A 144,179-nucleotide genomic window follows, 5' to 3' on the forward strand; every position below is an offset into this window, starting at 1 on the left:
TGCACGACAATGCAAAGGGGTGCGTGTTGCAACGCATGTAACACGTGCATAACAATGCAAATGTGTGGCGCATGATAGCGCGATGTAATGCACCGAAGTAGTGTGATGAACTCGTGCAACACACATGGGGCAACTTTTGAATTTAAAAGGATACAAAAAGGATACACCTTGCACGAATTCGAGTGCCACGCACTGAAGACACGGCCTGCGGTCAGAACGGAGGCCGGTTGAGGGTCGGAGATGCACTTTCTTGCACTTTCTTGAGCTATGAAGACCACAAACTTCTCATATGGCCTAAACAAGACTGTGGGAACCCCACCGGCCGAAAGGGGAGGCCACCGGCTGGCCACCGGCATCAAAATAAGTCCATCGGCACAAAAAAGTGCCGGCCGGCACAAAACATTGCCGACCGGCAAACAGTTGCTGATGCGGGGCAGTTTTGACTTTTCACCTTGGGTGTTATAAAATAGGGTTTCAAAACCCTATTCCTCACTTCCCTACCGCCGAAATCCCTTGCTCTCTCTCTCTAGAGTGTTTCTCTCTCATTTTTCGCCCGTTTTTTCGCGTTCTACGCTCGTTTCGTCGTCGGATTCGCGATTCTCTTCGCGTTTCGGACATTTTCCACCGATCACATTTTCGTTTCGGTGCCTCGTTTGGCGTTCTCGCCTTTTCAGGGTTTGTTTCCCTTGCTTTCCTCTTCATTTCCGTGTCTTTTCACATTCCGGCCTTTCCGGCCATTTCCGACCCTCTCGGGAGTTGACTTTTCGGTTGACTCTTCGTATTCCGGCTCGGTTTTCCTTTTCCCGGCCATTTTCACATCATTCTCTACATGGCGGACGACATTCAACGTGGCGGGACTCCCCCGGACCACGAGATGGATCCCGGGGTCGAGCTCCTACCGTTGGGTGAGCGCCCATTCGACCTAGCGACCTACCAGCCGGCGATCCATGTTCTGCCCCCGACGGCCTGCGTCAGTTCCGGAGCTTTGAGAGGCCCGTGGCGCCTGAGCTACTACTGCGTGAGCCTACCTCCCACCTTTCATTCGGCACCTCTGAGGTAACTCTCTTTCTTCTGCTTTAATTTCCGTAATGTAGGATACAAAACTGTCATAGTTAGTTGTACTCTTTAATTGCTGAAAACTGATATGCTGTAGACTGTAGTTGACTGTAAACATACATACAACTGATATCTGCTTGAGACTGACACATGCACACACACCGCACTAGCCCCGAATTACTCAAACATACTGCACTTACTGTATTCCACTGCATACACACTGGCACCCAGTATTTGTCTGAATCTGTCAAACTTGCACGCATGCTATATCTGTTCTGAAACACCCAAACACGCTGACACATCACACGTATTATTTCACTGTAAGCACACTAGCACCCGGTATTTGCCTGAATCCGACAAACTTGCATACATGCTATATCTGTTCTGAAACACCCAAACACGCTGACACATCACACGTATTATTTCACTATAAGCACACCGGCACCCGGTATTTGCCTGAATCCGACAAACTTGCATACATGCTATATCTGTTCTTTCAAAACTGCATCTTGAATGTTGTCTTGCCATTGTTATTTTGTGTTTGCAGGAGGGTTCCCATACCATTCGCGGGTATGGGAATACTGGTGCACGGGAGTGGTATGATGAGCTCCCCGACGCGGTCCGACGCATCGTGGATCGAGCGGGTTTCGGCTCCTTCTGCCGTGGACTCTCCAGGTTGTCCACATGCAGACCTCTCTTGGCCGCTCTGGCGGAGAGGTGGTGGGACACCACCGATTCTTTCCACTTCTCTGCTGCAGGGGATATGACGATGACCCCTTATGACTTCTCAATGCTCACAGGCATCGGGGTGGGGGGTGATCCGATCCCTTTCGACATCGCGATGGATGAGTGGACCGCCGCTCAGGTTTATTTGTTGGGGGAGGCACCACCACTAGCTCGTCCAGGTTTTGTGCGGTACTCCTGGTTCGAGGTACAGTTTCGGGTTCAGCCCGTATTGGAGGAGGAGGCGCAGATGACCCCGGAGGACGTGGAGAGGTATGCTTGCGGCTTCCTCATGTTCCTGTTCGGGACTACTATCTTCGCCGACCGGGCGAACACCGTGCCTCTCTGTCTTCTCAGCGCACTGGTGGACGTCCGGGACATTCTGCACTATGACTGGGGCGGCGCTGCTCTGGCCACTCTCTATGGGTACATGAGCTTGGCTTCGCGCGGCAGCGGCCAGCTACTCGGAGGCTATTGGCGGGCTTGGGAGGTACATCTCTTCTCCGTTTTTCATTTCTGTCTCGTACTTTCTGTACTCTGTACACTGCACATACTGTAGTCTGCTTTACACCTGCTGTATACTGTACACACGGCACACACATACATTCTGCTTTACACTGACTGTACACTGCTCACACTGTACACTGCACACACTGTACACTGCACACAATACACTGCACAACACACGGCTCTGCTATTTCTGCTTTATTCTGCATTCTGCTCTATCCGATAGTCATACTGACATCTGTTTTACAGTTGTGGGTTTACACCTATTTCCCTAGGCTCGCACCCGTACCAGTCGCAGAGACTCCTCCGGCCGTCCCATTTTCGAGTCGCTTCGACGGGAGATGCACTCGGCGACCACGGGAGACATTCGGCTTCTTCCGCCGATACTTTGACACCATCACCCCCGCGGAGGTATGCTTTACTTTCAGTTCGTTTAAGCTTCGCTTTCCAACTGTATATTTCAATAACAGTAGACAACAAACGGTCTGTCACTTTCAGATCACTTGGCGGCCGTGGGCTCCTATGCCGGCGGCGATGCGGGGTCGGTTTCCTGGTGCGGAGGAGACCTCGCGTTTCCGGATTTTGCTTGAGGGCCCGGTCTGTCGGGCTTGGTACCTGGGGGAGCGTTTTCTACGCCAGACCCTAGGGTTACCTGAGCAGATAGTCCCGGTTCCCCCTCCTGCAGATATGAGGGAGACCGAGGGGCTCACGACTGAGCAGCTGGATGATTACTCCATCGGCTGGGAGGAGGCTGGCTTCAGAGGTACCGGCGACTATCAGGAGTACGTGCGGGCGTACCTGATGCGACCTTTGAGCGGCCGTCGAGCAGAGGGGGCCAGGCCTGTGGTATCGGCGGCTGGGGCCGGAGCGGGAGCAGGAGCTGGATCTTCGAGGAGAGCCCGGGTCCGTGGCAGGGGCGGAGTGCAGGGAGGACGGGGAGTTGGCTGGCCTGCCCTGCCCGCTGTACTGACTTTCCAGGGGCAGGGTGGGGCGACCTATCAGATCCCCTTCGCCCCTCCACCGGCTGGTCACGAGTTCATTGATGTCCCCGACTTACCTCCGGTACGTATCACTGCACTTCGTACAGTCATTTCATTTCAGTTTACTTGATATTCCACAGAATATTGATACATCTGATACTTTTGCAGGCTTCTTCTGAGTACACCCGTCAGTCGTTGGCGATGAATGCCTCGATGATGGGGATGCTTCAGCGGACATTTGACCTCCTAGCCGTCTACAGTATACCGGTATGTTCTTCTGACACTGGCCTCAAACCATTCATACACTGCTTCATATAATCTGACGCACGACACAACACCTGATACACTGATCTCACAGCATCTGATACACTGCATACACTGCATTCTGCACTGTTAAACTGCTCACGGCATTCTCACACTGTATTCATACACTGCATTCTGCACTGACAAACTGCTCACGGCATTCTCTCACTGTACTCATACACTGCATTCTGCACCTTTAAACTGTTCACAGCATGCTGATGCGTTTCCCTTTTTATGTACTTTTTCAGCCTCCTTTCCAGATTCTCATGGCGGGAGGTGCTTCAGCCGGACCTTCCGTCCCTGCCCGGGGGAGAGATGAGGAGGGCCGGATATTTCCTCGTACCAGGGGAGGGCGTACTCATGTCGGGAGTAGCTCGCGAGCTCCAGTCCCGGATGATGATGACGACAAGGATTCAGAGGCGGAGGCAGAGGCGGAGTTCGAGTCATCGGAGGAGGAGACCGGAGACGGTTCTAGCTTGGGCTCTGATGACGACGCCGATGATGCTCCTGGACCCTCGTCCAGGAAGAGGACCAGGACGGACTGACAGCCCTTGGAGTGCTCGACACAGATGCAGATTTTTGCTATCTTTTCTTCTTTCTTGTACTTTTGTTTTTGTCGGTAGATAGATTACCTTGTACTGCTGTAGGCAGATTTTTGTTTCCAAAACTTGTACATTTGAAAAGATAATGAAATGAAATAGACTTTTTATCTGAAAAAGTGTTTGCATTTATACATCTCATGTATTGCATCGCATCTCATCATGTTACACCTCAATGTAAATGAAATTGATTGGTTGTCTGAAAATTGAACACTCGCACTGTAATAATCAGATAACTAAACAGCCAACAGCAAAATAACCCAAGCAACCCACTGCCTGATTCTTGGACACACAGCCCTTACTCTGTGGGGATTGATCTGCCTACAGCCCATAACACAGTATTCGGCTCATTCTGCACACAGCAAACTTTAAACAAAACAGCCCAATCTGACAAGACGGACCTCAAAGACGGAACCGGTTGGAGCCGAAACACGTTCAAACATAGAGAATGGCACAGCATTCCGAGCGTAAATGATTGAGGGTTTTTCAAACCGGGATATTGAGCCTACAACTGAACACAGCGAGGAAGACTCAAATACAAGTACACGACCTAAACACAACGAGACACACTCGAAGAAGACCTAAAGCAAAGGCTGGGGTAAACAAAACCGAAGACACGACACACAGACGCGTTGACGACGACGGGGGGACCTCGGACCGCGAGGAGCCAGTTCAATCTGGGTATTGTTTCCCACCCTTTCTGATTTGTGATTCTCACATCACTCGGCTCTCGAGCTCGGATTTTCTCTCAAAACCCTTTTCCTCACTTTTCTCTCAGCTTACACCTCTCTATTCTTCATTCTCTCATTTTTCATCCCTCCCCGGGGTGATTGATGAATGAACAGGAAGTTGCGGGTTCATGCCCAATGCCGTTAGCTCACGGCCATTTCTTCTGGCGGGCAGAGTGCTCTTCTGGCAAGTACGTTGATGACGGGGGAAAGAAAGAACGCCTGACTCAACTGTGCCCCTAGTTCATCATTTTAACCATTTTTTTCGTTTTGCTTTCTACTAAAACAGTTTGATCAAAATGAGAGTCGGATTAACGTACTTGTTCGATTTTTTATTTGAAAAGCATGCAAGTCAGGCTACAAGCACTGAAAATTTTCCTTTTTGGGTCCAAGACAATGGTCCGGTTTTGGAAAATGGAATAGTTTTCGAGAAAATAGTCAACCACAGTAAAAATTTTCAAAAACTATTTTGCAAACTGTCAATGCTCAACGAGCATGGAACTTACTCTTTAAGATGCGCAGCCTCGGATCGGAGGCAATGGAAAATTGCCCCTGGTTTGAAGGGGGGGAGAGGCAACGGAAAGTTGCCCCTAGTTTGAATGGCGTCTCACGCCGGCTCGTGGCAACGGAAAGTTGCCCCTTGTTTAGATGGTGCCGCAGCAATCCGCAGACAGTCTTCGTTGGCGGTGGTCGAGCTCTTGGACACAGAGATGACGACGACAGTCACAACAAATATATGGACACAGTCACCTTGGAAGCATTGGCGACTGGACCTCGAGATGAAATCGAAACCATTGCATGGACTAAGACGCTATGAAAGCGTTGGGGGCTGGACTTCATGATGAAGTTGCCTACGTATCCCAAACATGGGAATCAAGCCTCACGTAGTTCCGGTTAAGGTACATTCGGGTATTTTAACCTTCACTTTTTTTTTTAGGCTCTCACTTTTGCCAAGGCGCCCAATGCGGGTTTTCGACCTTGTGAGCTTCTTTTCATTTTCTATTTCTTTTTCAATTCTTTTTTGCATTTTTTTTTCTTTTCTTTTCTGTATTTCTTTTCTTCTCTTTCTTTTTTCTTCTTTTTTTTTTCTTTTCTTTTCTTTTTTTTGTGTTTTTCTCTTGCTCTAACTTTTGCCTGGGCCGCCCTTCCGGGTTTTCGGCCCAGCGAGCCTCTCAAAGGGTAAAAGTGTAGCAAGTCCATGCCAAATGGTTTTGAGATCCTGCAGTCATCTGAATCCAGGAGAATGGCTGTTGCAACGATTTGCGGAAGAATCCATCCCGGTTACTCCACGAGCTTCTTCCGGCGAGATCTACTCCTCTTGATTCAATTTCTGCGCCTCTTGGTCGAGGGCTGCTTCAAAACTGGCCACACGGGCCTCCTCTGACGGTTGACTGTTGAATGTTCCGGATGAGTTCGAGGTTCAAGACAACAGGTCGAATCTTGAGGCTGAGAGCGATCCTAGGCTGCGCAATCTCAAGAGCGATTCCACACAAGTCTTCACAGGACCGCGCAAAACATTTGCTTTTGAAAGTTTTTAAGAAAGCGACAAATCGCTCGCGCCAAAGATAGTGTGGAACCAATCTGGATCAAGCCAGGATCCTTCTCAGTACTCACGTCGACAAGCATGATTTCATTCATAAAAAGGCTTAGCACACCTCTCTTTCTCTCAAAATGATCAAAATTTTGCAAAACCCGAGGAATTCCTTCCTCTTCGTTTTCATCACCGCAGTGTTCAAAAAGTTTGTTTTTGGAAAACTTAGGTTAATGCAATGAGTTTGGCGCGCAGGAGAGCAGGCGAGATGTACTGTCAGCCCAATCAAATTCTCTGGCACTTATGCTGGAAGCAAGCATGAAGTTGAGATAGCAACAGCTGTTTCATTCGGCTTTGTTGGTGCAACTGGCCCCTCGGCAGAAACAGACTCAAAACAAAAACAGATAATTACAAAACGAGACGGTGTTCGGGACAGCAACCCCAGAATCACCTGGTATTATATATAACGGGGACTGACTCGATACAACCAGACAGACCCTTAAGCAAAAAAAGACTGACTCAAGACAAAGAGACAGACTCAAAACAAAAGACTGACTCGATATCCAAGCCAGGATTTACAAAACTCGGTTTCACCGATGCTCAAAAATGCGTGCCAGACGCTTCATCCAAAACAAACCAAATGTCGCCCGCAGGCGGTTCACTTCACATACTCGCAGTATCTGAGCCCTCGAAATCCAACAACTGAGTGGTGACGGGCTTGCCTGAGGTGGGTGGTAGGATAACCTTGTTATCAATCAAATCCTGCACTTCATGACGAAGGCGGGAACATCCATCGGTACTGTGACCGGACTGTTGGTGGTACGCGCAGTACAAGGTAGCATCATGAGTGGCGGGGAGATTCTTCGGGAGTGGCCGGGGCTCCAAGGGCTTAAGATGCCCATTCTTCGCCAATATTAGCAATGCCCTAGACAAAGGCATGTGGAGGTCGTGAAAGACCCTGCGCCCTCGGGGCAGGTACTTTGAAGCTTGGGGATTCTTGCCAGATGCGCTGGCGAAAGGGTCGGCTGGTACCGCCTTGGCTTTTTGAACCTTTCCCGGTGCAGGGTTGGGAACTACAGGAATTGTCTGGGCATGACAGGGCCCATCCCGGTTTTCTGTCTGGCTTGAACTGCCTTTGATTGGAGCGGGGAAAGCATCATCTACAGCTTTGGTCACTATTGCAGATGTTTGTTGCTTGTTCATCCCTCTGACTTTCAGAGCCTCGACTGCCCACAGCAGTTGTTCGATAGGATCGGTGTCTACCTTTGCCTTGTCTTTTCCTCTGGCCTCAGCCTGATCAAGGGTCTGGGTCGGTGCTGGCATGTCGCGACTGTAGCTGGAAGCCACCTCTGGCTGACTGAGCTCTATCACAATCCGCCCCAGCAGCGGGGGTTCCTGTGGTACGAAATTCCCGGCATGTGGCGCCGCTGGCGGTGGAGCCGACATTCCGTAGGCGAGGTCCGCCACAGACCTTTGGAGATCGCCTATCATTCCCATCAATTCGAAGGTGATGGGCTCACGAGCCTGATATAACTGGGGAGCCCAGACTGGGTGCACAACGGGCAATCTGGGTGGATGTGACATATTGACGCTGGCCTCACTCTGCGGAGCGGTTCCCTGCTCCAGTGCAGCCGTCATAACCACAATTTCTTCTGAACTTTGTGCCGCCATAAATTCTGCCTCAGCAAGGGGGAGACACTGGCTATTCTGCATCAACTCTGCAACTCTCTAAACCTTGAAAGGAAAAACAGACAGCATTTCAGCCCAAACTGATCAAACACGGGTGTAGCCACACAACTGTACCCTGCTACTGATCACTGTCCCCAGAAATTACTGTTCCCGAAAACTGAACCCGATACCCGCAGATAACTGATTCTCATAACTGATACTGATACTGGTATCCTCAGGTCTGATACTCAAACTTGCAAACTGGCATGTACTTTCCCTGTAGAAATACATTCTAGAAGCACATAGCAAGTAAAGAGAACAAAACACCCCTATGTTGGGGTAAGGTTTCCCTGTCCTATTTTGTCAGGAGCTAGGGTTTCACTACGCACACAGCGGTTCTCAAACAACCTAACATCGGGTAAGCAACCTGCCCTAACTTGGAATGGTCACTATGGATCCGAACATGCACTAGGTCGAATGGTCAAAAGGGTGCCTTGGTAAAACCAGGGTTTGTGTTCCCATGTTGTCAGAGCCCATAGCCGGTCAGCCTTATGGACATGCCTTGACAAGACAAGCCTCTGGCAAACCGTTCAGGAATGGCAGACGGCAAACACTGTGTTCCTAGGCGCACCAATGCACATGCAATGCAAAGAAACACATAAGTGAAATCAAAACAGGATATCACGAGTTTGAGTCAAGCTCTCTAAAATCCCCAGCAGAGTCGCCAGAAACTGTAACAACGCCCGCGGAGGGACCACAGTGCTACAGTTCGGACTCGCGATTTTTGTTGTCGCGGTTCTTAATCTGAACCAAAGAGTCTAAATCTGGCAAATCGTTTGAGAAAAAAGATTTTTTTGAAAAGTAGTGCCAAACATGGACTGCTTTGCCAGATACAGAGTCGCCACCTAAATATTTTTTTAAAATAGGGAAATTTAGGAAACCCTGACTCGGTGCCGAAGGCCACATGTCCGTCATCACCGGAGTTGTCTCGGCTCGGGAGCTTAGGTACGATGGGGGAAGGTCAGCTATGAGCACCCCCTTTCGCCCGGTCCGAAAACCGGCCTCTACTAACCATGATATCCGTTTTTGAAAACGTTTATGTGTTCTTATTCCATTTATTAGCCTAGAATTACTGTGTTATGCGCGCAGCAAACAAGTATAGACTAGATTTGCCCAATTTGGAAAGAAACATCGCATATCCGTTTGTTTTGAAAATGCTTTGAAATTTGCTACTCGCAAGTAGGCTAAAACACGGATTTCAATGAGTTTTTCCAACTCAAACAATCCAACCTTCACCCACAGGCATTCAAGCAATTTATCACATAAGCATTTAGCCGCATGGCAAGCATACTGTCATGGCAACACTCACACGCATGCGAGATGCTAAAGCATAAATACTTACATCGTACTCCGTGCCAAAACAAAGAACTTGTTAGCAAACATGCATGATGCAAGTCCATGTTGAGTGCCTAATGCATCGCATACAAAATGTTACTAGAATAGGCTCGGCTATCCTAAACATGGCATGTGAGAATGCGCAACTATCACATATTCAGTTTAGAATTGAAGTACAAATGCAGTTAGCGTGATGTACCGAGCCTAATGCATGTAATACAAATGCATGGATGCACGCATGCATAGCATAAGGTATGCTAAATTAAACGTGCCCTAATACTAACCATCAAAGCAGGTAAGTAAAAGGGAAGAAAGAAGTGGGGATCGGAAGACATACACACCACCCACGCACACTTATTACAGATCTGCCCTCACTCGGAGGGACCAAATAAATATTACAGATTAATTAACTACACAAGCTAATTAATATTACAAATTAATTTAATTAACGAATTAAATAAATTAATAAAAACAGGAAAACGCCTCGAGAAGCGCGCCACCATGCATGGGCTGCCTCTGTTTTCCTTCCTTCACTCCTCTGGAGGCTGTCAAAACCTCAGGACTGCTCCCTTGGACAGAGAGGATCACCACCGGCTGACTGAAATTGCCACCGGCAGTGTGGTATGGCCATCGGCACAAAATTGAATTTGTCGGCAGAGAACTGATTGCCGGTCGGCATCTTATACTGCCAGTCGGCAGAGTATTCCTGCAGAATCTGCAAATGACAGCAACAGAGGGCAAGGCAAAGCATGGCAGCACAATTCAAGGCATATATGCATCAGCCATGTCCCTTATCATGGCAATGACTCAAAGGGGCATGTGCCTCGATTCTCGGACCACCAATCACACATTTCCATGTATGATGGCCCAAAGAACCAAGTATGCAACTTTGATTTCAAATGCAATGCAAACCAATCAAACAAAACTCCCAATCCCTATCACCCAAATCAAGGGACAAGGAATGCATGCAAGATGCAATGCAACCTAGGCATACAAGCTAAGGATGCAACATGGCATGGCAATGAACTTATGCAATCATGCAAGCATACATATGGCAATGCAAATGGATGGTAAGATGGACTTATACATGAATTAGGCAACTCTAAAATAGGCCTAAAACAGTGGCCATAATGACTAAAACAAGGAGCCAAAACACATGCACACATACACATGATGGAAGGCCTACACTTAGGCACAAATTAAACAACCCTCAAGCACACTTAAAAGGGACAAACATGAGCAAGTAGCATGCAACATAAGCACTGAAATCATGCTAAAATAAACCTCAAGAATCACTTAAATGGCATTCAAATGACTCGAAACAAGAGCATGCATAAGCACCAAAACATGGAGCATTGCTACACAAGCTTACAAAGCATTAAAGAGACATGCAAGGCAATCAAACAAGCATGGAAATGGGACTAAAATGGCATGTGGGATGATCCCAAGTCACCAGAACAATGCAAAGATGTCATGCTACACATGCACACACTCAAGGCCAACAAGCCCAAATACAAAGGGGCTATGTCAAGCATGCCCAATTCGACCCAAGCAACCTAGGACAGACCTAGAACATGGCAAAATAAGCACATAATCTTCACAAGACTAAGCCTAAAACATGCTCCCACAAAGGCTAACAACCTAAGGTACATTGAGGCATAAACAAGGCATTACATGGCAACTATGCTAAGCATGCATGGAGTTCCAAAACCAACTTGAAATCATGTTATATCATGGATATATAAGCATGAAAAACATCCTAAACATGCTCAACACACACTCAAGCATAAGGCTCTCTCAAGAGGCCAAAATATGTCCTTTTCAAGGACAACAAGGAGAGGGGGTGGCCCTCTCCTTCTTGGGACTTCAAAGCATCATCTTCACCACTGAAATCCCTCAAGATTTCAGTGGTGAAGAGACCTCAACACCAAAATCCCGGAGCTAGCACAAAATGGCTCAAAATGAGGCCTTTCAAGGCCTAAGAGGGGTCAACAACCCTCAAACAACAAAACACTCTTAATAAACAATAAAGAGGGTCTAAAAACAGAACTTTTTTATGTTATACAATAAGCACAAAAACAGCTCAAAGATAGGTATAAAATCAATGCAAAAATGGGGGAAAATGGGACTAGATTCTCACCCTTGATGACCCCTTCGCAAATGGTGCTCCAATGGCCTCCTTTAGCTTGAATCCAACACCAAAACTTCAAAACAAACCCTTTAGAACCTCAGCTCCAAGGGGAAGGTGAAACACTAGGTGTTTGTGTGCAATAGTAAGACACAAAACACCTAGTGCACAAATGAGAGGGAAAGAGAGATAGAAAATGTATCTAACTCAAACCCTAGAACAAGAGCTCAACAATGGCTGTTTTTGCTCTCAAAATATCTCTCTCTCTAACCTAAGTCCTCTCCTCTTCTTCTTCTTTGTTGCAAAAGAGAGCCTCTCTCTATATGTCTTGTAAAGCTTACAAGACAAGCTTTACAAGAGGGAGATCCCTCCATACACGTGTATGGAGGGGAGGAAAAGCAAGACAGCTGTCTAAAAATATCTGCAAAAGCAGATGAACAGCAATCGGCCGGCCAAAAATGCCATCTTGGCCAAAAAGAGTGCCGGCCGGCACTAAAAAGTGCTGACCGGCAACAAACAGTGCCGGCCGGCAATATACATTGCCGGTGGCAGCAAACACCTGCCGGTGGCCTCTAGCCACTGCCGGTGGTGGGTAGGGATGGTCTACAAGCCCTACCCTGCCTCTCAAAGGCAAGATGCAAGTGTTTGGTGCAAAACCAGACACTAAACGATCGAGTTCGGGGATCCTGAGGCAAGGCGCGCGAGCCGAGACCTCCGGGAACTCCAAACGAACACAAACATGGATAATCACCGAGTGTTCAAACGGTGACGTCCAAGTCTTGAGGACGGTCAAAAATGGGGTGTCTACAGTATGCAGCAAACATCTCTATGTGTGTGAGCACAAAGGGCGGGAAGTTATTCGGTTTGAAAAGCCATGATTGCCATGTCCTTATACAACAACTTCTTCCTATTGGAATGCGTGGGTGTCTTAACAAGGACATTTCTATTGCATTGTTTGAGTTGGGAAATTACTTTCAACAGTTATGTTCAAAAACAGTGAGGGTGAATGATTTGAAAAAATTACAAGAGTGCATAGTACTCATACTTTGCAAGCTAGAAAAAAATTTTCCACCTGCATTCTTTGATGTGATGGTTCACTTAGCTATTCACTTGCCTCGCGAAGCCATTCTTGGAGGGCCAGTGCAATATCGATGGATGTACCCTATCGAAAGGTATTTTTATGCTCTTTGATGTGAAATTATATTTTTTTTTAATATTATAGTATACCCATATATATGGTTTATATAATAATTTCCTATTATTTGTTGAAGATTACTCGGGATTTTGAAAGGGTATGTAGCAAATCGAGCTCACCCAGAAGGTTCAATTGCAGAAGCGTACATTGTCAAAGAATGCCTAACTTTTTGCTCTATGTATCTTGGTGGGATTGAAACCGTATTTAACAGAGAGGAAAGAAATGAAGATGGTGGTGATGTTGGCTCAGGGCATTCAGTTTTTTCACAAAAAGTCCGTACTTTTGGGCTCACACAAAGGGCAGTTGACGTGTCTGAGAATGAAAGAAAAGTGGCTCATTGGTTTATCTTGTATAATAGTCCTGAAATTGATGAATATCTAGAGTATGTTCTCATTTAGTTAAGTCTATGCAAAATGCTTTTCATTATGATCACACTCAAGTACTAATTATTCACATTTGATTTTTCAAGTAGAGAACACAAGAATCAGTTACAAAATGCAAATGTACATGACATTACAAGACAACAACAAGAAGAATTTCCTAGGTGGTTCAAAGAGCGGGTAATATATAAGATACATAGATAATATGTAGCCTCTCATCATAAACATAATTCACTGTTCGTAGATTGATATTAACATCATGCATCCTCGTCACATGTTCATGTAGATAAATCAATTACGAGCTGAAGGATCATCGGAAGCAACTGATGAGTTGTGGTCATTAGCTAATGGTCCTAGTCCAATAGTGAATATTTATTCAGGTTGTATTTGTAATGGCATTCGATTCCACACGAAAGAGCGAGACAACCGTCGTAAAAGTCAAAATAGTGGGTTGGTTGTTCAAGGGGATCATCATGGTATGTCAATTGATTTCTATGGTCAGTTGACTAAAGTTTGGGAAATGACATACATGTTCGGGCATCGAGTTGTGTTGTTTCAATGCGAATGGTTTAACACTGGTAGCAACAGAACATTTCGCACTGAAACACATTTGACAACCATTGATGTAAGAAGCCGTTGGTATCAAAATGACCCATTTGTCTTGCCAAGCCAGGTGCAACAAGTTTTTTATGTCAATGATACCAAATTAGGTGAACATTGGAAAGTCGTAGAGCGATTTCAACGTCGAGGAATATGGAATGTGCCGGAGCTTGAGGATGTAGATCCCGATGATAATGAATTGCCTATTCCGAATGATGTGTTCCAGCAGGACGAGACCACTGAAATTGTCCAAATCAGCATTGCAGATTCCATTAGCAACACTTTACGTAGGACTGAAATTGCACCTGATATTATTCCAAGTCAAGTGGTTCTGCAATCTAGTACAAGTGTACATGTAGAGGGTCCAAACAGAGATGATTTTATCTGTGATGATAATGATCAACATTCAAATGATCCTAGTGATGATGAAGATGAATTTCATAGTCATAGTAACTCGGATACAGATGATGATATAGAGCCTTGATTGTAATATCCTTTATTTTTTGCATTATCAAGTCATTTTCATTGTAATGCTCTTGATTGTAATGGCATGCACTTGTTAATGAAGACATGTTTAGTTACAACAAGTCTGGAATGTTGTACCTATTGCTTCATTGTGGTCCATTTGGAAACATCGGAATCTGTCTGAATCTGTTTGAAGCTGTGTTTGTTCTACTGTCTCCTCTGTGTGCTGCTGCTGAAGTGCTCTATGTTTTTTTTTCTCTTCTGTTTGGTGATGCTGCTGAATCTGTCTGAATCTGTTTATTAATTTGAATCTGCTGAATCTGTTTTGAATCTAATGGTGTAATGCTGAAATGCGGCTGCTGCTTGAATCTATTTTTTATGCTTCCTGCTGGTTTCTCCTCTGTTTTCCTGTTGGTTTTCTTCTTGTTGGTTTCTCACCAACGGTTATATTACTAGCGGATGTTTGGGCTAGCTCATTGGCGCCAAGTTTGTTTGGTTTTAATAGCTATGCTCCTGATGTATTTGTGTTCATTATATATAATCTTATTTTGTTTGTTGATAAAAAAAATGAAGACATGTTTAGTGATGATTCAAATTGTAATGAATTTTTTTGTTGACAATTTCTTGACTTGTAATGTGGTTCTAATATTACACTATTAGGTTATCTTATAATTTCATAAATTGTCATGCATTTTAAATTTTTACTTTTGGTTGCTTACAATTCATTTGTTAGATACAAAGACTACACAGATGCCACCTGGGCAAGCCACTAAGAGGAGGTCGACGACCTCAATGTCAGAGGCAAACCTGGTTGAGCTCCCAGCTGCATCTCCTGTGGATGCATTTGCAAGTCTATCTCCTGTGGATGCATCTCCATTTTCGCAAACAGTTGATATTGGTAAGTGTTTCATCCTTTGTATAGAACAATTTGTTTTTTGCTCCTGAAACTGTAATCAATGTTGAGTAGTTACTACATGCTTACTCTTTTTTGAGTGATTATGATTAAAAATTTGTTAGTATTGAAGTATGACTCTGTGAGAGATAATCTGTGAGAGACAATGAAAAAAGAGATCTTTGAAGTCACAAACGGCACCTAAAAGATAAAGTGAGAGACAATTAGTCAATAAAGAGTGCAAGGCATTTATTGTTTAGTAATCCAGACAGTGTATCTTCAACTGCTTGTCAGCTGGTGCTGTCCTTTTTGTAAATTAACGAAACTCATTTCAAGGGGAAAGGCTACTAAGTCAAGATGAAACTAAGGACAGCCTTTTGAACACAACTGTGATGAAATATTTCAAATTATTGCATCAGAACTCATATAATTATTTTCCAATTGTGCATGATTCTGTTAGTTAGCATAGTTTACTTACCAACAAATATCACAGGGTTTTCATGTGTATTTTGATATTGACCAGTAGACTCATAGAAAAGAAGGGCAATGAACACAAACAGTAGTGTTCAGGAGACTGGCTTCATCCTCACATTTTAAATTTCAGCTACATACTATGAAAATACATTTGCCAACACAAGCGCTTGTATATTTGCAAAAATTATGAGGACTGGGCCAACTAGGCAGGAGGATATCTTATTGTACAAGTTGTTTGCTGATAATCTTCTTAAGACAATTCAGAGGAGACAAACACCAAGTCTTGAGAAATCATCAAAATATCTGAAGACACTCTGTTGAGAAAGAATAAGTAAAATATCTAGATGGGAATCCTCTAAATACCATATTCAATAATAAAATGGAATCCACCAGTAAACCCTCTGAAGTGAATCGCCTCTTTTTGTCCATTGCCAAAGGGATTAAATCACCCCTCCCCAAGTAAAAAAAAAAAATTAAAAAAAATGCTGGTCACATTCACAGGATGCAAGCCGAAAAGAACGCCAGCAAGAACCAAAACATAGTAAAGACAAGAAGAAAAACTAATTTTACTGCACCAACTCTCATTTGCAGCACATATTTCTCTTAGAATTTGATCTCTACTTCATCAAAATATCTGAAGACACAATTGGAAAACTCATGTCTTTTCTGGATTCACAGATCTTTGTATGATTCACATATCGCACATCAATTTGGAGTAAATTGTTTCTCTTGCATGTCATCATATAAATATGAGCTTGATCTAGCAATGTCAATTCATTAGGCCTTGTTGATTGTTGGCCCTGTTGGAACGTGAATAGAAAGTTTCAAAACTTCCACTTAGTTGTGTATTTTTAGTATATGTGCTTGTCCCGCATTGTACCGTGGCTACAATTTTTAAATTGTTTTTGTTTTTATTTTTTTATTTATTATTTGTTTTCTTAACCGTTATTGGGTATCAGTTCTTTGGCCAAGAGTTTTATCTAATGAGAAACATACCTTAACCAAGAGGTGTGTTTTTTCATGAATAGATATTTGATTGTCTATATAAGGCAATGAGATCTCTCTCACGTTTTCCACACCAGGAAACGCACAGATCTTTTCCTCTCTCGTCTTTAATTTTCCTACATAATTTCATGTATTGTTTTGGGTAACTTCTATCATAAAGGGTTTTACATACCTTCTATCTAGTGTGTGCGAATGTTACAAGGCCTGGCAATGATTTGAGTTGAATCTTGGAACTGTTGATTGACTGTCAATACCTTCACTTGGGGAGGCAATAACAACTTTAGGCCATCGAAATTGCGTTTCTCTAATCACATGCCAGTTTTCTTATTTTTCTATTCTATATGTGTATTTATATAAAGTAATTTATTATAATGTCTTTGTATGTCAAATTTTTTTGTAGGCCCAACACTCAGCTCAATTATGAATGACATGTTAACCCATGGTTTAAAACCAAAGAATAAAACCGAGCTTGATATTTCATACCATACATCTCCCTGCATGGATGCCTTGCTGCCCATACCATACTCTGTGGAAAAGAATCATAACAAATCATATTAATTTCCCAAAGATTTTAGGCTTCAAAAACTAGGAATGATCTTGATATTTCATCTCCAACATGAAAGATGAATTTATTAGCATCCCCAATAAATATATGGGCTGGAGAAAGATGCACTTAGTTACCTGGAGCAACATTGCCAACATTTCCTTTTATCCCAATTGAACTGATTTTATTTTGAGAACTAGTGGGTAGGCTATGATGGGTAGGCTATGATCAGATAATAGATGTGCTACTCCAAAATCACCCATGCGTGCAGTCATGTCATGATCCATCAGAATATTACTCGGCTTCAGATCACCATGAATAAGTGCTGCTTGGCAGTGATGGTGAAGATACTGTAGTGCAGATGCTACCTCCATCGTTGTTCTTAGTCTCTGAGTAAGACTTAAACTTCTTTGGTGGTCTTGCTCATCTTCACTTTGGTGTAGCCACTCCTCGAGGCTTCCATTGGGCATGAACTCGAAAACTATCGCCTTGAAATCATCGCCTTTGGAATCGATGCTCGAGCAAGTAGTGATTATCTTGATGAGGTTCCGATGTCGGATACCTCTCAAAGCATTGCATTCTTCCACAAAACTCTTGGCAGCTCCTTTCTCTGTAAGGTTGAGCACCTTCACAGCCACAGTCAATCCATCGCTGCCCAAAACCCCTTTATAGACAGAACCATAATGTTCCTCGCCAATCAATTAGGTGGACGAGAATTTATTAGTTGCTTGGAGAAGCTCTGCATAAGAGAACTTTCTGAACTTTTCATCCACAGGTATCGTGGTTGGAGAGCTTCTTCCAAGTCTTTAGTCGACAATTTCCCAAACTAGAAGGAATGTTGCCACTCAATTATTTGTGTGCAAATACAATTGACCCAACTGTGTTGTGTTTCCAAGATCGGCTGGAATTTCCCCTGAAATTCTATTATCAAACTGGCGAAGATCCTCCAATCTTTCGAGTTTGCCAATACCCACTGGAATTTCTCCTGTGATTGAGTTCATGGAGATTACCAACCATGTCAGGCCAATTAAATTCTTTATTCCTTCAGGGATGGTTCCTGATATCTGGTTTGCTCCTGCAATCAGCTGTTGAAGAGTAGTTGAAAAATTAGCAATCAAAGTTGGTAATTCACCTTTGAACCTGTTAAGGCCTATGTCCAGTTCCTGGAGGTTGCTGCAGTTAGTTAAAGAAGTTAAGAAGCTAAATCTTTCTGCTTCCTTGGGAGGGGAAAAAAATTCACATAGTGAACTACAATTTAGTCAAAGTAGGGTTTTAGCATGACAAAATTTATAAGAATATATTTTTACATGATTCGACAATAAGACTATTTCATTAGATAATTGTTAAAAGAAAATTTCTCTAATATATTTCATCTGATGTACAGCAACAGCAACCTATTTAGCAGCAGCCTATAATAGTGTTTCATTTTGTGTTTATAATATAGGTCCATTTGTAAAGCGAATACGAGGTCCAACTAGGGGTAAGAACAGTAGTAGACTCATCAGCCAACATGGTGGGAAGAAGCTTTTTGTTGGAGTTTCTATTGAGAGGAGGACATTTGTGGGGCTTAATGCCACCAAGGCCGCTAACGAATTGGGGGCACAAATTCGATTGCAAGCCCCATTGCAAGGAACAAAAAATTAGGAGGACGTTCCACCAGTCATTCGAGCAGCTATTGTACAATCCTTGCGGGTAATTTAATTTTTATAGTTGTTGAGATTGAAGTAATTAATATATAAGATGTTTAATTTTCATTTTATGTTTAATTGGGACAGGATAAGTTTGAGATTGAAGGATATGATGAGAGTCCACTTCCACAAGAAATCATTGACACAAAGGCCACACATTTGTTCAAAGGCTGGCGATATCATATGCATGAACATTACAAAGAGTTGGTGAAAGAAGGTACAGATCCTTATAGTAAACCATTTGTTGGGGTGAGCGAAGAAGATTGGAGATACATGATTGATGAAGTGTTTCTTGGTGACACACACAAGGTAATTAATTTAACAATCATGGATGTTTCTTTTAATTGCACTACAATGAATAACTCAAAGGTCCCAAGTTTCTTTGAAATTCAAATAATATACAATTATATATGAGACAGAGTAAGGAAATTGCAGAGATGGAGGGAAAGATATAGGAACCATGCTTGGATATTGATTTTTAAGTTAATATTTCTATTGCATTGTAGAAACGGTCAACAAGAAATATAGCCAACAGGAAAAAGTTACCCTATAATCACACCATGGGTTCAAGGTCATTTTCAGCAGCAATCTCAATTGAGGTAACCTATTTTTTGTTTTAAAACTTATAGTTAATGCTGAAATTTTTTTATTAACAATATTACTAAGCTTGCATTTTATATGTTTCATGTAGGGAATTGAAACTAGAAAGGAGCCTCACATTGTAGATTTTTTCAAGACCTCACATTGGAGTAAAAAAAAAAAGGTTGGATTGAACCAGTTTGTGCGGAGTTATATGTAAGTATACCTTCATTATATTTGTTATTCATAGTCCTATATAATGCTTAACTAGTTAGTGTACTTGTAAAATAGGATAACTGTTGATCTTTTTTTTTCTTTTCTTTTCTTTTTTTAACACAAACAAGAAAAGATGGACCAACTTCGTGAGGAATCTTCATAGCCTGGAGCAACCCCGCTAACACAGGAGGAAATTACTGTTCAAGTCCTTGGGAAGCGTTCAGGGTATTTGAGAGGTTTCGGGGTTGGTCCAAAGCCGTCTTCTGCATTCAATTCTACAACTAGGTCACAAGCACGTGATGAAGAGGTTAAGGGCCTTAAAGAAGAGGTAGCATCATTGAAAGGCATAATTCAATCATATGAAGGACGCTTTGAGCAGTTTGAACACTTTATGAGACAAATACAGGGCAATGGTAGTGGATAAGACTCTTTTGATGAGTAAGTACTATTGCTTTTGATGGTTTGTGAATACTTCTGGGATTTGCTTCAATTTATCAGCTCATAGATCTAATTTTGACAGTTGATCTATGACTGTCGTGTTGGCATCCATTCATATGATGGTCTAATATTGATTTGATTGGTTTCATAGGTTAATTTCATTCGGATTTAGGTACATAGTTGGACGGTTGGGGGATATAGGTTGAGGTGCCTTATTTTCAGTACATGACTTGGTATTAAATTATTGGATTTAGGTACATAGTTACATTTCTATGACTGTTTTGTTAGCTTGTTTGGTTCAAGAGGCTTTATCTTGTTAAAGGCTACTTTATGTAAAGGTAAAGTTAAGAGGTACTATGTGTATAAAGGAGTAGGTGGTGTTTGCAGATGATGGTGTGTTTTTCTAATATTAGTTAATTGGTTTGTGTTGCTTTGGATTGCTGGTTGTTTGTTTTTTTTTTTCTCTGTTGGTTTCTCGCCAACTATTGAAGCTTGTGTTGGGGAAAGACATGGCTAAGAATCCTGAATGTCCACACACAAATAAATAAATACATTGTATCTCTCCTAAAAATTTGAGAAATTATAATTTACTCTCAATGTTTGGCAAAATTACACTATGTTTTCATAATATTTTGATTCACATTACAGTTGTCCCTACAATGTTGACTTAACAGAATATTCTACTTACAATCTATACATGGATAATAATTCTATTTACATAGTTAGGGATTGAACTAGTGATGGAGGAGATAATACACGAACTGTAAGGATGGTAATAATGTGGTGGTGTTGTGGTTTTTTTTTTTTTTATTTAGAAATGTAAACAAATATATTATTATTAACAACACTTTCTTCAATTTTTTTTTTTTTTTTTTTTTTTTTTTTTGTAGGTAGCTAGCTAGCTAGAGGCGTAGTCATGCATGTTTATGGATCTGAGTTTGTCGATGCATTAATTCTAAGTTGTGCATATATATATGTGGAGTTTTTGAGATACTTCGCATCGGACAAATATGACATGCATTTGAAATCTTTGATGTTTTGTTAAATATTTTTTGATGTGGTGAATTTATTGTAAGGATGGATGGTTATTTTGGGCGTGTAATGTGTTGATATTGACAGGTGGTTGTAAATATATTAATTACTAAGGATGGATGGTTATTTTGGGCATGTAATGTGTTGATATTGACAGGTGGTTGTAAATATATTAATTATTATTTTGACTTTATAATTGATGTTTTTTTTTTTTTTTTAGATTGGATTGGTATATTAAAATTGATTGGATGGACATGAATTATGTATTAATTGCAAATGTATTATAGGTATTACAAAAAATTTAGCATTATATTTAAAAGAATCAATTTTGAAATTAAAAGTTTTTTTACGACCAATATGTTTTTAGTCGCAATAAGGTTCTAGGAATTGTCCTTTCTGTGACCAACAACATTCTGGTCGCCAAAACTTTTCGCGACTAACATCTTCGTCGCCAATATTCACTTTCTGCGACTAGAATAATTCTAGTCGCCAAAAATCAACTTTTCGCGACCAAAATCTTCGTCGCCAATGCTCAATTTTTTGCGACTAGAATTATTCTGGTCGCCAAAAGTCCACTTTTCGCGACCAAGAACTTCGTCGCAAATGCTCACTTTCTACGACTAGAATTATTCTGGTAGCCAAAAGTCCACTTTCGACGACCAATATTTTCGTTGCAAATGGTTATCTTTCAGCGACCAAATTCTTAGTCGCAATAGGATCAATTTTGACAAATTCAAGCCCTTCCGCGACCAAAGAATGTTGTCGCAAATGATGATTTTCCGCGACCAACTTCACTTTTGGTCTCCAAAAACCTTCTGTGACGGACTTTTGGCGACCAAATTGCGACCAACTTTTTTTGGTCGCTAAAAACTATTAGCGACCAGATTTGACCTTTCTGCGACCAGAAATGTTGGTCACGAAAAGTGTTTTTTCCTGTAGTGAAAGATAAAACTATAAAACATATTTTCAAAATACAAAATGTACATGTAAGTTTAATTTTTCCCAACATCATGTAGAATCAAAATAAAAATTCTAGATGATTGATCTTTTGCATCTACTAATGAAAACATTGAAGAAAACTTAACATAGCAAAAGATCAGCTGATCAAAGTCCATCATGTCACTTTATTCACCAAAAAAAAGAAAAAGGCCCGTCATGTCACCCATTCCAAGCCTGAAATAGAAATATTACTGGTTACTCTTCTCAATCAAATTGGGAAAATTTCTAAGCAGCATTCTACGTCAATGATCCAAAAGAGCAGTATCTTGCACCCAAAAAATAAGAAAAAGAAAAGAAAAAAAAAAAGGTAAATGAATTGCAAAAGTTTACTTAAATTGGGAACAACTTCATACAAACTATTATATCATTTCTAATACAAAGAATTGCATAGCCTTTTTTATTTATTTTATTTGACATACAAAATAACCCAAAGAAGTTTTCAAATATAGCTCAAGGATAGAATGCATTTAGATGTTGTCAATTCAAGTGAAAAATTATGTTGAATTATGTGGGTATTGAACTCTAGAAATGAAGACTTTATATTCCCATAAGTCCATGCCTCAATTGGTATAGTACTAATAGTTTCATAATGTTTTACATTCTTTTGACAAGGTTGAGCGAATTCATATACTAACTGATGGGTCGTTTCATACACCAAATATAAATACTAAACTACATCAAATTCCTTAGAATAGTGGAAAGTCCAGATATCGATCCCCAAGGACAAACGAGAAATTAAACTAATTTAATTGTTAAATTCCTAAATTGATTTTGATAAAAAGATTGACGGATGTTATGACTAAACAAGAATTAAATCAAATTGAGAAATTGAATTGACAATTAAAAGTAGGGTTTGAGATACTGATTTTTGGAAAAATCCTAAGGAAAAGAATTTACCACTAACCACATAAATAAGACTTAACATCGGTTGTCAATTGCAATCCGGTTTGAACTACCCAATATTTCACAACTACAAGTTTGAAACATTGATCAAGAGGATTGTTATATTCAACGCACAGGCACGAATTAATCCAAGTAGAACGAGTCATTTGCTCTAAATTATAGTAGCAATACGGCCCGTCTCTTATAGCATGACTCGTCTCATACTTTGAACACAAACACAAAGAAAACTAATGTATCGAAAGCATTAAACAATCACAGAGAATAAAACACTTCAAGAGATGAAAAAGAAAATTATTATAAACTTCTAAAACATCCATACATTAATTTATTCAAACCGTTTCACAATCAAAGCCTAAGAAAAATCTCTTTACATGGCTAGGGTTTCATCAAAACCCTAGAAATAGTGGCCTAGCCACTTATGGAGGAGTGAGAAGAGGTGGAGGAAGAAAAAGCCACCATGGGAGACATTCTTCAAACTTCAAGTTCTTGGTTCTCTCAAACCCTAGCCTCTCTCTCCCTTTTCTCTGAAATATCTTCGACCCCTTTTATAGCCTTTTTTTCTCCCTTTTATTCCCAGTAGAAGAGCCTTAAATTTTTATGCACGCAACCCTAGGTGGGCTGCTCGAGCAGTGGAGCTAAGCTGCACATGCGGTGAGGTGGCAGGCCAGGATTTTTTGCCCCTCGCATGAAGAATCTGCTTTTGCGCCCTTTTTACTTGAATTTGCGTGTTGCCTGCCAAATCTGTACAAGTGCACAAAACACATCATCTCTATCAAATAAACAACATTGAAAGACTAAAATTGTAACTTAAGTGGCCTCAATGTAGTACATTTCGGTCGACATCACATCCCCCAACTTACATTTTGCTAGTCCTCGAGCAAAACAAAAGAAATAAGAAAAGTAAAATAACTTTAAGCCACTTTCGTAGGAATCACGATTGCATTTTGCATATGCAACACGCCTTTCAACCACAAGGTTACCCCAAGCGGAGGAGTATAGTCTAGTAAGGGTTTCCAGAAATGATACCCACAAACATCAATATATTCACATCTTCCCAACAACAATAAGTAATCGCACTACTCTAACTATCAATTAACTTATGTGTCAACTACAATGTGATATTAAGACATGATGAGTCATTGAAGGCACAGTAGACAAGCATGAAGGAATCTATTGAGCAAGAATCACAATTCAGTTAATACAAAAGTTAAGTCCCCTGTACTTGTGAATGCTAGTAAACACATCATCGATGCCCTTGGTGTAAAGTGTATTTCCCATAATTAGTTAACTGTCCACTATAATAGCCCAATATAACTCATAATAACACCCAACATATACAGAAAAACTAAACTTTGGCAACTAGGATTCTCAATTTTTTTTTTCAACGACTGTGTAATGTCCTGATCCATTAAGCTTTCTAATCAACCCATAGAGCAAGCATTGGGCCAATGACTCCCAAACCATACGGTTTTAGGGTACTAGGTGTGAAGACACCCCTACAGGCTTGACAACTAGAGCTGAAAAGGCTACAGATCCGAACAAGTCATTATTTTTCCTTCACTGTGTAATGTCTAGGTCCCTTAAGCTTTCTAATTAACCCATGTAGCAAGTATTGGGCCAATGACTCCCAAACTAGACGGTTTTAGGGCACTAGGTGTATAAACACCTCTGCGACTTAATAACTCGACTTAAAAAGGCTACGAACCCAAACAAGTCAAGGTTTTTTTTTTTTTTGAGAGAGAATCAAGGCTACTCATTTATTTTTTTCTACAACACTAGCAATTGTCAATGCTGTACACTAGGGATTAGAATAGAGAGGTCACCGCTATGAAAGTGTGTTCATGTGAATCAAGGGATACTCATGACAAGTGTACTAATACCATAAATACAGACAACTCTCCTAGTGCAAACATCACATGCGAATATTTACCTAATAAACCCTTTTCATACAAGTCCACTATGCTCCCCAATTAACATATGCTTATATCACCACCATACTGGCACAAAGTGAACATCAAGTGAAGTGGTACAATCAAGTGTAGCAAGTACAAACATGAATTATTTTTATAAAAACCCTTACCCCCCAACTGGAATATAATGTTGTCCTCAAAGTAGATAGTAAAATGAGAGAGAGATGGGATATTACCATAAGGCGTAGGTGCATATCCAGCGAGGCAGGGACGAACCAAACACACACACACACACACATACACTATTTTTTTTTTTTTTTTACTGTACAGTATAAAAGGAAAAGAAAAGTAAAAGAAAATAAAAATAAATAAAGAAATAAAACAAAGAAAATAGAACAAATATCACTGATTTGGATCCAGCGGTGGTGGAAAATGCTGCTTAAATAAGGCATGCATCAGCGTCCAAGTCTCGAATGCCTTATCATGAACCCTAGCGGTAAGCTGATCAAATTGCTACTGGCTCGACTCCCGGTATGTGTAGAAGTCAGATTGTAGAGATACAACTAACTGCTAATACTCGAGCTGACAAGCATTAACTTGGTCAAATGCCGTCTTTGAGTAGTCCCAATATGCCTGATAGTTTTCCTGGAGATCAACCACTAATTGTTGAATGGCAGCTTGATTATCCAAGATAGCCTGATATTGCGCGCGTGTCATACAGAATGGCGGGGGCACTAGCACGGCGACGGGCTCTGCCGGAACATCATTGGGATTGGCCGGTGCATCTGGGATGTTTAGTGGAGGCGGTAGGCAAGTAGTGGTTTAGCCCCAGTGGGTTCGAGTGTAGAGTGGTACTGAAGTGGCACCTCATTCGGATCGAGTAGGAATGTCCCTTGGCCTTTTATGAGTACAGTGATGAGGTTGGCGAAAGAAAGGGCCCATGTAGAACTACCTCGGGTGTTGCACAACTTGACTTCATTAAGGATACGGGTTATCTGGTTGAAGATCAAAATAAGGATGTCGACCCAAAACCCGAAGTCAAATCGGTGCAAGGCACAGAGCAAGTCCCGTCACCGCTCTTCCTTGTGGCCTAGAGGGATGACATTCTTTTTTAGAACCACATCAAGGAAGAGGAGGCGGGCGGTAAGTTAACCCAATGTATGCTAGTGCGGTTGTCATCATCCGGCCACCCCTCATAGAATTCAGTCACCAGTGCTGGGACTGTGAGTTCCCGAGTGAACATCGGGAACTGCTCTACATTGGTAGTAGGAATGGCAACGGGCTGGGGTGGGGCTAAGGATTACATTCCCCGTCCCCGATCCCTGAATGTGAAAAACTCCCCATCCCCGCCCCCAATCCTTGACGAGGGGAACCCATCACCCCCCGCCCCCACCACCGCCCCCGCCCTCTAATGAGGATCAGGTTTCGCCGACCCCAAAAAAATCCCCAACTTTTTTTTTTCTTTTTTGAGGCAGAGGGAAGACAAAGAATATAGATTAACCAAACTGTTCTAAAACCTGATTTTTTTTCCCATTATAATAGTGTAAGTATATAGATTAACCAAACTAATAGCTAACATTCAACAAAATAGTTCTAAAATCAAATTTATTTCCTAAAAGCATTCAACAAAACAGTGAATCAGTAAAAGCATCCTAAAAGCATTATTTCCTAAAATCAAACATCTATGCACACACACACACACACATATATATATATGAACACATAGAATACATAGAGAAAGAGAGGCAGAGAGTGCTTACCAGGAAGAGAGAGAGAGAGAAGCACGGTGAATCGATGATGGAGACACCTTCCCAAGCCTCGATTGTTGTAGATCGTTGCACATTGTTGTAGATCGGAAACCCAACTCTCTCTCGCCGAACACAGTGGAGGATGAGGGATTATCGGTGGTGATGAGAGGAGAGATAAGCGGATAGCGGAGAAAAGGAGATCAACGATGATGGGAGGGTTTTAGAGATAAAGAGAGAAAGGCAGTACCTGTGTTGGTGTGAGTGTCAGGTGAGGTTGTCTAACTCAGTTTTAGGATTTGTTATATATATATATATATATAGGGGTGTAATAGTAATTTTAGTTCGGGAAGAAATAGGGACGGGAATGGGCTGGGGTTGGGGAACGTATCACCGTCCCTGGCCCAAAAATTGTCGGGGATGCATTTTTGAATGCCATCCCTGGCCCGTCAAGGATATTTTTCAAGGAAAAACCATTCTAATCAAGATCGGGGGTCGGGTCCCCGTTGGGCCGGGTTCAAATTGCCATCACTAATTGGTATTGTCCATGAAACAGTGGAGAACCTCAGCAATGGAAGCTAGTGTGATCACTAACTCCACTCGTCAACCACGGACAGAAGAGCTCCTGGGGCCACGTCACTGATATACATGTTTTGATAAAAGACTCGCACAATGCAAGGATACGCCGGTTCAGTGACAGTATAGATGCCCAGTGGGTCCCGGTCTTCATGTTGTCGAATACTTCATGCAATGGGTTGGTGGCGCCGGAAGAAGTCCACATCAAAAGGTGTGTCACAAGCGATTTGTTTGTCGGCCCAGAGGCGGTTGGTATATCCTTAAGTGCAATGTTGGCATTGCAAGGCCGTTTAGGTGCTTGGTGGGACGATGTAGCCATACCTGTACGAAATAATACAACCAACACAACCAAAAACATGGAACCATTATATTAGAACTCATCAAATTAGATGCACGAATCATTCAAATCCTTATTGCCATCACACCACCGGATTTCTTTTATTTCAATTATTTATTTATTTATTTAATACTCCCCTAAATTGGCTTAGACTAAGTTAGCATAAGACAAGTGAGTTACATTAAATGAAGTAAAGTAATGAATTAAAAGGAAATAAAAGAAAGAAAGAATGAAAATAAAATAAAAATAAAATAAAATAAAATAAATAACTAACTAACTTAAAGAAAAACAAGCAAACCAAAGCATAAAATAAAAGAAATAAATAAATAAGTTAGTAGAGGAAAAGAAATAAAATAAAAACAAAATATAAAAACAAAAATAACAACTAAACCACTAACCAACTAAACTAAACAATTAAATTAAAGTTAAAGGAAAAAGAAACCACTAAACAAAACAATTAAACTAAACAACTATATTAACAAAATAGGCAACCACAAGCTATATGATTATTATTAGTATTATTACTATTATTATTACAATTTTTTTTTTTTTTTTGGAATCGCCGCACGTGCGTCGACGGGGGCTGTACGTGCAATTGGTGGTTTGCCCATAATTGTTTCCCCTATGTTTTTTTGTTTTTTGTTTTTTTGTTTTGTTTTTAAACTCCGATACGCCGCAAGGGCATAGACGAGGGCCGCATGTGCGGCTGTTGCTCCCTAGATTCATTGTTTTCTTTTTATTTTTATTTTTTTTAAGATGAACAATGAACAAATAGGGACAACAAAAAGAAAAACTAAAATTTAAGATTGGAAGAAAAAAAACACAAATCTTAAGCAAAAAGAAGGATTTACCTTCAAAGAGTGAAGAAAGAGAGAATGAAGGGAGATCCGCAGGAAAAAAATGGCCGTCGAAAAGTCGTCGGTCGGAGAAGATGGTGATGCTCTGGTGGGAAGGTAGTGGTGAGGAAATGGGTGAGTGAAAGTTGAAGGAAGAAGGAAGAAGAAGTTGGTGATGGTGGGGTTTGATGAGTTTGTGGGTTTGTGGGGTTGAAAGAGAGAGAGAGAGAGAGAGAGAGAGAGAGAGAGAGAAGAAGAAGAAGAAGAAGAAGAAGAAGAAGAAGATGATGATGATGAGAGGTAGAGAGAGAGTGTAGTTGGGAAAGTGGTGGTCAAAAAGAGAGTTAGGGTTGGAAATATGAGAGTGGGTTTTTTTATTTTTTGAAGGAAAAGAAAAATAAATAAAATATAAATAAGTAAATAAATAAAAGAATAAAATCTGAATAAGAACTTTTTTTTTTTTTTCACCAAACTGCCCGTGCACCTAAGGGGGCCACTTATGCGGTGAATTTTAGGCCGCTCCAGGGGCGAAATTGGGCTGCTCCAGGAAGCGCTTGCGCATTGTGCTCTTGGGCTTGGGCCGCTCGTGTGCCCTAGCCCTCACTCGATAGCCCGTGCTAGTACTCTCCGTTCGTGCGCCCATTTCGGCCCCACGTGTGGTCTGCTGCTATTTTTTTTTTTTTACAAACCTAAGTACAACCCCCCCCCCCAAAAAAAAATTCAAACCATTTCCACTTTTATTGTATATGTGAAATAAAAATAGCACTTCGAAAACATCTAAATGCTTAACAAATGTATAATCTTCACGCGAAAACCATGGGTACTACTTTTCTCCCTAACATTGTTTGTAACTTTCCATATTCTACAACAGGGTGACAGACTAGGTTGATTTGATATCCAGAATCAAGGCGCATAAAGCTAACTCAACTTATGGGGCTGTTATATAGAGTTCAAGCCGGGGTGATTTTGAAGCAATCTCCACACCCCTGGATATTTAAACCAGACTTTAGTCTCGAAAATTTCAAACCTTTGCATTCTAGACTTTGCCATTCAAACTCTAGTTTCCACCATTTTAGTTGGTCTCTTAGAAACTCATTACAAACACCGTTAGGTGGCTATACCAAATCGTCAGATGCAGTTTGAGCACGGCTAACACCAAAGGAATTACACATTTAGAGGATTTAAAGTCTCCTAGACTCAAAATAATTACGATGGAAGATATATTGGGTCCGTTAAGTGGATAACCTCAATCATCTCCTTTCTCTCAATACCATCCACATAATGTTTCAATCTTTAGCCATTGACCCTGAAGGTTGTACCATCTTGTGGATGTTTAATCTCAACCGCCCCATGCGAAAAGACTTTAACAACCTCATATGGGCCATCCCATCGAGACTGGAGTTTACCCTGAGAACAACCGCAATTTAGCATTGAACAGCCACACTTTTTGGTGAGGCTCGAAAGACTTACGGAAAATGTGTTTATCATGAAATGCCTTAGTCCTAGACATGTAAATTTTGGAGCTCTCATAGGCATCATTGCGGAGCTCCTCTAACTCATTAATTTGGAGTTTTCGACGGTTACCGGCTTTGGCCATATCAAAATTGAACTTCTTAATAGCCCACAAAGCCCGGTGTTCTAACTCAATAGGGAGATGGCACGGTTTCCCGAACACAATCCTATATGGAGACATCCCGATGGGTGTCTTATATGCAGTGCGATAGGTCCAAAGTGCATCAACCAACCTAGTGGACTAATCTTTCCTATCGGGCCTCACAATTTTCTCGAGGATGTGTTTAACCTCCCTATTAGAAACCTGTACTTGACCACTAGTCTGAGGATGATAGGGAGTGCCAACTTTGTGAGTGATCATGTATTTGCACATCAATGCCTCAAAAAATCGGTTGCAAAAATGTTTGCCACCGTCACTAATTATGGCACATGGAAACCCAAAATAACAAAAATTGGTTTCACGGAGGAATTTAACCACAACTTTGTGGTCATTCGTTCTAGTGGCCACTACCTCAACCCACTTGGAGACATAGTCCATAGCTACCAAAATGTATTCAAATCGAAAAGATGGTGGAAAAGGACCCATGAAGTTGATGCCCCAAACATCAAAAATCTCAACAATCAAAATAGGGGTCATCAGCATCATATCTCGCGGTGACATAGAGCCCATGCGTTGACAATCCACACAAGCTCTACAGAAGTTATGGGCATCTTTGAAGATAGAAGATGAGTAGAACCCACATTATAAAACCTTGGCGGCCGTTTTTTGCCCACTGAAATGGCCGCCGCATGTGTAAGAGTGACAAAAGGTGAGAATGCTATGGGTTTCACTCTCAGGCATACAACGCCGAATCACTTGCTCCGGATAATACTTGAACAATTCTGGGTCTTCCTAGAAATAGTGCTTGACTTGTGAGAAAAATTGGTCTTTGTCTTGCTTAGACCAAGTTTTAGGAATTTGACCAACCACCAAGTAATTCACTATGTAAGCAAACCACGAAAGGGTCACTTGTGATACCGCAAAAAGTTGCTCATCTAGAAACGAGTCGTTCAAGGATAAAAGATCACTCGTGTGCTCAATAAAGATTCGGGATAGATTATCTGCAACTACATTCTCAGATCCTTTCATATCCCGAATTTCTAGGTCAAACTCTTGAAGGAGTAGAATCCACCTAATTAACCTAGGTTTGGTCTCTTATTTGGACAATAAGTACCGCAAAACAATGTGGTCAGTGAACACAATGACTTTAGACCCTAGGAGGTAGGACCGGAACTTTTTAAGTGCAAAGACAACAGCTAGTAACTCTTTCTCAGTGATAGTGTAGTTTAATTGAGCATCAGAAAGAGTGTGACTAGCATAGGATATAACATGGGGCACTTTATTCACCCTTTGGCCCAAGACGACGTCGAGGGCATAAATAGATGCATCACACATGATCTCGAAAGGAAGGCACCACTCAAGAGATTGCATGATAAGGGCAGTAGAAAGGGTTGCTCGAAGTGTTTCGAAAGCTTTCAAACATGCATCATCAAAGATAAAAGGTGCGTCCTTAGCAAGTAAACTACACAAATGACGGGATATTTTGCTAAAGTCTTTGATGAATCGATAGTAAAAACCTGCATGCCCTAGGAAAGGCCTAACTTGACGCACAAAAGTGGGTGAAGGAAGGCCTGCAATGAGGTCAACCTTAGCTTTATCTACCTCTATACCTCTAGGGAACACAATCCCTCGCGAACCATAAAATGGCTCTTCTCCCAACTCAAAATCAGGTTTGCCTCAATACATTGTTCCAGCACTCTAGTCAAATTTCCTAGGCATTCCTCAAAAGACGGTCTAAACACCGAAAAATCATCCATGAAAACTGCTAAAAATTTCTCCACCATATCGGAGAAAATGGCCATCATACACCGTTAAAAAGTCGTTGGTGCATTATATAGCCCAAAAGACATGTGCTTATAAGCAAAAGTGTCAAAAGAGCAAGTGAATGTAGTATTTTCTTGGTCAGTGGGATACACTGAGACTTGATTATACCCCAAGTAACCATCAAGAAAACAATAAAAATCCTGCCCCGCTAACCTTTCAAGAATTTGATCAATAAATGGCAATGGAAAATGGTCCTTTCTAGTCATGGAGTTTAGTCTTCTATAATCAATGTACAGTTACCACCCAGTAGTAGTTCATGTGGGGACCAACTCTCCTTGCTCATTCTCAACAATAATGTTGCTTGATTTCTTGGGCACCACTTGTGTGGGACTCACCCACTTACTATTTGACATGGGGTATATAATACCCGCATCTAACAATTTCAACACCTCATTTTTCACCACCTCTTTCATATTGGGATTAAGCCTCCATTGCATTTCATGAGAAGGTTTGGTATCCTCCTCTAGATGTATATAATGCACACACATGGAGGGATCTATCCCTCGTAAATCAGCCACCGACCACCCTATAGCATTTCGATGTGCCACAAGAACACTCATTAATTGACTCTCATGCTCTGCAGTCAAGTCAGATGCAATGATGATTGGTAAAATATCTTGAGGCCCTAAAAATGCATACTTGAGTGTCCCGAAGTGGCTTCAACTCAAGTGTAGGTGGTGTAACTAAGGATGGTATGACAAGCTCCCTAACCAAAAGAGGAAGGGGCTGAAATCGGGCTTTCCACGGAGGAAAATCCGATATAAGAGGAGAATCAAGTAAAGCATTTACTTCCTCAACTAATCTATCTATATTAAAATCCTCAAACCCAAAATAAGCTAAACAAACCTCTAAAGGGTCCTCTACAAGAATGGAGGGTAAAGCCTCCTCTATTATCTTCCCTACAACATCTACAAATAAACACTCCTCTTTATTATGGGGTTGTTGGGATGATTGTAAAACGTTGAGTTTCACTTGCATATTCCCAAATGAAACTTCCATAACCCCGGTATGACAATTAATACATGCATTAGCCGTAGCCAAGAAAGGTCTACCTAAGATCATCATAATTTGTTTCCTAGAGTTGGCTATTGGTTCTATATCTAAAACCAAAAAGTCCATAGAAAAATAAAACCTATCAACCTTTACTAGCACATCCTCAATCATGCCACGTGGCACTTTGCAGGACCAGTCAGCCAACTTGAGTGTGACAGTAGTGGGCTTCAACTCGCCAAGCTCGAATTCCTCGTACACAGAGTACGGCAACAAATTGACACTAGCCCCTAAATCCAACAAGGCCCTGTCAATGAAATGGTCCCCTATAATGCATGCAATGGTTGGGGCACCTGGGTCTTTAAGTTTAGGAGGTGTGTCACTCAATAAGATGGAGCTTACTTGCTCCATGAGTACAACCTTTTGGGACACATGTGTCCTAGATTTATGCTTTTGTGTATAAAGGTCCTTCAAAAATTTAGCATAGGAGGGTACTTGCTTAATCGCCTCCAATAGGGGAAGGTTGATTTTAACTTGTTTAAACACCTCCATCATTGTTTCCATGGATGCCACCTTCTTATTAAAAGGGACGGTGTATCAAGGAATTGGGGAAAGGGTGCCTTAGGCACATATGGTGCCTTAGACTCATATGAAGTACTAAGGACTAAGTCATCCCCTTTAGGTGTTTCTCCCTCACCCTTGCTCTCATTAGGTTTATCACCATGGTCACTCTTTTTAATCCTAGTTGCATCAGACGCAACTGGTCGAGGCTCTAACTCTCTCCTACTTATAGCGACCTCGGTCTTTTCCCATTTGATTATTGTATCCGGACTTAGGTTCCGTTTATTCTGTCATTGTGTAATTGTTGTTGTCGTCCTTTATTTTCTCATTTGGAGTTATAGGATGTGTTGGGTAGGTTTGTTTCAGGATGGTTGGGTTCGTAAACCAAGTGTTGCTGTCCAGTTTTTGGGTTGGTCGCTCGAGCCAGGGATTGGTTGCTCGAGCGAGGGTTGTTTCATGTGTCTTCTGGCTCGATCCAGCTTTTCTTCGCTCGAGCGAGAGATTGCATCTAGTATAGACCTGAGGGTTGTGCTTATTCGCTCGAGCGAGATTTCCTTCGCTCGAGCGAGCGAGGTGTATGTTTTCGAGTTCCTCGCTCGAGCGAGCATTCTGTCGCTCGAGCGTGCTCCTGGGTTGCAGACCTGAAGCATTGCATTCTTGGCTCGAGCGAGCCTTTCTTCGCTCGAGCTAGGGTTTCGTGTGTCTGGTCGCTCGAGCGACCAAGTCTTCGCTCGAGCGAGCCTGTCCAGTTTAAATAGGCAGCAGCGGGATTTTAATCAGTTTTTTATCCTCTTTTGATTCCAAAACCCTAAGGTCCGACTTTTCTCTCCCTCTACTCACCTTCTCTCTTAGGTTTGATCTACTTAGAGTGAGTTTCTACCTTAGATCCTTTATTAAAAAGATAGAGTGAGTCAAGGGCTTCCATTTAATCTGAACATTTGGTGATTTGGAGCACATTGGAATTTGGGTATTCATCTCTATCTTCTCCATTCGGGTTATTTTCTTCGAGGTAGGGATTTCCTACTCCATTTTATAAGTTTTGTTCTAAGTTTTGGTATATTGATATGTTGGGGTTACTTTGATAATTTTGGGAAAAACCCTAGTTGTATTAATTAATTAATTTGTATAATTAATTTAAGGGAATTGAGGAATTTGATTAAATTCATGAAATTGAGGAATTCATTGATTAAATGGTGTAGTTGGATAATTTAAATCACTCGCCTATTGAATTGTTGATATATTTATTTCCAAGTCTAGAAATAACTGTTTTGGGCTATCGGTGGAGGATAGTCATGATTGTTGTAGACATTGCATGTGGATTAGGGATAACTGAAACTAATCACATTGGTTGAGTCATTAATTTTGACTGTTGAATTAATACAGACATTATGTGTATTGATTGTGTGGTGTATATGTTATGTGTTTACATACTTTGTTTTGTGTGGGAGGAGATAGGGGATGTACTCCACGGTTTAGGGGAAGATAGGGGATGGACCTCTAAACCGGATTTTGTTTGGGAGGAGATAGGGGATGGACTCCATTAGCATCACTTTTATGTGTGCTTATTTATATTGAAGTGTTTTTATTGATACAGCACTAAAATGTGTATCAAACTGGAAGTAGGAAGTGTTTTGATTTGAGCCTGAGTCTCATTTGTTTGTTGACATTGGAAGAATGTGAATTTGATATATATAGTTCACTGTTGTAAGTTTGGCCAGGTTCTGAGCCATATTAATAATGTTGGAAAGTAAAACGTGTCTTAGACATTAATGTCATGAAACTGTATAATGATGTAATTGATTACCTTGGTTAACCATCTATTGAATGCTATTGCTTTATTCAATGCTTATATTTGGTTTAGTATATTTCTACTGGGCTGTGGCTCACCCTATATGGGAACATCATTTTCAGGTTCAGGTGATAAGCTACCTCCAAGGACTTAACTTGGAAGGACTTGGATTTTGAAGACCATTTTCAATTGTTTGCTTTTATTTGTTAGTACATGTAAACATTCAAGCCTAGGGCTTTATTTGTATTTGAGCTAGAACTCATATTTTTGTGTCCAAGTGTTGGCTTGGAAAGATGTAAGCCCATAGGGCATTTAATTTGATATTACATGTAATGTTTTCATTTAGTAATACTCTGATGAATGAGATAATGAATTGTTTTCTTTTAATATTGCATGCCAATGATATATATATAATGGGTTTATTTTGAGGGCGTTACAACTTGGTATCAGAGCGTACCGGGTTTGAATACTTTGGGTACGTGGGAAGTGATTAGTATCACAATGGGTTCGTCTCGTTTGATAGAGACTTAGTGTAATGTTATATGCTTATGTGATAACATGTTTATGTGATTATGTGGGTATGGAATGTAGTTTCTGGGATGTTGATTGGACCCTTGAGTTTCTAGTAGACTTGTTGGAAAGGCACTTGATCACTGCTGCTTCCAACCGGAACTATAGTAACGCATTGGGACTATCATTATTCGGGAATGAAATTCGTAGGTGCTTATGTGATTATGTGCTTACGTGGAATGAATCATTGTTGTCCAATGCATTAGGACGTGAGGGTTTAGCTTCAGCACATTATTTAATGTGCTAATGTCTTCATTTCCTTTATTAGGATGTCAGGACGAGGACGAGGACGCGGTAGGCGTGGTAGACCGGGTAGGCAGGAGGTGCCTGTGCCAGAGGAGATTCCGGCTGTTCAGGAGGGAATTGGCCAGGCCAATGTGGTCGAACCAGTAGGCCAGCAGGCTATGGGCGCTCTAGCCCGAGAGATAGCAGGGGCATTCAGGGAGTCAGTAGGCATTCTCAGAGCTAAGAATCAAGCTCGGGATGTTGCTGCAGATGCAGGACCTTCCTTTCTGAAGAGGGAGTTCTTCCGGTCTAATCCGAATGAATTTGTGGGTGATCCTAAAGAGCCGCTTAAGGCAGATGAATGGCTCGAACAGACAACGAAGACGTTTGAGATGCTTGGCATCGAAGACGAGGGGTTGAAAGTGACCTTGGCATCTTTCCAGCTGAAGAGGGATGCAGGTCAGTGGTGGAAGTTCACTAAGGGTCGTATAGGAGGTACGTGGGAGGCATTTGTGAATGCTTTCCAGGAGAAGTTCTTGTCTCTAGCAGTCAGGGAGAAGCTAAGAGACCAGTTTTGTCAGCTTAAGCAGTCGAGTTCTTCAGTGGCCGAGTTTGAGGCTGCATTTACTAGCTTGTCTAGGTTTGCACCTGAGTTGGTGGCGTTTGAGGAACGCCGCTGTATCGAGTTTGAGAAGAAGTTGAGGCGTGGCCTCAAGCTGAGAGTTGGGGGAACTATGATTCGGGATTATGGGCGTATGGTTGATGCTGCAGCCCACATGGAAATCATGATGCAGGAGGAGGAGGAAGGACAGAAGGGCTCCAAGAGGTGTCAGGATGGTCAGAGTGATGGTAGGAGACAGAAGGGTTTTAATCCTCAGCAGTCTCAGGGTAGCTTTTCTAGATCGACTTTTCCTGTGCCGAGTGCTAGTTCGGGGAAAGGCAGTCAGGGAGACATTACCTGTTTCAATTGTGGCCAGCTGGGTCACAAGTCTCTAGTTTGTCCTCAGAGGGGAGGAGTGCAGAGAGTAGCATCATCTTCGGCTCGATCTCAGAGCCAGAGTCAGGGTAGAGGCCAGCCACTCTCGTGTTATCAGTGTGGTCAGCCGGGGCATATGAAGAGGTATTGCCCGCAGTTGGGTGGCACACCTGGTGCATCTGGTTTGAGGCCGATTCAGGGTCAGCAGCCAGCTCAGTCGGGTCAGGCCTCGAGGGCCAATCAGGGGGCTTCATCATCCTTGTCAATGCAGCAATCTTATGCTCCTAGGGGTGAGCAGGTTGATCAGAGGTCGTCTGGGCGCGTGTATGCTGTTACCGCCCAGGATCTTGTGCCGACTCCATCGGTTGTGAGAGGTACCTTCTTGTTTTGCAACTCGGTTGCTAGTGTTTTGATTGATACGGGTGCATCTCATTCCTTTGTGTCTGCTGCATTTGCATCTGTTTTGGAGTTGGAGTTAGCACAGTTAGCATCTCCTATTTGTGTAGTGTCACCTCTTGGGGGTGAATTGATCTTGAAACAAGGTGTTAGGGGTTGTGATATAGAGGTCGACTATCATAGACTTCTGTTTCCTTTTGTAGTTATGCCCATGAAGGGCTTCGATGTTATTTTGGGTATGGACTGGTTATCGTCATACCGGGCAGTTATTGATTGCTACCGCCAGAGGGTCACTTGTTGTACCGTGAGTGGGGAGTGTTTTCATTTTCTGGGGGACCGGGTTGGTGATGTGTTGCCACCGGGGTATGTTCCGCGAGGACGGAGTGAGCTTAGTGGTCTACTTGCTAAACTTTCGATTAGTGAGGATGATGAGACTCAGATTGTGTTGCCAAGGGTAGTTTGTGAGTACTCGGACGTCTTTCCCGAGGATCTTGTTGGTTTGCCACCGCATCGAGAGATTGAATTCTCTATTGACCTAGTGCCCGGCACGGTGCCGATTTCTATGGCACCTTATCGTTTTGCCCCAGCCGAGTTAGTTGAGTTGAAGATTCAGCTCCAAGAGTTACTAGACAAGGGCTATATACGTCCTAGTGTTTCGCCGTGGGGAGCACCGGCCCTCTTTGTTAAAAAGAAAGGTGGTGCTTTGAGACTTTGTATAGATTACCGGAAATTGAATCGGGCTACAGTTAAGAATAAGTACCCTATGCCTCGTATAGATGATTTGTTTGATCAGTTGAAGGGTTCCTGTTGTTTCTCTAAGATAGACTTGAGATCGGGTTATCATCAGTTGAGAGTTAGGGAGGAGGATATTCCGAAGACGGCATTCCGTACGCGGTATGGCCACTATGAGTTTCTGGTGATGCCATTTGGGCTCGCCAATGCACCAGCAGTGTTTATAGATTTGATGAACCGAATTTTCCGTGAATTTTTAGATCGTTTTGTAGTCGTCTTCGTGGACGACATCCTTATCTATTCACCTTCTGAGGAGAAGCACAAGGACCAATTGAGAGTGGTGCTTGAGTTTCTTAGAGCCCATAAGCTTTATGCCAAGTTTGGGATGTGTGAGTTCTGGCTAGAAGAGGTCAAGTTCTTAGGCCATGTAGTTTCTAGAGAAGGGGTGGCTGTTGATACATCCAAGACTGAGGCAGTGCAAGATTGGGCACAGCCTAAGAGTGTGTTTGAGATCTGCAGTTTTCTGGGATTAGCTGGGTATTATCGCCGGTTTGTGAAAGATTTCTCCAAATTAGCTTCGCCTTTGACTAGATTGACTCGTAAGGGAGTCAAATTTGTATGGAGTGAGACTTGTGAAAAGTCGTTTCAGGAGTTGAAAGTTAGACTAACCACCGCTCCAGTATTGATTATTCCAGAGAGAGGGTTGGGTTATGCAGTCTATTGTGACGCCTCACGAGAGGGTCTGGGTTGTGTGTTGATGCAGGAGGGGAAAGTGATTGCCTATGACTCACGTCAGTTGAAAACTCACGAGCAGAATTACCCTACGCATGATCTAGAGTTAGCAGCTGTGATATTTGCCTTGAAGATTTGGAGGCATTATCTTTATGGTGAGAGATTTGAGGTATTCTCGGATCATAAGAGTCTGAAATATTTGTTTACACAGAAAGACTTGAACTTGAGGCAGAGGAGGTGGATGGAATTCATAGAGGATTATGACTTTGAGTTGCATTATCATCCGGGAAAGGCCAATGTGGTGGCCGATGCCCTTAGCAGGAAACCTGTTGGTGACATAGCTAGTATAGCCATCCGAGAATGGGAGATGTTGGGTGCACTTGGGGAGTTTGATTTACTTCTGGGCGAATCCGTTGAGGCTGCGGCCTTGTTTTCTGTTGTTGCACAGCCTACACTTGTGACTCGAGTGTTAGAGGCTCAGAGAGGTGACCTTGAGGTAGAATCTCTCCGTGAGAAGATTTCCAGTGGGAAGGTTGAGAAGGGTTTGACGGTGTATTCCGACCTGAGTGTGAGATACCGAGACCGTCTGTTTGTGCCGGAGTCTTGCCAAGAGGAGATACTCCGAGAGTTTCATCATTCACGCCTTGCGGTGCATCCGGGAGGCACTAAGATGTATCGGGATTTGGGTCGCCAGTTTTGGTGGCGGGGTATGAAGAGAGATGTGGCAGCTTTCGTATCTAAGGGCCTTACTTGTCAGCAAGTGAAGGCCGAACATCAACGGCCAGCGGGTTTGTTGCAACCCTTGCCTATTGCCGAGTGGAAGTGGGAACACGTCACTATGGACTTCGTTGTGGGTCTTCCGAAGACTCAGCGGGGTAGTGATGCTATTTGGATGGTTGTAGACCGGTTGACTAAGTCGGCGCACTTCATTCCTATGCGCGTGAGAGATTCGGTAGATCATGTTGTCGACTTGTACATTCGGGACATAGTGAGGTTGCACGGGGTCCCAGTGACGATCGTCTCAGATAGAGATCCTCGTTTTACTGCCAGGTTGTGGCAGAGTTTGCAGAGTGCCTTAGGTACTAAGTTGTCCTTTAGCACGGCTTATCATCCTCAGACTGACGGGCAGTCCGAGCGTACTATTCAGATCCTTGAGGATATGCTTCGAGGTTGTGTTCTAGACTTTAGTGGGTCGTGGGAGAGGCACTTGCCAATGGTAGAGTTTGCCTACAACAACAGTTTCTAGTCTAGTATCGGTATGGCACCATTTGAGGCATTGTATGGCCGACCGTGTAGATCTCCTGTTTGTTGGGCCGAGGTGGGTGATGCACCTCTGTTGGGTCCGGAGTTGGTGAGGGAAACGACGGAGAAAGTTGAGCTTATCCGTAAGAGGCTTGTTACAGCACAGAGTCGTCAGAAATCTTATGCCGACCGTAGGAGGAGACCTTTGGTGTTTGAGGTGGGTGATCATGTCTTTCTGAAGATATCACCTAGACGGGGATTGATGAGGTTTGGGAAGAGCGGGAAGTTGTCCCCTCGGTTCATTGGTCCTTTTGAGATCCTTGAGAGGATTGGCGAGGCTGCTTATCGTTTAGCTTTACCACCGCAGTTGTCCGGAGTACATGACGTGTTTCATGTGAGTATGCTTCGGAAGTATGAGCCGGATCCATCACATGTGTTGGATTGGACTGATTTAATGGTTGATGAGGATATCTCGTATGAGGAGAGACCAATTCGAGTCTTGGATAGGCGGGATCAAGTTTTGCGAGGCAAAACCATCCCTTTGGTCAAAGTTTTGTGGAAACATCACGGAGTGGAGGAAGCCACTTGGGAACGTGAGTTGGAAGTCCGCGAAAAATACCCGGACATGTTTATCGATTTGTAATCTTGTATTTAGATTTTGTAATATTGTTGAACTTAAGAGCTTTACATATGTCTTAAGTTATAAAACGTTGAGTATGTTTTGATAAATGGGTGTATCTTGAAACTTGCTTCATTATAGAAGTTTAGTGTAACATTGCATATGTTGATTACATTGTTGAATGTGTTGTATATATCATGCAATTGAATATGATATGGAAATTGCTATCATTGAAAGGAATAATGCATAATAGTGATGCACGTTGAAATATATGTTGTTTTATATATATATTGTAAGATGCTTCGTGATAAAGAGATGAAATGACCAGTTTTGGGTCAAGTTGTGTACTATTGAATTGTCATTTTAAAATCAAACTTATGCTTAATTTCGGGGACGAAATTCTTTTAAGGGGGGGAGGTTATAGCGACCTCGGTCTTTTCCCATTTGATTATTGTATCCGGACTTAGGTTCCGTTTATTCTGTCATTGTGTAATTGTTGTTGTCGTCCTTTATTTTCTCATTTGGAGTTATAGGATGTGTTGGGCAGGTTTGTTTCAGGATGGTTGGGTTCGTAAACCAAGTGTTGCTGTCCAGTTTTTGGGTTGGTCGCTCGAGCCAGGGATTGGTCGCTCGAGCGAGGGTTGTTTTATGTGTCTTCTGGCTCGATCCAGCTTTTCTTCGCTCGAGCGAGAGATTGCGTCTAGTATAGACCTGAGGGTTGTGCTTATTCGCTCGAGCGAGATTTCCTTCGCTCGAGTGAGCGAGGTGTATGTTTTCGAGTTCCTCGCTCGAGCGAGCATTCTGTCGCTCGAGCGTGCTCCTGGGTTGCAGACCTGAAGCATTGCATTCTTGGCTCGAGCGAGCCTTTCTTCGCTCGAGCTAGGGTTTCGTGTGTCTGGTCGCTCGAGCGACCAAGTCTTCGCTCGAGTGAGCCTGTCCAGTTTAAATAGGCAGCAGCGGGATTTTAATCAGTTTTTTATCCTCTTTTGATTCCAAAACCCTAAGGTCCGACTTTTCTCTCCCTCTACTCACGTTCTCTCTTAGGTTTGATCTACTTAGAGTGAGTTTCTACCTTAGATCCTTTATTAAAAAGATAGAGTGAGTCGAGGGCTTCCATTTAATCTGAACATTTGGTGATTTGGAGCACATTGGAATTTGGGTATTCATCTCTATCTTCTCCATTCGGGTTATTTTCTTCGAGGTAGGGATTTCCTACTCCATTTTATAAGTTTTGTTCTAAGTTTTGGTATATTGATATGTTGGGGTTACTTTGATAATTTTGGGAAAAACCCTAGTTGTATTAATTAATTAATTTGTATAATTAATTTAAGGGAATTGGGGAATTTGATTAAATTCATGAAATTGAGGAATTCATTGATTAAATGGTGTAGTTGGATAATTTAAATCACTCGCCTATTGAATTGTTGATATATTTATTTCCAAGTCTAGAAATAACTGTTTTGGGCTATCGGTGGAGGATAGTCATGATTGTTGTAGACATTGCATGTGGATTAGGGATAACTGAAACTAATCACATTGGTTGAGTCATTAATTTTGACTGTTGAATTAATACAGACATTATGTGTATTGATTGTGTGGTGTATATGTTATGTGTTTACATACTTTGTTTTGTGTGGGAGGAGATAGGGGATGTACTCCACGGTTTAGGGGAAGATAGGGGATGGACCTCTAAACCGGATTTTGTTTGGGAGGAGATAGGGGATGGACTCCATTAGCATCACTTTTATGTGTGCTTATTTATATTGAAGTGTTTTTATTGATACAGCACTAAAATGTGTATCAAACTGGAAGTATGAAGTGTTTTGATTTGAGCCTGAGTCTCATTTGTTTGTTAACATTGGAAGAATGTGAATTTGATATATATAGTTCACTGTTGTAAGTTTGGCCAGGTTCTGAGCCATATTAATAATGTTGGAAAGTAAAACGTGTCTTAGACATTAATGTCATGAAACTGTATAATGATGTAATTGATTACCTTGGTTAACCATCTATTGAATGCTATTGCTTTATTCAATGCTTATATTTGGTTTAGTATATTTCTACTGGGCTGTGGCTCACCCTATATGGGAACATCATTTTCAGGTTCAGGTGATAAGCTACCTCCAAGGACTTAACTTGGAAGGACTTGGATTTTGAAGACCATTTTCAGTTGTTTGCTTTTATTTGTTAGTACATGTAAACATTCAAGCCTAGGGCTTTATTTGTATTTGAGCTAGAACTCATATTTTTGTGTCCAAGTGTTGGCTTGGAAAGATGTAAGCCCATAGGGCATTTAATTTGATATTACATGTAATGTTTTCATTTAGTAATACTCTGATGAATGAGATAATGAATTGTTTTCTTTTAATATTGCATGCCAATGATATATATATATATATATATATAATGGGTTTATTTTGAGGGCGTTACATACTTCTCAAAGGGATCATTGCTTGCACCTGTTCATGGTGCTTTCCATTCCCACTCAACCCCTCTACCCCATATTGACCCTTAAGGTTAGCCACAGTCTGACTCAATAATTTTCCTTCTTCTCTTCTATCCATTTTATTAGCCATTTGACCTAATTGGGCCTCTAGCTTGGCAATTGAGTGAGTATGGGAGTGAACTACTTGTGCTAACCCCTTAAATTCGGAAAGCACTTCTAAAACTTGAGTCTCAAAGGCTGAGTTGCCTTGAGGAATAGCCGAGGGTTGTGGTTGCCGGTAAGGTTGTGGTGGTCAGTAAGAAGATCGATTTGTAAATTATTAAAATTATGCCTTGGTAGTAGAGGATTGTAAGAAGTTATTGTGAAGGAGGTCTCCATGAAAAATTAGGGTGATTTCTCCATCTCGGGTTGTATGTGTTGGAATATGGGTCATTACCCGGGTTGGAGAATCCTTGAGCCGCATTCACATGCTTTTGGACTAATTCCGAAAATTGTGATGCCGAAGGACACTCACTCAAGTCATGAGCAGGGCTCGCACAAATAGCACATGCCTCATGAAATTGAGGCTGATCTTACTCTGTAGGGGTATGTCCTGAAGCTAATAAGTGGTCCATTTTGTGGGACAATGCCTCTACTTGTTGATCTAACTCTAAGTTTTGCCCTAACACATAAATGCCCTTGGTTTTCAAGGCTCCAACTACCGGTTGCCAGACTTGCCGGGCTACGGAGGCAAGGTGAAGGGAATTATCACTTAGGTTCTCAAATAATTGCTATGCCTCGACATCATTTTTGGACATGAATGTCCCACCACAAGAAGAATCCACCATTTGGCGTTGAGGCTCAGTTAAGCCATAGTAAAAGGTTTGAACAAGTTGTTAATCAGGAACTTGATGGTGGGGACACTGTTGGAGAAGGTCACAAAGTCTTTCCCAGGTTTCATGAAATTGCTCGCCATCAATTTGAGCAAAATTGGTGATGGCTCACCTGGGTTGGTTGGTCTTACCAATGGGAAAGTACTTCTCCAAAAACTTCTGTTGTAATTGGTCCCATGTTATAACAAAATTAGCGGGTAAGGAGTTCAACCAATGTTTGGCTTTGTCCTTCAACGAAAATGGAAACAATTGCAACATTAGTGCCTCATTGGTGAAATTCTAGATCCTCACTGTAGAGCAAATTTCCAGAAATTCATTCAGATGTTTATAAGGGTCATCATGAGCTAGTCCATGGAATGACGGGAGCATTTGGATGGTGCTGGACTTAATCTCATAATGAGAAGCGGTGGTGTCGGGGTAACTGAATGCATGATGGTGATGTATATGCAGTGAGTGTGAAGTAATCCTTAAGGGTCCGGTTGTGCCCATTTAGGCCATTCGGGTTCGCCATCTCTAATGGTTCAAAGTATGGGTATGGATATTCAAGCCTAGCAACACGGGAAAAGGCTCTAAGTTTCCTAAGAGTCCTTTCTAGTTCAAGGTCCAAATTCCACAATTCAAGGTGACAAGAATAGCGCCCATGCATACACTACTCACACACACACACACACACACACACACACATATACACACTAAGTTCCGACTCTGGTGCACTGAGTTATGAAAGCAAAATACCAAAGGAGAAAATACTCACAGTGATATAACGAAAATGCTTTACTCGTCTTGTGGGTGCTTGACATGTAGACCGTTGTCTTCAACCTCCACTTGAGCTCTTTCTTTCTTTTTAGCACATTGGTGCTTTGCTTGCAAGTATTTGCTTTTTTTTTAGCACTTTAGTGCTGCGGTTTGTTTTTAAAGCTCGGTTACACTCCGCTTACACTTCGGTGATAGCTCCACTTGCAAAAACTCCTACTTTGCACACTTAGCAACACTAAAATATAAAATCCTAAACTAAAAAATGAAATAAGAATGTAATTTTAAATTAATTAGTTTCGCCAGAAGTCTCCAGCATTGGTGCCAAAATTTGATAGGTCATTTCACACACCAAATATAAACACTAAACTATATCAAATTCCTTAGAATAGTGGTAAGTCCAGGTATTGATCCACAGGGACAAACGGGAAATTAAACTAATTTAATTGTTGAGGGATATTATGACTAAACAAGAATTAAATGAAATTGAGAAATTGAATTGACAATTAAAAGTAGGGTTTGAGATACTAATATTTGGGAAAATCCCAGAGCAAAGAATTCACCACTAACCACGTAAATAAGACTTAACATCGGCCATCAATTGCAATCCAGTTTGAACTACCTAGTATTTTACAACTACATGTTTGAAACATTGATCAAGAGGATTGTTACATTCAACGTACACGCAGGAATCATCTCAAGTAGCATGAGTCGTTTGCTCTAAACTATAGTAGCAACACGACCCATCTCTTATAGCATGAATCGTCTTATACTTTGAACACAAAACACAATGCAAACTAATGTATGGAAAGCATTAAACAATCACAGAGAATAAAATACTTGAAGAGATGAAAAAGAAAATTATTGTAAACGTCTAAAACATCCATAGATTTATTCAAACCATTTCACAATCAAAGCCTAAGAAAAATCTCTTTATATGGCTAAGGTTTCATTAAAACCCTAGAAATAGTAGCCTAGCCGCCCATGGAGGAGTGGGAAGAGGTGGAGGAAGAAGAAGCCACCATTAAAGACATTCTTCAAACTTCAAGTTCTTGGTTCTCTCAAACCCTAGCCTCTCTCTCCCTTTTCTCTGAAATATTTTTGAACCATTTTACAGCCTCTTTTTCTCCTTTTTATTCCCAGCAGAAGAGCCTTAAATTTTCACGCATGCAACCCTAGGTGGGCCGCTCGAGCGCCCATGTGGGCCGCTCGAGCGGTGGTGGCCCACACATGTGGTGGAGCTTGGCCGCACATGGGGTGAGGTGGCAAGCCGGTATGGAGAATCTGCTTTCGCGCCCCTTTTGCTTGAATTTACGTGTTGCCTTCCAAATCTGTACAACTGCACAAAACACATCTTCTCCACCAAATAAACAACATTGAAGACTAAAAATGTAACTCAAGTGGCCTCAACGTGGTACCTTTCGGCCTACATCACTAACTTTGAACTTATGAACAAGTATACTGTGGTTGAGCAAAAGAGTTACCTGGCTGAACAATTGATAAGCTAGGATAATGTTGGAAACCTCCAAGTCCAGGTGTATACCATGTAACCCAAAGTGTCCACTGGGAAGAGAAGTCCAATTGTAATTGATCATCAGAACTACCCTTGCTAGCCTGCATGAACATTTTCAAGGCCAAAGAAATAGATGATTTAGGCATAAATGGAAAGCACCAAAGCAAAGCTAACGTCTGTAGTGAGTGTTGTTTTTCGCCTCTGTGGACCTTATGCACTGGGTTGCCCTTTTAATATGTATGACATGATAATCTTCATAAGCACAATAATTCATAGATAAATATTTTATTTTTTCTTTTCTTTTGTTTCAAATATTGTAAATCGTGTTCTACATGCAAATGCAAATCCAATTGAGAATTTCCAATCAACATAAGCAAAACTGAGGAAGAGGGTTTTTATCTGAGTATTTGGTATGCCATAAAATTCTTTTCTTTGGCATTGCCAAATCCATGAACAACAATCACTTTGTAGTTAGATCTGTGCTTGGAAACTCTAGAACAATTAAATTTTAAATCCATGATGTTCATTGATCATTGATAAGTAACAATGTGCTCTTGTTTTAGACCCATAATTTTTCAAACCATTGAAGCTACTTTTTCAACACACATGCTGTTACCATTAAAGCCAGTTTTTTAACTCACTGCAAAAATAAAAGCTTTCTAAAAAAATACACCTACAAAGAATAGGAAAAACCAAAAAAGTATATATTAAGTACCACAAGAATTGACTCCACACACTAAATGAAAAACAGATTTTGGACGACAACAACTAACAATAAACATAGACAGCTTAAAGAAGAAATACCCAACTAATGGTAGCTAGTAAAAAGGTAAAATCTAACAACATAACTAATTAGTACTGAAACTCATCAAGTGGAAAAAAAAAAAAAAAAAAAAACAAAACAGAGCACACATTCAAGCATATATATATAATTATGCATATACTCCATTATTTTAATACTATAATAATATTCATACAAGAGCTCCACCAGTCATCAATTCCAATGGCATATTTTATGTATAGAAAAATGTTATACAAATTACTCAGTAGAGAGAGAACTAAAGTATATACATGTATATTTTTTATATTTATATTTATGCAACTAGGATACACATATACAAATTATTGTATTATTGAGCGGAAACAAAGTCGAGAAGTTGGAAACCTTGCAAATCCAAATCCACAAAAACAATGGAAGGAAACGACATGAAATGAAAAATAATCATAAGCTCCGTTTTAATGATTCAAATAATTTATTTTATAAGATCTTCAATAGAAGCGATGCCACTACATGGATTATGAGGTTCCATCTACCTATCACTGTACCAAAAATCTTGATTTTTTTTTTCTTAGGGTAAACCTGTATTTTATAACTAATTGATCATATTAAAAAAATAAGAGACTCCATCATTAGAAATCAAAATCCATTAAAAACTTAGTCATTCTTTATTATGTTTCTCTTCTCAACACTCAAACCAAATGAAAGATAAATGGTTGAATATTTATTTGATCACGTATATAAAAAACGATGTGCTTGATACTATTGACAATGAGGTTATTATGTGATAATTCAAAAAATGACACGTTGTTGAATACGATTGTAATAGTTTATATATATATATATATATTTGTTAAAACAATAGTATTTTATTTGAAGGTGGAGAAGTTCAAATGTTAATAATAAAATTTGTGGAGCTAAAAATTCTTGAGTTACCCTATCTACAAAATTTTCTGGAGTCGCCATTGTCCCTCAATGTATATCATTCAAAAAAAAAATTATATGGATCCAATAATCATAATATTATTATTTAATTGTGTTTGACTTTAAAAAATAGGTGGTCTTTCAAAATTGTATGTAACTTTTATTTTATCGGAAACAAATGCAAAAAAATAAAAAATATTACGATTATCGGATCGAATGAATTTTTTAATGGGTGATGTGCATTGAAGGCTCTACAAAATGAGTTGTTGAGATTATTGAAACGAGACTCGTAGTAAGCTCATGAACCTTTCAAATTCTCTCATATTGAGATATGAATATGAAAGAAGTCAAACCTTTTAAATTTCTCATTTACAAATCCAACAAAAAAAAATAAAAAAAAACATTTTCATGTTTTTTTATTTATTAATTACACTTTTCCTCTCAATTATCATTAAATATTTTATTTTTTTAATTTCAAAATTGTACATTTAAATCTCTCAATAAATAAAAAATTATACAAATACCTTCTTCACAAGAAAATGAAAGTAAAATAAAGAACAGAGCGAGAACACACCCACCCTCCATCAAATACCTCCTTCAAAAGAAAATGAAAGTATAATAAAGAAGAGAGCGAGAACACACCCACCCTCCATTATTCAAATGTGATGATTCAATTTTATAGGACATATAATCAAAAAAAAAAAAAATATGAGTTATAACCAAATATCAATATAATTAAAGAATTTTTTTTTATCATAATCAAAATAGTATCCTAATCAATATTACAATTAATCATAATTAAAACTCCAATGATTTATAATCAAAATCACAAAAGTCGTAACTAAGTGGTTACCATAGAATTTTTCAAATGATAATTACTCACAATATATATGCATATATATATATATATATATATGTGGGGATATATTTTCTGAGTACCAACACGTGGCCAAGGTGACACTGACGTGTCAGCCGAGGTGCCACGTGTCCAGGATATGACGCTGAGGTAATCTCAGTTAGGCCGAGGTTATCTCCGAAGATATCAGAATCCGAGATAAGCGGATAAGGGACAAGAGTCCTAGAATGAGGAAGGACTTTAGTATGGATAAGGATAAAGCTCTTAGGGAGTTTATCTTTATCTATTGAAGAATCCAGGATAAGCACTTAGCTAAAGTCCATTATAGCTAGGCTTCAATTGGGACTAGGATTGAGTTTGCTATAAAAGAGAGGCACCTCCATGGGTCTAAGGTACGCAATATATATTCTGAACAGTGAGTTTAGCACTATTGATTATCTTTGAGAGATATACTGACTTGATCGTCGGAGTGCCCCCGGGTGGACGAACCATCGCCGGAATCTTCTCTTTCTATTGCAGGTCAAACAGGTGCCATCTATTCTGCTAGTACTCTCCAGCTAAATACTGAGTTGGCAGTGTGGTTGGAAAATCACTCACACAATTTGGCACCGTTTGTCGGAAAGAAAGAAGAATAGATGGCCAGTGACGGATAGAAGGAAAAGATTGGGGACAACACTCCTGTTGGGAGTGGCAGACCTATCGACCTTGACGTCGAAGGAGACAACCGCAACACAGAAACTCGTGACCTGAATCACAGCAAAAAAGACGTCGGCCAGGATGGCGACGTACCAAAGAAGCCAGATCGAAGTGGGTACTACAATGAGGATGACATCCAGGAATGGAAGGATAGATGCCTACGGAGGGACGAAGAGGTAAAAGAGATGGCAAACAAATTGGCGGACCTGCAATCGGTCGTCAATTTTATGATGCAAAATAATGTCATGCAGCCACCATTCCCGCTACAATGCACACTGATTCCAGCGGCCAATGCACAGAAAGGAGGACAAAAACCAATCCCAGAAATCCCCCAGCACACCAGGAATGAAAAACACTCTCACCGGCCTTCAAGTGAGGCCGGATGAGGAGAATTGAGGAGAGAAAAGTCACGGAGGACGCATCGCGCCAAGGAGGCAGACCCCAAAGAACATCAGCATGTTCAGGGGCAGGTGCTCTGCTTCGACACAACTCACGGAAAAAGATCGAAAAGGACCTACCATGAAGCTGAGAGTAGTATGCCGAAAAGACTGAAGTCAGGAGATAGCCGAGCTCCTAGGCGAAGCAAAGAAGACTTGAGAGATTGCCTCAAGAGGAAGTAGCAAAATGCCGATGCCGAGGTAACTTCCCCTGAAAAGCCGAGAACACCATTCTCAGTGGAGCTAGACAAATTTGAGGCTTCGAAGAGATTTAGTATGCCAAGGTTCCAAATATACGAAGGTAAGTCAGACCCCAACTTTCATGTTGGATTATACTTGAACTCAATGGTATTGTATAGTGGGAACGAGCCGTTGCTCTGCAAAGTGTTCCCTTCATCATTCGGGGAGATTGCATCAGACTGGTTTCACAAACTACCGAAGGGAAGTGTGAAGACCTGGGAAGGCCTGGCCGAGATGTTTGTGGCCAGGTTCGTGACAAACAAGCTGCAGCCATTGAGGGTGGATGCATTGATGGCTCTGAAGATCAGCAAGGATGAAGGCCTTCGGGCCTATGCAAAAAGATATTATGAGGTGTTCAACTGAATACCGAAGTGTAATCAAGAGGTGGCGGTCGTATCTTTCAATAACAGCCTAAAAGACGACTGTCCACTACGAAAATCCTTGGCAAAGACATTGCCAAAAAGTATGGAAGAGCTCATGGCGAGAATCGAAAAATATGCCAGAGCCGAGGAAGATACATTGGGGACTAAGGAGGCAAAGCAAGAAAAAGGGAACGACTCACCGAAGCGAGGCCGAGGTAACAATGGATCCAGCAAACAAGACATAGGACTGAGGGCTACATAGGTAGTTACAACTGTGTTCCGAATCCCGATTCACAAAGTCCTGGAAAAAATTCGAAGCCAACCCTATTTCAGAGCACCGGCGAGGACACCAGGAGAGTTTATGGGAAGAAACCTTGGCAGGCATTGTGCTTACCACAATGAAGATGGGCACATGACTCAGTGTTGTAGAGCCCTGAAAACACACTTAGAAGACCTGGTGAGGCAAGGCCATCTGAGAGACCTTGTTAATGAAGCCAGGACGAGGGAAGAATATGCAAGATTGCCTCAGGCACAACCAGTCCCGCCTTCCCAGCACAGCAACCTCAGGTAGGAGGGCCTCGGGTAATTAATGTGATCCACTCGAAGGCCAACGAAAATGAGATTCGGGGGGAGACCCAGAAGGTAAAACATCTACAGCATGTCTACCAAGTCGAGGAGAAGAGACATCGGGTAGAAGAGTGCCACGGACCAATAGTGTCCTTTACCGAAGCCGACCTTGAGATGGTGCAGCATCCACATAACGATGCCTTGGTAGTATCCCTCCAGGTTGGGGAATGCCAAGTAAAGCGCATCTTAATTGACCAAGGCAGCTCTCGTGACATCATGTACATCAAATGTTACAAGGAGCTCGGCCTTCACCCAGACGATATGAAACGATCCGATAGCCCAATGATTGGGTTCAATGGAACGCTGACATGGCCACTGGGAACGACGAGCTTAGAGGTGCAGGCTGGCACCAAGAAGATAAAGACAGAGTTCACCGTAACCGACACACCCTCCCCTTACAATATCATCTTGGGAAGGCCATGGTTGCATGCAATGAGGGCTGTTCCCTCAACACTGCATCAACTGTTGCGGTTCCCAACAGAGCATGGGATTGAGAAGGTCAGAGGTGATCAGCTGTAGGCAAAGAATTGCTCCGTGGAAGCAATGAAATCCACATGTAGCATTCGAGAACCATAGAAGGCAGAGATCGAAGATGAGGACGTGGAGGTCCTAGAGGATGTCGGCAAAGAGCCAGCCGCAAAAAGTAAAGAAGCACTGAAGAAAATCCTATTCCAGGAAGGAGATGAAGAACGCTTCTTTCTTCTCGGCTCGAGCTTAGCCGAAGAAGAGGAAAAAGAGCTGGAAGCTTTCCTAAGAGCAAATATTGAGGTATTTGCTTGGACGCCTTACGAGATGCCTGGCATTGACCCCGAGGTCACTTGTCATAGGCTGAACGTTGACAGGTTGGTAAAACCTATAATCCAACGAGCCAAGAGACCGACGTTAATGCATGTCGAAGCAGTGGAGGAAGAAATAAACAGACTTCTGGAGGCCAGGGCCATCTGAGAAATAAACTACCCGACGTGGCTATCGAACACAGTAGTGGCGAAGAAGAAGAATGGTAAATAGAGGGTCTGCGTGGACTTCACCAGCTTAAACAAAGCCTGTCCCAAAGACAGCTTCCCTCTACCCAAGATTGACCAGCTGGTAGAAGCCACTTCAGGGCATGGAAGGATGAGCTTCCTGGATGCCTACAGGGGGTATCACCAGATAGCCATGTACCCTCCAGACGAAGAGAAAACTGCGTTTATCACTCCAAAAGGACTGTATTGCTACAAGGTGATGCCTTTTGGGTTGAAAAACGTAGGAGCAACCTACCAAAGATTGGTAACCAAGATGTTCAGACACCTGATTGGCCAAATAGTGGAAGTTTACATCGACGACATGGTCGTGAAGACCAAGGACCCTGAAGGTCATCTGACCGATCTCAAAGCAATATTTGAAATCCTTAAAACATATCGACTCTGACTCAATGCATCGAAGTGTGCATTTGGAGTTGTATCTGGTAAGTTCTTGGGATACCTGGTGACTAGAAGGGGCATTGAGGCCAGCCCAGATCAGATTAAGGCCATCCTAGAGGTGAAGAGCCCGACATCGGCAAAATAGGTGCAAATGCTAACTGGAAGGGCCGCAGCCCTGAATAGGTTCATCAGTAGAAGCTCAGACAAGTGCAGACCTTTCCTCAATTTAGTGAAAAAAACCACAGATTTTTTATGGACAGAGGAGTGCGAAAAGGCATTGACCGACCTGAAGAAGTACTTAACCACGGCTCCAGTTCTTTCAAATCTAAAGCCTGGAGAAGATCTGTACCTGTACTTGGCTGTTTCAGAACATGCGGTAAGCGTAGTGGTAATCTGAGAAGAAAAAGGGGAGCAAAAGGCTGTTTACTATGTCAGCAAAACCTTGGCGATGCAGAAACAAGGTATCTCCCCTTAGAGAAATTGGCACTGGCTTTAGTAGTGGCTTCAAAGAAACTGAACCATTACTTCTAGGCCCACAAAATTGTGGTACTAACTGAACACCCCTTGAAGTCCCCGCTACAACAAGGAGACCTAACAGAAAGAATAGCCAGATGGACAGTAGCCTTGGGACAGTATGACTTGGAATACAGACCTAGAACAGCAATCAAAGGCCAAGTTTTGGCCGACTTCGTGGCCGAGTTCACACCAGAATCCATCGTACATCGGGCTCCGTTGAGCCGAGGTGAACGATGTCCAAACAAGCAAAAAGAAGCACAGCCGAATACAACAAAACAAAGGAAGAAGGAAAAACTTAGACCCTGCAGCATTTACATCGGTGACTCATTTCGACTGTTTGTTGATGGGAGCTCAAACCGACAAAGAGCGGGGGCAGGAGTAGTACTGGTATCTCCAGATGGAGAGATATTAGAACAATCCATTCGATTGGGGTTTAAGGCCTCAAACAATGAAGCAGAGTATGAAGCATTGATTGCAGGACTAAAGTTGGCGGTAGCAGCAGAAGCAGATGAAGTAATAGTCTTCTGTGACTCCCAGCTCATAGTCAACCAGACAACAGGCGAGTTTGCAGCCCGAGATGAAAGGATGTCAGCCTACGCAAAGGAAGTCAACAGGTTAGTGGCCTTGTTTCAGAATCGCCGACTACATCAGGTTAGCCGAGATGATAACAGTCACGCCGATACACTGGCCAATCTGGCTAGTGCAATACAACCTGAAAAAGCTAGGACGATAATGGTTGAATACATGTCGTGTCCGAGCATTGAACCACCGATCGCAGAACACGAAACAATGTGTGTAGATATGGGACCAAGCTGGATGGATGCAATTGTAGCATTCTTAAAAGAAGGGAAGCTGCCAGATGACCACAAAGAAGCACACAAGATCAGATTGAAGTCGGCAAGATTCAGTCTGACAGCGGAAAGACATCTCTACAGAAGATCCTTCACTGGACCCCTTTTGAGGTGTGTACATCCTTCACAAGTTGAAGATTTTATATGAAATTCATGAAGGAATTTGTGGAAGCCAAGTTAGGGGCAGATCACTTACCCATAGGGCCATTACCCAGGGGTATTGGTGGCCCTACATGCAGAAAGATGCAGAAGCCTATGTGGAGAAGTGTGAAAAATGCCAAAGGTTTGCACCACTGATACACCAGCCAGCAGTAGACCTGAACCCAGTATCTAGCCCTTGGCCGTTTGCCCAATGAGGCATGGATCTCGTTGGGCAATTACCCTAAGCAACTGGACAAAGGAAGTACCTGCTGGTAGTAACAGATTACTTCACCAAGTGGATAGAAGTTGAGCCCCTAGCAAAGATCCGAGATGTGGACGTAAAGAACTTCTTATGTAGGAACATCATCACCAGATTTGGGATTTTGAGAGCAATAGTTGCAGACAATGGAACACAGTTTGACAGTAAGCTAATCAAGAGCTTATGTGCAAAGTTCAAAATTAAGAACTACTTTTCTACCCTGAGTTTTCCTCGGAGCAATGGACAAGCAGAAGCATCCAATAAAGTCATCTTGGATGGGATTAAGAAGAAGTTGCAAGCAGCAAAGGGAAAATTGGTGGATGAACTACCAAGTGTACTCTGGACATATCGGACTACGCCGAGAAGATCAATAGGGGAATCCCCCTTTGCCATGACTTATGGCACAGAAGCTGTCATTCCACCGGAGGTCGGCATCCCAGGGATCAAAATCCAGGGAGTAGAGAATGGGACAAATGATGTACTCTTAGCCCAAGATCTGGATCTTTTAGAAGAAAGAATGGAAAAAGCTGCAATTCAGCTGGCGGCATACCAACAACAGCTTACCAGAGCTTATAATAAGAAGGTCAACCCAAGGGAGTTTCAAGTCGGCGACCTAGTCTTGAGAAAAGTCGTCGGCAAGAAGAAGGATCCCAGGGAGGGCAAGCTTGGCCCAAATTGGGAAGGACCCTACAAATTACTTTCGATATTGGGCAACGGGGCATATCGGCTTGAAGATAGTAAGGGCAAAGAGTTGCCAAGACCCTGGAATACTTGTAATCTGAAATTTTTCTATCATTAGATTTCCCTTGTTTTTTGCCAACGTAATGAATAAAATTTTAGCAGAATTCTTCTACATTTATGATTAGATACTCGCCGATGTTTTTGGAACACATGTATAATGAGAACCCAATTTGAACTTAGGTTCACATTAGGGGGCAGAAAGAAGAGAGTTGATATTTAACACTTGTTGAAACTTGAGAAAAATTTACAAGTTGAAGTTAAACCGAGATGATGTTTAACACTTGTTGAAACTTGAGAAAAGTTTACAAGTTGAAGTTAAACCGAAATGATGTTTAACACTTGTTAAAACTTGAGAAAAGTTTACAAGTTAAAGTTAAACCGAGATTATGTTTAACACTTGTTAAAAGTTTACAAGTCGAAGTTAAACTAAGGTTAAACACTTGTTGAAATTTTATGCAAAATTTACAAGTTGAAACCAAGGACGCGCTAGGAAAGGTACTTAGGTACTTGCCGAGGTAAATCATCAACCGAGATGCATCACCCCGAGAAGGTTGTACAAAGATGGAAGTGTATATAAAAGATATGCAAAATATTCTAAGTACAGAAGCATACAAGGCAAACATGCAAGCATTGAAAATAAAAGAGTTGAATTAAAAACACATCGGCGATGTGAAGAGCTTACATTATCTCGAAAACAAAGAAGTACAAAGTGTAAACAAAAGAAAAAGACATCAAAACTACGATTCCTCAGCATCATTAGCAGGCTGGGTCTGAATCTCGGAAGACTGTTAGGAGGACATCTCGGCCCCCTTCTCGGCTACAAGCTCAACATCAATCTCTTAAAGGGTCTGATCAAGGCTCTTGTCGGCGAGAGGCACGTCCAATGATGGCTACTCAGTGGTAACTTCCTTGGGGACCTCCTCAACCTCCTCATCTTGAGTCAAGTCTAGGACTTGCTTATTCAGAGGAAGAGACTTGGCCCCAGCAACGTCTTTTGACTTCCTCACCAAAACCTCCTCCTTAGACTCAGAGTCGTCGTCGGCAGAATGGCTCGGAGTTGGGGGAAATGGCAGAGGAAGAACATTGGCATTCCTGAGAGGGGAGTCCTCAGGGACATCGAGCCTTTTCAGCAAGGTCATCCAACCAAGGGTAAAGCCCCTATTGCATGCCTGCTTCACCTACTTTTCGTAGTCCACTGTGACGTCGGCCACCCCCTCGTTATAGCCCTTCTCATCGGCTGCCTTGACTTCGGCCTCTTTTGTGGCCAGAGCATCTTGCAGTTCTTTTTGGGCTTGGGCCATCTTCTCTTCAGCCTCTCTCTTCTCGGCCTCAAGAACCTTCTTGATGGCCTCAATAGATTCAGCCTTTTCTTCGGCATTGGTTTGAGCTTTGATGGCAGCCTCGGCCTGGTCTTCCTACTTTTTCATTTTTAATTGCAAACCTTTGTTGGCCTTTTGAAGACTGGAGACCTCCCTCTTCATTTCGGCCAGGCTCTCCTGGTTCTCGAAAGATTGTATTGAGAATGAATGGGCATGCTGGATGTCCTGAAAGTAAACAGAACAGAAGTTGTTAGAAAAAATTACAAGTATGGAAAAAACAGAAAGAAAGAAAAAGTTGCCAAATAAAGACACTTACTTGAACGGAGCGTTGAAACATCAGAGCGTAGTTTTCATACTCACTCAACTCAGCGTTTCGGTCGAGATCGCCGGGAAGAAGTAGAGCAGTACTGAGGGCTACGCCGACATTAATGTCATCAGCGCTATCGTTGGCCATAGCTGGCTTATTTTCCAGAGTAATTTTGGGGGCTCAGGGGGCATCATGTTTTCAAGACCCCGAGGTAGTTGCCGCGGATGACCTCAGCTTCTTTGATTTTGGGGATTCAGACGGTTGGGCCTCAGTACGCCTCTTCCCAGTAGCAAACTGAGACTTGTCGCTCTCAGCCAATTTAGAGATCGGCAAGGTGTCCTCAGTATCAACCTGAGTCATCTTTGCCTTTGGCTGAGCCTTTTTTATTCTTTTTTGCTTTGGTGGAGGCTGGGTTTGTGTTGGCTGAGCGTTAACATCAGAAGGGATGCTGGCTAAGAGGTCTTTTGCGACAGCTTTCTGGCGGCCCATCTCGGAAGAAAAAACAGTTCGTTGTTGACAATGTCGCTGAGATGGTGGGATCAAGTATGGAGCCAAGGTTGACGGCTGCTTAGCTGGATCAGAGGTTGATCCTTGGTCTGTCCGAGATGTGGACGCAACTTGCGGAGTTATGGCAGAAGATGGAGAAAGTCTTTTCTTCTTCTTTTTTGGGACGTCGGGAAGAGCCGACTTATAAGTGGGTATGAAATTGAGAAGCAGAGGGGCCTTCCCTTTGAGGATTGGCAAATCTAACAGTTTCCTCAAGCCTTTGCTGGGAAAGAAAGACTGACGGAAGCCTTTTGGTGGTTGAGGAAGGTCTGCAAGAAAAGCAGACATTAGAAACAGATAAAGTATTAAAGACTTTGAAAACAAGTAAATATGAACGCAGAGCTCTTACCATTGCCCTCTACAAAAACTGTTCGAGGAAGAGGATAATGATGGAGGTCCTCATCTGGAGCAAACTCCCAATTCCCCGAGGTAATGAAATAGTCATCCCTAGCTCCCTTGTTGGAGTCTAGGAGGTCGGCTACGATTTTGTACTCTGTAGATCTTGGATTAAGGTAGTAAATATAGCTTGTGTCTTTTTTTAGGCCACACATGGTGTAGCAAAACTTGATATTGGCTAAAGTAACCCTAACGTTTTCTTGTTTGGCTAAGGCTATGATGCCATTAATAACTCGGTAGGAGTTGATGGCAAGTTGCATAGGGTTCAACTTATAGTAATGAAGTATTTCGCGAAAAAGGGTGTTTAGTGGGAACCAAAGTCCGCAATCGATAAAGGCCACTACAAGAAAGGACATGGAATCAGTAGTGGGCATGATGGAGTCGTCATCCCTAGCCAACCTTAGATGGACGTCGGCCGGGATGTCAAACTCCTGCCTAAATTGCTCTAATTTGCTCGGGGTATCAACCCTATGTTTCCATATACCCATGATGTCGGATTAACTAGGAAAAGATGGATTTCAAAAGAAAGTGTTTTAAAGGGTTATTGGGACCTCGGCAAAAATTTAATGTGTGGGAATCATTTCAGTTTTTCCTAAAAATTCGTGAGTTCTACAAACAAATCCCAAACCTAGATCTATGGGAGCAAGGATTGAAGACGCGAAATCTGGAAAACAGAAACAGGAAATGCGATTCAGAATCAAGAATAGTGAAGGATCATCAAGAAGACACAAGACAGGTGTAACAGACCAAGAACAATGACAACAGTCAACAAATGTGTGAACCATGAATTCGAGAATGAGTGAGGCAAAAACAGAATCACATAACAAATTTGTGGAAGAAAACAAGGTACAAGATAAACCATCAAAGATATGAACAAAATTGCAGAACAGTAGAGTTCGACAAAGCAAAATAAAAAACTGAAAAATCAAGAAGGAACGGTGACTTACCAGAAAAAGGAAGCCGATGTTGAGTTCACCGAGTCAGACGAACGGCAGTAGCCGGGAAGAGTAACAAGAGTGTCGCTGGAGGAGGTGAACAATGGTGAGCTTGAAAGGTTGGAACAATGGAAGATTTGAAAAGGCTAGAGAGAGAGAGAGCTTCTGAAACGATGTAAAGTGGAAAGACGGGGGGAAGAAACAAGTCTTGTCAAAACTTGAAACGGCGGCAAAAAGGGCGATTAATGCGCCTGGGACAGCGAATGCGTTAGACGGCGCATGTAGGCGTGAGACGACTTGCAAGCGCGTACGGACTACGATCCAGTAAAGGAAGGCGCGTGGCTGAAACGGTTGAGTTATTTTGCATGACAGCTCATGCGCGTGAAGAAACTCTTGGAATTCTTGATCTTAAAGAAGACATGTCGGCCTATAATGATGATCTCGGCTTGAGCCGGTGTATTGGCAGGAAGTACCGATATAGGTTCCATCACCTCAGAATGCCGAGGTAATAGAACCTAGGGGCAGTTGTGGGGATATATTTTCTGAGTACCAACACGTGGCCAAGGTGACGCCGACGTGTCAGCCGAGGTGCCACGTATCCAAGATATGACGCCAAGGTAATCTCGGTTAGGCCGAGGTTATCTCCGAAGATATCGGAATCTGAGATAAGCGGATAAGGGACAAGAGTCCTAGAATGAGGAAGGACTTTGGTATGGATGAGGATAAAACTCTTAGGGAGTTTATCTTTATCTATTGAAGAATCCAGGATAAGCACTTAGCTAAAGTCCATTAGAGCTAGGCTTCTATTGGGACTAGGATTGAGTTTGCTATAAAAGAGAGGCATCCCCATGGGTCTAAGGTATGCAATATATATTCTGAACAGTGAGTTTAGCACTATTGATTATCTTTGAGAGATATACTGACTTGATCGTCCGAGTGCCCCTGGGTGGACGAACCACCGTCGGAATCTTCTCTTTCTGTTGCAGGTCAGACATGTGCCATCTATTCTGCCAGTGCTCTCTAGCTGAATACTGAGTTGGCAGTGTGATCGGAAAATCACTCACACAATATATATACATTATTAATTTGCTTGTATCAATACAAAGTATGCTTTACATATATAATTACTAAAAATTATTTACAAAGATAAAAAAATAAAGAAATCATTACAAAATTTTAAAAAGATAAAAATAAATAAAAATAAACTTATTTATTTTTTACCTTATAATTTATTAAAAATTAGTTTACAATGAGAAATAATAAATAAACAAATTATAATACCAAATAAAAATTAAATCAACTACCTAAACTATTACTTAAGCAATACTTCATCTATTATTTTTAGTTACAAAATTAAAATTAGATATGGGTCCTTTAATTTTGTTAATTCTCTCTCTCTCTCTCTCTCTCTCTCTCACATCCCTATAGTTGACAACCCATATCTCACTCCTGCACATTCACCTCTAAGCCTAATTTGGGAATTTGGCTTTTAACCTATTCTAAATCACATTGCCTCTGTATTTTTTTACACATTTTTTCAAAAAAATTAAAAAAAGTGAAAAAATCAGCTTTTAACTAACTTCCCAAAATAATCTTAAAAAAAAAGATGATAGAGATGGATAAAGGTAATTTTTTTTCCTTTATAGAATTTGTATAATTTAAAATTTTAATTGATCCTTGCCTTTCTTGGGCAGGTTGAATGTTTTCATTAGCATAGTAGATCATCAAGATATTTAAATAATAGAAAATAGATTTGTTTCAAGCAACCAACAATGCCAGGCTTCACATAAGAATTTCACGAAAAGCATCCTGAAGTCGTGTTGATGAACCTACTAGTTGATACCTTTCATTGAGGTAGTCCAAAATTTTCGTGATGCCACAACTTATTGTCAGCCAACATTGACAATAAAAAGAATCAAGAAAATAGGAGAAACAAATACTAAAGGGAAAGAAGTTAGAAATTTCTTTTGGGCATAGAGCTAACTAAAATGCAAGCGATAAATCCGCAAGATAGAAAAATGTAGAAAAGCAAAAACACCGCACTAGTATATATCTACAACATCAATTTTTAACCGTGCAAAAATTTTATCACCAAACCTCAAAATTTCGTTACTGGACCGAATACAGAACACGTGTTAGCCATTCATTGGTATTGATCTTCCGACTTGAGTGTGTTTTCCTTGAAACTCTTTGTCAACCAAATTGCAGTTTCTCTAGGAGAAACCTTCTCCGGTCCAAATGGCTTCAACAACACCCCCAGTTCCACCCACCCCAAAAAAAGCACCCCCAGTTCAAGCAAACCTTCCAATTCGAGCACCTACACCGTATTTCCTAAGCACAATTTTTGAGATATTTGAATAATCGAATCATATCTCTTCACATCACAAATGTTTTTATTTGCCTTAATTTGGCATCATCTAACATAATCTAACAATTCTACTTTGGAACATAATTTAAAATTGCTTTGGTTGTAATCGAAGGATAAATTAGACCATTAACCTCAGGATCTTAAGCAAAATATCACATTAATGTTCGTAGTTTTAATTTGAATAATTTAAACTTTATATTAGAAAATATTTGAGACATTCAAAAAGTATTAACGCAACTGTCGAATCCATGAGAAAAATATAACCTTGAATCTCACTACAAGAATTAACACTTTTGGCAACAAAAAAATTGGTTGCTAAAAGTCAATTTTTGGTCGGCAAAAGTTATTCGCGACCAATTTTTTTGGTCGCTACTTTGGTCGCCAATTGAGGGTCGGCAAAAGTAATTCGCGACCAAAATTTTGGTTGGTCGGCAAAAGTTGGATTTGCCGACTAAATTTTTGGTCGCTAAATATTTAATTACCGCGACTAATTCATTTTGTCGCTAAAACACTTTGGTCGCGAAAAGTCCCCTTTTGCCGACCAAATTTCTTAGTCGCCAATTGACACATTTCGCGACCAAAAAGTTTGGTCGCCAATTGTGACATTTCGCGACCAAATTTTTTGGTCGCCAATTGTGACATTCTGCGACCAAAATTAGTTTGGTCGCCAATTGTTACTTTTCGCGACCAAAACTGTTGGTCGGCAAAAGTGAGTTTCCACGACCAACAAAATTTTTGGTCGACAATAGATGTATTTTTTGCGACCAAAACTCTTGGTCGGCAATTGTCATTTTTTGCGAAAAAAAATAATTTATTTGTCGCAACTAATAAATTGGTCGCCAAAGCAGGAAAACAATACACCTGTAATTCCTAATAATTCATTCAATCCATAACAAACCTATAATTTTAAAGCATTATTCAAATTAACGGATGCTGTAGGGGCTCAATACTCCAGAACTATTTTATCTTAATATATTGTTATGCTTTGTTTACCAAAAAAGAAAACAAGGTGTGCAAAACCTCTCTAATAAATAATATCAAAATTTTCTTTTATTTCTTTCTCAAGCTATGTAAGGGCACAAGTTCATAGCATATTCATCGTCATGTGATGAATGTGTCAGGAAAGAAAAAATTATAGAAAAATAAAATATACTTTTACAAAATTTTCTCATAAACTAATGTAACATCAAATAATAAATTTTAAAATTTTAACATAAAGCCAAGCTCTTCATATCTCATGTCAATCCTCATAATCATAATCCACACCATAGGCTCCGAAGCTTTCAACACCTTCACCGTAATCAGTCTTGTAGTCAAATTCATTATCATACTTTCTTATTTCAGACTCAATCTGTCGGTGCTAAACTTCTTGTTAAACTTTGTATCGTATTTTGCAATTATGCCTTCCGTGTTGGCATTCTCGGTACCTTGGCTTTGTAAAGACATTGAAATGGATGTATAGAAATACATTAGCCAACTCTCAGTGTAGCTTTGTCTCATAGCAAGAAATAAATTTCAGATTAATGGAACAAAAATAACAGTAAAATAACATGGCATCATATTGTAACTTGATTTGTTAGATTTGAAATTGAGAATTCATGTAAATATGATGAATAATCCCTAGACCCACTTTGGGGCATCATTTTCCAAAACGCAAGAAATGCTTTCACAGATCAATCACACGAGAAAGCTTCTGAATTCAGTTTAGTAGGAAGTCTCCTTGCTTGATAGTTGCTTGATAAAGAGCATTCTTTGCATCTGGACGGTTAGTTTCCAAAACACCGGCAACTTTATCAATCTTGCAGTGAAGCTTCCCTGCTGCAATAAAACGTGACAGTTCCCTGGTGCAAACGAGGAACTCAATTAAACACCAATGGTTCACAATAAAAATCAATAACAATCTTACAGAAAAGATCAAAAGCATGAGTGAGTGTATCTAGGAAAATGAGATCACTTACAAATCAATGAACTCTACTGTTACTCCAAATGCTTTTGCCATTGCCTCAATTGTGACACTCTCATAGGATTCCAAGAATTGGGAATAAACCACGGTCCTAACCTCCCTCATGTATACCGGAAGTGGGGATGCAAATAACGGTCCAATTTTATTTGCTTCATCAGGCCAGCTGAAAATCAATTGGATAAAATTTCAGATTGTAATAAACTATAAGACAACATATTCAAATTGGAACAATAGTTTCAGTAATTGATCAGCTTCACAGTAGTGGGGCATTTATACATGCATTGTATGTACTTGTGTCAACATGAGAAAGGGCTTGTGATCCTCCTTTATATATAGATCCCACATACTCAAATCTATCATGATTAGATTACTTCAGCCATTCAATTTCCAGTTCATTCTATGGGTAGTGTAAACAGATTTGAAGCTCTATAATCAAAGGCAGAATATGAATACGTCCAACATTTTGTTTACCTATCTATGTAATATATAATACTGCAAGGGTAAAATATGAGATATACAAGATAAATACTTACCAAATGCTGAGAAAAATTACTTGTACTGACAATCAAATAAAGAGTTCAAAAACCCCAACAGATGCGGGATTTTCCTAATAACTGTGAAGATCTCAAGAGCATCAACTACCTGCAACATGTAGGAACACAAGCATAGTAACATAAATTGGTAATAACTAAGATGGGGGGGTGTGGATCCAGGAATTTCTCTCTGTTTTAGTTCCATATTGCTGTTAAGATGGAAATCTCTCCAATCCAACGGGTGTTCTTCAACTTCATCCAAAATCCATTAAGCAACTTAGCACCCAAAAGGATTGTAGGGCTTATCATGTTGAACAATACATATAGAAAAGTTAGTAGCAACAAGAACAACTTGAACAGTGAGACGCCATCATTGCAAATCAAAATATATATATATATATTTATTTATTCCTCCTAAATAATTTTTTTTATGAACTTCGCTTATGGAATAACACCATTTAACATGCATTATTGCATCATTTTAGATTTCAGCTGCTTTCTGTTAAGCCTCCCTATCCTAAGATATATCCTATGAAATTTTACACCAGCATATAAGCAAGCCCAGATTATTTGCGTTCTTATTCAAATTGGCATGCTGAAAATAAGTTTCCACAACTAATCTTCAGGCAGATGTCACAGATTTCCTCTTTGTGGGCTGCAACACTAATTTATTCGCACCCATACTAAAGCAGTAGATGTCTTTTTTTTAAAAAAAGATAAACAGGATCATAAACGTCCACAGCCTACACAACACTCCAAATCATATGAAGCATACTCTTATCATGTACAAACGAGATATTGACATATAAGCTTGTGCGTCTGTAAACAAAACTTATACAAAAAAAATGTGTGAATAAAGTACTTGAGTGGCAGAACAAGGGTATAACTGGGCATTATGGTTGTTCTTATCAGTTAAAATGGCTTCATTATGTACAGAACAGACCAATTAAATGGATAATGGTAATGTATATGTATGACACTTGATGTCATATAATTCCAAGAATTTACCCTGTCATGTTGATCCGTCCATATGTTGTTTTCAAGCCCACCACGCCACAAAGGGAAGAAGGAATACGAATGGAACCTGCAATTTTGCATTAATAAGTCACCAAATTACAATAATTATCTTGAAAAACAATGAGAATCATTTACAGCGGGGCATGTTAGATTTGTTCAACCTCCACCATCTGTTCCTAGTGCAGCTGAACAAAGTCCAGAAGCTATGATTTCTGCTGGGCCTGAGGAAGATCCACCTGTATATCTTTCTGGAGCATGCGGATTTCTTGCTGTTCTGTCATTGTGAAAAAATTTGTGAAAGTCATTTGTCTCTGATAGCTATCTATAAGCTGAAGGAATCAGTACTAGATATAGAAAGATATGTAGTTGCCATGTTAAAAAGGTGAATGGGTAAATCATATCCTAAAACAATAAAACAAAATAAAAATAAAACTTATTGAAAATAAACAAATTATATTAAACCATGCTAGATCTTTTAAGTTGATGCAAGAAGTAAACAAGAATCTAAAGCCAATGAACAAGCATCTTTATAAGTAAGAATATTTAACTGGGAAAAAAAAAAGAAAAGAAATTGAGGAACTAAGCCCGATTGGGTTCCGATAATATAATATAAGCATATACTTAACCATTTCTTTCTAAACAATATATTTATTCTGCTAAATTATTAATGAGTTAAGGCTTATGAGGTTACCATAATCCGCACAAGCAGATAAACATGTAAATAATAACTGGAAGCAAGACATTTGATAATTAAAGTTAACATAAGTAAGAATACAGTGCTAACATATGGTAAAAAGCCAAGATATGTCCCCAAAATAATAATTTACTATAATTAACCCTAAGAGCATTCCAAAGACTAAATAATCAGAGATAATAGAACTTTTAAGCAGATAAAGTAAATCAAATATTACAGAAGAAGAAAGATATGTAATAAATTAACTAGCCTTAATCTGACATGTTACCTGCAGGTAATAACACAAGATTCCAACAAATTTATAGATTCAATGAGCCAAGGGCCATCATTATCTAGCATCTACTTAATAATCTCTACTACATTGAAATAACCACATATTGGTGAACAAAAATAAACAAGTTTTATGGACTTTATGTCAAGGCAATATAACATTGAAGGTCCTATTTCAGGTCAGATGCACCAATACATGCACAATCAGGTGTTGATTCAGCCATAATCCACTGTTGGCACACTTGCGACTACCAGAATTATTTCTCAATTCATCAAGTTCTCTGGTCATTTACTCATGCATGTTGAACAATAATATCCTATTTATGTCTCTGTTTATGTAGCTGTAACATGAAAACTTACCCATAGTTTGGATTGTTTCCAGTTGTTCCCATGCCCAATTCATGCATATTTGCCTTTCCAACAAAAATCACGCCACATTTACGTAATCTTGATACACAAACTGCATCCTTTCTAACAGGGCGGACCTCATGAAACCATGTTGTTGCACCTGTTCATCATAGAATACTGAGATAACTTTCTAAGTAGAATAAGAAACTTAAGGAAATGAAAAGTCAAATCTATTTTACCTTTTGATGGATGGGGATAACAATCTATGTCATCCTTGATTGCCATGAAAATCCCATCCAAGATTGACAATGGATTTCCTGGGCAACCCACCACCATAGGGGATTAAGAGAGAACTGAATTTTAGCTCAGCAAAACTTAGACACTCATACACAAAGTGGCAAATCAGATATGAAATACCCATATTAATAGGTAACTGAATTGCTAGTACTGATAACATGAATAGGAATTCACATTTAAAATCACCGATACCTTCCTCAAACCTTTGTGTAGAAGCTGCAGCTTGCTTTCTTACTTCCTCAGCATCAAAAGATGATGTTTTCATTTAGATGATGTTTAAAAGATGATGTTTTCATTTAGAATCACCGATATCTTGTATATAGCATCAAAAGATGATGTTTTCATTTAAAAGATGATGCTTAAAATCACCGATATCTTGTATATCTCATCTTTTAGACTTTCATTTAGATGATGTTTTCATCAAAAGAACAACTTTATATTAAGTAGGGAATGAAAGTCTAAAAGATGATGTTTTCATTTAGAAACAGAGCATGTGAAAATGATATGTAATATGCATAGATTTTCCATAAAAAATGAAAAGCTGCTATGATTCAATCTATCTCTCAAATTTCAGCAAGCCCGGAAAATCTTATCCTTCCTAATTGCACGTGATAATGGTGGTTGAAGAAGAAACAAAAAGTTGATCATATTGAAAGTCTAAAAAAATAGACTTCAAAGAACAACATTCATATTTGCTACCTGGATTTCTCCACTTCCAGCAAGAAAATCATATTGAAACTACGCCCCAGGTTAATGTCCTAGTGTGGTGCTGGAAAGTCTTACCTTATCGGTTAGGTCAACTTTTACGGTCTCTCCGTATCTTTCTATAATACAGTTAGATGCTCATCATTACACAACTTAAACATAAAGAGCTGTATCCAGAAGAAAATACATACTGTTTGCTCATGATCAATAATATTAAGTCGTGGTTTATAGCTCAAATCAACAATTTGCTCCCAAAGGAGTGGAATTGAACCTTGAATCTGAAGCAAATTAAGAAGTAGCTGTTACTCATTGGTTCACTTGCCAGAAATTTACTTTGGGATATTGAGTTGGTCCACTTAAGATAGCCAGTGAAGAAATTTACTTTGGGATATTGAGTTGGTCCACTTAAGAAATTTACTTGCCAGAGAAGAAAAAAGCAAGTCAGCCAGTGAATTGGTCCACTTAAGATATTGAGTTGAAAAGATATTAACCGGAACAATCCGTATCTGAAGGCACATTTCCTGTGGAAATAATACCTGTAAAAATGAAGACATAGAACCTTCAAGGTTAGCCCCTCTTCTCCACATTCGGGTCCCTCCATTCAACATAACAACCACTTACTACAATGTTTTGCCATAGCCATATTAATAGGAACAAAAACCAGTGATGTCTATATTGCACTACCTAAGCGCCGTGTACACCTCCTTGAAATTAAAGTAATTATGGCTGGTGAATTTTTCAGCTTGAGTTGTCCAGTCTGATAGCTTATGCCTTGGTTAAGTGAAAACACCATAAATAAGAAACTACTCTTGCATCCATAGTTACCTTTAACACGCACGCATGTGCTCATGCATAAACACATGCGCGCACACACACACACAAAATAAGCATTGAAAAGCTTCAGGATATTCCCTTGTAACAGAGGGATGATAAACCCATCAAGCTGCATAGGAAAAATAAAACATATTAGACAAAGAATTTGTTTCAGTGATCATATTTCAGATGTCCAAATAGGCAACGTTGATTAATCACTTAGAAGTACTTGCTTTGTTTTTTATTGCAAACTTAATGCAATATTTGTTTCCTAAGGAAAGACAGGTGAGTACAAAGCAATGATAACATCTTTTGAACATAAGAAATGTTAACCTTATTCTCAATGAGCTCCTCCAAAAGACAGATTTAGCAGAGTTTATTTCCAGTTTGAAGCAGAAATTCAGAACTGCTGTCCTCCCGGTATCCTAGATGGTGTGAGTTTAACAACAAAAGATTAATATTGCATTAATTCTCTATATTGTTACAGCAGTTATGGCACCTAAATATATAAGAGAAAGAAAACCCTAAACCCATACACAATATATATAGCATATATCATACCTCTGTCATCAGATATGGTGGATATAATATGAGTTGGAGCTCGGACTTTTCCACTCTTAATAGCAGTATTAAGATCCTCAGGGATTTGTGGAGGCTTAAACTTCCTTTGTAGGAGTAACATTGCCCCCCTCAACCTAAGCAAAATGTAAGCAAATGATTTACTAAAACTGGTGGTAGTGAGGAATGCCTACATAATGGCAGTAATGGGTATGAGATGTGCAACAGCTTACCAGCTTCTCAAATGTTTCTTTAATCACAGTTTCAAATGCTTCAAATGAAGTTGGGACAACAGCTCCAGCATCGTGAAGTGCTTGATTCTTGGCTTGTGCAGACTCCATCTCACCACCACTTTTGGCTCCCTAATTTAAGCGACGTTGAGCAAAATTAGAAAATAACACCAAAAATAAAATAAAATAAATAAACAAAAATTATATCCAAGGAAATTTAGCAGTAGCTCACCGCATGACCAAATTGTACTTCTGACTTGAAGAGACGTGCACAAGTTCCACTGACCCAAGCAACCACAGGTTTACTGATTTTCCCCTGTTTCAGGACTTCCTTTGTACATATAAACATGTATGTACAACAAATAAAGAATGAGATCGAGACCTTGACTGTAAAAGAAAATTTGTCAATCTATTCATATATATGTATGTATGTATTTTGTGTTCAATTTTAACATCTACACTGCACATTATGATCTTCAATCGATCAATAGATCTTCAATCGAAACCTACCATACTTGAATCGAATCAATAGATCGAATCAAACATTTCATCATATACCCGGCTTGCAATTTCAATTCGACCCTCTTTTACAAGCGCATTAAGCAAAGAATTGCAAGCAAGAACACTTGGAACAGAATTAGAAGTACTAAGCACAGTAGTATAAATTTCAAGGGCTTTATCGACTAACCCAGAATCCGAATACGCTCGAATTACAGCATCCAAAGCTTCCCGAGTCGGTAACTTGTCTTCAACTTTCATACTCTCCAACACAGTCTCAATCTCTGAAAACACTCTAGAGCTGGCCAAGAGCTTAAGAAGAGAAGAATAAGCAAACCCATCAAGAGAACAACCGTATGGGCGTTGAGTGACCCAATCAAAGAACTTCAAACCCAATTCGGGGTCGCGAATACGGTCGAGCACCAAATGGGCAATGTCAGATGGGACGATTTCTTCTTCGGAGAGGCGGGTTTCGAGGGTGTCTTGCCATTGATTGTGGTGGTGGGTTTTGAGGATGTCACAGAGTTCGTTGACGAGTCGCTTGATCAAGGGTTTGAAGGAGAAGGAAGGGGAAGAACTGGGTTTGGGGTTGTGACGAGGTTTAATGCGGGAGAGAAGGGTTTTCGACATGAGAGAGAAAATGAGGTTTGGGGAGTCAACTGTTACTTCGAAAGTCTTGTTCCTTTCACTGTTCCACACTTGCAAGTTTCATTTCCCCCCCCCCCTCCATCTTTCAAATTTCCCCCCAAATTTTTGGCGACCAAAAGATCAAATTAGTCGCAAAAACAAGTTATTTCACCGACAAATTTTTTTAGTCGCCAAATCTCAATCAACAGCGACTAAAATATTAGTCGCTAAAAGTACTAATTTGGCGACTAATTTTTTTTGGTCGCTGAAAATAAGTTTTTCGCGACCAAATTTTTGGTCGCCAAAAAATATGTGACCTTCCGCAACCAAATTTGTAATTGGTCGGCAAAAGTATACCACTTTCTGCGACCAACATATTTTTTGGTTGCCAAAATATAACCTTCTGCGACCAATAATATTTGGTCGCCAAAGATAATGATCATTCGCGACTAATTAATATTTGGTCGCCAAATGTCATTTTTTTGCGACCAAAATTTTTTTTGTCGGCAAAAGTGGTCGCAAAATGTGTAAATTCTTGTAGTGTCTATAAAGAAGAAAAATTATCTTAATATTATTGATTGAATGCTTCCATTACATGAGTTCGGATCCTCTGTCGTGTTTGTTTGCAGTGGCTCCTGCGATGCCTTAAAACAACGTCGTTTTGGGAAAAATTTCTCCAAAAAAAAAAGAAAAAAAAATTGAAAAAGCAAAGCAGAGACAGCAGGAGCGTAATGACCCAAAAAAAGAAATTTTTTTTAGCAGGACTTCTCTGGAATGCTACGTGAGAATGATGAGTAGATATTTTTGCTTTCAAGACAATTGGAAAATTTTTAGAGGGAGGAATAAAATAGGACCCACCACTTACACTTTAGCTGATGCTTTAACAATTGCTTAACATCATGATGTTGAGTTTGTGGCACCGAAAAGCAGCATGTGGATGATACATTTTTTTTGGCCATTAAACATAACATAACTCAAGTGGCTGAACCTTATCTCTCTCTCTCTAGGTATATATATACACACATATATAGATAGGAGTATTAGATACACAAATGCAAATTCCAAGTGTGATACCTGAGTGACTGAGTTGGTTTAGTAAATAGATGGAGTTAGTTCAGCGACAGTGTGTTTTATGGTTTGTATACAGTTTTTGCAAGTTGTGTCCTCGTCTTCAGAAGACTCAATATGTAGAGGATTCAAAGAGAAGGGTTCGAAATCAAAGTCAGTGGAAGAGTAGGGTTTAATAAAAGAACCATTCAAAGAAATTTACACCGTTGATTATGAATGCTAGCGATGGAGGGGCGGAGGTAGAGGAGGTGGAGGTGGAGGTGGTGGTGGTGGAGAAGTCGCCGAAACTGCAGAGATTTCAAGTGTTTGATGGTTCTCCAATGCCTTTCGGAGCCACTGTCCGAGACGGCGGCAATGGAGAAGTCGTCGAAGAGTTATGTTCTGACGCCGGTGATGGTTTATGCTATGATATTTGAACCGTCGATTGTGGATAATCCTGATGTGCCGAGCTACCAGCCGTACGTTCACGGCGATGCGATCCGCCGGCGCTGATTCCGCTTCATATGCATAGGATTGAGATGGAGGTGTATTGTTATTTGGATACCACGTTCGTTACGGTTAGTGGAACTTGGTGTGTTCATTGTGTTATGTCGAGCAAAAGCTGCGATTGTCGAATCGTGATACCGATGAGCAGGGTCGGCCTGAGATTTAGGGGCCTAAGGCAACTTTTGGAAATGGGGCCTTTCTTACATTGAAAAAAAAAATTGATTGATAAAACGATAAGTTACAACAACTTTTTTATTTGTTTGTAGCCAAATCTTCATTTTCATTCTCATTCAAACATTCAATAGGCTCTTCAACACCCAAATTCTTCATTATCATTCTCATTACATTGATTAAGTTCTTTAATTACCAAATCTTCATCAACCAAACATGAACTTTCTATTTGTTTCTTGCTACCAAAAAATTTATCAAGCACTCCCAATTGAGATTGAATAAAATTTTCTAATTTTTGCTTCTTTTTCCTTTTTTCACATCTAGAAATATACTTCCTAGGAGGCATGATTACTCTATCACAAATCCACACAAATTTACAATTACTAATCTCTGCAAATAATATACTTTCAGAATTAGAGCATAACAAAAATTATAGACTTCCACTAAAGCACATAAATTAGGTAATTTTCTAATTTAAAGAACAAATTATATAGGGCAAGAAATTAGGGGGAAATTAGGGCAAGAAATTAGGAAAAAAATAATGGCGAAAACTTCCTCCATTTAAATGTGATATATATATATATAGAGAGAGAGAGACTCACGGTTTTGATGCCCAAAATTGTTAATGCTTAGCGTCCGCCAAATATGGAGGAGATGAGAGGACTGAAGGTTTCATCAGTCCAATGTGAGAGAGAGATCAGTCCAATACTAGAGAGAGAGAGATATGTTTTTCTTTCCATGTTTGTTTTCTTTCAGTGACCCACGTTCTTAGCCTCAGGGTGGATATTATAAATTATAATGTGTTTCTTGTTTTTGGGCCCATGTCAGTTGGGCCTCTAATCTATCATGATATATTTTTTTTAAGCCCCATATACAATTGGGCTTACAGTATTTGGATTTTTTTATATATCTAAAACACAAAATCATATTTTGAGACCCTATTTTCAGTCCAAATCTGGGGGCCCAAGGCGCAAGCCTCTTTGGCCTGCCCTCAGGGCCAAGCCTGCCGATGGGCGACCACGGTTCAGTTCTAGGTGTCGAGGTTGATGATGGTAGAAGATCATACCATACTCAATTGATCCCAATGGAAGATGCAAAAGATTTAGAAAAAAGTAGACAAAGCCAAAGATGGGGTCCTACTGAAACAACAGATATACACTGTAAAAGTTCCCCAGGTTGAAGGGGGTTCAAATATTTTTATGAAAGCCAGTTGGTCTCAGAAGTTACTATATGAAGATGGTAAATTCTGCCTCAGTGTGTTATTTAGTTTTTTGCCATATGTCAAACCTGTTGGTAAGAAGATAGCTAAAAGAGAAAAGGTAACGTTGAGCATGAATCCTGGTACTGGGACAGAAGTTTTATCAAAACTAGTAGCCACCCTCTAAAGGAAGTAAGATGCCAGGTTGGGAAATTAGGCTTCTTATATGATGCAGAAGTTTTGATGTGGTCAAGTGCTGATTTTTTTTTTTCATATGATGTTCACATATTTGGTGGTTTGCTACTACAATCTGCATCTTTGAATGATATTGATCAAAGAGAGATGTTTTGCATTTATCTTTTCCTCGGCAATAGTCAGAATAGGAAGGTTCTGCTGGGGTCGTAAATTGAAGTGCTTTGGATCAAAACGTAGAGGATGGAAAAAGCGTCGTTTGGCTCCAAGAAAATTTAATTTCTGTTGCCGAAAAATTTGAAAGATTCTTGGCTTGAGGTAAGGATTTTCTTTGAGCTATATATATATTTTTGCAAGATCAAGATTATTTTCGAAATCATCCTTTGATTTGTTTTGGAAAATGGGTTATTAATTCAAGAAAAATAGTGATTTTGAAAGTGAGTTTATCATTTGATCCTTTGAAATAAAAATTTAGGGTTTTGAACTATGTTGATTAAGGAAAGATGTCTTTGGTGAGATTTCTTAAATGTTTTGGGGATTAACCGTTTTGGGAAGAAAACCTAGAAAATAGGAGTTTTAAAAAGATGTTGAGAGATCATGGATAATGAGAGGGTGATTTGTGATCTGGAGTTGGGCCGAGGTAACGGCCGAGCAAGTTGAGGGCCCAACGATGCGTGGGTCCGAGATGATCGACTTTCTACCCAGACTTGGGCCGGGCAGAGTTCGGGCTGAGTATGTCACCCCAGACCGGACAGAAACTGCTCGGTAAGGCAGTGCTCGGTCGGACCAGGATGCTCGGTCCGAAGATGGCCAAAGCTCGATCGGCCGAGTGACCGGTGCCCGGAAAGGCATGGTCAGTCAAGGAGACTGTTTGACCGGCAGGGTGGCAGAGCAAAGTATTCGGGCTAGGCTCAGCCGGGATGCCGCCTAGCCCGGTCCTCCGTGCGTTTATCCGGTTAGGCGCTTGGAGTATGAAACATGGTATGACCGAGGTAGAGCAGCTCGGCTGCCGAGCTCCAGCTGTGAAGTCAGGCAGTTGGGATTAGGTAATGAATGGCATGGTTTATGCTGACAGATGGTATCGCAGAGCCACGTGTCAGGAGATGACAGGGAGTGGATATGGGGGTCAGTAGGTATATAAGCATGTCTGCGCCCCCCATACGCAAAAACACGAACATCTCTGTAAGAAATCCTTACACTCAAACACTCTCTCCCTTCTCTCTACTCCTCATAAGGTGTGTGCTAACTTGACCGTCGGAGGGTTTTTCCGGCCACACACCGCCGGGTAGCTCACCTTTACTTGCTCGCAGGTGATCGGACATCGACGGAGCTCGGAAGAAAGGAATACGGGATTGCCGGAATATTTGCTCCCCGTACAATTGGCGCCGTCTGTGGGAAACTTGACAGACAAAACCTTGTCTTCCAGGTTCATCTGATCGCCGTCCATGGCGAACAACGACGAGTTCCCGTTGTCCGCCATCGACGGAGCCACCCCGGAGTATACTCGAAGGAGAGAGGGACCTCCTGCCGTCCATCCAATGGCTGACTTGGGGACGCCCACTGGAGGACAGTCAGGGGACGCGCGGGATAAGCGCGGAAGGAGTCATGGTCATTCACGGAGTCCAGACGGTCACCGGCGGAGAGACTCACACGCCAGGCGACTGGAAAGCAAGTTGAGGGATCAAGATGCTGTCATCAGGCGAATGGCGGCAGAGATGGAAGATCTCAAGCGGCATGTCAAAGGAAAGGGTGTAGCTGGAGTGGGTGACCACAGTGAGCGCACCCCATCCCGCCGTTCAGGCGGACAGAGTCAACGACATACTCAGTCCATATCTATCACCAGAAGTTACCAGGTTGGTGATTCCGACGTGTGTGCAGAAAAGTCTAGCGCGCAAGACAGCACCTACAAACCCTCACGTCCGGCGACGACGTCGAGATACTCTTATTCTGCGCAGTCAAAGGATCTACGGGCGGTATTAAAGGAGCGTGCTCGCCGGCGCAAAGCTCAGAGAATACCAGCTTTCCAGCGGCTGTCCTACGGGGTTGACGCCAGCGAGGAGGTCGGAATGCCTCCTCCCCGCCAAGCAGTGCCACTCTTTGAAGATATGGACTTGGCTAGGCTGAGTGCCACTCCTTTTTCCCTGGAAATAGAAACGACACCACTTCCGGCAGGCTTCCACCAGCCCAAGTTCACACTTTACGACGGAAAAACCGATCCGTACATGCATGTGAGCCACTTCCGACAGGTCATGGCCGGACATCGGCGCAATGACGGACTTATGTGCCTAATCTTCCCGTCAAGTTTAGGCGAGCTGGGCTTAAAGTGGTTCGAGAGGTTGCCGGAAGGAAGCATACAAAGGTGGCATCAGTTGGCCGAGACGTTCGTTACGCGCTTCAAAACCAACACAAAAACACCAAAGGAAGTCGATCACTTGCTAAGTGTCAAGATGGAACCGTGCGACACACTGAAGGCATACAATTCAAGGTATTGGGAAACCTTCAACGAGATCTTAGACTGCCCGGTCAACCTTGCTATCACGCAATATAAGCGCGGTCTCCCGGTCGGACATAGACTGCGGGACTCGCTTACCATGCACCAGCCGACATCCATGGGCCAGCTCATGCAGCGCATCAATGAGCACATCCGTGTAGAGGATGACGCGACGGCTTCTACCGTGAAAGCCAGTCCGGTCGGAACAGACAAGAAGACAGCAGGCAAGGTGCACGCAGTTGGGCAAGAGTCCAGCCGCACAAATGACCGAGCAGAGGAATCAGACCGAGGTTCAAATCGCAAAAACCGGGGTAGAGGACGTCGGAATGACCGGGATGATTACCCCCAAGATGACGTTGAGGACGCAAACAGAAGAATGAAGGCGAGGACTGGCATAACCACGGTCTTCAAGATTCCAATCTATCGCATACTTAGTGAAATCCGAGACGAGGAGTATATCCGGTTTCCTGCTAAGTTGGGCGATGGGCAAAAGGGCTACAATCCGCGGTATCGTTGTACGTTTCACCGAGAGAGGGGCCACCGGACTGAGGATTGTTTGCCTTTGCGACAACACTTGGAAGAACTGGTTGCGGCCGGGCATCTGGACCTTTACATTGATGGCGGCGTGAAACCGAATCAGGCTCCGGTCGATCCCAGGGGACAGGATGACCGAGATGCACCACCACAAGGAGTTATTAATGTCATCCACGGCATCGTGGAACCAGAGCGTGTTTGCGAACTCCGGGGCATGATTAAGAAGGCAGAGCATTTGAGGGAAGTTTTGTCAGTACAGCCCGCCATCAAAAGGGGGAAAACAGAAGAGAAAGACGTGATTAGTTTCACCTCAAGGGATTTAGAGCGTATCCAGACGCCGCACAACGATGCCCTTGTAGTAACACTACGCATCAAAGAATTTGATGTTAGACGGATCTTGATCGATCAGGGAAGCTCGGTCGAGATCATGTATTATGATGCGTTCAAACAGCTCAAACTCCGTGAGACAGACTTGGCTCCGGCCACTTCACCACTGGTTGGATTTAACTCGCAGCCGGAGTGGCCATTGGGAAAGATTATCCTGCCGGTCAAAGCGGGATCCGTGGTCAAGCAAGTGGAGTTTTGGGTGCTACAAGTGCCTTCAACGTACAACCTTATCCTTGGAAGAGGATGGCTTCACGCCATGCAAGCCGTAGCATCGACCTACCACCAGGTGATGAGATTCTCCTCGGCTATGGGGGCAATCGAGGAGATTTGGGGTGATCAGGTCATGTCCAAGCAATGCTTCGTGGCGGTCAACGGGAGCCAGGCTGCCAAAGGATTCGTTCAAATGATCGAGGGACCGGAGGACCGGAATGTCTTGGATGATGTTGGCACCAAAGCCGAAGACAAGGCTGTTGAAGAATTGGTTGAGGTGCGGATTGATGCCGAGCAGCCGGACAGATTCTTCTTGCTCGGTTCAAGTCTCTCGGCCATGGAGAGAACCGAGATGATTGAGTTTTTGATGGCGAATATCGAAGTCTTTGCATGGTCGCCCTACGACATGCCTGGCCTTGACCCAAGTTTTATCTGCCATCACCTCAATGTCTTCCCTGGAGCAAAGCCAGTCATCCAGCGAACAAGGAGATCGGCGCTGCATCACGCCGAGGTAGTAGCAGAGGAGGTAAAGAACTTGCCTGAGGCACGAGCAATACAGGAAGTGCACTACCCTCGGTGGATTTCCAACACGGTAGTGGTGCCTAAGAAGAATGGAAAGTGGCGAGTTTGTGTCGACAACAAGACAGTCAACCGAGCTTGTCCAAAAGACAGCTTCCCTTTGCCGCGCATTGACCAGCTAGTGGATTTGACGGCTGGACACAATCGGCTCAGTTTCTTGGATGCGTACCGCGGCTATCATCAGATTGCCATGCATGGGCCTGACCAAGAGATCACCTCTTTCACGACTCCAAGGGGACTCTTCTGCTATCGAGTTATGCCTTTTGGTTTGAAAAACGCCGGGGCAACCTTTCAGAGGATGGTGACCAAAATGTTTGCTCCTTTGCTCGGCCGGACAATGGAGGCTTACATCGATGATATGGTGGTAAAGAGCCGACATGAGGCAAACCATTTGTCCGACTTAGCCGAGATGTTCACCATTCTGAAGAAGCACAAGCTGCGCTTGAACGCCTCGAAGTGTGCCTTTGGCGTGGGATCCGGGAAATTTTTGGGATTCTTAGTCACGAACCGAGGCATCGAAGCAGACCCTACTCAGATCAGAGCCGTGCAAAAGTTGAAGCAGCCCAGCTTGGCTAAGGACGTGCAGCATCTGGCCGGGATGGCCACCGCGCTTAATCGATTTATAAGCCGGTCATCGGATCGCTGCCGCCCTTTCTTTCAAGCATTGAAGTCAAAGTTCTCATGGGATGACGAGTGTGACCGAGCTTTGGCCGAGCTCAAGGATTATTTGTCTTCTCCGCCGCTGTTGGTTACACCAGAGCCCGGTGAGGAACTCTACCTTTACCTTGCCGTCTCCCAGCACGCAGTAAGTGTGGTGTTAGTACGGGCTGAAGGAATCAAGCACCTCCCAATTTTTTACGTCAGTAAGACCTTGCTGCCGGCTGAGACGAGGTACTTGTCGCTGGAAAAGCTTGCGTTGGCACTAATGATGGCTTCGAGGAAATTGGCACATTATTTTCACGCCCATACCATCGTCGTACTGACCGAGTTTCCCCTCAAGGCCTTGTTTGAGCGCGCAGACTTTTCAGGCCGAATTTTAAAATGGGCGGTCGAGTTGGGACAGTTCGATGTGAAGTTCCAGCCGCGCATCGCAATCAAAGCCCAAACCTTGGCCGATTTTGTTGCCGAGTTCTCACCTGGCACTCATCCGGTATGCCCGGTCGACATTGCCGAGGCCGATGATGAGACGCACACACTGCCAACCGAGGAACAACCAGCCGAAGAAGGCAGGGCCGCGGAGTTAGCGCGCACCATCGAAGTTTCCTCAGTTTGCACGGTAATACCACCCGGCGATGCGATGACGGAGTTGTTTTTCACCAACCCATCCACTCTGTCCGGTACCGCATCACCAAGGGGGGAAGGAATGGTTCCACACAGCTCAGAACTTGATGATTCACCTACGGACTTGGGCATTCTGAACCAACTTGCTGAGTCCGGTGCTGAATCATCAAGGGGGGAAGGGATGGTTCCAGACAGCTCAGAACCTGCGGCCGGATTTACACCGCAACCTGATGATTCGCCTACGGACTTGAGCATTACAGACATACTTGCTGAGTCCGGTGTCGAATCACCAAGGGGCACTGAATTTGAACTGGTCAACACCAAACTTGACACCGCACAGCCGAGCAGTTGTGATCCCATTGCCCTTCGCCACTCTCAGGACCCATCTGACTGCTGGAAGCTTTTTGTGGGGGACATGTGGAAGCTTTTTGTTGATGGAGCGTCCAACCGCCATGGTGCCGGCCTAGGTATTGTTCTTATATCCCCGGATGGCCTAACCATTGAGCATTCTATCACACTTGGCTTCCCGGCGTCTAACAACGAGGCTGAGTACGAGGCGCTTCTCGCCGGGCTCAAGAGCGCAATTCAAATGAAGGCTGCCGAGCTCCTGGTATACAGTGATTCCCAGCTTGTGGTTAACCAAGTTTCGGGGATTTATGAAGCGAAGGACGATAGGATGGCGAAGTACCAAGCTCTGGTCAGGGACCATATCAAGCAGTTTGAGGCAATCAGAGTCCAACGGATTGGACGGGAAGAAAACAGCCGAGCTGATGAACTCGCCGGCCTCGCTTCCATGGTAGATAGTACGTCTCCAAACCCCCTGTTGATTGACTTTCTTCCGCGGCCGAGCATTGAAAACGCCGGGCAGACGGATGTACTCTGCGCCGAGCAAGGTCCTTCATGGATGGACCCCTTGATCTTGTTCCTCAGAGACCGGACTCTTCCAACAGACAAGAAAGAAGCACACAAAATCCGGGTGAAGTCAGAGCGATTTTGGCTCTCTCCATCTGGCGCGTTGTATAAGAAGTCCTTCACCGGTCCTTATCTCAAGTGCGTGCACCCGAATAGTGTGGAGGCCTTCTTGTTCGAAATTCATGAAGGCATTTGTGGCAGCCACATAGGGGGCAGGTCCTTGGCCTACCGGGCTATTTCGCAGGGATACTGGTGGCCGTGCATGCAGGCCGACGCGCAAAAATATGTCCGTAAGTGCGAAAAATGCCAGAAATTCGCCCATCAGATCCACCAGCCTGCCAGGGAACTTCTTCCCCTCACCAGTCCTTGGCCTTTCGCCGTGTGGGGGCTAGATATAGTGGGACCACTGCCAACAGCACCGGGCAACCGAAAATTCTTCATCGCGGCCACAGATTACTTCACAAAGTGGGTTGAAGCTGAGCCCTTGGCAACCATCAAAGAGAAAGACATGAAGCGATTTGTCTGGCAAAACGTGGTCACGCGGTTTGGCATCCCCAAGATTTTGATCTCTGACAACGGCACCCAGTTCGACGGTCGTCTATTCAGAGGATTTTGTGAAGATCTGAAGATAGAATTCTACAACTCCACCCCGGCCTACCCGCAGTCCAATGGTCAAGCCGAAGCATCGAACAAGACTATACTGGATGGGTTGAAGAAACGGCTGGAAAAGGCCAAGGGAAAGTGGGCTGAGGAATTGCCCAGTGTACTTTGGGCATACCGAACAACCCCGCGACGTTCAACCGGGGAAACTCCATTTGCTTTGGCTTACGGCATGGAGGCGGTCATACCCTTGGAAGTTGAAATGCCCACCCTCAGAACCGAGAGTTTTGAGCCCGAGCTAAATGCCGAGGCTATTGCCTTGGAGCTGGACCTAGCGGAAGAGCGCCGGGAGAAAGCCCTCATCCATGTGGCCGCCTACCAACAAGAGCTCTCCAAGAAGTATAACAAGACAGTGCACCCCAGACCGTTCAAAGTTGGAGATTGGGTTTTGAGGAAGATTATGGGCAACACCCTGGTGCCAGGAGAAGGCAAACTAGGGGCAAATTGGGAAGGACCCTACAAGATCACTGGTCTGGCTGGCAAGGGGGCTTACCACTTGGAGGATCTAGAGGGAAGAGCCATACCCCGGCCATGGAATGCGGCCAACTTGAAACTGTATTATTTTTAAGCTTTTACTTTCCTCTTTTTGTAAAGAAATTTTTTGGCTTACAAAGCAGAATGTAATTCTTTTTGTCAAATTATAGAAGTAATTTTGCTTTAGCACTTGGATTATTGTTTTAATGTTACGGACCGAGATGATGTACTCCGGTTGGAAGAGTTGGTGTTTTGTCCAACTTAGGATTCCCAACCGAGATGATGTACTCCGGTTGGAAGAGTTGGTGTTTTGCCCAACTTAGGATTCCCAACCGAGATGATGTACTCCGGTTGGAAGAGTTGGTGTTTTGCCCAACTTAGGATTCCCAACCGAGATGATGTACTCTGGTTGGAAGAGTTGGTGTTTTGCCCAACTTAGGATTCCCAACCGAGATTATGTACTCCGGTTGGAAGAGTTGGTGTTTTGTCCAACTTAGGATTCCCAACCGAGATAATGTACTCTGGTTGGAAGAGTTGGTGTTTTGTCCAACTTCGGATGACCAACCGAGCTGATATATTCCGGTTGGAAGAGTTGGTGTCTTGTCCAACTTGGGATTCCCAACCGAGATGATGAACCCCGGTTGGAAGTGTTGATTTGTTCGACTTTGTTACAGCCGAGGTGGCTATTTCGGTTCATGAATTGGTCTTGTTCTGCTGAAGTGCTTCGACCGTGTTATGTATTCCGGTCGACAAAGTGTTCAAATAATGAGTTTTACCGAGATGATTTGCTGAAGACAGAACTGATTGCAATCGTGCAGACACTTGCAAAAATTCGAATTTTTCATTGATAAGAAATTCATTACAAACGGAGGGGACAGAGCCTGGTTACATTAAAAGAGTTGGAAGCAAAAATACAAAAACAAGGAAAAAGAACACTAAACTAGGGGGGAGAGATTGGTGAACTCGTCTTCGCCGGCATCAAGGTTGACGGTAGGGCTGACTTCTTGGGCACCGGGCTCAGCACTGCCGGGCTGTTCTGGCACCTCGGCCTCCTCTGCCTCCGAATCTGTGTCGTCCTCTCCATCTTCAAGTCCTTCCTCGGCCTCCGCTTGCAGAGCGCTGAATACGTCATTTGCGTAAGGCACAAGGTAGACCGGTAGGGAAGCTGGAGGAGGGTTGGCAAATACGTCGGTGTCGGAGCCTTGGCCGAGGTGTTCGCAGGCGGACTTCCAACCGGCCTTGAAGTAGATGTCTTGTGTTGCAAAGACCTGCTTCTTGTAGCTATGCTCGGCCTCGTTGAACCCGGCGTTGTTGGCAGCCCGGCAAGCCTTCCTCTTCGTCTTCTTCAAGGTGTCAACCTCGGCCTAGAGCTCACTTTGTTTTTTCTCGGCTGCGTCCAGCTGACTGAGCAGTCTGTTGTTGTCAGCGTTTGCTATCTAGAGGGAAGCCTTAGCCCGGCCGAGCTCGGCTTGAAGGCTCTCTACCTGGCTGGCTGTGTCGTTTGCCTTTTGCCTAAGCCGGTGGATGCGCTCCAAAACCAGGTGTTGTTTTTGAATGGCCTGCAAAAAAAAAAAAAAAAAAAAAAAAAAAAAAAAAAAAAAAAAAAAAAAACAACAAACAAAGTTTATTAGAAGCGGAACCGGGCAAACACTTGGGAAATTTTCAGAGTTGCATTGACTTACCCTGGCCATGGACTTCACGGATGACTTGACCAACCGAGTGTCAGGGACGTGGTCACTGCCGACCACGTCACTCGGTAGTAGGAATGCTTTGGACAGATCAAAGGCGAGCAGATGCTCTTTGTCAGCCTTGATCGAGGCAGTTGCCGGGATGTCCTGACCCCGGTGTTTCAACTGTGGACGCCAGGCCGGTACTGGGGCGGGGGCGTCAGTCGGATGCTCGGTAGTTAGCTCGGCGACTAACTCGGCGGATGGGTCTGCCCGAGCCCTTTTCCCGGCCCGCCGTGCAGAGGGTTCTCGGCTGGATTGACCGGTCGGTTGAGAGGCAAGGGCGACCACAGCGCCACTGGATTGACCGGCGACGGGTGAGCGAGTTGCAACGCTCGGCAGCTCGGCGGATGTGGCGGTGAGCAGGTTCTTGATTCTGCCGCGCTTGGCCATCTCTTGTTCCTCAGTCAGGCGAACGAGGGGCACCTCTGGCAGAGTAGGATCCGGTGGAGGTGTTGGAGCTCGGAGGAAGTCGGTGACCTTACTCCGGCGGGGAGCAGAGTATCTATATGTGGGACTGTAGCCGAGGAGTTGGTTGCAATCTCGGTCGCGGTAGCGAAGCGCGGTCCTGATCGCCTCTACGTTGGGGAAATTGTAGTTAGCTTGCAAGGCTTGGATGGCTGCAAAAGAAACAAGAGAATCATTAGTCTACAGAAACGTCAAGTGTATAAACCGAGGTAATTTGCACGGCTTACATGTGCTCCCAAAATTTTTGCTAATCATCCAGCCCGGTACCTCGACTGTCTCGTAGTTACCAGACACCCAGAAGAAATCATCGTCATGGAGATCCTTGTCTGGTGTGCCGGTCACGATTTTCTCTCTGCCCGGTCTAATCTTGAGGTAATAGGCGAGACCGTCGCCGGTGTGGCCCATGGTATATTGGCGTAGGACCTCGGCTAGACCTAGGCTAATGCCTAACCGGTTGTTTAGTTCATGAACGCCATTTATTATCCGGTAAGTGTTGGTGGACACTTGGGTTGGTGCTAGCCCGGTTCGGCACAAGAACTCGGTAATAAGCGGATTAAGTGGGAAACGAAGTCCCCCTTCGACAATGGACAGCACGGTGAAGGGGCATTCCTCCCTACCCCAAGGCGTGGTCTCTTCTTCGGCCAGCTCGAGATGGACGTCGGCCGGGACGCCGTACTCCTTTCTGAAAGCGGCTAGCGCGGCCGGAGTATCCACTAGGAAGCGGAATTTCCCCATTTGTGGCCGACTTACTATAGCCCGGTTGATGGGTTGGGCACGGTGGTAATTGGCTGCAGCTCGGTCCTGAGAGGTTCAGGAATGACAGTGGTCCCCTTGGACTCTGCAGGAAAAGGATAGCAAGTGTAAGTGAGCGCGGTTTCGCAACAGGAGCTAGACTTCAGCTCGGTCAGTAAGGGTGCCAAACCACCTCGGTTGTCTAATTGAGGAGCTTTGTCGCCCAAGCAGACCGGATGTTAGCCCGGTTGAGCGACCAAGTCCTTTGGTTATCTCGGTTTTTGCTGTGGTTGAAACAAACATGTTGTTTGCCCGGTTTGGTTGGTTTTTTGGATCAAAAGAAGGCCCAGAGCCCGGTTCACCCCAGTTCTTCAGCGTTCTTCAGGAAGACGAAGAACACCAAGAACAGTGGGAGGTTTGGGACGTTTTCTATGGTCTATGCCCTAAAAGCTACGTTTTTGTGCCCTAATGTGTGTAATATAAAAGAAAATGGCAACAGAATAAAGGTAGAATGACTTACCAGAGAAGGGCAGGGCCTAATCCCACAATCACGAAGAATGGCAGTCGAGTTTGAGGAAAAGGCTAGAGCTTCAGAATCGTCAGAAATCGAAGTGGCAGTAGGAGTTGGAGTTTGGGGGAGGTCTTGTATGTATAAGGAGGAAAGAGACCGCCCAAATTCAAATTCTGGCAAAAACGGCGGGTTGGCTGCCCGATGACCAATGGCAGGCTGCCACGTGTCCCCATTTATGGCTACGTCAGGACTGAAGTGACGGGTTGAAAAGACGAAGAGCCAACCGAGCTACTTTCGACGAAGAGGAGGTCAGCCGGGGAATACAACCGGTCAAGACTGCAGACTACGTCGACTAGCCCGGTCGAGGCTTGGCGTCTTAAAGACCGGAGAGATGTTATCTCGGTCGAAGTGAGTAATCGCAGTCACGCTTCCGCGGACGGAATTAAAGGGCAATTGAGAGGGTGATTTGTGATCTGGAGTTGGGCCGAGGTAACGGCCGAGCAAGTTGAGGGCCCAACGATGCGTGGGTCCGAGATGATCGACTTTCTGCCCAGACTTGGGCCGGGCAGAGTTCGGGCTGAGTATGTCACCCCAGACCGGACAGAAACTGCTCGGTAAGGCAGTGCTCGGTCGGACCAGGATGCTCGGTCCGAAGATGGCCAAAGCTCGATCGGCCGAGTGACCGGTGCCCGGAAAGGCATGGTCAGTCAAGGAGACTGTTTGACCGGCAGGGTGGCAGAGCAAAGTATTCGGGCTAGGCTCAGCCGGGATGCCGCCTAGCCCGATCCTCCGTGCGTTTATCCGGTTAGGCGCTTGGAGTATGAAACATGGTATGACCGAGGTAGAGCAGCTCGGCTGCCGAGCTCCAGCTGTGCAGTCAGGCAGTTGGGATTAGGTAATGAATGGCATGGTTTATGCTGACAGATGGGATAGCAGAGCCACGTGTCAGGAGATGACAGGGAGTGGATATGGGGGTCAGTAGGTATATAAGCATGTCTGCGCCCCCCATACGCAAAAACACGAACATCTCTGTAAGAAATCCTTACACTCAAACACTCTCTCCCTTCTCTCTACTCCTCATAAGGTGTGTGCTAACTTGACCGTCGGAGGGTTTTTCCGGCCACACACCGCCGGGTAGCTCACCTTTACTTGCTCGCAGGTGATCGGACATCGACGGAGCTTGGAAGAAAGGAATACGGGCTTGCCGGAATATTTGCTCCCCGTACAGATAATATTGTTATATTTATTTTGTGTGTCAAAATAAATGGATGCTTGGAAAATTTCTTATTTATATTTATATAAATGATGAATTTCAGGGTATATGAGAATTGTTGTTCATTTTGAAAATTATTGTTCAAAACGTTGAAATAATCTTGAAATGACTAATTGTTGAGGATACTTGAGAAGAGGGAATTGTGTTATTCCTTGGATGATGAATTGGACTAACAGTATTTATGTTCATCTTGTGTTATTGGCATATCAATTCATTTGATTACATTAAATTTTGAAAGTTGATTTGAAAACTTGCATTGAGAAAAGAGTGTTGAGAAACAAGTTTTCATGAAATGATTTAGGGTAAATACGATGGTAAGTCTTGAAAGGTGGTGTAGATAATAGGTGTCGAGCCTTCCAGTTAATACTGGTAAAAATGACAAATTGGTAGTACTTATATAGCCTACTTGCAGACACCAACCTAGGGATTGAAAGGTGGTGTAGATGATAGGCGTCGAGCCTTCCAATTAATACTGGTAAAAATGACAAATTGGTAGTACTTGTATGGTCTACTTGCAGACACCGACCTAGGGATTACAAGAGTCATATTTACCGCCCTTGAAATAAATTGTTGAGTTTTGGACAATTGAAATTGCATGACATCATTCAGCATGGTGGTTTTTAAAAGATGAAAATGTAATTTATCTTCAAAAATGGCATAGTATGTGTAACGCCCCGAAATAATTTGACATGAACTACCCACATAACTATTACTTCAACCCACTTCCAAAATAAGATATTAACCATATCCCTTTACATAAGATCAAATGTTTTTCAAAAATAATCTCACATGCGGTTATACATTCATTGATAAACTAGTACATGAATCTATAGCATGTAAAATCATCAAAAAATCAAAACGAATAAGGCCCTCAAGGGCTTACAAGTTCCAAGGCAATAGCCTGGTTACACAAAATGGTCTCTCGGACCCATACACATTAGCCCTTGGCTTACAAAAATACTACAACCAAATAAGAGTTAAACTACTATTCTTCAAACATTTCCACGTCCTTAGCTTGGCGGGGTCACCATATCTTTACCTGCACCAATTCTCATAGGGGTGAGCATAAAACCCAGTAGAGATTCCTCACAAAGTATATACAATTGTGCCAATTCCATCAACGTTAAAAATGCATATGTAATGCCATGCAAGTGCCAATAATGAAGGAAAATTTTATTTTGATGCACTATTTCAAAATCATCATGTTCTCAATAATATTCAATGCACAATTTTAAATTCACCATGTTCTCAATAATATTTAGCAATCTCATCAATTTCAAACTTCCAATAGTTAAATCAACATGGGCGGTAAATACGACACTGGTAATCCCTAGGCTGGTGTCTGCAAGTAGACTCTACGAGTACTACCAAACTGTCATTTTTACTGATATTAACCGAAAGGCTCGACACCTATCCGCGCGGCTTTCTGGTCTTTCACCAAGGACACTCAGGCCAACTTAACAAGTTCAACTACACCCCCTGTCCAGACTTACCACCGTATTTGCCCCATAAACATTTCCATAGTTCACATTACAATAATACTTTTCTTTATGATGTAAGTCTCTTTGATTTAAATTCACAATGCACAATGATAGTAGAAATGACATGTAATGCAAAGATCTTTTCCATACCTCATAACATTTCTCCATTTTGAATATTTCTACAACAATGCCAACATTCACGTTCTCATATTCTCCTTTCAATATTCATCCACAAAATTAACATGTGTCATCGACATGTTACCACAATTCTCTTTTCACATGTCCTGACAAATTAGTCTCTCCATGGCTACAAATGACATATTTCAAATATAAATTCCCAATGTTTACAAGTTTCCCCACCATTTATGATATCCAACAATTTATCACACACAAGCTTGCTTATTCAAGTATTAGCAATAATATTTAAATAGCATCTCCTTCTCATACATCAAGAAAAAAATGCTATCTTGTTAAACATTGATGAAGCACCTCTCATTTATCCTTTTAACACAAGAAAATAAGTAACTTCAAAGACATTTTCCATTTTACCAAAAATCCCCAATTTCTAGGGTTTTCATCATTAACAAACTATCATCATTTTCTAAGAGAAACTCCATCACACCATATTTAATGAGTCCAATAGAAGAAAACCCTCAAGAAAATAGAAAAAAGGTTGAGATATAAACCCACTTTCAAAGCCCTCTTCATTTTGAATCAAAATCAAAGAAATCAACACAAAACTTCAAGATTCCTTTTAAATCAACAACAAATAGTAAAACTAGTATATATAACTCAAGAAATCCCTACCTCAAGCTTGTTGATGAAAGGAGAGATGAAACCCTAGCCTCAAAGATGGGAGAAATTTTCGGATCTCTACCACCCAAGTGAGGCCCTAGCTTTGGATCTTCAAAATTTGAGAGAGGTGATGATGATCTTGCTCCAAGAATCACAAGAATCAAAGAGTTTTGGGTGATTGAGGTGTTTTCTAGAGAGAAGGAAGAGAGAAATTAGGTTTAGAATGAGAGAAAAATGGGTTAGAAGTGATATATATTTGGACCAAAATGTTATATAAAAACAGAACTCGGATTGCCCAGTTGGCCGCTCGTACGGCCCATTTTAGAATAAAAATTTCTGGGTGTCAACCTCCACCGCTCGAGCGGCCTAGCCCACCGCTCGAGCGGCCCAGCCCTGCACGTGCAACCCAAACCCAGCCACCCAAAAATTCAACTTTGCTCCCGGCACCCCAGATTCCCCCGCGTACCCTCCAGAACAATTGGAATTCAACACCGAGAAAAATACAACTAAAGAATCATTCCCGAACATTTCAAATCTGACGAGGATAAAAGAAAACGAAGCAAAGAAAGAACAAGAAAGAGGAAAAAAAACTGGTCATCACAGCATGGCATGTGCATTCCATCTCTTGAGATTTGTATAGAATGTGTATACTTTGTTAAGGATTTCCTACTGGGCTTTATGCTCACCCTACGCGATTATTATGCAAGAAAAGATGTGGTGATGCCGCCTAACTAAAGGCGAGGAAATGTGTGTTGAGTGTACGAGACTCTTATTTTGCTGTGACTCGGTGTGTAAGCCAAGGGCTATATGTGTGTGGATTTGAATAATCATTTGGCGCAACCAGGCTCAAGCGCTGGAAATTTGTAAACCCTTGGGGGTATTTGTTGTTTAATTAATTGTCGTTGGATAAATCGTATTATCGTATGAAGACTATTTACATCATGTAATGTAAGCATGAGGATTTATTATCAGTTTTACTTTAAAGGGCCACGACTATTATATACCATTTGGGCATGAAAATTGGGGCGTTATAACTTGGTATCCAAGCGTACTAGGTTCAAATATTTGGGTACGTGGGGAGTGGTTAGTACCACAGTGGGTTTATCTCCTTTGATAGAGATATCTATATGATGAGGTGCTATGTGATAACATGTTTATGTGATTATATGGATATGGGATTTGATTTCGGAGATATTGATTGGGTCTGTGAGTTCCTGGAAGTCTAGTCAGAAGAGCACTTGATCACCGCTATTTCTGATTGGAACTCTAGCAATGTCATGGGACAATCATTATCTAGAAAGAAAATCTGTATGTGTTTATGTGACTATGTGCTTATGTGGAATGAATTAACTGTTGCCCATTGCCTTAGGACGTGAGTGAGTTAGCTTCGGTAGAATTGTGACTGTGCCAATCTCGAGTGTTACCTTTTATTAGGATGTTAGGACATGTATGGGGGAGTGGTAGGCATGGTAGGCCCAGGAGGCACGAGATGCCAATACCGGATGAGATTCCGGCGCAGGAGGAGGGGAATAGGTAAATCAAAGACCTACTACGTGTGTGTATGCTATTACCACGCCAAAGTTAGTGCCAACACCTTTGGTTGTGAGAAGTACCTTCTTGCTCTGTAATTTTATTGCCAATATATTGATTTACACGGTTTTTCTTTCGTTAATACCAGTCAGTGTATATGAGTGCATTTGGATTGTTTTGCTTCGTTTTTCTTTCGTTAGGCCATGATTTTGATTCAGGTTAGTATGGAATCAATGTCTAGTTCATAGTTCAAAATTTAATCATTCTCATGTTTAGTCAAACAAAATTGTTTTCCAGCTCAAAGTGTTATGCCAGTTATGCCATTGATGTGTAAAAAAAAAAAAACGGATCTTGTTTTTTATAACAGCTACATGCCGACTTCACTTACTCGACTCTCCCGTCGAGCTCTTCTTTTTTTTGTCGCCTTGGAAGACCCTTGAAGGCTCCGCCTCAGTGTGTACAGGACCGCCGAGAGAGTTAACTCCCTGCTGGTTGTCAAAGATGAAGTATGAAAGTGCTTCGAATCAGGTCATAATGGTGGTCTTCCGTTTTAACTCCTTATTCTTCACCTTCAGTGTGCAAATCTATGCTTGCGTATCTTTGTACATCCGCTAGAGTAGAGAAAGTTGGGCATTTAACTGTTGTACCTCATTGGTCCTATTCTATAGCCAGTGAGACAACTTGGTGACCGCAGTCACTGTCTCCATGCAAGATCCCAGTGTGAAGTGGTTGGCCTCAATGTCAAATTGAGCAGCCATGATTTGCTCAACTGACATCATGGGAAAGTTAAGAAGGGTAGGAGTAGAGGCACTCAGTCCAGGGAGGTTAGGAAAAGTGGGAGCAGGGACACTCGGTCCAGGAGAACTTGGATCATTGAGGTCCGGAAAGAAAGTGAGAGGACAAGATGAGACCATGTGTAGTGAGGAGTGTAAAAAGAAAGAAAGGGAGGTCAGAGAAATGGCAGAAAATTGACTGAGTTTTGGGACAACATTTCTCCTCCGTTCAGTCTCTCTTTTTCTCTCGATGAGAAAGAAGAACAGAAGAGAGTGATAAAGAAGAAGGAGGTGGAAAAGAATGATGAAGAAGAAGGAGAAATGAGTGAATAAGTAGAAGAGGGAAGATACTGATTTAGAAGAATACAGAAGAGAAGAATACAAGGAGGAACAGATAGCCGAGGTGAGCAGCAATCGATGAGAGCTGCTTTTGTCAGCCAATGAAACAAAAGCAAGGCCACGTGTCAGACGCAGTTTTCGAAGGAAGAGAGAGAAGCGGGAAAGTTGTATACATATATGTATCTATATTGTATATTTACGTATTATATACAATTATTCGACTATTTTTGTGACAAGAGTGATTTGGTTAAGTAGTCACGTTCGGCGTCTAAGGATGGAGAGGTTGAGCCCGATGTTAGGGGTTCGAACCCCGCAACGAGTAATTCTTCAGTTTTGTTTTGATTTTATGTATATATGTCTCATACCTACGCTATATATATATATATATATTTGTTTGAATATCTGGTCACAAGAGTAGCTTGGCTCAGTAGTTTGGCTCAATGGTTTGGGCTGTGGCCTAAGCTTGAGATCGGGGGTTCGAAACCCCGTATCCCTGCATTCATGTTTTATTTCTTTTTTTGCGTGTTTTGCTTACGCGCGATGACGTCACCTAATGGAATATTCCATCGCAGTAACGGCCTATGCTCGCTGACATCCATAGACAGACTATTCCTTGTCAGTAACGGCATATTCTCCTAATGTGTCTGTGTATCTTTTGTTCATATTTGTCCCTTGGTGAAAATGTTGTGGAGACACCACGAGGTTGAAGAGGCGACTTGGGAACGTGAGGCTGAAGTCCGTGAGAAGTATTCGGAACTTTTTATCGATGTTTGAGAGTTGTGATAGAAATGTTATTTTGATATTAGGATGTATATTGAATTTCCTTTGGGGAGATTTTATTATAACTTGAGGTTAATCTATTTATTAACTATTTGGGAATTTTAGAACTGTTTCAGTGTTAATCTTTATGTGACTTATTGTGATTGGTTTTGTATACTTCTAGAGTAATAGGTAGACTAGTTTGTTAACTGGCCTAAAGAGCAGTTTTAATACTTGTCAATAAGTGAGCCAGTATAGTAAGAGTTGTTTAATTTGGGTTTGATCTCGTGGGTTATCGTAATATTAGTATGATGTAGAATAGTGTTGGTAAGGTATTGTCTGCTTTGTGATGGTTGACGGTCACTATTTGAGTTGATGGTTAGTGCTTTTGAAGAGTTATTATTTCATTTTGTTAAGGTCTCGGAGTAGTGATAATTATTTTGGCCTTGAGATGCATTGTGCATTATGCAATGGAGATAGTTCGTTGAAGTTGGGTTATCGCCAATAAGGTATGGCGTCTTGGTATTCTGGGCAGTCACTTTGTTATACTTAAGGAATTAGATTCTATTTTGTTGTTTTGGGTTATCGATGTGGATAGAAGAATCATTTAATGGTTTATACTAATAAGGGTTTATATAATCAATTGTGGTGTAAAGTAATGATTTGGTTCATTACCGGTGTACCAGTTGTTGGCTCAGGTAAAGGTCAAATAATTTTGTTGATGCAATGGTAAGTATCTGAGTGAGTTTGTGGATAACTGTAGAATGTACTACACTACTTAAATTTAATTTCAAGAATGAAATTTCTTTAAGGAAAGTATGTTGTAATGACCCAAAAAAGAAAAAAAATTTAGCAGAACTTCTTTGGAACGCTACGTGAGAATGATGAGTAGATATTTTTGCTTCCAAGACAATTGGAAAATTTTTAGTGCGAGGAATAAAATAGGATCCACCACTTTTACACTTTAGCTGATGCTTTAACAATTGCTCAACATCATGATGTTCAGTTAGTGGCACCGAAAAGCAGCATGTGGATGATACATTTTTCTTGGCCATTAAACATAACATAACTCAAATGGCTGAACCTTATCTCTCTCTCTCTCTGGGTATATATATACAAATATATATAGATCGGAGTATTAGATACACAAATGCAAATTCCAAGTGTGATACCTGAGTGAGTGAGTTGGTTTAGTAAATAGATGGAGTTAGTTCAGTGACAGTGTGTTTCATAGTTTGTATACAGTTTTTGCAAGTTGTGTCCTCGTCTTCAGAAGACTCAATATGTAGAGGATTCAAAGAGAAGGGCTCGAAATCAAAGTCAGTGGAAGAATAGGGGTTTAATAGAAAACCACTCAAAGAAATTTGCACCGTTGATTGTGAATGCTAGCAATGGAGGGGCGGAGGTGGAGGTGGTGGTGGTGGAGAAGCCGCCGAAACTGCAGCGATTTCAAGTGTTTGATGGTTCTCCAATGCCTTTCGGAGCCACTGCCCGAGATGGCAGCAATGGAGAAGTCGTCGGAGAGTTATGTTCCGATGCTGGTGATGGTTTATGCTGTGATATTTGAACCGTCAATTGTGGATAATCCTGATGTGCCGAGCTGCCAGTCGTACGTTCACGGCCGGTGCGATCCGCCGGCACTGATTCCGCTTCATATGCATAGGATTGAGATGGAGGTAGATTGTTATTTGGATACCGCGTTCGTTACGGTTAGTGGAACTTGGCGTGTTCATTGTGTTATGTCGAGCAAGAGCTGCGATTGTCGAATCATGATACCGATGGGCGACCACGGTTCAGTTCTAGGTGTCGAGGTTGATGATGGTAGAAGATCATACCATACTCAATTGATCCCAATGGAAGATGCAAAAGATTTAGAAAAAAGTAGCCAAAGCCAAAGATGGGTTCCTACTGAAACAGCAGATATACACAGTAAAAGTTCCCCAGGTTGGAGGGGGTTCAAATATTTTTATGAAAGCCAGTTGGTCTCAGAAGTTACTATATGAAGATGGTAAATTCTGCCTCAGTGTGCTATTTAGTTTTCCGGCATATGTCAAACCTGTTGGTAAGAAGATAGCTAAAAGAGAAAAGATAATGTTGAGCGTGAATCCTGGTACTGGGACAGAAGTTTTATGCGAAACTAGTAGCCACCCTCTAAAGGAAGTAGGACGCCAGGTTTAGGCTTCTTATATGATGCAAAAGTTTTGATGTGGTCAAGTGCTGATTTTTTTTTTTTTTTTTTTTTTTCTTGTGATGTTCTTTCAAGTAACATATTTGGTTCAGGTCTGATGTTTCTCGACTGCTTAGCTTGTTGGCCTCTGCTCCCTCTTTAACCACTGGACGTGTTGATTGTTTGGTCTGGAACCCTGCTGCAACTGGTTCAGGTCCTTTCTCTGCCTCTTCTCTTTATTCATTTAGCACATCTCTCCTGGGGCCTGATCTCACCATAACCAAATTTATTTGGTGCAACCCCTTACCCCCCAAAGTCCTTTTCTTTGGATGGCTAGCCTGGAAAAACAGAGTTAAAACTGCAATGTTCCTTCACAACCTTGGCATCCTAGGCTCCAATACATCATCTTATTTCATCTTCTGCAAATCTACCCCTGAATCTGCCAATCATGCTTTACTTCATTGTCCTTTCTCTTGGTCCATTTGGTCTGCTGTGTTATCTGGCTGGGGGATCCAATGGTGCATCCCATACTCTATAGCAGACTTATTTAACTGGTGGTTAAGTAGGAAGCTTAGGGGCTTTATTGCTAAAATTTGGAGAGCCATTCCTTTTGTTGTCCTTTGGTCTCTTTGGAAGCATAGAAATGATTGTGTATTCTCTAATGCCCATCCTAACTCAGTGGATCTGTGGGAACTAATCAAAATCAGGTTAGCCCATTGGCTTAAGGCCTCTATCAAGGACTTCCCCTTCTCAGTTTCAGATCTAGTTTGCAATTGGAGGAATATTAGGAGCTTCGTCTGAGTCTTCTGTTCAGCTTATCTGGTCTGTTCTAGTGCTGTTTTGGGTGAGTTTGGTTGGTGTGATTTAATTGAGGAGTCCGTTAGAAGCTTTAATTGAGGAGTCTTTAATTGAGGAGTTTATCTGCCTTATCTGGTCTGTTAGAAACCTCATCTGAGTTTGTGGGCGAGTTGCTGCTGAATTGCTCTGCTTCTGTTTTGGTCTGCTGCCTTTTTTGGTTTGTTCTGCTCTGAATTGCCTGGTCTGTGGGTGAGTTGGGCTGGTTTATGTTTTAAGTTATGGGTTATAACTTCTATGGGCGAGTTGCTGCTGAATTCCTCTGCTTCTGTTTTGGTCTGTCGCCTTTTCTGGTTTGTTCTGCTCTGAATTGCCTGGTCTGTGGGTGAGTTGGGCTGGTTTATTGTTCAAGTTACGGGTTATAACTTCTGTGTGATCTCCATGCTTTTGGAAAACAAAGCCACTCAACTGAAGCTGCTGCTATGTTTTAATTTCTGGACAGCACATTGGCTGCTGATGTGTTTTTTTTCTGGGTGTTTTACTTCGGTTGCTATCCCTTTCTTCCTCTTTCTTGTTGGTTTCTTGCCAACTGGCGCTATGTAATCTTTTTACCTTTTTGGTTCCATCAATAAAGATTTTCTTTGCCGATCAAAAAAAAAAAAAGTAACATATTTGGTAGTTTGCTACTGCAATCTGCATCTTTGAATGATATTGATCAAAGAGAGATGTTTTGCATTAGTCTTTTCCCCGGCAATAGTCAGAATAGGAAGGTTCTGCCGGGTCGTAAATTGAAGTGCTTTGGATCAAAACGTAGAGGGCCGAAAAAGCGTCGTTTGGCTCCAAGAAAATTTAATTTCTATTGTCGAAAAAGTTGAAAGATTCTTGGCTTGAGGTATGGATTTTCTTTAAGCTATATATATATATATATATATATTTGCAAGATTTAGATTATTTTTGAAATCATCATTTGATTTGTTTTGGAAAATGGGTTGTTAATTCAAGAAAAAGAGTGATTTTGAAAGTGAGTTCACCATTTGATCCTTTGAAATAGAAATTAAGGGTTTTGAACTATGTTGATTAAGGAAAGATGGCTTTGGTGAGATTTTTTAAATGTTTTGGAGATTAACTGTTTTGGTAAGAAAACTTAGAAAATAGGAGTTTTAAAAAGATTTTGAGAGATCATGGATAATGTTGTTATATTTATTTTGTATGTCAAAATAAATGGATGCTTGGAAATTTTCTTATTTATATTTATATAAATGATGAATTTTAGAAAATATGAGAATTGTTGTTCATTTTGGAAATTACTGTTCAAAACGTTGAAATAGTCTTGAAATGACTAATTGTTGAGGATACTTGAGAAGAGGGAATTGTGTTATTCCTTGGATGATGAATTGGACTAACAGTATTTATGTTCATCTTGTGTTATTGGCATATCAATTCATTTGATTACATTAAATTTTGAAAGTTGATTTAAAAACTTGCATTGAGAAAAGAGTGTTAAGAAACAAGTTTTCATGAAATGATTTGGAGTAAATACGATGGTAAGTCTTGAAATGTGGTGTAGATAATAGATGTCGAGACTTCCAGTTAATATTGGTAAAAATGAAAAATTGGTAGTACTTATATAGTCTAGTTGCAGACACCTGCCTAGGGATTGAAAGGTGGTGTAGATGATAGGTGTCGAGCCTTCCAGTTAATACTGGTAAAAATGACAAATTGGTAGTACTTGTATAGTCTTCTTGCAGACACCGACCTAGGAATTACCAGAGTTATATTTACCGCCCTTGAAATAAATTGTTGAGTTTTGAATAATTGAAATTACATGACATCATTGAGCATGATGGTTTTTAAAAGATGAAAATGTAATTTATCTTCAAAAAGGGCATAGCATGGCATGTGCATTCCATCTCTTGAGACTTGTATAGAATGTATATACTTTGTTAAGGATTTCCTACTGGGCTTTATGCTCACTCTAAGGGATTTTTGTGCAAGAAAAGATGTGGTTATGCCGCCTAACTAAAGGCGAGGAAATGTGTGTTGAGTTTACGAGACTCTCATTTTGCTGTGACTCTGCGTGTAAGCCAAGGGATGTATGTGTGTGGGTTTGAATAACTGTTTGGCATAACCAGGCTCAAGCCCTGGAAATTTGTAAACCCTTGGGGTATTTGTTGTTTAATTAATTATCATTGGATAAATCGTATTATCGTATGAAGACTATTTACATCATGTAATGTAAGCATGAGGATTTATTATCAGTTTTACTTTAAAGGTTCATGACTATTATATACCATTTGGTCATGAAAATTGGGGCGTTATAACTTGGTATCAGAGCGTACTAGGTTCGAATATTTTGGGTACATGGAGAGTGGTTAGTACCACAGTGGGTTTATCTCGCTTGATGGAGATATCTTTATGATAAGATGCTATGTGATAACATGTTTATGTGATTATATGGGTATGGGTTTTGATTTCGGAGATATTGATTGGGTCTGTGAGTTCCTAGAAGTCTAGTCAAAAGAGCACTTGATCACCGCTATTTCTGATTGGAACTCTAGCAATGTCATGGGACAATCATTATCTAGAAAGAAAATCTGTATGTGCTCATGTGACTATGCACTTATGTGGAATGAATTAACTGTTATCCATTGCCTTAGGACGTGAGTGAATTAGCTTCGGCAGAATTGTGACTGTGCCAATCTCGAGTGTTACCTTTATTAGGATGTTAGGACGTGTAAGGGGGAGTGGTAGGCATGGTAGGCCCAGGAGGCACAAGATGCCAATACCGGATGAGATTCCGGCGCAGGAGGAAGGGGAACAGGTAGATCAAAGACCTACTGGGCGTGTGTATGCTATTACCACGCCAGAGTTAGTGCCAACACCTTTGGTTGTGAGATGTACCTTCTTGCTCTATAATTCTATTGCCAATGTATTGATTTACACGGTTTTTCTTTTGTTAATACCAGTCAGTGTATATGAGTGTGTTTGGATTGTTTTGCTTCATTTTTCTTTCGTTAGGCCATGATTTTGATTCAGGTCAATATGGAATCAATGTCCAGTTTAGAGTTCAAAATTTAATCATTCTCATGTTTAGTCAAACAAAAAATTTTTCCAGCTCAAAGTGTTATGCCAGTTACACCATTGATGTGTAAAAAAAAAAAAACAAAATAAAAAGAACAATGCTGATGTTATTGAAGTTAGGGGATGACACCCTTGATTGCAGAGACAACATAAAAAGAGGAAAAAATAAAAAAGGATCTTGTTTTTTATAACAGCCACATGGCGACTTCACTTACTTTACTCTCCCGCCGAGCTCTTCCTTTTTTTGTCGCCATGGGAGACCCTTGAAGGCTCCGCTCAGTGTGTACAGGACCGTCGAGGGAGTTGACTCCCTACTGGTTGTCAAAGGCGAAGTATGAACGTGCTCCGAATCGGGTCATGACGGTGCTCTTCCGTTTCAACTCCTTATTCTCTGCCTTCAGTGCGCAAATCTCTGCTCACGCATCTTTGTAGATGCGCTGGAGTAGAGAAAGTTGGGCATTTAACTGTTGTACCTCACTGGTCCTATTTTGTAGCCGGTGAGACAATTTAATGACTGCAGTCATTGTCTCCATGCAAGATCCTAGTGTGAAGTGGTTGGCCTCAATGTCAGATTGAGCAGCCATGATTTGCTCAACTGACATCATGGGAAAGTTAAGAAGGGTAAGAGTGAAGGCACTTGGTCCAGGGAGGTTAGGAAGAGTAGGAGCAGGGACACTCGGTCCAGGAGAGCTTGGATCATTGAGGTCCGGAAAGAGAGTGAGAGGACGAGATAAGGCCACGTGTAGTGAGAAGTGTAAAAAGAAAGAAAGGGGAGTCAGAGAAATAGCAGAGAATAGACTGAGTTTTGGGACAACTTTTCTCCTACGTTCAGTCTCTCTTTTTCTCTCGATGAGGAAGAAGAAACAGAAGAGAGTGATGAAAAAGTAGGAGATGGAAGAGAATGATGAAAAAGAAGGAGAAATAGGTGAATAAGTAGAAGTGGGAAGATACTGATTCAGAAGAATGCAGAAGAGAAGAAGACAAGGAGGGAGAGATAGTAGAGGCGAGCAAAAATCGAGGAGAGCTGCTTTTGTCGGCCAATAAAGCAAAAGCAAGGCCGCGTGTCAGACGCAATTTTCGAAGGAAGAAAGAGAAGCGGGAAAGTTGTATACATATATGTATCTATATTGTATATTTACGTATTATATACAATTATTTGACTATTTTTGTGACAAGAGTGATTTGGTTATGTGGTCGGGTTCAGCGTCTAAGGATGGAGGTTAAGCCCGATGTTAGGGGTTCGAACCCTGCAACGAGTAATTCTTCTGTTTTGTTTTGATTTTATGTATATATGTCTCATACCTATGTTATATATATATATATATATTTGTTTGAATATCTGGTCACAAGAGTAGCTTCGCTCAGTAGTTTGGCTCAATGGTTTAGGCTATGACCTAAGCTTGTGATCGGGGGTTCGAAACCCCGTATCCCTGTATTCGTGTTTTATTTCCTTTTTTGCGTGTTTTGCTTACGCGCGATTACGTCACCTAACGGAATATTCCATCGCAGTAACGGCATATGCTCGCTGACATCCATAGACAGAATATTCCTTGTCAGTAACGGCATATTCTCCAAATGTGTTTGTGTATCTTTTGTTCGTATCTGTCCCTTGGTGAAAATGTTGTGGAGACTCCACAAGGTTGAGGAGGCCACTTGGAAATGTGAGGCTGAAGTCCATGAGAAGTATCCGGACCTTTTTATCGATGTTTGAGAGTTGTGATAGAAATGTTATTCTGATATTAGGATGTATATTGAATTTCCTTTGGGGAGATTTTATTATAACTTGAGGTTAGTCTATTTATTAACTATTTGGGAATTTTAGAACTGTTTCTGTGTTAATCTTTATATGTGTCTTAATGTGATTGGTTTTGCATACTTCTAGAGTGAGAGGTAGACTATTTTGTTAACTGCCCTAAAGAGCAGTATTAATACTTGTCAATAAGTGAGCTAGTATAGCAAGAGTTGTTTAAGTTTGGTTTGAACTCGTGGGTTATCGTAATATTAGTGTGATGTAGAATAGTGTTGGTAAGGTATTGTCTATTTTGTGATGGTTGACGGTCACTATTTAAGTTGGTGGTTAGTACTTTTGAAGAGTTATTATTTTGTTTTGTTAAGGTCTCGAAGTAGTGATAGTTATTTTGGCCTTGGGATGCACTGTGCATTAGGCGATGGTGATAGTTCGTGGAAGTTGGGTTATCGCCAATAAGAGATGGCGTCTTGGTATTCTGGGGAGTCATTTTGTTATACTTAAGGAATTAAATCCTATTTTGTTGTTTTGGGTTATCGATATGGATAGAAGAATCATTTAATGGTTTATACTAATAAGGGTTTATATAATCAATTGTGGTGGAAAGTAATGATTTGGTTCGTTACCGGTGTACTAGTTGTTGGCTCAGGTAGAGGTCAAAGAATGTTGTTGATGTAATGTTAAGTATCTGAGTGAGTTTGTGGGTGACTGTAGAATGAATTACACTACTTAAGTTTAATTTCGAGAACGAAATTTCTTTAATGAGGATAAGTTGTAATGACCCAAAAAAAAAAAAAAAAAAATTAGCAAGACTTCTCTGGAACACTACATGAGAATGATGAGTAGATATTTTTGCTTGCAAGACAATTGGAAAATTTTTAGTGGGAAGAATAAAATAGGACCGACCACTTACACTTTAGCTAACGCTTTAACAATTGCTCAACATCATGATGTTGAGTTAGTGGCAACGAAAAGCAGCATGTGGATGATACATTTTCTTTTGGCCATTAAACATAACATAACTCAAGTGGCTGAACCTTATCTCTCTCTCTCTAGGGGTATATATACACACATATATAGATAGAGTATTAGATACACAAATGCAAATTCCAAGTGTGATACCTGAGTGACTGAGTTGGTTTAGTAAATAGATGGAGTTAGTTCAGCGACAGTGTGTTTTATGGTTTGTATACAGTTTTTGCAAGTTGTGTCCTCGTCTTCAGAAGACTCAATATGTAGAGGATTCAAAGAGAAGGGTTCGAAATCAAAGTCAGTGGAAGAGTAGGAGTTTAATAAAAGAACCATTCAAAGAAATTTGCACCGTTGATTATGAATGCTAGCGATGGAGGGGCGGAGGTAGACGAGGTGGTGGTGGTGGAGATGCCGCCGAAACTCCAGCGATTTCAAGTGTTTGATGGTTCTCCAATGCCTTTCGGAGCCACTGTCCGAGACGGCGGCAATGGAGAAGTCGTCGAAGAGTTATGTTCTGACGCCGGTGATGGTTTATGCTGTGATATCTGAACCGTCGATTGTGGATAATCCTGATGTACCGAGCTACCAGCCGTACGTTCACGGCCGGTGCGATCCGCCAGCGCTGATTCCGCTTCATATGCATAGGATTGAGATGGAGGTAGATTGTTATTTGGATACCGCGGTCGTTACGGTAGTGGAACGTCGCGTGTTCATTGTGTTATGTCGAGCAAGAGCTGCAATTATCGAATCATGATACCGATGGGCGACCACGGTTCAGTTCTAGGTGTCGAGGTTGATGATGGTAGAAGATCATACCATATTCAATTGATCCCAATGGAAGATGAAAAAGATTCAGAAAAAAGTAGCCAAAGCCAAAGATGGGTTCCTACGGAAACAGCATGTTAGGTGTTATTTTTTGGCAATCCCGTTTGACAAAACTCCTTTGAATTGTAATTTTATTCGCATTTTTATTTCAGTGAGGCTATGAGTTGTTAGATGCGAATCCAACCCGAATTGTGCCTTTCAGAGAAGTTTGTGATGATAAAGCTTTCAAGATTGCCACTTCGCTGATTTTGACGGGGATCGAGCTGCCCGGTCAGCTCGCGGGGGTCCAGGGGGCAGCGCCCCTTGGCGGGTCCGGGGCAGCGCCACGGCGGGGTTGAGGGGCAGCGCCCCCGAAGCAAAATGCAAAAATGCATTCAAAGTTGCCTGTTCGATCATGTTATTTTTTTCCAGTTTTTCCAGTTTTAGCCTTCCCGCTCGAGCGGGACAAAGGGCGCTCGAGCGGAGATTGGAAGTTCTCAGCATCTCTGCAGTCGCATGTAAAAATACTAGAAGGTGTGATTTTACGCTCGAGCGGATGCTCCTACGCTCGAGCGCATCTCAGTTTGTTCGCACGCAGTTTTTGGTCAGTCCGCTCGAGCGGGCTGTGTTGAGCTCGAGCGGAGATCGCGGGACAGATTCTATAAATTTGCGTGTTGGGTCAGATTTTAGAAGAACTTCTCCAGATCTTCTTTTTGGTTTCTAGGGTTTATATCTGGGGATACTTTGTGAGTTTTCTTTGATGTTTTATTGAGTATTCAACTCATGTTCTAAAGAGAGTACATCAAAGGTTGTGTTTTGTTCTACAAAAGAGAGTGTTGTTCTTCTTCTTTCTAGACTGTTGATTGAGGCAAAACAAAAAAACAATACAGAGAGAGAGATGGGAATTTTACACCAAACCCAAAACCAAAACCAAACCCACAACCACAAATCAAAATCGACATTGAAACCCAAATTAGACAAAATTAGACAAAATCAAACAAAAATTCGAACTGCCATGAAATAATTGATGCACGTACATATACATATACATATATATATATATATAAATGTTGAAGACAAAGGTTTATACCTTTTTGATTGATGATTCTCTCTCTCTCTCTCTGCTCCTCTCCTCTTCTCTTCTTCTTCTTCTTTGTTCTTCTTCTGCAGTATATGGAAAAGAAAAAAAAAAGAAAAAAGAAAAATCCCAAAACAACGTCGTTTTGGAATTTCGGGCCACACGAGCCGCTAATCTTTCAAGCTACGTAGCGGGACTCTGAAAGAAAAGAGAAAAGAACTCCAAGTCTCCAACAGCACAATGAGCACAGAAGCATCACCAACAAATTTCATTTGTTTCCTCCAACTTTCATTCCTGTTAAATCAATAAAATGAAAAAAAAAAATAAAAAAATAAAAACTAAGATGTAAGAAATGTGTTAAAAAAAATGAAATACAAAATTCTTGAAGATGTATGTAAAAAATGATATCAACTATCACACAAATGACATACGTAAGGTGGGTCAGTCCAAGACTCTACGATTTGTCATCAGAAAAAAGTACATCTTGAGATTTATTTAAAATACAGGTTACTCCTTATAATTTTGAAAATCACAAATACTCTATTATAAAAAAATTTATTTAGCAGAATTAACAAAAAAAATTAAAATTTTTATCTACTCTTCTATACAACAATAAAATTATATGAATTATTAATTAAAATATATTTATAACATTATTAAAAACTATTAATTGATTTAATAATTTTTTTTTTAAAAAAATTGAGTTATTTGTTATGTGATTAAAAATTATGGAAGTGAAATGTAATTTTTAAAATTATAAGAGACAACATATATTTTAAGCAAACGTCATGGAGGTGTATTTGTAATTTATCTATAAAAAAAATAAAAAATAAAAAGGTAAATCAACTTGCCCAGTATATATATATTGGTTTTCAAATTTTTTCATATATCGGTAATGCTATATGGCCCAATATATATATAGGGAAAGAGTGAAGTTGTAGAGTTGAGGAGGAAGAAGAAAGTGGAAGTGATCGATTACACAAACAATGGTTGATTTTGAGATGCCCAGAGTTAGACTCGAAATCCACGGATTTGAGGTAACAAAACCCTAATTAGCCCTTTTTTTCTTCCAAATTCCCACCAATAATCGGCATTTGTTTCTGTTCAAACACGATTATGGAGCTGGAATTTGAAATTCAGATGATTATCAATATACATGTCGGTTCAATTCTTTACACTCCAATCGCATTTGCATCGAGAAATTTGTGTATGTGTGTGTAATAGAATATATATACACACATTAGATTGAATTTCAGTCTCAGTAGTGCTTCAAATCAGGCTTTTATTTGAATAGACTGTGAAAAATCAAAGTCTTGTTGATTTATTTTAATTATTTTTTTGGCTGGGTTATTTTTATTTTAGTTAAGCCAATTTGTACTTTTGAAATAATACTTGAAAAGCTTTGATTTTGCTGACAACAGCCAAAATAAAAAAATTTATCCATTATCAAAAGTTTTCCTAGCAACCGACAGGACTGCCATGATTTATGAAACATAGATATGAATACAACAGGATAGAGAAACAACATGGGAAGGATACCAATATGAAAAATTTACATAAAAAAAAAAAAAGTATGATACAACGACAAATATGTATTGTAACAGCTACGATAAACTACTAAGAACCTACCAAAACTTTCAATTTAGTAGTTTTCACCTCCTGAGTGAGCATTGCATCTGCACTTTGCTAAGTCAAAAAGTGATATGTGTAGTGAGCTTTCTAGCGGAAAGGCAGACTTGAAACTGACTTATAGCATGCTTTGCTATGAAGGGAGCTTCCTGAATCAGACCAACTCAGCTGGACTGATCGATATACCAATAATCAAGTCTATAATCAAGTCTTCAGTGGACTAGTTGAATACATTGCATCAACCTAGGTGACTCGTCTAGAGTGAATATGCCACTGATGCATAAGGCAGTGTGGCACCTACTTAATCATACAGAGTTTGTAGCTAGGCATCACATACACAAAGACCTAAACATTGCGTTAGACTAGGTGGTCAAAATAGAAAAAAGATGAGCTGCTAACGTGAAGCTACCTTTGTTTGCATTCTAGAAACGGTAGCTTCCATGCCCTTCCTGCCTGCTGAAATTGATGTGAATGATCGTGACAGCTCTTCAAATCCTATTCAGTCTGATTATATGTGTCACTGAAACAAAGTGATTTTGTTTTGTCTTTGTTTTATTTTCGGATTCCGAGGATGAGCTGGCGCGGTCCAATGGTAGCCCGTTAGCATTCCTCATAGATTGGTCTACTGTTGATTAAGAACCAGGGCGTTGAACCTGTTCAAGTTGGATTGGATTTGAAAACTACACTAAACCTATATATATCTTGTATGCATGTATATGTATAAATATAAAAGTAATTTTATCATAACATATTTATTACTAATTATGTATTTAAGTATCTGTTAAATATTCTTAATTTCAGTTTTATAATGTATTCACGTAAAAAAAGATTAAGGTCATGTTATGAGGACACAAATTTCAGCAAAATTTGACATGCTTTAATTTTATAGTTTCTCAATTTTTCTGGTCTAGTACGCAAAGTATTTGAAGAAGCTAGTCTTACATTTATTCTAACAATTATACTCTAACATTACACAAGAAATGTCACATCTGTGTACTTAGAGTATCTTGAACATATATGATACTTTGATTCTAAAATTAAAGACAAATAAACTTTAATTGGGATATTTTGGGAAAGTATTGGATAAGCATTTGTGAGTATCCAAAGAGTATTGGTATCCAATACAATTTCAATATGGAAGTATCCATGCTTCATAGGCTATGATAACAGGGCTGTTGAAAATGTTAAGGTTGTTTTTTTTTTGTTTTGTTCGCTAGTATTTTTAAAAACAAAATGGTTTGTCCCCAGATTTTTGTCACTGTTTTATGTAATTGCCTAGTTGGATGCTTGTGACTAGTTCCATGTTTGGAATAAATTATATTATGAAGAAAGTTATATATATCTTTCCATGTTTACGATGATAAAAGTTGGTGACCTTTAGCTGTATGCAAAACTTAAGTTATATGTCTTTTAATAGGAATGGGGGAAGCGGAGTCAAACCTTTACCAACTAGTTAGGCAGGCTAGGTGTGAGTGTTAGAAATGTTTTGTCAATGTATTTTTGTTTCTCATTCGTTTTCTGAATTTAGAATCTTTTTTTTTTTCTTCTTTTTCTCAGGTCTGAAAATTGGGTTATGGTGTATGAGGCATAGTGGAGCCTACGGCTGTGTTTAGAGAAGCTCTCCAAACACATTTCCACCCCCACTTTTGAGTGTGGTATTTGTTTTGTATTTTCAAATTATAATTCCACACCCATTTTTGAAAACTCTTTTCCACCTTTGAAAACTCCTTTCCACTTTTGAAAACTCCTTTCCAAGCGGGAAAATTTGGCTAACCCGAACTTCCGGCCAGTTGACCGGAACAGTGTTCGGTTTTTCTTTTTTTTCTTTTTTTTTTCTCACTGTTATATTTATATTTTAAATAAAAAAATAATTCCAGAATTTTTTTTAAAATTTTTTATGATCTTTGAATAAGATTTTGGGTTATGTGTTTGGTTATGAGTTGTGAGAGAGAACGCGTAAGAGTAGCACCGATAAAAGATAAGTTGAGAGAGAATAAATTGAGATGATTTGGTCATATACAACAGAGACCAACAGAGGCAGTAGTGGAGAGATGCGATGCAGTGACGGTAAATGGAAGTGTTGAGGATGGGTTAGACCTAGATTGACGTGAGATAGCATAGTAAATAGAGATATGAATCTCCTTAATTTGACTAACGAAATGGCCTTTGATAGAGTCGAGTAGAGAAAAAAGATTCATGTAGCCGACTTCATTTGATGGGACTTAAGACTTGGCTTGGTTTGGTTTACTTTCTCTATCTTTTGTTATTATGTTTTTTTACTATTGTTTATGTTGCACAAAGCGTTTTTTGGACCATATCCAACAACCTATGAAGTAAGGATATTGATACGGGATACATATACAATACGATACGGATACGGCGACACATTAAATCTAATAAAATAGGATACGAGAATGGCAAGGATATGTTGAATTTTTCTTTTTCTTTTTTTCTTTTCTATTTTTAGTATTATATTATACATAAGCTCAAAGAATAGTGAGAAACCATTATTTAGATATTAATTATTAGAGTAAGAGAAAGTTTACTTTTTTGTTTTAGCCGATACACTAATTTGATAATATTTGAAAAGGTAGAGTGCTACTTTAATCTCACTATTTTCTTCTTGGGTAAGAAATTAGAAAATATTGAAAAATTATTCATGTATCTATTTTTTAACAATTATACTCTAATAATATGCAAAATTATTACAATTTCAATTTCATAGTAGCTTGGATATGTGACCTAGATTATCCAGAAAGTATGCAATACTTCTCAAGATTGGCATCAAATATTAGATACGTTTGAGGAAGTATTGGATACGTAACCGCAAGTATCTAAGGAGTTTCGGTGTCCAATATGGGTACAATATAGATACAATTTCCTTTTAGAAGTATCTGTGCTATGAGTCCAAGAAAGGAAAGGGAAAAAAGTTTGTTTTGAAAGGTCTTGGAGCTATACTTCTTTGATTATTAATGTTGTTGTCACTTTTCTTGCATCATTGAATGGGATGCATTTTCAACTGATCTAATATAACACCTGATTATGAATGTTTTGTATTCACACCTTTAGAGTGGGGACTCCACTAACTTTTTGAAAGGTTTTGGTAGTATACTTGATTTGATTGCTGTTGTTTTTCTTGCATCATTGAATAGGATGTGTTATAGATTGATCTGATAGATAAGACTTGAACTAATAACACCTACAGAGTGGAGACTACATTTGGGAGATAGTGTTCTCTTTTCATAGTTTGTTTAACAAGAAATGAAATATTCGAGGAGGATATTAATACTTTTTGTTTTGGTGGTTTACTTGGGTATGACTATAACTATAAATGTTGTTGTTCTTATCAATCAGAAAAGCGAAAACAAATAAATATGTAGAATATGATACATACAAATACAGTCGGAGTTTAACTGGAAAATTTTGTTTCACTTTCATAAACTATTTTCTGAATTTTTTGAATAAAATAGAAGCTAGTCCGACAAAAATAAGCACCAAAAAGGTATTTTCAAAATTTCAAAGAATATTTTTGCCTCCCCAAAAGATAAAACCCTGTGAAAATGATAAGTATTTTTAATTTTTTATGCCAAATTAGTTTTTTGTTTATTTTATTTTGTTTTTAGAAAATTTATTCTAAAAATCAAACCAAAGATAGTCTTGTTGGCTGTTTTCCAAAGAAAAAATGAATATGCTTTTTTGACAATTTTGTGTGATATTTCAGTTGTTCATCCTAATATTTTCAAGCATTAAAGGATTTGCCTCAAGAAAAAGTTCAGTTAGCTACAAAATTTGAAATTGTCAAAAATGGAACCTACTCAAGTTGTGGTGAAGGGTACTGTTGAATATGTGCGCTCCTGTTGTGAGGCTAGTTTGAAGCGCCTTGGTGTGGACTACATTGATCTCTACTACGTGCATTGGATTTACACATCAGGACCTATAGAGGAGACTGTAAGTATCTTGTTTATATTTGCCATTTACCAATGAACCTCAAGTCTAGTTCCTAGTTTTAAGTTGGCTTTGTTTTTCAGTGGTGTTTTTTTTTTTTTTTTTTATTGAACTTGTTTCAACTTTGAGTTGTTTTTTTTATTTACTTTTTAAATCTACCTAGGCTAGGGTGGTCATGGGCTTGATGACCCAACCAGCCCAATCCATTCTATGGCTTGAGATAGATATTTGGCCCATGAGTTGAGTTGAGATTTTGAGCTCGTTTACTTTTTGGGATGGGCTTGGCATGAGTAATTCTAGCCTGGCCACTCCATTTATAATATATTTAAAGCCCATTAAAGAACCCCCCAAAAAAACCAACTTTTTAGGCAATTTGTTTTTGAAAAGTACTAAACATGCATTGGTTTTTTCGTCTATAGTGTACTTTTTTCAAATCATTTCTTTTTCCTTTTTATTTATTTATTTTGTTTTTGTAAGGATTGTCTCATTTAGATGAACCTAAAATGTAAAAATCTTGAATCATTACTGACGTCGATAAAAAGTAGAAAAAAATCCCAAAAAAACCAATGCCTAAAAGGATGCCATAGTCTTTTTTTCTTTTTGACAAGATAGACAACTGGCTTATTGATTTTCTTTTCTTTTGTTCATTCTCATAAAAAGAATGGTAACTCTTGCGGAACGCGTTGATTGTGAAATTGTTAGGTAAGTCCGTTAGCTTTCCGTTTATGTGTGATCGTTTATAGCAGATGTGGGGAGCTATGGGAGATGTGAAGGTTGTGGATCTAGGATCGGATTTCTTTTTGGTAAGGCTTTCCAATAGAGATGATTATGATCATGTCCTTTTTGATGGTCCTTGGGTTATTGTAGGGCATTATTTGTCTATTCGGAAATGGCATCAAGAATTTCGTCCCTCGGAGGCGTCTCACTAAACAAGTTCTCTTCAAGGGCTATCATTGCACAAGGTTTCAAAAAGAGGTTGCGGTGGTGCGGCTGTAGTTGCGGGTTATAAAGGTCGTAGCGTAACAATTGCAGTAACCGAAACCATGATTTTTTTTATTTTTCACACAACTTGAAAAAAAACTTGCCCGATACGCATATATTTTTTTTCCAAAATCACATTTATTTGGGTTTAAAATAGGTTTTGATCAATATTTGTTAGTTTTTAAGTATGATTCAATATATTTCATATTTTTAAATCACTATAAAAGGAGCTTTTTACATTTAATTTCAATAGTTAATATGTCATAAATCCATATTGTACCTCTTATTGTTATTTATTTTTTAAGAATAATTGATTTTAAATGTCTACAATATTATTTTTGACCATTTCCTGAACTAACTAAACAAAAAAATATTTACAATTATTAAATGAAATGATTATAAAAATAAAAATTGAGACTTAAACAAAAATTATTTTTGAGCTACTGAATATTGTATAATGTGTATAATGTATATTTTGTAAGTTTTTTTATTTTTTATTTTTTATTTTTTAAAAAAGCTGTTCATGATATTGTAAATGTGTGTAATCGTGTGTAACAAGCCGTTACAGCCGTTACGTAACACCGGAACGGCCGTTACACATGTGAATTTCAGTCACATGGCAAAAGCAAGTGTAATGCGCAGTGCCTACCACCACAATTGTTGCTTAACGGCTGCAACCATTATGTAACACCACTTTTTGAAACCTTGACTGAAATGGTCTTTACCAGCTTCCTACTTCTCAGTCTATGTCTTCTCCTCAAACCTTGCATTCGTTCTTTCTGAAAGCATTCTCATTTTCTCAAGCAGAGAAAGCCTTTGAGAAGTAGTTCAGAGCAAGAAAGTCGTATGTAGTGAGGTACGGCCACACTGTTTATACCTATAGGACTTGTACGCCTGCGGAGAACTCGATGTGAGATCAGCAGCAAAAGATATTCTATGGTTACGGAATAGGTGTTTCATGCATTAGTCAACTTGCACTTGTTATATACATCCATGTTAGGAGTGGCATTACCAATAGAATCATTTAAAGAAATAGCACTACCTATTGTAAAGGAAACGTCTTCTGTTTTGGCATTTTCATGATATAACCTATAGTAAACTTACCATATTCAAACCAATTCCGCACTGATGCTGAGTCGTTAGACTTATCCACCAAGGGATTTGTGAAATATCTGTGGATTGCGTTGGGGGAAATCTACCAAAGCTAGGTAGATAGATAGACTCCTTTCCCGTTGCTAATGGAGAGTAAGAAACTCGAAACGAATGTGATCTCACACGAGAGAGCTTATAACTCTTGTTTTTCGCTAATGAAATGGGGATTCCTTACCCACTACACAGGTTCAACAATTTTGTTTGATTCCAGACAAGAAAGGGTAAGAACGCTTTAAATAGACTACAGCAGACATACGGATATACTTCCCGATCAACTGTGCAAGAGGAGAGTGGACGAAGTGCTATGGTGCATATTTCAATTCAGGTTCGCTCTGCCATTCCTAATTCACGGGATGGTAAGCCTATCCAGGGTCAGCTTGGTGATAAAAGTGGCAGTGTGCCCTAATCTAATCAATAAGGGTCTAAGCGAGGACAAAGGTGGTCTAGAGATTAAGTCAAGCTTGTGCTACGACATCCGTAAAGGGGTCAAGGCATACACCTCTGAGAGCACTCAATATGAAAGATAGATAGAAAGTGCTTGATTAGGGACTGGACTCGCCCCGGGCCCCCCTACGTGTACGGTTAGCTCTCTCTAAAAGAAGGGTGATTGTCTGGATAATCCCTAAGGTGCCTTTCTCCTATAGGCATCCCAAAGTCGGGGGCCTTTTTGTTTTTATTAGGATGGATCTAGGATTGCCTTTCCTGTACTGGAAGTTGAGCAAAGGGGCTCATCCCTTCTATGGGATTGGCTAGGGATTAACTTATCGTTTGAATATCCTATGGTTCTTTATATCTATTTTTTCTAATCAATCTGAAATAATCAAAAGAGAACTTTGACTCTTATGGTTCTAATTCTTAGATTGCTACCCTACCTATCTATTATTGAGGGAGTCTGTAGTCCCCCCATGGGCATAGCTAGTTCAGAAAAGACATGAGATGGGAGAGCGTGAGGTGGAAAAAACAGAGTAGACTAGACGCTTTCTGCCATGATATGCCGAGGTCAGTGAGCTAGTGAGGTAACACAAGACCGGTGCGGACTATTGTGGGCGGAAGAGTTTCAGTTCAAGCTGCCTGAGCTAACTGTTTTTCACTTGAATTCAACTTCACTACTCTTAGAGTGAGAAAAAGGAGTCGACATCAAAACTATATCTATGTATTATAGGTTTTGTCTTTAGCCTTGACACAAGTTGAATGAGAGAGAAAGTGATGAAAGCAAGCCACCCTTTTGGGGTATAAATTGAGGGATGTTTAACATCACTTCGCCAATTGGCATTACCTGCGTTAACTACATTACTGGAATAAAATAAAATTAAAAAAAACTATGAATTCTTACACAATGCATTTTTTGTTACGATTTCGGTGTTTTTTGTTACGATTTCGAGCTGTGTCTATCAAAATTCCTCCAGTAAAAGAAAAGAGAAAACTTCTTTTTTAGTTATTTAAATGAATCCTCCACTATGGACTTCAGCACCATATTAGTTGCCACTCATTTCTAATTAGTTGGAATCTTTTCCTTAATCTAAGTGACATTGGAAATATTTACTGATTGGTGCTGAATTTTCTTTTTGAATAGCAGATGGGAGAACTTAAGAAATTGGTGGAAGTGGGTAAAATAAAATACATTGGTTTATCAGAAGCAAGCCCAAACACAATAAGGAGGGCACATGTTGTTCATCCTATTACTGCTCTACAAATGGAGTATTCCCTTTGGATTCGAGACATTGAGGAAGAAATAATCCCGCTTTGCAGGTGCTTCATATTGCTTCCAAAATTCTGCAAGAATCTTCATGTTGAGGGTTTTTTTTTTTTTTTTTTTTTTTTCTCAAGTACAAAGGAGGTTCATCAAGAGTACATCAATAAGAAAGGCCAAGAATCTTCATCTTGAATTTACTTATATTTTATTCAAAAAATTGGAGGCTCCTGTTCAAATGTTGCTCTTTGTTAAAATAAAAAATTCATCCACAAAAAGATGTTTGAAAGGGCGGCTTTGCTTGATAGTAAGGCTTTCCGTTAGTACCCTTGGCTGCCCAAGTTCGAGTTACGGAAACCACCTCTCCAGAAGTAGGGGTAAGGCTGTGGACATCTTGCCCTCCTAAGACCTCGCTTTAGCCTCATGTATTGGGTTGCCATTTTTTATTCACAAAAATATGTTTATCAGGAGAAGACACCCTACTGTTTGTTTTAACTTTAATTTCCTATAATAATTTATTTTATTTTTTTATAGTGATTTCTTCTTTATTGGAATTTGCATCTTAAACTTCTAGCCATTTACTGTTTTTAGTTACACTTCCAATTTGTTTTGATATATCCTTTCATCATATTTTTTTTCTAAACCATGTTCTGGTTATCAGGGAACTTCGAATTGCAATAGTTCCATATTCCCCTACTGCTCATGGGTTTTTTGCTGGCAAGGCAGTTGTGGAGAGTGTCCCTACAGATAGCTTCTTGGTGATGAACTGGATCTATATCTTTTATTTTACTTCAATTTAATTAATGTTAGATAAAAATCATCTCTGTGAACTAATGCTCATGTTTTGGCTGAAAATTTATTTTAGAAAATGTTTTCCACATTATCTGGCATTTGGTACAATGGAAAATCAAAGGCAACTGAAAACGTTTTATGTGGTCGATAGAGAACGAGTTTACTTAGGCGGAAAACATTTTCTACTTTTGAAAGGTGGAAAACGTTTTCCAAAATAAGGTCTTACCAACGCTGCAACACTAGCATCACCAACACCCTAACACAGCCACCAACACCCTACCACAACCACCAACACCATCACTAATACAATGAACAACTACTACATTAGTTTCAAGGTCTCAAACAAAGATAGGAAAGCATCTTCTACAAAAAAAATTATTGGAAAATGTTTTCCATAGGAAAATAATCTTTGCTAAAACAGAGTGTTAATTCATTCAGACATTTCCTCTTTTGGTTAGTCAAACAACTAGATGAATGGATGACTGACTTTTTCTTTCTATCAGCTAGCACTTCCTAGGTTTACAGGGCAGAATTTAGATCACAACAAGATCTTTTATCTTCAAATAGAAGAGTTGTACCCTTGTTCAACTCGCACTTGCATGGGTTCTTCATCAAGGGGATGATACGATGCCTATTCCCGGTGAGTGACTAATCAAAATTTTGATTTCTTGGTAATGAATAATACATGAAAAGTTATGGAAAACATGCTGGAAGGTGAAATGAATCGTTGAACAAACCTCGAAAACTTTTAATTCCCTGGTAAGTAGTTCGATAAGTAGGAGGTTGTGGTCTTTCTTAAAATCCAACCTAAACCTTGCCGAAGTATATTTTTTGGCTTTTGAATTAAATTAAATGTAACTTCTATTGAATGATTAGTTTTTATTAGTTTTTTTGAAAATTCTTTAGTTTTTTAATCATATTTGGATGTTTACTGAATGCTCTAATAATATTTTGTTATTGTTTTAAGTGGATGTTTATGCAATCAAATCAGCTGTTAATCAATTTAAGAGAGAGATCCTTGTTGATTTTTGATGTTTATTTTCACCAAACTAGTGTTCAATTTTTTTTAAAAAACAAGTTTTGAAAACAAACCAAAACTTCCAAATGTGCTCCTTAATGTTGTATTTTGAATGGTCAAGTTAGATTTAACCTCGCATTATACATTTGCAGGAAGAACTTAGATTAAAAACCTTGATGAGAATATTGGTGCCTTGAGAGTGAAGCTCACAGTAGATGATTTAAAAGAGATATCTGATTCCGTGCCCATTCTCAAGATTGCGGGGCCTAGAATATATAAAAGTTTTACTCATGTCTCATATATTTTTGCAGATACACCACTGCCAAAGAATTCCAAGTGATTGGCTTTATATTTTTTTTGTGATGGAATTAATGTTAATAATGTTTTTGTCAATTTTGTATTTCCTCTTGTAGCTTGTTGTGGCTTTGGTGTGTCGTCTTAACAACATTGTGGCCACTGCAATTGAAACCCGCGCATGTTTGGATGTGTTCCGATGGTGTCAAGTTCGGGATATTCAAGTTCTTTCACAGATTGCTTATGGTTGGTCGAACAGCTTCGTGGTACATCATCATGCGATTGGGCCTCACAACTGCTAATTTTGGAGATTTGATCTTTACTTAATGGTTTTGATTATGTAAATATATGTAAGGTAAGTCGGCAAGTAGTCGAGTTGGCTCATGTTTTTGCTAAAACTGTCCTTCGTGGCAGTTAACAAGTAATATTTGGTCATGTCTATTATGAAAGTTGGTTTGGCTTAAGATTGTGATGTTTGTGTATCTTTTGGCTAAGCATTTTCATAGTATAAGATGAATGAGATATGAATACCAAGTTTAATGCCCAAAATGTAGCCCCATAATTGAGAAAAATAGGGGAAACTCTTTTTTAAATCTTTTTTTGTCGCATGATATGATACTAGTAGGTTAATATAGTTAGATTACTATAGTAGGTTTTACGCCATTGTATTGACTTGAATTGTAGATCTCACTTCACTGGCAATTAAATACTCTAATCATCGGTTATAGTTCGATTTCATCAAAACTTTGGCGGTAGTGGAAGAGAGGACTTTCGTTTGTGTCAGTGGTGACGACCGTGGCGGTGTTATTGGTATTGGTGGTGGTGGATTTTGGGCCAATATTTCCTTAGTCTACAAAAATGTCAAGTTTTAACCGTTCAACTAGTGACTCTAATTGTAGCATTTCTTATTAACCACCCAACTCTCTGCAACACGTTCTCTGCAACACGCTCTATTTGGCTTTGTGCTCCTTGGCGTCATGGAGGAGCTTAACTCAGCCGTCAAGTGATCTCCTTATAGCCTTTCTTATTAACCGTGTTATAAGGGGTGTTTGGGAAGTTGGGTTGAAAGAATTTTTTTGGTTAAAATAGTTTAAAAAAAATTAAAATAATTAATAAGATAAAATGTTACATTTAAATTATAATTATTTAATTTTTTTTCTCTTACAATCATCAAATCAATTAAAAAAAAAAAAAAGCCAACTATCGTCTCAAATGTAACTTTTTTTAATCAGATTAAAATAACCAAATAATTAAAAAACCAACTAAAATAGAAAATATATATTTTGACAATAGAATGGATGTTCATAACAATATATATCATCACAATTTAAAAAGTAATAGCCGATAGTAGCAGTAATATAACCGCACATCAATCTTTTATACATAAATAATAAGAAGAGAAGTCATCGGAAATCCAAATACACCAAACATGACAAGCACGCCAACATGACAACAAATAGAAGGAAAAATTATTAATTAAATAAAAAGAACTCCAAGTCTCCAACAGCACAACAGGCACACAAGCATCACCAACCACTTCCTTTGTTTCCTCCAGCTTTCATTCCTGTTAAATAAATAAAATGAAAAAATAAAATAAAACTAAGTTGTAAGAAATGTGTTAAAAATAAAAAATGAAAAACAAATTTCTTAAAGATGTATGTAAAGAATGATATCAATTATCACACGAGTGAGTCAATTACTATATACCGATTATCTTACTTGAGGTAGGACATGTGTTAGCGTGGAACTATGATGTGGAGATGCTATCTAAAATATAGTACTACCGCTTAATTTTTTACACATCATCAATATTAATTTGAATCATAACTAATGCATATTATAACAGGATTATCCCATTTTCTAAGCACAATTTTTGAGATAACTGGATAATATCTCCTCGGAAATCTTTTCATTTGTCGAACTCACTAAACTAGCAAGGAACTAAATGCTTGGATTCATCATTTGGCAGATAAGAAAACAAGTCCATATATGAATTAGTTTGGTAAAAAAATAAAAAAATAAAAAAACTCCTAAAACTCTTGTTTTGTTTCTCACCAATTTTGGTGAAAAACGATAGTTGTATTAAAAAAAAATCAAAATACTTAAACTGTCTATCTAGATACAAAACATTGTTAATAAAAAGACATGCGTTTTCTCTTTCTAAACCCACTTTCTAGATCAATAATGTGTCGACAAGATAATTGGTTGATAATTAAAGAATAAATGAGAGAGTTAGAAAGTGAATCTAATTTTTGGCCCTCAGTAGTAATATTTAAATACCATTTAATGGGACTTAAGACTTGGTTTGGTTTGATTTCATTTGGTTTGGTTTAATAGTAATATTTAAATAAAAAAACACATGTATTCTCCTTTATTTTGGTTTACCCAAACACAATGATGAGAAATCATAATTGTTTAATTTTTTTTTTCTTTTTTCACCTAAGTACTAGAAGAGAAATCATAATCACCTTGTTTGGTTCCAATTTTTTGAATTCAATTTTTTGAATTTTTTTATTTTTCGTATTTTTAATGAATTTGTTTAATATTTTAAGTAATTTTTTTACTTTTTAGATACACTTAATATAAATACAAATAAAAAGTATAATATTTTTGAAAAAAACTTTAAAAAATTCACTAAATACAAAAAATACAAAAAAAAAAGAAAAAGAAAAAAGAAAAAGAAAATACAATACATGTTTTTAATATTTTAAGCAAAATTTTTTTTTAAAAACTTTTTAGATGTACCTAAAAAATAAATATTTGAAAAAATAATAAGAATACAAAAAAAGTTTTTTAAAAAAAATGCTTATAGTATTAAAAAAATTCCCTAAAAAAAAGAAGTCAATTTTTTAAAAGTTAAATTAAGAAAATTAGAACCAAACAATGTGAATCTTATTATTCCTCTACTCACCTAACTAATTTACCAAACATACGTTGTTAAGAAAACACACACATATACATACTATATATTTAATTATACATGGTACAAATAAACTTTACCATAGCCTGCCTATCCAGTTGAAAAGCTTTATTAACTAAGTTAAACCAGAACGTATAGAAAGTGATCTATAAGAAAGGAAACCTTTTATTTACAATTTATTTTCTGGCAACAACTATTACTCACCCTGTAACTTGTGTTCTTCGTTAGTAGGGCCAGTCATTATCGTCTCCGATATACCAATTTTTGGGGACAGGGATGGACCTTAATCTTTCTGGGATGCTAACATTGTTAGGGATGACCAAACCCCGAAGCAGAGGCATTCCTCCTTCATCCACTTGTAACTCCACATCACTCCCGTAAATAAATAGAATTTCGAGTTGAGGGAACCCTCCTGCAGTGCAAGCAAATTTATATACGCCGTATTTCCACAAGTCAAGAATTGTCAGCTTTGGAAGTTTCTCTAATGACGGCATAGGATCTTCCTCCAGTTCCGATCCCTCCAAGTCGAGGTATTTGAGATTCGGTAAGAATTTGTGCATCTCTGTTGGTAGATTTCCTATTTTTCCATGTAACTTCAATTGAAGGAGGTGCTGGCAGTGAGAAAGTGGTTGCAGTGTAGGATTCCAAACAGTGTCCGTACTCGCATCTAGATATAATGTTTGGAGGCTTCTTAATCTACCAATAGAGTCTAGAGTGAACCCCTTGCTTTCTCCATTCAATACTACGTAAAGCTTGCGAAGATTGATAAAATCCCTTGATGGATTAAATTCCATCCGGTCATAAACCTCAATGAACTTTAGAGTTTGAAGGTTTGTTAGGTTTTCTACTCGGAAAGGCCACTTGAAGCGTCCAATTAAATGTCTCAACTGCTTTGCATTGCATATCTCATCTGGTAACATAATTGGGCTATCCAATTCCGAAAATTCCAGGGTTTGTAGGGTTTGCAAGTTACCAATGGATGGTGGAATCTTGTTTATTTTGGGGTCACTTATCCTAAAGTACCTCAAGTGAATCAACTTCTCTATTGCATCATGTAAGCTTACATGCTCTGTTTCTTCTTGGGAATGATTGAATATAATTTTCTCAAGATCTAACACTCTCAACAATCTCAATTTTTTGTACAGAAATTGTAACTCCCCTATTTCGGCGGATTCATTTTCCGAGTTGAACAACAAAAGGGTTCGTAAATGCAAATTTGATGACTGATCAAAGGAAGCAAACCTTTTTAATCCACAGCTATGAGAAGCTAGTCTTCGATGTTTGCAGGGAGAGGAGGGTGCGGAATAAACATTTCCATCATAGATATGAAGGAAATTCAACTCCTTCGACTTTTCAATTGCAAAATCCCGAAGAAGATCATGAACTCGGCATCTTCTAATTCTCATCCAGTTTCTTTGAGCTACTTGAATCAAATTTCTATCAATCAGCTCATTTAGATATTCTGCAGCTGTCTCCTCTAAAGTTTCTCCTTCTGCTTGTTGTATGAAACCTTCTGCCACCCATAACCATATAAGTCTCTCTGCTTCAATTTCAAAATCTTCAGGGAACAACCCCAAGTAAAGAAAGCACAACTTCAAGTGATGAGGCAAATCGGTGAAACTTAAAGCCAATATTTGTGTAACATGAGCCGCGTCATGGCTTTTAAAGTCGTCACCGCTTACATGCCGCCAGAAGCGGCCCTGCAACTTGGGCCACTCATCGGGATGTTTTCTTGACAATAGCCCACCCAAGACGACTATGGCCAGGGGTAAGCCCTGGCATTTTCTGACCATATCTCTTGCCAATTCCTCCAAGCTTGGAGGGCAACGATTTGTTTTATCATCGACCCCATCATAGTCCGGAAACACTACTATCTTACAAAATAATTCCCAACTTTCTTCTGGTTGTAGAAATGGAAGCTCATGAACATATTTTATCCTACCAGAACTCTCGGCAACAAGTTTGATACGAGTGGTGATAATTACTCTACTTCCTTTCTTGTTGTCTGGGAGGGCTCTCCTCAAGCTTTCCCAAGCATCTGTATCCCATACATCGTCAATCACCACCAGGTATCGACTTTCTTTCAACAACTCATGTAAATGGCACTCCAAATCTTCTGTTTCCATCTTTTCCAACATCTCCAATTCATCTTTGCTGGTTGGCATCTTGAAAGATTTTATTGTTTTTCGAAGAAGATTCTGGATGTTGTAATCCTTGGATACAGAAACCCAACCTTTACGCTTAAATTTATCTCCAACACTGCTACAGTTGTAAAGTTTTCGAGCTAAGGTCGTCTTACCCAAACCGCCCATGCCCACAATCGAAATCACAAATTGATGGGGCGTTTCTTGGAGAAGTTTAGATGTCAGTAACTCAACATCCTTCGTGAAGCCCACAACATGTTGGTCGTCTTCATAAGGTGTTGTCCTTCGTAGTTGCTTGAATCTCTCATTCATGCTACTTGATCCCTCCCCAGCAGCTTCGATATTTCTAATCTTGAAAATTTCATGATTTCGATCGATTTCATCAAGTCTATTCTTCCATTCTTGAATCTCCTTACCTATCCCATACTTGTTTGCTTGTTTGTAGATGCAAAAGTACTTTCTGAGGCAAGCTTTGAACCCTGTCCTTTCGGGAATCCCTCCTTCAACTTTGAGAATAAACTTGTCAATAATATCCTCGGCTTCGTAAGCAGCATCTCTAATATCGGATACCCATTTGCGTATCCTACTGTCTTGATCTTGTTTTTCTTCTGCATCTTTCAAGAAACACAACATGTATTCCAATTTGGTTCTCAGATAGTTGACTTCATCTCTCACTCCTTGCAAAAAAATTACTTGATCAATGAGAAGACCACCAAGTCTCCGCACTACGGAAGAGACAACAGCATCAACCATCCTTGGCAGTTATGTTCTTTTGTACACTCTGTATACGTATTGAATTTGGGTGGTTTGATCTCAAGAAGGTGGAAAATGTAAGGGCTTAATCACTTCGAACAACAAAGCACTTCTTTGATTGAAAATGACTTGTTGCATCTGAAAAAGAAGAGGGATTTAATGTAAGTTTTAAGCCAATACCTAATGGATGGTTTCTTGGAAACAATGGCAAGGGACTTTCAAGGGACTTGTTGAAGGGCATCTTTGCCATTGCCGGTGAGATCGAATCCCAACGTCGGTATCCTTGACCGCACAAAGTCTTCTCAAATGACAGGATGTGTTGTGTGGTCCACCCATGTCAAGAAAGAGAAGTTATTGCTCATTGTGATTGGGAAATATGGAGTGATGGTGATTTGTAATCGGTGAAAAGTACCCATGAAGCTCTTGAAAGAGAGAAGTTTGGGTAGCAAAAGCTAACGGGATAATTATTTTAAGAAAATGATATATAAATCTAATATTTAGATTTATTTTTTAAATTTAATAATGTATAAATAAGATAGTTGATTGATAATTAAAAGGGATATAAATGTAAGACAAATAAAACATAAAAGCAATTAATTGATTAATCATTAAATTTAAAAAATTAATTTAATTTTTGAATTCAAATAATACTAGTGTTATTTTATTATACGCAAAGGACGCATGCACATATGAAACCAAGAAAAGAAAAATAATATGCAAGGGACGCATGCGCGCATGAAACCAAGAAAAGAAAAATGGCTCACTTTGATGATAAGGTTTTGAGTAATTTTTTGTCACTTCAAGTGGGCCATGAAAAAGAAAAAGAACAAATGTGATATAAATTAATAAAATTGATATATTTTTAAAATAAATGTATATACATATATAATACTTTCAAGTTGAAGGGCATCTTTGCCATTGCCGATAATTAAGATCCAATAGTATCCCTGACTGCATAAGTTTCCTCGAATTGACAGGGTATATGTGTTGGGTGGTCCATCATGTGAAAAAAGAGAAGATATTGGTGGTTGGGGTCATAATTTATATTAGATGATTAAAATATATTAGGGAGTATTGTAATTTGTGATTGATAAGGAACCCTCCATGATTAATTAATAATTTTTCATGGAGAAAACTTAAAGAGAGGAGTTTACGGTAACAAAAGTTAATGGACAATTATTTTAAGAAAATGACATATAAGCTTAATTTTAAGATTTATTCTTTAATACCATTGTTATTTTATTGTATGCAAAGGACGCATGCGCGTATGAAACCAAGAAAAAGAAAAATGGATCACTTTGATGATAAGGTTTTTTTTTTTTTTTTTTTTTTTTTTGTCACTTCAAGTAGGCCATGAAAAAGGAAAAGAACAAATGTGACATAAATCAATAAAATTTATATATATTTTTAAATATATATATATATAGGAGGGTTCGAGGTTAGGAAGGTGATTAGAGAGGCAAAACTATGTTAATGGTCCAAGAGTGGTGGAATGACTGGAGGATGGGCAGCTGTAACTGTCTGGGAAGTTGAAGAGTGAGCAGCTGGGTGAGGGTGAAACAGTAGCTCAAGAAGAAATGTATAGCAGTACGCAAATGGGTAGCATCTCCCCAAATCCCTAAAATTCCTCTTGTTAAACCTTGGGAAATGGGTCCTATTTATAGGCTTTTCCTTGGTACCAAGAGGACACCAAGTGACCAATAGAGAGAAGACATGTGTCCCAGAGGATCCCATGGAATATTCTGCCATGAGCCACCAGGCTGAAGGTGCCATGTGTCCCTCTGCATGTAGTGTGTACTAATTGTTTGCCTCCGCAACTACCTTTTTTAGCCTCAGCAAGTGTAGTTGCGACAGGAGTGTTTGGCACTGCAATTCCTTTTTGAGCCTCAGCAAGTGCAGTTGTTGCGGGAGTGTTTGCCGCTGTACTTGTCTTCTCAGCTCGAACCTCAGTAAGTGCACTTGCAGTGGTAAACCTTGCTGCTGCACTTGCCTTCTTAGTTCTACTTGGCCAGTACATGCATTCTCAGGACTCCATCAGTCTGCTATCAACTATGTTCGTGTTCACCTCGGCGAAGCCTTCACCCTTAGCCACCTAACCACAAACTCCCCAGCTTCCTAGGGTGAAGGCCATAGCCAAGCCTTTTATCAGTCATGCTGTGCCTTAGTAGCAAGCCCAAAGGGGCTTCCTTAGTCTTGCCTGTGCGACTAAGGCAGGTCCATGACCTGGGTAAAGGAAAATGAGTCCCTTATGTTAGGTTTTATTTCTTGGCAATCCCGTTTGACAAAACTCCTTTGAGTTGTAATTTTATTCGCATTTTTATTTCAGTGAGGCTATGAGTGTTTAGATGCGAATCCAACCCGAATTGTGCTTTTCAGAGAAGTTTGTGATGCTAATACTTTCAAGATTGCCACTTCGCTGATTATGACGGGGATCGAGCTGCCCGGTCAGCTCGCGGGGGTCCAGGGGGCAGCGCCCCTTGGCGGGTCCGGGGCAGCGCCACGGCGGGGTCGAGGGGCAGCGCCCCCGAAGCAAAATGCAAAAATGCATTAAAAGTTGCCTGTTCGATCATATTATATTTTTCCAGTTTTTCCATTTTTTGGCCGTCCCGCTCGAGCGGGGAAAGGGACGCTCGAGCGGGGATTGGAAGCTCTCAGCATCTCTGCAGTCGCCTGTAAAAATATTGGAAGGTGTGATTTTACGCTCGAGCGGATGCTCCTACGCTCGAGCGCATCTCAGTTTGTTCGCACGCAGTTTTTGGTCAGTCCGCTCGAGCGGGCTGTGTTGAGCTCGAGCGGAGATCGCGGGACAGATTCTATAAATTCGCGTGTTGGGTCAGATTTTTAGGATAACTGCTCCAGATCTTCTTTTTGGTTTCTAGGGTTTATATCTGGGGATACTTTGGGAGTTTTCTTTGATGTTTTATTGAGTATTCAACTCATGTTCTAAAGAGAGTACATCAAAGGTTGTGTTTTGTTCTACAAAAGAGAGTGTTGTTCTTCAGTTGTGTATTCTGAAGAGTTCGAGCCTGAAGCTTTGGTGGAATCCGGAGTGGCTCATCAGAAAGACAATTCCGTGGTGAAGATGGGGTTGGAAGAGGCACATAAAGGTTGGTTCAATTAGGCGTTGTGGATTCGCTAGGTAATTGAGAGTATACCTGTGTAATTCCTTAAATCTTCTTAGTGGATTGTTCTTGTGGCTGTTGCCCGTGGTTTTTTGATCACAGTTGGAGGTGTTCAATTGTGGTTTTTTCCACGTTAAATCATTGTGTCTCTTTGTCTTGATTGTTTGATTGTTTGATTGGGATTGTTATATTCTGCTTAAAATTGATACATAATCACAAATCAACATCTAGGGGTTTTCTAGATTTTTCACCTTACACTTGGGCTACCCTGTTCCCATCTTCGCGGGATCGCCACGGTAAACTGGTACCTCTGGGCCTGCTATCAGCTCCTACCAGTAAGTCTTGGGGCCTGCTATCAGCGCCAAGTTAATGAACTTTGAGGCCTGTTATCAACCCTAGGCTAGTAATGCCTTGGGGCCTGCTATCAACGCCAAGCATTAGATGAAACCTCCAAAATATATATATATATATATATATATAATTCTAAGAAAATCCTTACCTCAAGTTTTGAAAAAGAAATGAGATGAAATATAGCGATCCCGGGTTTACCCTTGTTGTACAGTAATCCGGACATGTGTCCGTGAATGTTGGTAGTTGTTCATTTCCTAGTTTGCATCCTCTTTACTTTGTATTTTGAGTTATGGGATGTGTTGGGCAGATTTGTTACAGGTTGGTTGTGCTTGGGAGCCTAGTGTTGCTGCCCAGATTTTTGGTCCTTCGCTCGAGCGAGGAGGTTGTCGCTCGAGCGAGAGTAGTGTTGCCCCGGTTCTGGACCTGAAAGTTGTAGTTTCTGGCTCGAGCGAGCTTTTCGTGGCTCGAGCGGTCTGGGTTTTTCTTCGCTCGATCGAGAACTTCTTGGCTCGAGCGAGAGTTTTCTGTGTCTGGTCGCTCGAGCGACCAATCCTTCGCTCGAGCGAGAGTGTTTTATATCAGCGAACAGCAGCGTCTTAAACATCACTTTTTCACTTCTTTTCTTTGAACAAACCCTTAATCCGACACCCTCTCTCTCTAAACTTGCTCTCTCTCTAAGATTTGATCTCCCTAGGGTGTGAATCTAGCCTAGGGCCTTTGTTAAAAAGATAGAGGGCGTTGAGAGCTTCAATTTAATCTGAAAAAGTTTGGATTTGGAGCAAGTTGATCTTGGAGTCTTCATCTCCTTTTGGGCTAAAACTTCAAGGTAGGGATATCCTACTCCTCTCTATGGGTTTTGTCTTTAGATTTTGGTATTTTGAGATGTTGGGCTTGGTTTGGTAATTTTGTAAAAGTTTGGGGCTTTTGTGTAATTTTACAAAAGTTGGGATTTTATTCATAATAAACCTAGATGCATGTTTGGCATAGAAAAATGGAATGATTGTTGAATCATTGATGAAAATGGAACCTAAGGGTTGAAATGTTAATTATGGAAACTGACCTAATTACATTGTTTAATTAATTGGGATAATTAATTGAGAAGAATGAGGAATGAAATGTTGATTGAATATCTATTGTGCGTTTATTTTCTGTTTAGAAATAACTGCTTTGGGCTATCGGTGGAGGATAGTCGTGATTGTTGTAGACAATGCATGATGATTAGGTAAACTGAAACTAATCAATGAAATGTGTCATGGAACTTGACGGTTAATTGAATACATTAATTGTATGTATTGTGTGATTGTATATAGAACCAATGTGTTTATATACGTTATGTGTAGAGGAGGAGATAGGGGATGTACTCCGCGGTTTAGGGGAAGATAGGGGATGTACCTCTAAACCGGATAGGTATTTGGAGGAGATAGGGGATGAACTCCGTAGACAGAGCTCATATGCTTGTCTAGAGAAGTGAAGATAGAGCTCATATGCTTATCTTTGTGAAGTGTGGATACAGCTTGTATGCTTATCTGTGGATATTGTTGATATACATATCTGTTGTAGAATGTGGATACAGCTTGTATGCTTATCTGTGGATATTGTTGATATACATATCTGTTGAGAATGTGGATATAGCTTTTATGCTTATCTGAATGTGAGATATTGTTTTTATACATATCTGTGGAAATAATGATAGAGCTAGCATGCTTATCTGTTGAAAAAGGGAAAAAGAAAAGTAATTGGGACTTGTAAGTCGTTGACATAAATATGTAATTTATGTGATTGTATCAGTGTTGACCAACTATCAATTGCCAATGTTTTAGTCATTGTCCATGGTTGGTTTAGTGTATTTCTACTGGGCTGTGGCTCACCCTATATGGGAACATCATTTTCAGGTACAGGAAGCATGCCACCTCCAAGGACATAGCTGGGAGGCTAGAGGCGGACATGTTTTGTTGTTTTACTTTTGATGTATTACATGTAACTTCAAGCCAAGGGCTTAATGTGTATCGAGTTAGTACTCTTTGTTGTAACCAAGTGTTAACTTGGAAAGCTGTAAGCCCGTAGGGCATTTTGTTATGATGTTAACATGTAATACTTATGTAATGAGACGCTAATGAATAATAGAAGGTGGTTTGTTTATTCGTCAACGTATGTCTTGTTTGATGGGATTAATGTTGTTATTTTGAGGGCGTTACAACTTGGTATCAGAGCGTACCGGGTTCGAATACTTTGGGTACGTGGGAAGTGATTAGGATCACAATGGGTTTGTCTCGCTTGATAGAGACTTAGATGTGGTATCATATGCTATGTGCTTAAGTGATAACATGTTTATGTGACTATGTGGGTATGGGATTTAATTTCTGGGATGTTGATTGGATTCTTGAGTTTCTGGAAGTCTTGTTGGAAAAGCACTTGATCAATGCTATTTCTAACCGGAACTCTAGTAACGCCTTGGGACTATCATTATCCGGAAATGAAATTCGTAAGTGCTTATGTGGAGTGAATTACACTTGTCCATGCATTAGGACGTGAGTGTTTAGTTTCGGCACACCTATGAATGTGCTAACGTTCTGTGTTACCTTTATTAGGATGTCAGGACGAGGAAGAGGAGCTAGGTGAGGTAGACCTGCGAGGCAGGAAGCACCGTTACAGGGTGAGATTCCGGCAGTGCAGGAGGGAGTGGGGCAGGCCAATGTGGCCGAACCAGTGGGTCAGCAGGCTATGGGTGCCTTGGCCAGAGAGATAGCAGGAGCTTTGGGTATTCTTAGAGCTGGGAATCAGGCAGCTGAGGCAGGGCCTTCTTTCTTGAAGAGGGAGTTCTTCCGGTGTAATCCGGACGAGTTTATCGGGGATCCTAAAGAGCCGCTTAAGGCAGATGAATGGCTCGAACAGACAACGAAGACGTTTGAGATGCTTGGCATCGAGGACGGAGCACTGAAAGTGACCTTGGCATCCTTCCAGCTGAAGGGAGATGCGGGTCAATGGTGGAAGTACGAGAAGGCTCGTATTAGTGGTACTTGGGAGGCGTTTATAAATGCTTTTCAGGAGAGGTTTTTGTCTGCTGTAGCAAGGGAGAAGCTGAGGGATCAGTTTAGCCGGCTTAATCAGCAAGGCTTGTCAGTGGCCGAGTTTGAGGCTACTTTTACCAGTCTGTCTAGGTTTGCGCCTGAACTGGTGGCGTCTGAGGAACGCCGTTGCTATGAGTTTGAGCGGAAGTTGAGGCGGGGCCTCAAGTTGAGAGTTGGTGGGTCTTATATCCGAGAGTATAGACATCTGGTAGATGCTGCAGCTCATATGGAGCTCATGATGCAGGAGGAGGATGAGGGGCAGAGAGGCTCCAAGAGGAGCCAAGATAGTCAGAGTGATGGCAGGAGGCAGAGGGGTTCTAACCCTCAGCAGTCGCAGGGTGGTGTTGCTAGATCGACCTTCCCAGTCCCGAGTGCAGGCTCTGGGAGAGGTGGTCAGGGGGAATTCACTTGTTACAAGTGTGGCCAGCTGGGTCACAAGGTTTCAGTTTGCCCGCAGAAGGGTGGGGGTCAGAAAGCTGCTTCTTCATCAGCTAGACCACAGAGTCAGAGTTTGGGCAGGGGGTAGCTCTTGACTTGTTATCAGTGTGGACAGCCTGGGCACATGAAGAGGTTTTGCCCACAGTTGAGTGCCACTTCGGGAGCGTCTGGCTCTAGGCAGACGCAGGGTTTTCAGCCAGCTCAGTCTGTGCAGGCCTCGAGGGCCAATCCGGGAGTTTCGTCATCCCAGTCTGTGCAGCAGTCTTTTGCTCCGCGAGGTGAGCAGGTAGACCAGGGGCCTACGGGGCGCGTGTATGCCGTTACCGCGCAGGATTTAGTACCGGCTCCATCAGTAGTGAGAGGTACTTTTCTGTTTTGCAACTCGGTTGCTAATGTGTTGATAGACACGGGTGCATCTCATTCTTTTGTATCTGCTGCATTTGCATCTGTTTTGGAATTGGAGTTCGCACAGTTAGCATCTCCTATTTGTGTGGTATCGCCTTTGGGTGGTGAGTTGATCCTGAAACAGGGTGTTAGAGGATGTGATATAGAGGTCGCCGACTATAGGCTTCCTTTTCCGTTTGTTGTCATGCCCATGAAGGGCTTTGATGTTATTTTGGGTATGGACTGGTTATCGTCATACCAGGCTGTTATTGATTGCTACCGCCAGAGGGTCACGTTATGTACCTTGAGCGGGGAGTGGTTCCATTTCTTGGGAGACCGGGTTGGTAGTGTTTTGCCACCGGGGTATGATTCGCGAGGGCGAAGTGAACTTAGTAGTTTACTTGCTAGCCTTGAGAGTAGCGAGTGTGTTGAGACTCTGAGTGTGTTGCCAAGGGTGGTTTGTGAGTATTCGGATGTCTTTCCCGAAGATCTTGTTAGTTTGCCACCTCACCGAGAGATAGAGTTCTCTATTGATTTAGTGCCTGGTACGGCGCCGATTTCTATGGCACCTTACCGTTTTGCTCCAGCAGAGTTGGTTGAGTTGAAAGTTCAGCTCCAGGAATTGCTAGATAAGGGTTTTGTTCGCCCTAGTGTTTCGCCGTGGGGAGCACCGGCCCTCTTTGTTAAAAAGAAAGATGGTGCCTTGAGACTGTGTATTGACTATCGAAAGTTGAATCGGGCTACGGTTAAGAATAAGTATCCTATGCCCCGTATAGATGATTTGTTTGACCAGTTGAAGGGTTCCCGTTGTTTCTCTAAGATAGACTTGAGATCGGGTTACCATCAGTTGAGGGTCAGGGAGGAAGATATTCCTAAGACGGCATTCCGTACGCGGTATGGCCATTATGAGTTTCTGGTGATGCCATTTGGGCTTACCAATGCACCGGCAGTCTTTATGGACTTGATGAACCGGATTTTCCGGGAGTTCTTAGATCGATTTGTGGTTGTCTTTGTGGATGACATCCTTATCTATTCGTCTTCTGAGGAGGAGCACGAGGCACACTTGAGAGTGGTACTTGAGTTACTTAGAGCCCATAGGCTGTATGCCAAGTTTGGGAAGTGTGAGTTCTGGCTGGGGGAAGTCAAATTCTTAGGCCACGTGGTATCCGGGGAAGGAGTGTCTGTTGATACATCCAAGGTTGAGGCAGTGCAGGATTGGGCACAGCCTAAGAGTGTATTTGAGATCCGCAGTTTTCTGGGATTAGCTGGGTATTACCGTCGGTTTGTGAAAGATTTCTCCAGGTTAGCGTCATCATTGACCAGACTGACTAGGAAGGGAGTCAAGTTTGTGTGGAGTGAGACTTGTGAAAAGTCGTTCCAAGAGCTGAAAGTTAGATTGACCACCGCTCCGGTGTTGATTATTCCGGAGAGAGGGTTGGGTTATGCGGTTTATTGTGATGCCTCACGAGAGGGTATGGGTTGTGTGTTGATGCAAGGGGGGAAAGTGGTAGCTTATGGCTCACGTCAGTTGAAAACACATGAGAAGAATTACCCCACACACGACCTAGAGTTAGCAGCTGTGATCTTTGCCTTGAAAATCTGGAGGCACTACCTTTATGGTGAGAAGTTCGAGGTGTTCTCGGACCACAAGAGTTTGAAGTATCTGTTTACACAGAGAGACTTGAATCTGAGGCAGAGGAGATGGATGGAGTTCATTGAGGATTATGATTTTGAGTTGCATTATCATCCGGGAAAGGCCAATGTTGTGGCCGATGCCCTTAGTAGGAAATCTATTAGTGATGTAGCTTGTATAGCCATCCGGGAATGGGAGATGTTGGGAGCACTTGGCGAGTTTGATTTGCTACTGGGCGAATCTGTTGAGGCTGCGGCCTTGTTTTCTGTTGTTGCGCAGCCTACACTTTTGATTAGAGTGTTAGAGGCACAGAGAGGTGACCTTGAGGTAGAATCCCTCTGAGAGAAGATCTCCAGTGGGAAAGTTGAGAAGGGTTTGACGGTGTATCCCGACCTGAGTGTGAGATACCGAGACCGTTTGTTTGTACCGGAGGCTTGCCGTGAGGAAGTACTCCGAGAGTTTCACCATTCGCGCCTTGCGGTGCATCCGGGAGGTACTAAGATGTATCAGGATTTGGGTCGCCAGTTTTGGTGGCGGGGTATGAAGAGAGATGTGGCTGTTTTCGTATCGAAGTGCCTTACTTGCCAGCAAGTGAAGGCCGAGCATCAGAGGCCAGCGGGTTTGTTGCAACCCTTGCCTATTGCCGAGTGGAAATGGGAGCATGTCACTATGGACTTCGTTATAGGTCTTCCGAGGACTCAGCGGGGTAGTGATGCTATTTGGGTGGTTGTAGACCGGTTGACTAAGTCGGCGCACTTTATTTCTATGCGCGTGAGAGATTCGGTAGATCATCTTGCCGATTTGTATATTCGGGACGTAGTGAGATTGCACGGGGTCCCAGTGACGATCGTCTCAGATAGAGATCCTCGTTTTACTGCTAGGTTGTGGCAGAGTTTGCAGAGTGCCTTGGGCACTAAGTTGACCTTTAGTACGGCTTATCATCCTCAGACTGACGGGCAGTCCGAGCGTACTATTCAGATCCTCGAGGATATGCTTCGGGGTTGTGTCCTGGACTTCTGTGGGATGTGGGAGAGGCACTTGCCATTGGTAGAGTTTGCCTACAACAACAGTTTTCAGTCTAGCATCGGTATGGCACCGTTTGAGGCCTTGTATGGCCGACCGTGTAGGTCTCCAGTTTGTTGGGCCGAGGTAGGTGATGCACCTTTGTTGGGTCCGGAGTTGGTTAGGGAGACGACGGAGAAAGTTGAGCTTATCCGTAGGAGGCTTGTTACAGCCCAGAGTCGACAAAAGAGTTATGCCGACCGTAGGAGGCGGCCTTTGGCGTTTGAGGTAGGTGATCATGTCTTTCTGAAGATATCACCTAGGCGAGGCTTGATGAGGTTTGGGAAGAGTGGGAAGTTATCCCCTCGGTTTATTGGTCCTTTTGAGATCCTTGAGAGGATAGGTGAGGTTGCTTATCGGTTAGCCTTACCGCCGCAGTTGTCCGGAGTACATGACGTGTTTCATGTGAGTATGCTTCGGAAGTATGAGCCAGATCCATCACATGTGTTGGATTGGACCGATTTAGAGGTAGATGAGGATGCCTCGTATGAGGAGAGACCGGTTCGGGTCTTGGATAGGCGGGATCAGGTCCTGCGTGGCAAGACCATTCCTTTGGTGAAAGTCTTGTGGAAACATCACGGAGTGGAGGAAGCCACTTGGGAACGTGAGTTGGAAGTCCGAGAGAAATATCCGGACTTGTTTATTGATATGTAATTTTGTATTTAAATTTTACATTTTGTTGAACTTAAGAGCTTTTATATATGTCTTAAGTTGTGAAACATTGAAAATGTTTTGGTTATTGGAAGTATGTTTTGGAACTTGCCTCATATGGAAGTTGAATGTAACATTATAGGTGTTTAGTATATTGTTGACATTGGAAAGTTAGTGCATAATGTTGATGCATGTTAATAATACATATGTTGTTTACATATTGTGATATGTCTCTTGTTAAAGGGATGGGATGACCAGTAATGGGTCGAATTGTTGAATGTTAAATTGTAACATTGTTTAAAATGGAGGAAAACCTGTTTTTGAAAACTTGTGCTTAATTTCGGGGGCGAAATTCTTTAAGGGGGGGAGGTTATAGCGATCCCGGGTTTACCCTTGTTGTACAGTAATCCGGACATGTGTCCGTGAATGTTGGTAGTTGTTCATTTCCTAGTTTGCATCCTCTTTACTTTGTATTTTGAGTTATGGGATGTGTTGGGCAGATTTGTTACAGGTTGGTTGTGCTTGGGAGCCTAGTGTTGCTGCCCAGATTTTTGGTCCTTCGCTCGAGCGAGGAGGTTGTCGCTCGAGCGAGAGTAGTGTTGCCCCGGTTCTGGACCTGAGAGTTGTAGTTTCTGGCTCGAGCGAGCTTTTCGTGGCTCGAGCGGTCTGGGTTTTTCTTCGCTCGATCGAGAACTTCTTGGCTCGAGCGAGAGTTTTCTGTGTCTGGTCGCTCGAGCGACCAATCCTTCGCTCGAGCGAGAGTGTTTTATATCAGCGAACAGCAGCGTCTTAAACATCACTTTTTCACTTCTTTTCTTTGAGCAAACCCTTAATCCGACACCCTCTCTCTCTAAACTTGCTCTCTCTCTAAGATTTGATCTCCCTAGGGTGTGAATCTAGCCTAGGGCCTTTGTTAAAAAGATAGAGGGCGTTGAGAGCTTCAATTTAATCTGAAAAAGTTTGGATTTGGAGCAAGTTGATCTTGGAGTCTTCATCTCCTTTTGGGCTAAAACTTCAAGGTAGGGATATCCTACTCCTCTCTATGGGTTTTGTCTTTAGATTTTGGTATTTTGAGATGTTGGGCTTGGTTTGGTAATTTTGTAAAAGTTTGGGGCTTTTGTGTAATTTTACAAAAGTTGGGATTTTATTCATAATAAACCTAGATGCATGTTTGGCATAGAAAAATGGAATGATTGTTGAATCATTGATGAAAATGGAACCTAAGGGTTGAAATGTTAATTATGGAAACTGACCTAATTACATTGTTTAATTAATTGGGATAATTAATTGAGAAGAATGAGGAATGAAATGTTGATTGAATATCTATTGTGCGTTTATTTTCTGTTTAGAAATAACTGCTTTGGGCTATCGGTGGAGGATAGTCGTGATTGTTGTAGACAATGCATGATGATTAGGTAAACTGAAACTAATCAATGAAATGTGTCATGGAACTTGACGGTTAATTGAATACATTAATTGTATGTATTGTGTGATTGTATATAGAACCAATGTGTTTATATACGTTATGTGTAGAGGAGGAGATAGGGGATGTACTCCGCGGTTTAGGGGAAGATAGGGGATGGACCTCTAAACCGGATAGGTATTTGGAGGAGATAGGGGATGAACTCCGTAGACAGAGCTCATATGCTTGTCTAGAGAAGTGAAGATAGAGCTCATATGCTTATCTTTGTGAAGTGTGGATACAGCTTGTATGCTTATCTGTGGATATTGTTGATATACATATCTGTTGTAGAATGTGGATACAGCTTGTATGCTTATCTGTGGATATTGTTGATATACATATCTGTTGAGAATGTGGATATAGCTTTTATGCTTATCTGAATGTGAGATATTGTTTTTATACATATCTGTGGAAATAATGATAGAGCTAGCATGCTTATCTGTTGAAAAAGGGAAAAAGAAAAGTAATTGGGACTTGTAAGTCGTTGACATAAATATGTAATTTATGTGATTGTATCAGTGTTGACCAACTATCAATTGCCAATGTTTTAGTCATTGTCCATGGTTGGTTTAGTGTATTTCTACTGGGCTGTGGCTCACCCTATATGGGAACATCATTTTCAGGTACAGGAAGCATGCCACCTCCAAGGACATAGCTGGGAGGCTAGAGGCGGACATGTTTTGTTGTTTTACTTTTGATGTATTACATGTAACTTCAAGCCAAGGGCTTAATGTGTATCGAGTTAGTACTCTTTGTTGTAACCAAGTGTTAACTTGGAAAGCTGTAAGCCCGTAGGGCATTTTGTTATGATGTTAACATGTAATACTTATGTAATGAGACGCTAATGAATAATAGAAGGTGGTTTGTTTATTCGTCAACGTATGTCTTGTTTGATGGGATTAATGTTGTTATTTTGAGGGCGTTACATGAAACCTCCAAAATCAACGGTGTCCAAACTTGATCTTCACCACACACAACGAAACCCTCGAGGAACTAACCAACTTTGATGAAGAACTTAGGTCCAAATCCCAAAGGATTTGAAGAAATCAAAGATCTTGTGAGGTTTTTGGTAGGAAATGTAGAGAGAAGGGAGATGAAATGTTTTTAGAGAGAGAGAGATATGCAAAAGTGATTCAACTTCAGCCCAAAGAGAGAAGAAAAGGGAAAAATTTTTGGATCTCACCAACCCACTTCACCTCACTCTCGCACCTGCCTTTTTAGCAGTGTGCAAGCTGTGCTCTCTCGCTCCAGTGAACAAGCAACTTCGAATGCATTTTGCATTTTTGTTTTGGGGGCACTGCCCCTCAACCTCGCTAGGGCACTGCCCTTGAACCCGCCAAGGGGTGTTGCCCCCTAGACCCCCGCGAGCTGATCAGGCAGCTCGACCCCCGACATACTCAGTGAAGTGGCAAAATTGGGATCGCTATACTAATTGATAACTTATCATATATATATATATATATATATGTATGTGTGTGTGTGAAGTATAAAGATAACAATAGTTCATATAAATTATTTTAGGATAAAGAACCAACAGTTTGTTATAGCATAGTTGGTCAGTAGCTTCATCACAACTTTATTAGGTATGGTGGTGTTCAAATCATGGAGACTCTTTTATTTTTACCTTGACTTGGAGACAAGGGGACATGTTTTTCACCATTGGGTATTCACCAACCCAATCCTGAAAATCGGAGATTCACCAATCAATTTTATATCCGACCCGTCGGAGGGAAATTTGGGAAAATCCACTCTAATAATAGTGGGGCGGGGTGGGTCTCCATTGGGTTTGAATTTAATTGCCATCCCTACTAGTACCATACCATAAATCATGATTTTTTGTTTTAGGGTAAATTTTTTTTTATAACTGATTGATCTTATTAAAAAAAAAATAAGGGACTCCGTCATTAAAAATCAAAACCCATTAAGAACTTAGTCATTCTTTATTATATTTCTCTTCACAACACTCAAACCAAATGAAAGATAAATGGTTGAATAGTTATTTGATCACGTATATAAAAAATGATGTGTTTGACACCATTGATAATTAGGTTATAATGTAATAATTCAAAAATGACACCATGTTGAATACGATTGTAATAGTTTATATATATATATATATATATATATATATATATATATATATATATATATATATATATATATATTGTTAAAACAATAGTATTTTATTAAAAAGGTGGAGAAGTTCAAATGTTAATAATAAAATTTGAGGAGCTAAAATTTTTTGAGTTACCCCACTTACTAAATTTTCTGGAGTTGCCATTTTCCCTCAATGTATATCATTCAAAAAAAAAAATTATATTGATCTAATAATTGTAATATTACTATTTGATTGTGTTTGTCTTTAAAAATAGATGGTCTATTTTCAAAATTGTATATGTCTTTTATTTTTTCGGAAACAAGTGCGAAAAAATAAAAACATTACGATTATCGGATTGAACAAATTTTTTCATGAATGATGTACATTGAGGACTCTATAAAATGAACTGTTGAGATCATCCAAACGAGACTTATAGTAAGCCCATGAACCTTTCAAGTTCTCTCATGTTGAAATATGAATATGAGAGAAGCCAAACCTTTTAAATTTCTCATTAACAAATCTAACAAAAAAACACATTTTCATGTTTTTTTATTTATTAATTACACTTTTCCTCTCAATTATCATTAAATATTTTATTCTTTTAATTTTCAAATTGTACATTTAAATCTCTCAATCAATAAAAAATTATACAAATACCTCCTTCAAAAGAAAATTAAAGTAAAATATTGAAGAGAGAGAGAGAGAGAATACACCCACCCTCCATTATTCAAATGTCATGATTCAATGTTACAATGAATCATTACTAAAACTCCAATAGTTTATAATCAAAACTATAAAATTCGTAATTAAGTGTATACCATAGAATTTTTCAAATGATAATTACTCACAATATATATATTTTTAATTTGCTTGTATTAATACAAAGTACACTTTACATATATAATTACTAAACTTTATTTACAAAGATTAAAAAAATGAAGACATCATTACAAAATTTTAAAATGATAAAATATATATATACATATTTATTTTTTACCTTATAGTTTATTAAAAATCATTTTACAATAAGAAAAAATAAATAAACAAATTATAATACCAAATAAAAATTAAATCAACTACCTAAACTATCACTTAGGCAATACTTCTATTATTTTTAGTTACAAAATTAAAATTAGATAAGGGTCCTTTAATTTTGTTAATTCTCTCTCTCTCTCTCTCTCTCTCTCTCTCTCTCTCTCTCTCTCTCTCTCTCTCTCTCTCTCTCTCTCTCTCTCTCCAGTTCACAACCCACTATCTCACTCCTCCACATTCTCCTCTAAAAAAGAGATGATAGAGATGGATAAAGGCAATTTTTTTTTCCTTCATAAAATTTCTATAATTTAAATTTTTAATCGACCCTTGCCTTTGAATGTTTTCATTAGCACAGTAGATCATAACATATAGAAGAATATCAAGATATCTAAATAATAGAAAATAAATTTGTTTCAAGCAACCAACAATGCTAGGCTTCACAAAAGAATTTCATGAAAACCATCCTGAAGTCATGTTGTCTTCTTCTTTTTTTTATTTTTATTTATTTATTTATTTATTTATTGTTTGTATCAGCAAAAAGAAACGGCTTTATTGATAGTAACAATCATACAACAATATGGATTACATCAATAAAGCAAGTGTGAAAAGCAAAGAGCATCACAGTGCTACCCTTCATCCCAACCAGGTTGGCACCAAGAGCAATTCCCTATCATCTGCTAGCTTTCACTGGAGGGTTGGTGAGAAACTAACACCAAAGAAAAAACAAACAAACAAACAGAGGTCACAGACACCAAAACGAACCCACCCAACAATACACCTAAGAGAAAACACCCCACCTAAGAGAAAACACCCCAACTGTACCCATCATATCAACCAGTGCTTGAAGGACCACAACTTGCCCTCCCAAGACCATTCTGCTACAAAAACCAGCAGGTAGCAACAGCCCAACAAGCACACCACCAATGTGGAAATCAAAAGCTTGAAGACATCTTCACAGATCGGATCTGTTGCACATTGCAGATGATATCCTGGACTAAATATGGGCACCCCTTTGATTGAGCTTTTGTTATCCCCACAGTGGATGTGTGTGTGTAAATTAAATGACTAAATAAAATAAACAACAAGATATAAATAAATAATCCAAAAAATAATTTAATAAATTAAATTCTGAATTAAATGCTTACAAAAATTATAAGTCGAGACTTGTGTTGGACACAATCTCCTTAAAGCAGATTTCGCCATCGCTCCGGTGTTTCGAGATTTACTGGCATCTACTTCTTAGGATGCAACGACCAACACTTGATTTGCAACACTACAAAATCAAGTCTGGCAAACCAAAACTTTGCTATAACTCTCTCTTTTCTTCCTAAAGATTAAATAATGGACAGATGCAGAAGACAAGAGGATGACTAGAAGGAAAAATGAAGAAATGCTCTGGGAAAATTGGATTCAAAGAATTGCTGGAATGGCAGGCTATTTATAGGAAAATATGTGGCTTTTCCGAACAGGTGCCAACAGATAGGAAACCTATTTGGACAGGTTCAACAGGTAGAAAACCTGTTTGGATAGAAATATATCTGTTTGACTTGAATTTCAACAGGTATGAACCTGTTCGGGTGGATTCTAACTGGTAGATAACCTGTTCCAATGGATTCAACAGGTAAAGAAACCTATTCGGGTGGAGGAAGAAATCTAGACAAATTTATTTTGAATTTTGAAACCAAAATTCAAAAATAAATAAATAAAATACAAATTTTTTTGGCCCAAAAAAATAAGTATTAGGTTGGACAAGCCCAACCTAACCTCACACCTCGCACCCGCACCCAAGCCCAAGCTCGCCCGATCGACGAGACGGACGGCGGCGTGCGTGCGTATGTTTATTATTTTGGGTCCAATGGGTCTAGCCTACTTTACCCATAACTTTACTCTTCCACAAACTTGGGTACCTCTTGGGGCCCATCCTAAGTATCCCAAGCTAGAATATATATACCCATATAAATCCTTAAGCTTTTCCAATGTGGGACAAGTACATTTTATAAATGTGTAAGAAACCCACCTAAAGCCATATCCACGAACCCGAAAATGCGTATGGAATTCTCATTCATCCGGAAATGGTTTTGAGTAACCAAATATATGATGTTATTCACTACGCGGCATTAAACATGAACCCAATTAGTAATGTTAAAAATAACGCTTGGGTCCTACGTTAATTAATGGTCAAAGTTAGCAAAAAATAAGGTTTTTCCAAAGCCATTTTCCAACAATTCTCCACATGAATGAAATTCACAATGATGGACATGCAACAAAATACAAACAAAGAAAGAGTACATTAAAAAGATACACCACATCGAGACAGGTAGCTTTTGGTTTTGAACCTCCTCTAGTGAAAGCCTATCGTACTTACTGGCTAATTAGTAGATGCGACGCCTTGAACTGTTTAGCTGTTTGTGTAAGCCAAGACAATAGACTACACATAGTGTATCCTCAGACACAGTTTGGTTCTCACGGTTGTGTTCATTTTGGCCCTGAACAACACCTGGTAATTCATGAGGGCTCTAGAGAATTTAGCCTTATCAATTCTCACAGAACCGGCCCAGTTCACACTCATATAGGTGACTTCTTATTAAAAGTATCCTACTATACCCCACTTGGAAATCGTTAGAAGCAAAGCTTATTCTAGTAACGTTGCAGGTATCACTCTTCTTATCATAGAAATGGGTAGGAAAAAACCTCCTTAGTGATACGTGAAGTCATCCATAATTTAATTGTCCCTTTGAACCTAGATCTTGGGATCTCCAGTCAACTAGGTTGGGTTGCCTTTACGAAAACTTTTAAGTAATAGGCTTTAATCTCATTTCCCTCGATAAATGGTATACTTGCTCTCTGGCTAGCCCTTTAGTCAATGGATCCGTAATATTCTCTCTTGACTTTACATATTCTATAGAAATTATTCCATGTGAGTGCAAATGCCTAACGGTATTATGTCTTCAACGAATGTGTCGAGACTTACCGTTATGCATATGATTATGTACCCGCCCTATTGCTCCTTCACTATCACAACGAATGCATATAACTACCACAGGTTTAGGCCACATTAGAATGTCTTCTAAGAAATTACGAAGCCATTCTGCTTCTTCTCTTGTTTTATCTAATGCGATAAACTCAGATTCCATTGTTGACCTTGCTATGCATGTCTGCTTGGAGGATTTCCAAGAGACAGCAGCACCTTCCAGGGTAAAGACGTATCCACTAGTGGATTTTGAGTCTTTAGTGTCCGATATCCAATTTACATTGCTGCATTCCTCGAGTACTACTGGATATTTGGCATAATGTAAGCCATAATTCTGGGTATGTCTTAGATACCTAAGTACCCTAATTATCGCTTTCCAATGATCGAACCCTAGATTACTTGTATACCTACTTAATTTGCTTACAACATAGGCTATATCTAGCTTAGTGCAATTCCTTAAGTACATCAAGCTTTCGATTATCCGAGAGTACTCTAATTGTGATATGCCTGCACCTTTATTTTTTGACAAATAAAGACTAATGTCAACAGGTGTTTTAACAGGACGGTCGTCATGCTTTCCAAATTTCTCCAAAATCTTCTTAACATAATGAGACTGAGATAAAGCATATCCTTCAGATGCTCTAATAAGCTTTATTCTTAGAATTACATTTGCTACTCCCAGATCTTTCATGTCAAACCTTTTGTTCATCATTTTCTTTGTGGATTTAATCATGTCATTATTGCTTCCAATAATGAGCATGTCATCCACATAAAGACAGACTATGACATAGCCTTTGTCTTTGTGTTTAACATAGACGCATTTGTCATATTCGTTTATCTTAAAACCATCCGAAAGCATAACGTGATCAAATTTTTCATGCCATTGTTTCGGAGCTTGTTTTAATCCATAAAGGGATTTCACCAGTTTACAAACCTTTTTCTCTTGGCCGAGAACTTGAAACCCTTCCGGTTGTTCCATATAGATTTCCTCATCTAACTTGCCATTCAAAAAAGTTGTTTTAACATCCATTTGATGTATCTCCAGATTATACAAACCTGCAATCGCAATTAGCATACAAATAGATGTTATTCTTGTCATTGGTGAATAGATGTCAAAATAATCAAGGCCTTCATTTTGCCTGTATCCCTTAACAACAAGCCTAGCCTTGTATTTATCAATTGAACCATCTGCTTTCATTTTTCTCTTGAATATCCACTTATATCTAAGAGGTTTACACCCTAGTGAAAGATCCACCAGTTCCCAAGTATGATTTTACAGAATTGATTTAATTTCACTATTCACAGCCTCTTTCCACAATGGAGCTTCAGGACTTGACATTGCTTCCTTGAAGTTTTGAGGCTCATTTTCTAACAGGTATGTCAAAAAATCTAGACCAAATGATTTAGAGATCCTAGCCCTCTTGCTACATCTAGGTTCATATGCTTCATTATCATTTTGGTCTTCACTGCCACCCATAGCAGTATCAAAAGTTCTTTTATTTGAACTTGTCTCTTTAGTTTTCTTGTAAGGAAAAATGTATTCGAAAAACGACGCATTCCTTGTCTTAATAATAGTGTTTACATACATATCAGGATTTTCAGATCTATGAACTAAAAATCTGTATGCATTACTATTATTTGCATAACCAATGAACACACAATAAATGGTTTTTGGTCCTATCTTAGTTGTTTTAGGACTAGGGACTGCCACTTTGGCCAAACACCCCCCACACTTTGAGGTAATTATAGGTAGGTTGTCGACCTTTCCATGATTCATAAGGCGTTTGACTGTTAAGGATAAAGTTGGCAGACAAAATCGCATCCCCCCCCACAAATTTTGAGGTAACCCTGAACTAATCTACATGGCATTCGTCATCTCTTTAAGGGTTCAATTCTTTCTTTTAGCAGCTCCATTTGACTGACGAGAGTAGGGTGCAGTGGTTTGGTGAATAACACCATGTTCAGAACAAAATTCCTCAAATAGTGCATCATACTCACCACCTCTGTCACTTCTTACTACCTTAATAGTTTTGCCAAGTTGATTTTCAACCTCAAGTTTATATTGCTTAAAAGCTTCTAAGGCCTCATCTTTACTTCTCAATAAATAAACATAACAATATCGGGTACAATCATCAATAAAAGTAATAAAATACTTTTTACCTCCTCTGGTTTGAACAAATTTTAAATCACAGTTTAGTACTTCTTTATCCTTTATTAAATGATGCCTTAGTGAGTTTTGCCTCAACACAAATCTCACATCTATGATTAGGATGAAACTCTAAGTTTGGCAAACATTCTAAAGAAACAAGTCTACGTAAAGAATTAAAATTTACATGTCCTAATCTACCATGCCATAAAAAAGAAGACTTAGCAATATAAACAGAAGATGTGTTCTTATTATTAATAGCCAAATTTGGTACAATAGTTAGTACATTAAGCTCAAAAAGCCATCATTCATGTAACATCGCCCCACATACATTCCACTCTTGGAGAGTACAACCTTATCATATTCAAAAACTAATTTAAACCCATTCTTGATCAACAATGACCCAGAAATCAAATTCTTACGAATCTCCAGCACATGAAGTACTTTATTAAGAGTGAGTTCTTTTCCCGAGGTCATTTTCAGTACGATCTTTCATTGTCCTTCTACAGTTGATGTGGAAGAGTTACCCATAAAAAGTTGTTCCCTATTTTTCACCACTTTTTAAGTTGTGAACATCTTCTTATCTGCACAGATATGGTGGGTTGCTCCAATATTGTAACAACCATGACCCGTGATTAACTATTAATCCAAGATTAGACATGCCTAATATGTAATTAAGAGGAAATCATGTGTTAATTGCATGAAGTATATGTTCATTTGCATTTGTATCTGTTTGTCGTAGAGACATCTGTTTGTGTTTTGTTTTGTTTTGCGAATTAAAGGCCTTATTGGCATCCGATCACGGAATTGACTTAGTTTATGTGTTATTTAGCATTTTTAGAATTCTATGGTAGCGTTAATTAAAATTCGACTCGGAACGAAACAATCAAAATAATTAAAGCTCATGTGTTTAATGGTAAGCTTAATTACTTAAGTTTCTTCATTAAACCTATACAAAGGCTTATACACCACTAGCATCACTTTTCCTTCATCATTTTTAAGCTCCAAAAACGTGAGAGTGAGAGGGAGAAGCTTAGAGAGTGTTGTCTCCAAGAAAGGAAAGAAGAATTGTAGTAAATTGAATTAGAGGCACAAGAACCAAGCTTCTAGCTCTTACATTGGCAAGCCTAGGTAAGAATTCAACCCACAGATTGTACAATTATGATGTGTAGGACATGAATTCTAGAGAATTGGGTTGAGTGATGCAAGGATTGAGCTAGAAATAAAGGATTCGGCATTAAACCATGCATGCATGCAATTTCATTACATGTTTAAGTTGAATTTCAAGTAATTTACTCATGCATGACCGTCCTTTGGCTATGATTTCATAATCCAACATGGTTTTGTATTAAACATATCAATAGATCATGGTTTGGTTGGTTGAAGAGTATACCATTGCATGCATGTCAAGTTTTGGAAAATATGAAGTTTAATTTTGAGTAATTGGCAAGCTTTTGGGCCTTGATTTCATGAAACGATCTTTACTTCTCTATGTTTTCCAAGTTTGGACATGTTTTCTCAAGTTTTGGGGCCCAAAGGTTGAGTTTGAAGGCATTGAATTTGAGTTTTGTAGCTTGGAGGTGAATCTGGAAATTCCAGAATTTGATATCTCTGCTCGAGCGACAAAACCTGCACTCGAGCAACCGCTTTGTGATCTTGCACTTTCGCTCGAGCAACCAAAAGTTCGCTCGAGCGTGAAATGCAAACTCCCAGAAATTTACATGTTTTATAGACTGCTCGAGCAACAAGAGTTGTGCTCGAGCGAAAGTATGAGTGTCACGCTCGAGCGAGTGTCAAGCCAATCAAGCAACCAGTACTTTTGCAGAGTTTACAGACCGCTCGAGCGACAGAAGTTGCACATAAGTGATCACTCATATTTTGCATGTCCACTCAAGCGAAGGAAGTTGCGCTCGAGCGAGACCCCTGTTTTCAACAAGTTTTTATTAATGTTTTCAAGTACATTTTTGCATCCTCATTGCATCCTATGCATTCCAAGGCTAAGATTAAGACACAATAATGAGGATAAAAAAGTAGAAGCACACCAAGATAAGTAAGAACTAAGTTAATGATTCTGGGTGTGTAATTCAGTACGTCTTCATTCTATATCTGTGTAAGTCACGCGCCATAAGTTACCTGATCTGTCTATCTGCTATTGGAGCAACTGTGAGTAATAACTTAGTAAAGTTATGTTCAACTTTATTTATTTTCTGTATGACAAAATAAGATCTATTTCCGAAATGTTAAGTTTTGTACAACGAATGATTGTCCTAATTTCTGAAATATATTTGCGACATCCTTAGTTCACGTGGCCCTCGCCCAAGGGTAAAAATACCGAGGCCAATATGCACGTGGCCCTCGCCCGGGGGTAACAATACCGTGATTGATGTTCATGTGGCCCTTGCCCGGGGGTAACAATATCGAGGCCTATGTTCACGTGGCCCTCGCCTGGGGGTAACAATACCATGGCTACTTGTGCACAAGATGTAGACCCTTGTGGTCGTCGACACCGACTAATTTGATATGATATGATATGATAGCTAAATGGATGTACCATATATATAGCGATCCCGGGTTTACCCTTGTTGTACAGTGATCCGGACATGTGTCCGTGGATGTGTTAGTTGTTTATTATCGTGTTTACATTCCTTTTACTTCATATTGAGTTATAGGATGTGTTGGGCAGGTTTGTTACAGGTTGGTTGTGTTTGGGAGCCAAGTGTTGCTGTCCAGAATTTTGGACCTTCGCTCGAGCGAGGAGTTGGTCGCTCGAGCGAGAGTTGAGTTCGTTCTGGTTCTGGACCTGAGAGTTGCATTTCTTGGCTCGAGCGAACTATCTTCGCTCGAGCGGTCTGGGTTTTTCTTCGCTCGATCGAGAACATCTTGGCTCGAGCGAGAGTTTCTGTGTCTGGTCGCTCGAGCGACGAAGGCTTCGCTCGAGCGAGAGTGTTTTATATCAGCGGACAGCAGCGATTTTGAGCTGCAGTTTTTCACTTCTTTTTTCTTCTAAAACCTAAATCCGAGACTCTCTCTCTCTACACTTGCTCTCTCTCTAAGATTTGATCTCTCTAGGGTGTGAATCTAGCCTAGGGCCTTTGTTAAAAAGATAGAGGGTGTTGAAAGCTTCGATTTAATCTGAAAAAGTTTGGATTTGGAGCACGTTGATCTTCGAGTCTTCATCTCCTTTTTGGCTTAAACTTCGAGGTAAGGATATCCTACTCCTCTCTATGGGTTTTGTCTTTAAATTTTGGTATTTTGAGGTGTTGGGGTTGTTTTGGTAATTTTGTGAAAGTTTGGGGCTTTTGTGTAATTTTACAAAAGTTGGGGTTTTATTCATAATAAACCTAGAAGCATGTTTGGAATAGAGAAATGGACTTATTGTTGAATCATTGATGAAAATGGAACCTAAGGGTTGAAATGGTAATTATGGAAAATAGCCTAATTACATTGTTTAATTAATTGGGATAATTAATTGGGAGAAATGAGGAAATGAAATGTTGATTGAATATCCATTTGTGCATTTATTTTCTGTTTAGAAATAACTTCTTTGGGCTATCGGTGGAGGATAGTCGTGATTGTTGTAGACAATGCATGATGATTAGGCCAACTGAAACTAATCAATGGAATGTGTCATGGAATTTGACTGTTGATAGAATACATTAACTGTATGTATTGAGTGATTGTATATAGAACCAATGTGTTTGTATACATTATGTGTAGAGGAGGAGATGGGGGATGTACTCCGCGGTTTAGGGGAAGATAGGGGATGTACCTCTAAACCGGACAGTGTTGGGAGAAGATAGGGGATGAACTCCGTAGATACAGCTCATATGCTTGTCTAGAGAAGTGAAGATACAGCTTATGTGCTTATCTTTGTGAAATGTAGATACAACTTATATGCTTATCTGAATGTGGGATATTGTTGTTATACATATCTGTTGAGAATGTAGATACAGCTTATATGCTTATCTGTAAATGTGGGATATAGTTTTTATACTTATCTGTTGAAATGATGATAGAGCTGACATGCTTATCTGTTGAAAAAGGGAAAATGAAAAGTAACTTGGACTCTTAAGTCGGATGACATAAATATGTGATTTATGTGAATGTATCAGTGTTGCCATCTATCAATTGCTAATATTTTAGTCATTGTCCATGGTTGGTTTAGTGTATTTCTACTGGGCTGTGGCTCACCCTATATGGGAATATCATTTTCAGGTACAGGAAGCATGCCACCTCCAAGGACATAGCTTGGGAGGCTAGGACTGGACATACTTTTGTCATATTACTTTTGATGTATTACATGTAGATTCAAGCCAAGGGCTTAATATGTATGAGTTAGTACTCCTTTTGTTGTAACCAAGTGTTAACTTGGAAAGCTGTAAGCCCGTAGGGCATTTGCTTTTGTTGTTAACATGTAATACTTCTGTAATAGAATTCTGATAAATGAAGGAATGTGGAACTTTTGAATATCAATGCATGTCTTATTTGTTGGGTTTAATGTCTTTTTTTTTTTTTTTTTTTTTTTTGGGAGCGTTACAACATACAACTGCTTATGATCTCTGGATAAGTATGTGAATCTAAATTTGTTTCCGATTTGAAATCTGATATGGGACATCATTCATTAAATTCTTTACTCTGTTATTATTCACTAGGTTTTCGCTCATTGTATTATTTATGTATGTAGGTGATCAGGTGCGTGACCAGACTCAATATGATCGCTTGGAGTTCCGTTTTATTGGCCACCCTTTGTGCCTCCTGAGGAGGTTCTAAATTAAGAAAATCTTGTGGTCACGTTTTGGTGTCTTATGTGTAATTTAGAATAAGTTTTCGTATATCTATGTACTGGGCTAAGTCCCACTTTTTTTTATTTGTATTTGTGAGTGACGTATGACTATGTTAATATGACGTCACAAGTGTGTATGAAATTTTAAATTTTCTGTCCCATATATGTCCCCACAGCTCAATGGACTATGAATGTTTTGTAATTGCTTCCGTAACCCCTTATTTATACGCTAATATGTTCAGAGGCCTTCGGTGATCCAAGGATTACTGGCCGGTTACGACGATAAACCTACAGGGGTGGGTTTGGGTCATGACAAATATCCACCCACCACTCCTTGGGATTGCCCACCAAATTTGCCTCAGAGACTACTATGGCAAGATTGATATTTGCCACTCCATCGGAAAGATAAAAATCCTCGGCTATGTTGGCTTGTTCTGGCTTTTTTCTTG

The 144,179-nt window shown here is 40.4% G+C and overlaps 4 protein-coding genes, 3 long non-coding RNA genes and 1 pseudogene across 16 annotated transcripts; 3 read left to right on the forward strand and 5 right to left on the reverse strand.

Annotated features, from left to right (window-relative positions):
• The first annotated feature begins 18,617 nt into the window (after window positions 1-18,617).
• LOC114262648 (uncharacterized) lies at window positions 18,618-19,464 on the forward strand. The gene is made up of 3 exons (XR_014328898.1): window positions 18,618-18,865; window positions 18,949-19,170; window positions 19,368-19,464. It is a non-coding gene; the product is annotated as an uncharacterized LOC114262648 (long non-coding RNA).
• Window positions 19,465-29,638: 10,174 nt separating this feature from the next.
• LOC145791745 (uncharacterized) lies at window positions 29,639-30,614 on the reverse strand (annotated as a pseudogene).
• A 31,401-nt stretch (window positions 30,615-62,015) lies between these two features.
• On the reverse strand, window positions 62,016-63,079 carry LOC145790225 (uncharacterized). The gene is made up of 2 exons (XR_014328899.1): window positions 62,942-63,079; window positions 62,016-62,824 (listed from the first exon to the last, which is right to left on the reverse strand). It is a non-coding gene; the product is annotated as an uncharacterized LOC145790225 (long non-coding RNA).
• A 416-nt stretch (window positions 63,080-63,495) lies between these two features.
• LOC145791746 (fatty acid amide hydrolase-like) lies at window positions 63,496-66,882 on the reverse strand. The gene is made up of 7 exons (XM_082872177.1): window positions 66,298-66,882; window positions 66,048-66,125; window positions 65,821-65,968; window positions 64,658-64,770; window positions 64,488-64,563; window positions 63,690-63,780; window positions 63,496-63,588 (listed from the first exon to the last, which is right to left on the reverse strand). The coding sequence occupies exons 1-7, from the start codon at window positions 66,368-66,370 to the stop codon at window positions 63,496-63,498; spliced, it is 672 nt and encodes a 223-aa protein (XP_082728303.1). The 5' UTR covers window positions 66,371-66,882.
• Window positions 66,883-66,957: 75 nt separating this feature from the next.
• Window positions 66,958-69,587, reverse strand: LOC114314919 (ATP-citrate synthase beta chain protein 2). Of its 10 annotated transcripts, none has more exons than XR_014330248.1 (7): window positions 68,644-69,586; window positions 68,415-68,543; window positions 68,185-68,318; window positions 67,957-68,048; window positions 67,495-67,753; window positions 67,302-67,346; window positions 67,003-67,088 (listed from the first exon to the last, which is right to left on the reverse strand). XR_014330248.1 is itself a non-coding variant. In XM_082869933.1 (5 exons), the coding sequence occupies exons 1-3, from the start codon at window positions 68,758-68,760 to the stop codon at window positions 68,280-68,282; spliced, it is 285 nt and encodes a 94-aa protein (XP_082726059.1). In that variant the 5' UTR covers window positions 68,761-69,583; the 3' UTR covers window positions 67,238-67,753; window positions 67,957-68,048; window positions 68,185-68,279. The 10 variants fall into 10 exon arrangements, 1 of the variants encoding a protein (XP_082726059.1); XR_014330251.1 differs by having other exon boundaries at window positions 67,074-67,088; window positions 67,636-67,753; window positions 68,644-69,585; XR_014330244.1 differs by lacking the exon at window positions 67,302-67,346 and having other exon boundaries at window positions 66,958-67,088; window positions 67,347-67,753.
• Window positions 69,588-106,644: 37,057 nt separating this feature from the next.
• Window positions 106,645-111,551, forward strand: LOC114312698 (putative aldo-keto reductase 1). The gene is made up of 5 exons (XM_082872178.1): window positions 106,645-106,788; window positions 107,529-107,642; window positions 110,495-110,667; window positions 111,270-111,366; window positions 111,474-111,551. The coding sequence occupies exons 1-5, from the start codon at window positions 106,645-106,647 to the stop codon at window positions 111,549-111,551; spliced, it is 606 nt and encodes a 201-aa protein (XP_082728304.1).
• Window positions 111,552-111,965: 414 nt separating this feature from the next.
• On the forward strand, window positions 111,966-113,176 carry LOC145788860 (uncharacterized). Its single transcript, XR_014330259.1, has 2 exons — window positions 111,966-112,040; window positions 112,571-113,176. It is a non-coding gene; the product is annotated as an uncharacterized LOC145788860 (long non-coding RNA).
• An 888-nt stretch (window positions 113,177-114,064) lies between these two features.
• On the reverse strand, window positions 114,065-118,845 carry LOC114312699 (putative disease resistance RPP13-like protein 3). Its single transcript, XM_082869936.1, has 2 exons — window positions 115,837-118,845; window positions 114,065-114,276 (listed from the first exon to the last, which is right to left on the reverse strand). The coding sequence occupies exon 1, from the start codon at window positions 118,527-118,529 to the stop codon at window positions 115,857-115,859; it is 2,673 nt and encodes an 890-aa protein (XP_082726062.1). The 5' UTR covers window positions 118,530-118,845; the 3' UTR covers window positions 114,065-114,276; window positions 115,837-115,856.
• Between the last annotated feature and the right edge of the window lie 25,334 nt (window positions 118,846-144,179).

The sequence above is a fragment of the Camellia sinensis genome, chromosome 5, assembly GCF_055761805.1.
Source record: "Camellia sinensis isolate YWXY chromosome 5, ASM5576180v1, whole genome shotgun sequence".
NCBI lineage: Eukaryota > Viridiplantae > Streptophyta > Magnoliopsida > Ericales > Theaceae > Camellia > Camellia sinensis.

What these genes read in the sequence shown, in the direction of transcription:
- LOC114314919 (XM_082869933.1), bottom strand. Translation starts at nt 68,760, where the DNA reads ATGTTTATATGTACAAAGGAAGTCCTGAAACAGGGGAAAATCAGTAAA. An exon ending in AAGTACAATTTGGTCATGCG is followed by an intron (nt 68,544 to 68,643) that starts GTGAGCTACTGC and finishes CGCTTAAATTAG; the next exon opens with GGAGCCAAAAGTGGTGGTGA. An exon ending in AAGAAACATTTGAGAAGCTG is followed by an intron (nt 68,319 to 68,414) that starts GTAAGCTGTTGC and finishes CATTTTGCTTAG; the next exon opens with GTTGAGGGGGGCAATGTTAC.
- LOC145791746 (XM_082872177.1), bottom strand. Translation starts at nt 66,370, where the DNA reads ATGAAAACATCATCTTTTGATGCTGAGGAAGTAAGAAAGCAAGCTGCA. An exon ending in TTATCCCCATCCATCAAAAG is followed by an intron (nt 65,969 to 66,047) that starts GTAAAATAGATT and finishes TATGATGAACAG; the next exon opens with GTGCAACAACATGGTTTCAT. An exon ending in ACTAGGAACAGATGGTGGAG is followed by an intron (nt 64,564 to 64,657) that starts GTTGAACAAATC and finishes GCAAAATTGCAG; the next exon opens with GTTCCATTCGTATTCCTTCT.
- LOC114312698 (XM_082872178.1), top strand. Translation starts at nt 106,645, where the DNA reads ATGGAACCTACTCAAGTTGTGGTGAAGGGTACTGTTGAATATGTGCGC. An exon ending in TCCTTTTTGATGGTCCTTGG is followed by an intron (nt 107,643 to 110,494) that starts GTTATTGTAGGG and finishes TTTGAATAGCAG; the next exon opens with ATGGGAGAACTTAAGAAATT. An exon ending in TCCCTACAGATAGCTTCTTG is followed by an intron (nt 111,367 to 111,473) that starts GTGATGAACTGG and finishes AATTTATTTTAG; the next exon opens with AAAATGTTTTCCACATTATC.
- LOC114312699 (XM_082869936.1), bottom strand. Translation starts at nt 118,529, where the DNA reads ATGGTTGATGCTGTTGTCTCTTCCGTAGTGCGGAGACTTGGTGGTCTT.